This window comes from Lupinus angustifolius, chromosome LG20, assembly GCF_001865875.1.
Source record: "Lupinus angustifolius cultivar Tanjil chromosome LG20, LupAngTanjil_v1.0, whole genome shotgun sequence".
Taxonomy (NCBI): domain Eukaryota; kingdom Viridiplantae; phylum Streptophyta; class Magnoliopsida; order Fabales; family Fabaceae; genus Lupinus; species Lupinus angustifolius.
Genome location: NC_032028.1, coordinates 4895310 through 5021993, shown reverse-complemented (window position 1 = coordinate 5021993; position 126684 = coordinate 4895310). Strand labels below are relative to the sequence as shown.

At 33.6% G+C, this 126684-nt stretch overlaps 17 protein-coding genes, 2 non-coding genes and 1 pseudogene across 42 annotated transcripts in view; 12 read left to right on the top strand and 8 right to left on the bottom strand.

Annotated features, from left to right (window-relative positions):
* LOC109336374 (agamous-like MADS-box protein AGL80) lies at nucleotides 8564–9551 on the top strand. Its single transcript, XM_019572928.1, has one exon. It carries the CDS (start codon nucleotides 8618–8620, stop codon nucleotides 9356–9358), a length of 741 nt encoding a protein of 246 aa, XP_019428473.1. The 5' UTR covers nucleotides 8564–8617; the 3' UTR covers nucleotides 9359–9551.
* Nucleotides 9636–14255, bottom strand: LOC109336373. Its single transcript, XM_019572927.1, has 8 exons — nucleotides 13878–14255; nucleotides 13667–13784; nucleotides 13003–13401; nucleotides 12367–12648; nucleotides 11406–11929; nucleotides 11181–11305; nucleotides 10402–10562; nucleotides 9636–10311 (listed from the first exon to the last, which is right to left on the bottom strand). Exons 1-8 carry the CDS (start codon nucleotides 14072–14074, stop codon nucleotides 9772–9774), a joined length of 2346 nt encoding a protein of 781 aa, XP_019428472.1. The 5' UTR covers nucleotides 14075–14255; the 3' UTR covers nucleotides 9636–9771.
* On the bottom strand, nucleotides 21270–34551 carry LOC109336101 (probable protein phosphatase 2C 5). 4 transcript variants are annotated; one of them, XR_002106301.1, is made up of 9 exons: nucleotides 34196–34446; nucleotides 33352–33605; nucleotides 32889–33060; nucleotides 32593–32810; nucleotides 32403–32510; nucleotides 32173–32298; nucleotides 31847–32076; nucleotides 31377–31672; nucleotides 21270–21281 (listed from the first exon to the last, which is right to left on the bottom strand). XR_002106301.1 is itself a non-coding variant. In XM_019572488.1 (8 exons), the coding sequence occupies exons 3-8, from the start codon at nucleotides 33037–33039 to the stop codon at nucleotides 31444–31446; spliced, it is 1062 nt and encodes a 353-aa protein (XP_019428033.1). In that variant the 5' UTR covers nucleotides 33040–33129; nucleotides 33352–33605; nucleotides 34458–34551; the 3' UTR covers nucleotides 31081–31443. The 4 variants fall into 4 exon arrangements, 3 of the variants coding, with proteins under 3 accessions (XP_019428033.1, XP_019428030.1, XP_019428032.1); XM_019572488.1 differs by lacking the exons at nucleotides 21270–21281; nucleotides 34196–34446 and adding an exon at nucleotides 34458–34551 and having other exon boundaries at nucleotides 31081–31672; nucleotides 32889–33129; XM_019572485.1 differs by lacking the exon at nucleotides 21270–21281 and having other exon boundaries at nucleotides 31086–31672.
* On the top strand, nucleotides 24606–28288 carry LOC109336102 (annotated as a pseudogene).
* On the bottom strand, nucleotides 39579–42778 carry LOC109336103 (protein DEHYDRATION-INDUCED 19 homolog 3-like). Of its 3 annotated transcripts, none has more exons than XM_019572491.1 (6): nucleotides 42577–42778; nucleotides 41846–41988; nucleotides 40958–41035; nucleotides 40470–40726; nucleotides 39768–39885; nucleotides 39605–39736 (listed from the first exon to the last, which is right to left on the bottom strand). In XM_019572491.1, exons 1-5 carry the CDS (start codon nucleotides 42635–42637, stop codon nucleotides 39780–39782), a joined length of 645 nt encoding a protein of 214 aa, XP_019428036.1. In that variant the 5' UTR covers nucleotides 42638–42778; the 3' UTR covers nucleotides 39605–39736; nucleotides 39768–39779. The 3 variants fall into 3 exon arrangements, with proteins under 3 accessions (XP_019428034.1, XP_019428036.1, XP_019428035.1); XM_019572490.1 differs by having other exon boundaries at nucleotides 39630–39739; nucleotides 39771–39885; XM_019572489.1 differs by having other exon boundaries at nucleotides 39579–39885.
* LOC109335019 (syntaxin-43-like) lies at nucleotides 45217–48964 on the top strand. 3 transcript variants are annotated; one of them, XM_019571050.1, is made up of 9 exons: nucleotides 45218–45563; nucleotides 46201–46483; nucleotides 46950–47039; nucleotides 47555–47632; nucleotides 47848–47925; nucleotides 48020–48085; nucleotides 48169–48249; nucleotides 48374–48487; nucleotides 48545–48964. In XM_019571050.1, exons 1-8 carry the CDS (start codon nucleotides 45367–45369, stop codon nucleotides 48479–48481), a joined length of 981 nt encoding a protein of 326 aa, XP_019426595.1. In that variant the 5' UTR covers nucleotides 45218–45366; the 3' UTR covers nucleotides 48482–48487; nucleotides 48545–48964. The 3 variants fall into 3 exon arrangements, 2 of the variants coding, with proteins under 2 accessions (XP_019426595.1, XP_019426594.1); XR_002106170.1 differs by having other exon boundaries at nucleotides 45217–45563; nucleotides 48004–48085; nucleotides 48374–48958; XM_019571049.1 differs by having other exon boundaries at nucleotides 45219–45563; nucleotides 48374–48964.
* TRNAT-AGU lies at nucleotides 49569–49642 on the top strand. Its single transcript has one exon. It is a non-coding gene; the product is annotated as a tRNA-Thr (tRNA).
* Nucleotides 51599–57210, bottom strand: LOC109336381 (importin subunit alpha-2-like). Of its 2 annotated transcripts, none has more exons than XM_019572942.1 (11): nucleotides 56894–57210; nucleotides 56355–56451; nucleotides 55336–55427; nucleotides 55119–55250; nucleotides 54611–54796; nucleotides 54023–54186; nucleotides 53853–53931; nucleotides 52940–53068; nucleotides 52706–52833; nucleotides 52206–52605; nucleotides 51599–52062 (listed from the first exon to the last, which is right to left on the bottom strand). In XM_019572942.1, the coding sequence occupies exons 1-10, from the start codon at nucleotides 57107–57109 to the stop codon at nucleotides 52230–52232; spliced, it is 1599 nt and encodes a 532-aa protein (XP_019428487.1). In that variant the 5' UTR covers nucleotides 57110–57210; the 3' UTR covers nucleotides 51599–52062; nucleotides 52206–52229. The 2 variants fall into 2 exon arrangements, with proteins under 2 accessions (XP_019428487.1, XP_019428488.1); XM_019572943.1 differs by having other exon boundaries at nucleotides 51599–52065; nucleotides 52209–52605.
* LOC109336772 (exopolyphosphatase) lies at nucleotides 59277–63108 on the top strand. 2 transcript variants are annotated; one of them, XM_019573581.1, is made up of 7 exons: nucleotides 59277–60387; nucleotides 61125–61301; nucleotides 61480–61521; nucleotides 62084–62158; nucleotides 62254–62331; nucleotides 62455–62556; nucleotides 62870–63108. In XM_019573581.1, the coding sequence occupies exons 1-7, from the start codon at nucleotides 59314–59316 to the stop codon at nucleotides 62882–62884; spliced, it is 1563 nt and encodes a 520-aa protein (XP_019429126.1). In that variant the 5' UTR covers nucleotides 59277–59313; the 3' UTR covers nucleotides 62885–63108. The 2 variants fall into 2 exon arrangements, with proteins under 2 accessions (XP_019429126.1, XP_019429125.1); XM_019573580.1 differs by having other exon boundaries at nucleotides 62251–62331.
* LOC109336675 lies at nucleotides 64711–70436 on the top strand. 4 transcript variants are annotated; one of them, XM_019573413.1, is made up of 11 exons: nucleotides 64711–64807; nucleotides 65494–65653; nucleotides 66419–67100; nucleotides 67199–67283; nucleotides 67863–67950; nucleotides 68656–68840; nucleotides 68995–69127; nucleotides 69382–69518; nucleotides 69613–69687; nucleotides 69863–69958; nucleotides 70199–70436. In XM_019573413.1, the coding sequence occupies exons 2-11, from the start codon at nucleotides 65506–65508 to the stop codon at nucleotides 70280–70282; spliced, it is 1713 nt and encodes a 570-aa protein (XP_019428958.1). In that variant the 5' UTR covers nucleotides 64711–64807; nucleotides 65494–65505; the 3' UTR covers nucleotides 70283–70436. The 4 variants fall into 4 exon arrangements, with proteins under 4 accessions (XP_019428958.1, XP_019428959.1, XP_019428957.1 ...); XM_019573414.1 differs by having other exon boundaries at nucleotides 64730–64807; nucleotides 65352–65653; XM_019573412.1 differs by lacking the exon at nucleotides 64711–64807 and adding an exon at nucleotides 64868–65049.
* LOC109335043 lies at nucleotides 78025–82234 on the top strand. The gene is made up of 5 exons (XM_019571081.1): nucleotides 78025–78637; nucleotides 78758–78816; nucleotides 78937–80703; nucleotides 80945–81092; nucleotides 81453–82234. The coding sequence occupies exons 1-5, from the start codon at nucleotides 78535–78537 to the stop codon at nucleotides 82130–82132; spliced, it is 2757 nt and encodes a 918-aa protein (XP_019426626.1). The 5' UTR covers nucleotides 78025–78534; the 3' UTR covers nucleotides 82133–82234.
* On the top strand, nucleotides 85178–86471 carry LOC109335419 (homeobox protein 13). The gene has a single exon (XM_019571555.1). It carries the CDS (start codon nucleotides 85178–85180, stop codon nucleotides 86291–86293), a length of 1116 nt encoding a protein of 371 aa, XP_019427100.1. The 3' UTR covers nucleotides 86294–86471.
* On the top strand, nucleotides 89164–90703 carry LOC109335990 (pentatricopeptide repeat-containing protein At1g09190). Its single transcript, XM_019572301.1, has one exon. The coding sequence runs from the start codon at nucleotides 89222–89224 to the stop codon at nucleotides 90674–90676; it is 1455 nt and encodes a 484-aa protein (XP_019427846.1). The 5' UTR covers nucleotides 89164–89221; the 3' UTR covers nucleotides 90677–90703.
* Nucleotides 91708–91780, bottom strand: TRNAA-AGC. The gene has a single exon. It is a non-coding gene; the product is annotated as a tRNA-Ala (tRNA).
* On the top strand, nucleotides 92849–93940 carry LOC109335992 (universal stress protein A-like protein). Its single transcript, XM_019572304.1, has 4 exons — nucleotides 92849–93092; nucleotides 93194–93300; nucleotides 93385–93497; nucleotides 93663–93940. Exons 1-4 carry the CDS (start codon nucleotides 92915–92917, stop codon nucleotides 93760–93762), a joined length of 498 nt encoding a protein of 165 aa, XP_019427849.1. The 5' UTR covers nucleotides 92849–92914; the 3' UTR covers nucleotides 93763–93940.
* On the bottom strand, nucleotides 96331–101076 carry LOC109335991 (calreticulin). Of its 2 annotated transcripts, none has more exons than XM_019572303.1 (14): nucleotides 100910–101076; nucleotides 98826–98933; nucleotides 98522–98714; nucleotides 98164–98422; nucleotides 98028–98084; nucleotides 97885–97932; nucleotides 97712–97798; nucleotides 97577–97634; nucleotides 97361–97428; nucleotides 97177–97272; nucleotides 97044–97091; nucleotides 96896–96925; nucleotides 96703–96804; nucleotides 96331–96611 (listed from the first exon to the last, which is right to left on the bottom strand). In XM_019572303.1, exons 1-14 carry the CDS (start codon nucleotides 101007–101009, stop codon nucleotides 96600–96602), a joined length of 1266 nt encoding a protein of 421 aa, XP_019427848.1. In that variant the 5' UTR covers nucleotides 101010–101076; the 3' UTR covers nucleotides 96331–96599. The 2 variants fall into 2 exon arrangements, with proteins under 2 accessions (XP_019427848.1, XP_019427847.1); XM_019572302.1 differs by lacking the exon at nucleotides 100910–101076 and adding an exon at nucleotides 99661–99826.
* On the bottom strand, nucleotides 104623–106309 carry LOC109336647 (RNA pseudouridine synthase 1). Of its 3 annotated transcripts, XM_019573369.1 has the most exons (3): nucleotides 105905–106306; nucleotides 105150–105808; nucleotides 104623–104969 (listed from the first exon to the last, which is right to left on the bottom strand). In XM_019573369.1, the coding sequence occupies exons 1-2, from the start codon at nucleotides 106272–106274 to the stop codon at nucleotides 105153–105155; spliced, it is 1026 nt and encodes a 341-aa protein (XP_019428914.1). In that variant the 5' UTR covers nucleotides 106275–106306; the 3' UTR covers nucleotides 104623–104969; nucleotides 105150–105152. The 3 variants fall into 3 exon arrangements, with proteins under 3 accessions (XP_019428914.1, XP_019428915.1, XP_019428913.1); XM_019573370.1 differs by lacking the exon at nucleotides 104623–104969 and having other exon boundaries at nucleotides 104996–105813; nucleotides 105922–106309; XM_019573368.1 differs by lacking the exon at nucleotides 104623–104969 and having other exon boundaries at nucleotides 105001–105808.
* On the top strand, nucleotides 107064–110492 carry LOC109336648. 7 transcript variants are annotated; one of them, XR_002106374.1, is made up of 5 exons: nucleotides 107064–107244; nucleotides 107363–107478; nucleotides 108215–108626; nucleotides 108863–108939; nucleotides 110288–110492. XR_002106374.1 is itself a non-coding variant. In XM_019573374.1 (4 exons), exons 1-4 carry the CDS (start codon nucleotides 107137–107139, stop codon nucleotides 108865–108867), a joined length of 561 nt encoding a protein of 186 aa, XP_019428919.1. In that variant the 5' UTR covers nucleotides 107064–107136; the 3' UTR covers nucleotides 108868–109032. The 7 variants fall into 7 exon arrangements, 3 of the variants coding, with proteins under 3 accessions (XP_019428919.1, XP_019428918.1, XP_019428916.1); XR_002106372.1 differs by having other exon boundaries at nucleotides 108215–108633; XR_002106373.1 differs by lacking the exon at nucleotides 110288–110492 and adding an exon at nucleotides 110154–110184.
* LOC109336455 (lon protease homolog 1, mitochondrial-like) lies at nucleotides 111178–121981 on the bottom strand. 2 transcript variants are annotated; one of them, XM_019573065.1, is made up of 22 exons: nucleotides 121557–121981; nucleotides 120254–120319; nucleotides 119878–120069; nucleotides 119701–119766; nucleotides 119522–119563; nucleotides 119277–119399; nucleotides 118858–118929; nucleotides 117716–117814; nucleotides 117564–117629; nucleotides 117393–117479; nucleotides 116494–116533; nucleotides 115900–116071; nucleotides 115328–115452; nucleotides 114820–114950; nucleotides 114634–114738; nucleotides 114301–114414; nucleotides 113894–114061; nucleotides 113662–113763; nucleotides 113360–113465; nucleotides 113229–113323; nucleotides 112310–112825; nucleotides 111178–111680 (listed from the first exon to the last, which is right to left on the bottom strand). In XM_019573065.1, the coding sequence occupies exons 1-22, from the start codon at nucleotides 121821–121823 to the stop codon at nucleotides 111489–111491; spliced, it is 2946 nt and encodes a 981-aa protein (XP_019428610.1). In that variant the 5' UTR covers nucleotides 121824–121981; the 3' UTR covers nucleotides 111178–111488. The 2 variants fall into 2 exon arrangements, with proteins under 2 accessions (XP_019428610.1, XP_019428611.1); XM_019573066.1 differs by lacking the exon at nucleotides 118858–118929 and having other exon boundaries at nucleotides 113229–113465; nucleotides 121557–121885.
* LOC109335048 overlaps nucleotides 124766–126684 on the top strand; it is a 2117-nt gene continuing 198 nt past the window's right edge. Inside the window, exons 1-3 of one of the 2 annotated variants that reach the window (XM_019571088.1) lie at nucleotides 124767–125013; nucleotides 125979–126516; nucleotides 126622–126684. The exon at nucleotides 126622–126684 is cut by the window's right edge and continues 198 nt beyond it. In XM_019571088.1, coding sequence (XP_019426633.1) covers nucleotides 124944–125013; nucleotides 125979–126516; nucleotides 126622–126684 — 671 coding nt within the window. In that variant the 5' untranslated portion in view covers nucleotides 124767–124943. Of the gene's footprint in view, nucleotides 125014–125978 lie in introns of both variants that reach the window. The other variant, XM_019571087.1, reaches the window with a different exon arrangement.

Below are 126684 nucleotides of genomic sequence, written 5' to 3'. Positions count from 1 at the left end.
AACGAAGGACGTAAAAAGGTCGAGACTCAATACTCTATCCCAGGAATATGAAATTTTTCGCATGAAATTTGGAGAGAAGATATTAGATCTCCAAAAGAGATTTACTCACCTTACAAATCATAGAATTGCACTTGGTAAGGTATTGTCAAGTCGTGACATGAACTTAAAAGTTCTAATATCACTTACAAGACAATGGAAACCCAAAGTAACAACCATTTGAGAAAAGAAAAGTTTATTTAAGATGTTGTTGGCTGCCCTCTTTGGAAAGTTGCAATAACACGAGTTGGAATTAAGCCAACTCGAACAACGTGATGAAAAAAAGAAGAGAAAGAATATTTCTCTTAAAGCAAAAGTTGAGGTGTATGAATCCTCAGCAGATGATTTATAAAAGGAGGACATGGAAGATATGAGTGTGCTAGTGGAGAAGTTCAGCAAGTTTCTTAAAAGAAACAAAAGTGGTAAGGCTGGACAACCAAGAAGATTCACCTAGAGCAATGAAGTTTCCACCTCAAAACAAAACTATAATTGTTTTGAACGTGGGAAATTTGGTCACATGAAGATGGACTATCCTACACTTAAAAATAATCCTTTCAAGGCAAAACAAGAAAAGAAGACTCGTAGACAGGCTTAATTGCATAGGAAGATAATGACTCAAATTCCACTTTAGAATTAGAAAAAGAAGAGCAGGATCATCTCTCTCTCTAAAGTCGTCTCATCATGCTGATGATGAGGAGGTAAGTGAAACCGAACCTTTAGATATGCCATCATTTTCTGAATTACAAAATGGTTTTAATGAACTGCATAGTGAATATGTCAAACTCAGCAAAATATGTTTTAAACAAAAGAATGAGATTGACGCATTCCGAGATAAACCTTCTTCTTCTTGTCAAAATTGGATGACATGGTTAAAGAGCAAAGACACTCCACAGATCGTAGAGGTTTAAGTTTCTCCAAACCTTCTTCCTAAAATAAAAAAGGTGTCTACAAAAATATTTTTTCAAAAACCAAGTATTCATACTCATCATGTTTCTAAATCTAAAACTGGGATACAAAAGCATCAATCCATCTGCACTTACTATAAAAAATATGGGTATACACATAATACATGCATGATTAGAAAAATTGGTGTACCCCTAGGATATGTTCAATGGGTAGAGAAAGGTGTTAACCCTGTAGGATCCAAACTGAATTGTGTACCTAATATTACATAACCTTTTTTGTAGGAATATTTGGGAGCCACCAGTGATTTATGGTACTTGGATAGTGGCTGCTCAAAACATATGATAGGCGACAAAGGAAAGTTATTTGTCCTCACTCCAAGGGACAAAAGCTACGTCACATGGTGACAACAATAAAGAAGGAATTTTTGAAGTTGGTAGAGTCAGGAAGCCACCTTCTAGTATAATAGAAGGAGTATTATATGATGAGGGACTCACAACTTACTCAATATAAGTCAACATTGTGACAAAGAGTTCCATGTGGGGTTCTACCCAGACAAATGCGTCATTGATAGTAAGGTATTCAAAAACTCTAAAATTTATGTTAAGAGGCCAGAGGTAGAACAACACATTCTAAATTCAAAATACATGTATCAAGTCTTGAGAGTCTGTTTGCAACATTCATCAAGGTTTTGTATTTGTTGACTTATTGAAACAAACAAAACTAATTATATGGGATGAAACTCTAACAATGCATAAGTTTTGTTTTGAGGCACTTGATAGAAAATACTGATACATGACAATGATGGTAAACCACTAAAGACAACAATAAATGTGATCTATATACATCTATTAGTAAATAAGTCATTTTTACTCGGTTACGAAGTTTGAAAAAATGATTACCATTTTGTTATAACCATGGAACCCTTCATTTGTTAATTGATTTCCATTTTTTTATTTTTTAAAATGACTTATTTATTGGGTTTCCATTTTCTTTTTCATTTATTTGTATAAATTACTTCAAATTATGGATCATATTTATCTTTTCTGCATTTCCTTTTTCCATTTATTTTTAAAAATGACTTATATCCATAGATTAACTTGCTCTTTACTTGGTTTCCATTTTCTGCGTAAGGTTTTACCCTTTACAGTATGTCTATTACCACACTTTGCAGGTGTTGTCCTTCTTGGATTTTTACTAAAAAAATGTGAAAATTCACACTTATTACCTATCTAAGTATAAAGTTAGTATTATTTGTTAATCTATATGTAGTCTTAACATAAAATTTTACAAATTCATATGATATACTGTAGAAGAGCAATCTAAACCATTTCATACTATCATCCAAATTGTAAATCATCAACAAGATCATATATTTTTCTTATATGGTTATAGAGGAATTGGTAAAATCCATAAAAGTAGAACTCTAACATATGCATTGAGATCACAAAACCAGATTGTACTAATTGTTGCTTCTAGTGGTATAACTTCTTTATTATTGCCAGGGGTAGAACAACACATTCAAAATACATGTATCAAGTCTTGAGAGTTTGTTTGCAACATTCATCAAGGTTTTGTATTTGCTGACTTATTGAAACAAACAAAGCTAATTATATGGGATGAAACTCTAACAATGCCTAAGTTTGTTTTGAGGCACTTGATAGAAAATATTGATACATGACAAAGATGGTAAACCATTAAAGACAATAACAAATGTGATCTATATACATCTATTAGTAAATAAGTCATTTTTACTCGGTTACGAAGTGTGAAAAAAATGATTACCATTTTATTATAACCATGAAACCTTTCATTTGTTAATTGGTTTCCATTTTTTATTTCTAAAAATGACTTCTTTATTGAGTTTCCCATTCCGACTGTGGATGAATTACTTGATGAATTGTTTGGTGCTAATTACTTCTCTAAGCTGGATCTCCGCTCTAGATATCATCAGATTTTGGTCAGGTCTAAGGATCGTTTTAAAACAGCTTTTCGCACTCATCAAAGATTGTATGAATGGATTGTAATGTCATTCGGTTTGTCTAATGCTCCTGCATCATTTCATAGCCTAATGAATACTGATTTCAAAGATCAACTTAGAAAATCAGTATTGGTGTTTTTCGATGATATACTGGTTTACAGTCCCTCTTGGGAATCCCACCTTGAACATTTAACAGTGGTTCTTACCTTGCTAAGACATCATTCCTTATTTGCTAAATTGTCTAAGTGTTGCTTTGGGTTGACAAAGGTTGATTACTTGGGTCACACAATTTCCAGCCATGGTGTCGAAATGGATGAGCCCAAAATAAAAGCGGTTTTGGATTGGCCTATTCCATCTAATATTAAACAATTACGTGGTTTTCTTGGGTTATTCGGTTACTACCGTCGCTTCATTAAGGGATATGCTTCTATTGATGCACCATTGACATCACTTTTGAAAAAAGATGTCTTCCAATGGAGTAATGCAGCCATAATTGCTTTCAATCAACTCGAGACAACCATTACATTCGCGCTAGTTCTAGCCCTTCCAGATTTTACTCATCAATTTATTCTCGAAACGGATGCTTCGGGTTATAGTATTGTTGTACTTAGCCAAGCTAAACACCCAATTGCTTACTTTTCTAAGAAACTGTCCACACAGATGCAGAAACAGTCTGCTTATGTGCGTGAACTCTATGCTATTACCGATGCTATGGCCAAATTTCGACACTACCTTATTGGTCACAAGTTAACAATCAAGACGAATCAAAAGAGTTTGAAAGCTTTGATGAATCAAACCATTCAAACACCGGAACAACAACATTGGTTGCACAAATTTCTCGGGTATGATTTTACTATTGAGTATAAACCGGGATGTGAAAACCTTGCTGCAAATACCTTGTCCCGTTCGAGTTTCATGGCTCTATCTAACCCTCATGTTGTTGTCTTAACTTCAATTACTGGTGCTATAAATAGTGACCCTCATTTGGCTCATATCTAGAATCAATGTCTCTTGGGGAATTGCCCAAATCCTAATTATCAAGTTCGTCATAACTTGTTGTTTTGGAATTCTAGATTGGTCATCCCTAATGATAGACATATCATAGAATTGTTACTCCATGAGTTCCATGTTTCACCTCTTGGTGGACACGCGGGCATCAGCCGTACCAAGGCTAGATTAGCTTCCCAATTATATTGGCCAACAATGAACTATGACATCAAGGATTTTGTATCCCACTGTTTGGTTTGTCAACAAGCTAAAGCCTTCACTGCACGCCCCGCAGGCCTTCTGCAACCTCTTCCCATTCCGGCCCAAATATGGGAAGATATCTCCGTGGATTTTATCACCAGGTTGCCTAATTCAAATGCTTACTCGGCTATTCTAGTTGTTGTTGATTGTTTATCCAAGTATAGTCATTTTACTGCTCTAAAAAATGATTACACTGCTGTCAAAGTTGCTGAAATTTTTATATACACTATCGTGAAGCTCCATGGGTTTCCTAAGTCAATTGTATCGGATAGAGACAAGGTTTTTGCTAGCCAATTTTGGCAACAACTTTTCAAGCTAAGTGGTACTACTCTAACCATGAGTACAACATATCATCCACAAACAGACGGACAATCTGAAGCGGTTAACAAATGCTTGGAGATGTACTTACGCTGCTTCACGAGCCAAAATCTGAAGGCTTGGTCCAAATTGCTCCCTTGGGCAGAACTTTGGTATAACACTGCTTTTCACAACAGCATCGGTATGTCTCCATTCAAGGCAATATACGGCAGATATCCTCCTATGTTAATCAAATTTGACAGCAATCCATTAGATCCCCCTTCACTCCAAACCTTACTACAAGAACGTGATACGGTCTTGGCCTTTCTCAAAGTGAATCTGACCAAGGCTCAGCAAACCATGAAGAAATTTGCCGACTGCAAAAGAAGGTTTTTGGAATTCCAAGTGGGTGATTATGTATTGGTTAAGCTTCAACCATACCGTCAACATTCCATTGCCTTGCACCGGAATCAAAAACTGGGATTGCGCTATTTTGGTCCTTTTCAAGTGCTTGAAAGAATTGGTCTTGTAGCCTATAAGTTGCTGTTACCCCCGACAGCGAAGATTCACCCAATTTTTCATGTGTCGGCATTGAAACCTTGCAAGGGTGAGCACAATGTCCAGTATATGCCCTTACCTTTAACCACTAATGACCTAGGTCCTATCTTGCTGCCTCAAACTATCTGTCAGGCCCGTGTCATTCTCAAATAGCAACAATCAGTCCCACAAGTGCTGGTACAGTGGGAGGGCCTGCCTCGGTCAGCTGCAACATGGGAAAATTGGTCTGAATTTCAGGACAATTACCCAAACCTTAACCTTGAGGACAAGGTTAATTTTAATGGAGGAGGTAATGTTATGATTGAAATTCATCATGAGGGCACAAAGGACAAAATAAATAAATTAGAGCCAAATATTACAAGTGGACAGGTGGCATGTGATCCTCAGATGGTGCATGTGAGGAGAAGCACAAGAGAGAGAAAGGCTAACAGAAAATATTTCTCTGCAGTAGCTTAAAAAGGGAGCAACAAAGAGAATATTGGGGGAAAAAGTTTTGTAATCAATTCTCCCTTCCTCTGTTATCTGGTGGCTGAGTAGTACTCGCCATTTCCCTTATCCTTCGTTCCCTTTTGTTAATTTCCTCCAAATGGCAATTTGTTGTACTTGTTAATTTTCTATAGTGACAATCCTAAATTGTACCCTCCTACATATACAATTTAGTGAAATATTTCCAGTACCTATTTGTGCTTTGTTGAGTATAAATTCTGACCTTAACAAAATCCAATGAGGCCTTATATGACCATACATACATATTTTTAGTATACACATTGAGTTATTAGTGTGAGTTCTATACATGCATATATTACATTATTGGCAACGTAAATAACATAAAAACCTCAAAAATAGAAATTGTAATCTAGAAAAATTATAGCATTTACTCATATTCATTATTTTAATTTTGTTGATTTATTTTGTTGGTTGAATTAATATTTTTAATATAATATTAATTGAATTTACTTCTCTGCATGAATAAAGTAATTTACATGATTGCATGTAAATATATGATTTTCTATGATCTGGTAATTGGGAATGATAAGGATGCAGATAATATAGCATTATTATTATTTACTAGCTTTTATTGTCTTGAGTCAGATGTTTGAATAAAATTTAAAACATTTACAGTATTTTTTTAAAGAAACAAATATAGAAAACATCCTTACCGAAAAAATCTATTGAGAAAAACTGGAATAATGTTAATATAGATCTATATCATAATGGTGTCAATCATTAAATTTTATAACATGTATTTTTTAGTTGAATATTACCTTTTTAATGTAAAAAATAAATTATTGCACATGAATTTCATTGACCTTAACAAGTAGTTCATCCTTGTATAATGATTTAAGTTATAGGTAATATTATAAAGATATCAATTAGAAGGAAGAAAAAAAAGCTTTTTGGAAAAATGGTGATTCTCGAAATGGTTGTCTATTTTATTTTTTTATTTAACAGTTCAATTCCTAAAAATCAGTTTTCCTAAATGAATATTGTGAATTTTAAAGATTAACACTTCAATTGTTTAGCTTATAAAAATAATTTTATGTTGTAGTTACAATTGTATTTGCTTCCTCATCATGTTTGGTTTATTATTAAGGGATTCAATTATTCAACTGCCCTTTCTCATCTATACTTCTATACTATTAACAAAGGGAAAACACAAAATAACCACCCATCATGGTGTAATTTGTGTTTTCCTATTTTGCCCTTAATATCATTTTATTTTTACCAAAAAACCATATAATATTATTTTCTTATTTTATCCTTATTATCTTCTTATTTCAGCCATACATTTAGCGCAAAAAATTATATTTGAATTTATAAAATACAAACTATACATTACAAACGACGATAGGAAAGCGGGTTGACAAGCACGGCAGTACATGTCAACACGCTAGTAATAATAAGCACACAAAAATAGTCTAAATTGTTGAATGGCGCGAAACCGTTTTATGAAATGGTGCAGAAATTTGTTTTCTGAATTGGGGTATGAAGGAGAACATGACACAACTTGGCTTACATAAAATTTGAAAGTTGTTATTATATCTAGGTTAGGAATGAATCGAACCAATTCGGTATTGTTTGAAACTCAATTCATTAGTTAACTCAATAAACTTGGTTCGTGAACTAAACAAGTTGAACTTCAGCTAAAAATTGAACTCGTTAAATAAATGAGACAAACTTGAGTTGAATATAGTTCGACTCGTTAGGTTCATGAGGTGACTCGATATATATATATAAATAAATTATTTTTTATGTTTATTATGACCTAAATATTATTCTTTATATTTATTGTTATTATATGTATAAATAAGATTATGATTATATATATAAAACCTTTTATAGTATTTTTTTTAAAATTAAATTAGTTATTTGAGTTGTCTAAATGAATCATTCGAACTGAACCGAACAGTTCGCGAACTTTAACCGAACCGAACTCGAGCTAAAAAAATAACTCGTATCGAACTCGGGTAGAGTTTCGAGCTGAACCAATCCTTATCGAGCTGAACCAAGTTGAACTCTGGTTCAAATCGGTTCAGCTCGTTTCCAGCCCTAGTTATATCTATCATGCTAAATTGCTAGTTTATATAAATACCCTTGAAAGAACGATTATCTTTCCTATCTATTTGTACCAAATAATATTTATATTGGATAATATTTAATATGTATGTGTGATCAAGAAAATAGTTAAATTTGACATATTGATCAATATGGATGTTAATGAGACTGGGTAGGTACGAGTAACTCATATCTTTATTCGCATTATTTGTAGGTAATGTATATCTACGAGTACGTAACAGATTTTTTATTTGAATTATATATTTATTTATTTTTTAATAAAATATATATAAAAATAAATATTATATGAATAATATAATATATATGGTAAATTTATAATTATAATACAATTATTAAAATTTATTATAAAATAATAATAAATTAGACAATATATAATCTTAAAATACAATTAAAATTTTATAATATATATATATAAAATATTTAATTTATAAATAAATTTAAAAATATACATGTACTTATGAGTATCATAATATTTGTTCTCACTTATAAACTATTATTATGGATACTTATTAGATATTCACTAATAAAATACTTTTGATACCCTAATCAATAAGGGATGCAAGAATGACCAAAATGCTAAAATGTAATACAATCATTTTATATATTTAGTAATGTACTAAAATTCATGCGCACCAATGAGAACCGTTAATATGTGGTCGGAATCTAATGAGTGAATGATTTTTAACTTACTGTCACCAGCAAAATCATTTTAATGTCTTACTCATATCATCCTATTACTCAATATTCGGTTTTAATTATTTACTTTATACTAAATTATACAACTTGAATAACATAAAGTCGTTTGATTTCTCAAATCCTCCATGGAAGGAATGACATTTAAATTAACATTTTATTGTGCACCCAGTCCTAGTCATTGCCAATGCGTTTACTAGAAAAAACCCGCTGTAAACTCCAACTATGCATCATAATTTACTGTATATAAGACATTGTTTGTGACAAGTATAATTTCAACAACACTTTACTTCCTCAGTTTTTTTTTCTTTTCTGGTAATAACGATGACTAGAAAGAAGGTGAAACTTGCATTCATACTCAATGATTCTGCAAGGAAGGCAACATACAAGAAAAGGAAGAAGGGTTTGTTAAAGAAGGTGGATGAACTTAGCACCCTTTGTGGCATTGAAGCTTGTGCTATAGTATATAGCCCTTATGAGCAGCAACCAGAGGTTTGGCCATCCCCATGGGGGGTCCAAAGGGTGCTTTCCAAGTTCAGGAACATGCCAGAATTGGAGCAAAGCAAGAAGATGGTGAACCAAGAGATTTTCCTTAAACAAAGGATTCTGAAGGCTAAAGAGCAAGTAAAGAAACTGAGGAAAGAAAACCGGGAGAAGGAGATGACTCAACTCATGTTTCAATGTCTTAGTGCTGGTAAGATACTACACAATAACTTGAACATGATTGATTTGAACGATCTTGCCTGGTTGATTGACCAGAACTTGAAGGACATCGGCCGAAGGATGGAAACACTGGAAAAAAATGGTCAGGTGACTCAAAGCCAGTCTCATATGGCAGCACCACCACCACCACAACAACAACCACCAGCACTGCCAAGTAGGGTGGCGAAGAACGAAGAAATGACATTGATGGATCACGGCCATGGGCTGGAGATGAATGCTGAAACCGTGCCAAGGCAGTGGTTCATGGACATGATGAATGGTAATGGTAATGGGAATGAGACAATGCCATTTGGAGAAACCAATCTTCAGAATGGCTTTTGGCCTAACCCATTACTACCTTGAAAATTTTGTCATGGATTGCCTCATTATAGGGGTTTGTCTCTATTCAGATGCCTGAGATTTGTTTTTCTTATTTATCTTCAGTCTGTGTGAATGTGAAGACATGATACTACAGTATTCTCTTCACATCTGTATCTTTATCTCAAGTTGTGATTGTTGTCTGTTTAAGAAAGTTCACTTTCAAAAATGTACTGGTTATTTGAATAAACAAAGTTTATTGGTGTGGCCTTCAACAGTATTGCATGCACAAAACTACAATTACAAAAAAATAGTCACAAAATCACAATCAAACCAATTTGTATAATTTGTTTTCAAACAAATTTGTGTTCCAAACCAATTAGAGGGCTTAGAATTTTGAATTCTGTCAACAAAAAAATGTGTAACAATTTAAAGCAAGCTACAATAAAACAACAGGCTTAACTTATAATCCCATGCTTGTATAACTTGTCACTGCCTTCAACTGGTGATTGACTTAATGCTGGTTTCCTTCTGAGCTGCTCTGCTGCATCAGATTTTATCACAGCACCCGCGTTCCAATACCAAGGTTGAAGATATGCTGAATCAACCAATGAGGATGATGAAGATGGATAGAGTATTACTGAACCCAAATCTCTACTTCCATGCCTTGCCTCCTTTAATCTTGTTCTCACTAACAAGCCTCCTAAGTCTTGTTTTTTCATTTCTGATACACTTTTCAGTATTGAAATGCAGAGGAGAAGCATCAGTACTGCATCTTCTTTGGGCAATACTTCAACAACCAATAGCCTCCAGTTTAGAAGGGCTGTCGCTTTTCCATCTGGGTCATCTTCCGTGCAACGGATTAGTGTCAGAAAACCCTCTTCATCTCCCTCTTCCCTGATCTCTTTCTCCTTTAACTCAGATTTTGTTTCTTCACTTTTGCACTTTGTTGTTTTCTTTACTTGATACTGCATTTGTCTCCCTTTCAATAACTTTACCTGCAATTGATGGGCACAAATTCGGCCAACTTAAGAAGCAAAATTCACACTTAATTTCACGATAATAATTAAGAGACGTCTCTACTCTACCGTTGATTCCGGAGACGTTTGGTTTCTCAAACTAAAGGTAAGGCCTGACACTGATAGTGATGACTCCCATTGTATAATCAGTTCATATCCTGTTGAAAAGTCCCATGTAGCTTTCCATTGGTCTGCTGATTCCTTTGGTGTTGCAGTGGCTACCAACTTCTCTGTAATAGACAGACACAGAAACGATAAATATTTGAGACTAGCTCCAACAAATGGTTAGAAGCAGAAATATCATGTAGCATTTTGATTGGTTGTCAAGCAAGGAGTCGAGGAAACATGTTGTGTACAAAATATGTCAGCAACAATGGGATAACACATGTATTTCCCGTTGTTATTTTTTAAATGCATGTATACAAAGAAGATAAAAGTGAGAGATAGAGATAAATAAATATAATGTCAAAATACTATGTTCAAATAACATAACTCGTGCAAAAATGGTGAGTGGAGACAGGAAGAGATGCGGTTATGGTATTTAATTTTCGTGCGTCAACCAAATAAATCAGAACACCTAATCTAGCTAAACTATAAAATGTAACCAACTTATTGGTGGCTTCTCTACCTTTAACATGTAATAAAAGGAATTTTATTCATACTTGAAACTACTTTGCTTCTGATATATTTTGAATCTGGACTAATATGAAAGTTTAGTTTATAAAATTCTTCACACTAATGGTGTTCCTACTTCTTAGTTTCCATGTGTACATAAGGTGTCTGTAAGGGAAACTGTGACAAACACATTTACCGTGATTTAATTAATGTAAGATATAGATAAAACATACCAGGGGCTCTACCAATGGAACCAGCAACATAAGACCAAGACCCTTCACGTATCTCAACAATTCTATCCTCCCACTTTACAGCCAAAGGAGTTTCACCTCCTCTTCTCCAAAATCCTCCTCCAACCCTTTAATTCAAACATTTGCATGTAAGTAAGCAAAAAATGCATCACAGTATTCACTCTACCAACAATGTCTCAATTCCTAGGTAGATTTCTAAAAGATTACCTCATTCTGATAACAAAACACACTCTCCCTGCATGATCAAGAACTGTGCGAGACAACCATCGCCCTTCTTGTGGACGATAATTATTCATCTTCAGAATCACATCAGATATCATCGCCCCAGAATCATCTGTGACTCGATCCGGTACACATTTCAAAAAGTATGGTGCTTGAGCTGGTGGAGTTATTGACATAACAACATTCACTTGTTGACTAACTTCCTTTTCCAAAGTTAGAGAACCTGCTCTCAATAGATCATTCCAGCGAAATGTTACCGAGTCTTGCAGACTACTTCCTTTTAAACAGGTACTACCGCCATGACGACGATACTCAATGATAACTCCCTTAGTCCCAAACTCACAGTAAAGATGCCAAGCTTTTTTCCAAGAATCAAAGGGGAAATTGGAGAAGGCGTTATCTAGCTTTAGCTCACTATGACACCTTAATATCCGGAGGCGTAGGAAATCACGATTTATATCCTTCTGTGATGCCTTTATCCTTGGTTTAACCCTCACGAATACACAGGCCTGTATTGTAAAATTTATGTTCACTTCACTCTTTTGCAATACTCAGATTTCTATGCTGTTCAGAAGATATATTGTTTGGAAAAGGTTATCTATTGTTGCAAAGCCACCCGCCACATATACACTATATCAGATATGAGCTTTGGCTAGCTTCCTTATATAGATAAGAAAATATAACAAACAATTGAAAGGAGTGCTAAAGTCTAAACTTTAAAGAACATTTATTTCGGATTTTACTCTAAAGTCTAAACACTACATGATTTTACTCTTTTTAGATTTTACAACCAGATTGGTGATGGACTCTCCTAACACTGAGCATGCAAATTACTTAAGGTCATTTACAGTAAAGAGAAAAAAGGAAATAGCAATCCCACTATACAACACACTAGAAACCATAAAAGGAAAGTCAACAATAGCAACCGAGAGAGCTCAAAATTGACCTCAAGTAAAAATCTTGGAAGCATGGACCTGTATTTTGTATTAACATCTGTGTCTGATCCCTCCCAACTTACAAGAGACTTGATTGAGATAGCCCCTTCCAATGACAAAGCCACGTCTCCGCCAGCTTTCTCGTATGGCTGATTGAAAGCCATGTCCCACAAATTCTTGGTTTCTTCAACCTCCTTTTCGTTCACGGTTTTTGAAAGAGTTGCCACCACCTTGTGAAAATCACTGTCTAAGGCTAATGCTTTCAAATCTTCCAGATACACTGTTGGATAGCTCTACTCCAACAAACAAATTGAGAGCAATATAATGAAGAGTCAGAAAAGGGGAGCTGATAGCATGAAGAAAGACTCAGCTTGTATATCAGGTTGGGGAAATAATAAAAGAGTGATGTTTTGTCTACAACCACTTTTGTTGTCCCTTTGGATGTTATGATGTTTCATGACAGATAAGAGAAAGTTGTCAAATTTAGTAGGAGAAATAACATTATTGTCAATAAAAGTTGATGGGCAACACAGTAAAAAAGATATCATCAAGTGCATAAGCATTTAGTTGGAGAAAGAAATGGAAATTAGTGAACACATCCACTTAGAAAAGGTAATAACATTAAAGTGAAACACAGAAACAACAACCTGGTGGGTGAGCCAGATTAACAAAATGTCAGAGGTAGGAACCAAACGTGTAGAGGACTGATGACCAAACCTCTGCAGCATATACAAGAATCTCTTATATCTCTTTCTAGCAGCTACCAAGTACACCACCTCCGACCTATACCCCTCTCCAAACATTGAACACAACAACCTTCGCTTCTCTTCGACCGCTTCCACTTCCTTAAAAACAACATCCTCCTTCCTGGGACCATTCTCCTCCGAATCCCAACTCGCTTCGTTCTCAAATGGCTGGCTTGGGTACTCAGTGCTCCATATTTCTCTGCATCTCATCAATGCATATTCTCTATTCTCTTCATCAAATATAGCTGCTCTACCAATCACTTTCGAAAATCTCCTCTCACAGTATTCCAAGTAACTTACCTTAATTATTAAAAAAATAATCAGATATACCAGATTATATATGTAATCTTATCATATAGGACTTAAGCGTCTGTTTTTCTAAACCTTCCCATAAACTCTCTTTAAAGTATTCCAATAAGATTATTAAAGACCTTATAGAAGTTCCTAAGCTTTATTGAATAGAGAGTCACATGTTCTATTCCAAACTTTGTAACACCGCATATAATCTTTGTTTCTTATTGGTCAGAAAAGTAAAATATGAATTAAATATAGAAGTGTTACTTACAGGGTTCAAAGTGTGACAGAACCAAACCCATTCAACATCAAAGGGAGGAAGAATCATGGGAGGAGCAGAACCCGGCACCGTCAGATTAGAAATCAACGGCATCCACAGATCATGGTACCTGCAAAAAACGGAACACTATGTCAAGATTAAATCTCCACCGTCAAATGAGAATACCAATAATAGAAGCTTTTTTCTAAAGCGTTGACTTGACCTTCGTATGGCTTCAACCAGAATGGCTCTATGATGGAGCCACACAGAATCCGCCACGTTTCTCAAGAACTCGATATTTCGTCTTGAAGCCGATACGAGATCGATTCCTAATCGTATCGCGTCAATTTCCGGTAACTCGCCAAGGCTTCTGGACGATGTGTTTGCGGAGATTTCTGAACTGTTGAACGTTTCCGACATCGTTTTGGTATAGTATGTTGGAACAAAGTGAGAATGAAGCGAGATCTATGGTTGTGATTTTTAACGAGAATGCTACTGTTGTTTAAACTGTGGAATCGTTGAAAAATGAGAATTAAAAACATGTTTGTTGGAACAAAAAGAGGAAGTGGAAGGAGGAGAAGAGGACAAGAATGAGTGAGACTCTGACAGTTAAGGTGGCAGTGTTTGGACACGTGTAAAGATGAAGTCAGTCATTGTCTCAGAAGGGTCTCCACTCTCCTCTCCTCCCCTAGTTTTTTCCTTTAGTTTTATGATAACTTGTTTTATCATAATCAACATCGATATAAGGATATAATCATATAAGTATAATAATATATTACATTTTTCTTATTTTTTTTAGTATCATTTGCCTCTTTAGTACCAGAGGAGTCTCATTCCTCATAGAATTACCTCTTTCACAATTTAATTAAAAATTGACACCTAATAAAAAATCATAAAAATATAAAATAATTTTTTATATTACTTAATGAAATATGATTAATTTGGAACATCAAAATACCAACTTTTTGAAACATATAATCATTGTTTTTCTCAAAGATGTATTGGAAAATGGAGTTTATTGAAGTCAGATATTATTATTCAGAACAAGTATCATATAAAGTAATACATAAACAAATACTTGTCCTTTCTTAAAATTTTAATAACAAAAATGTTACTTCATTATATATATAAATAAAGTAATAAAAATATTTTACTATATTACTTTTTTCTGTTTATATAATATTTCTCCTACATGATTCTTACTCTGCTATTCAATACTGAGGGAGTTCTTCTCTCTCATTTTTGGTGAAAAAATGTGTTATTTTTATTGATAACATATTGTATTTTCATGTTTGAAGCAATTGTCTCTTTGCTAGGATCTGCCGATTCCATCACATTGTTGTTGTTGGGCTGTGTTGACTAGGATAAGGCAAGGCTTTTGTCTAAATTACAGTTCCAGTTCTTTATTTGGTGTTTTACTGTTTTTATCCAATTACTTATTTTAACTATAAGTCAACATTTACTGCTAAAATTTAAAGTTTTGAATTTTATAGAAGATAATTAATCTCCTTTCCATTTTTTGGACCTTCTAATATTGTCATGTGAGGAGAAAATATGTTTTTATAAGAGAAAATATGTTTGTTGGATCATACAAGAAGAAAAAGAAGAAGAGAAGAAGATGAATGAAGAAGATGAAGTTAAGGAATGAAATTGAGGCACTTTCTATTTCTGGAAAATTCAGTTAGTTAAGTTGGGTATGCACTTCTATTTATAGTAAGATTCCTAACTAACTAAACTAAGCCTTTTGAATTACATTCTAACCCCCCCCCATCTTCCTTAAGCATTTGAACCTTTCTATCTTCAAAGCCTTGGTCATGATGTCTGCCAATTGCACCTCTGTTTTGCAGTGAGATAGCTTGATTTTTCCTTCAGCCACTTGTTGTCTAATGTAGTGGTACTTTGTCTCTATATGTTTGCTTCTGCCATGGGAAACCGGATTTCGTGCTAGATCAATGGCTGACTTGCTATCTACCATTAGCTCAACTTCATTGCTTTCTGTTATGCCAATTTCCATCAACATAGATGATAACCAAGATGCTTGACATGCTGCTGAACAGGCAGCTATGTACTCTGCCTCACAGGTTGACAAGGCAACAACCTTTTGTTTCTTGGAGCACCAAGATATTGGTGCCCCTGCTATGATGAAAACATATCCCATAGTGCTCTTCCTATCCAAAATGTCTCCACACCAATCCGAATCAGAGTAGGCCATGAGATGTGGTCTGATTCTTTCATCTTCATGAGGAAACACAATGCCAAAATCCATTGTTCCTTTCAGATACCTTAGGACTCTCTTGGCTGCAAGCATGTGAGATTGTTTTGGATTGCTCATGAATCTGCTGGTTACTCCTACACTGAATGAGATTTCTGGTCTGGTATGACAAATGTATCTCAAGCTTCCTACAATTTGCCTGAAAACAGTTGCATCAGCAGGCTCTTCCTCTTCACAATTTCCCAGCTTTTGATTTAGTTCAGCTGGAGTTTCAGTAGGGTTGCAGTTCATCATTTTAAACTTGTTGAGAATCTCCAGCAAGTACTTCTTTTGATGCATGAAAACTCCTTTGTTTGTGTATTGAAATTCCAGACCAAGGAAGTATGCTAGTTTTCCTAGGTCTGTCATTTCAAATTCCACTTTTAGGCTGACTTTGAGTTCTTCAATTCCTTTAGAGCAGCTACCTGTTATGAGCAAGTCATCAACATAAAGGCAAATTAATAGGATGTCTTTGTTCTGGTTTGTGGTTTTGGTGTACACCCCATATTCTACTTCACACTTCAGGAAACCAGAGTTGGAAAGGAACTTGTCAATCCTTTTGTTCCAAGCTCTAGGTGCCTGTTTCAAACCATAAAGAGCCTTGTTGAGCCTGAGTACTTTGTGTTCATTTCCTTTGCTGATGAAGCCTGGTGGTTGAGTGACATACACCAATTCCTCTAGAGGGCCATTGAGGAAAGCTGATTTCACATCTAGTTGCCACAAATTCCAGTTTCTCCAGCTAGCTAGAGCAATGATTAGTCTTACTGTCTCTAGCCTAGCTACTGGTGCAAACACTTCAGAGTAATCAAGCCCTTTCTTCTGCATAAACCCTTTGGCTACAAGCCTTGCTTTGTGTTTTGCTATGGAGCCATCAGGTCTTAGTTTGACCTTGAAGATCCACTTCACTGATATAGGCTTCTTTTTATCTGGCAGCTCTACTAGTTCCCATGTGTTGTTCTTTTCAATGGACTTGATTTCTTCCAACATGGCTGCTCTCCATGTGCTACTGGATGCTGCTTCTTCAAAACTTATTGATTCTGCATCAGCAAATAATGCCATGTGTTGTACTATGTCACCCTCTTGGTTCACATCATCATCGGGGTTCATTACATAGTCTGCTAGCCAGTGTGGTGGATTTCTTGTTCTTGTTGATCTGTGTCTTTCTTGCTGAGGTGATGTAGTTGTGTCAGCTCTGTTCTCATGCACCATTGATTTATCAGTTTCCCAATCTATTTGTATTTTAGCCAGAGGTGTGTAATTCTCCTGCATACTTTTCCAAGAGTTTGGCTCATCAAAGACAACATCCCTGCTGAATATTATTTGTTTTGTGTCAGGGTTGTATAGCTTGTATGACCCTGTTGAGTTGTAGCCCAATAGGATCATTGCCTCAGCCTTGTTGTCAAGCTTTCTTCTCCTCTGGTCTGGTACATGTCTATAGCACAAAGATCCAAAGATTCTGAGGTGTTTCACAGAGGGTTTGATACCTGACCATGCTTCTTCAGGGACTTGGTTATCAAGCTTCTTTGTTGGGCACCTATTTAGTATGTATGTTGCAGTAGCAGCAGCTTCTCCCCAATATTCATGAGAGAGTTCCTTGCCTCTTAGCATACTTCTAACCATGTTTAAAATGGTTCTGTTTCTTCTCTCTGCTATGCCATTGTGCTGTGGTGTGTAAGGAGCAGTCACCTCATGCACAATCCCTTGCTCTTTGCAGAATTCTTCAAACTCTTTTGAAGTGTACTCACCTCCTCCATCAGTTCTTAACACCTTGATGGATTTCTCTGATTGCTTCTCTACTAGAGTCTTGAACTCTTTGAATATTGAGAATGTATCACTCTTGTTCTTTATCAAATACAGCCATAGTTTTCTGCTTAACTCATCAACAAAAGTTACAAAATACATGCTTCCTCCTAGGGAAGGTGTGTCAAGAGGGCCACATACATCAGAGTATATGACATGTAGGAGGTCATTTGCTCTGGCAGGTGTGTGTGCACTGAATGATGTCCTTGATTGTTTGCTTATTTGGCAACTGTCACATACTTTGTTAGGGGCTTGAATTAGTGGTAGTCCCTTGACCATTTCTTTTGATCTTAGAAGATTAAAGTCTCTGAAGTTTAGATGTCCTAGCCTTAGGTGCCACAACCAAGATTCTTCTGCTAATGATGTTGCTGCTAGGCATTGAGTCTCAATTGTTCTTAGGCTAACCTGGAAGGTTCTGTTCTGTGCAAGGGGTACTTTCAATACTCTCTTCCTATCTGCATCAAATATTTCTAGGACTCCATGATGCATCTGGACAGAGAATCCTTTTTCCACCAATTGTCCCAAGCTGAGTAGGTTACTTTTCATGCTTGGTACATATAGCACATCTGATATCATTACATTCTTCCCATCATTTCTGCAAATTAGGACATCACCTGTTCCTTCTGCCTGAATCAATCTGCTATCTGCAAATCTCACATTACTTTTCCTGCTCTCATTGAAATTCACCAACCAATTTCTGTTTCCAGTCATGTGGTTTGAGCATCCTGAGTCTATGTACCACTTGTCATTGCTGTTTGATTCATCATTTGTGGTCATCATTAATAATACTGGCTCATCATCCAGACTTTCAGTGCTTTCCTTCTTGACCAAGTATGCTTCAGTGTGATGCCTTCCTCTTCCTTCTCCATGGCTTGATGTTGCTTGGCATTCACTACTGAAGTGGCCAATTTTGTTGCAGTTGAAGCATTTCAACTTCCTCCTGTCAACTTTTTTCTTGTTGTTCTGCCATCTCTGATTTTCACCCCTTCTTGTTGCCTGTTCTGCTTGGTCAGCCTCAACCCTTTCTTGATCTGAGGTTTGAGAGAATCTGTGATTGCCTCTTCTTTGTTCTCTACCTCTGCCTCTGCCCCTTTGTCCACCCTTGTTACCATATCCTCCTTTCCTTGAGGTGCATGCTTGTAATGCTTGTTCAGCAGGTTTTTCCAAAGATCTTTCAATAAGTCTTTGTTCATGAGCCTCTAGAGAGCCTTGGAGGTCTACAATTTTCAGTTCCTCTAGGTTCTTGGACTCCTCAATTGCAACAACTATATGGTCAAATCTGGGGCTTAGTGTCCTCAATATCTTCTCCACTATGGCTTGATCTGTCATCTTCTCACCACTGGCTTTCATAACATTAGTGTGGCTAATGATTCGGTTGAAGAATTGTGCAATTTTCTCACTGGATTCCATTTGCATCAACTCATATTGCCTCCTCATGGTTTGCAATCTTACCTTCTTCAATTGTTCTGCACCTTCATTGCTTTTTTCTAAAATATCCCAAGCTTCTTTTGCTGTTCTTGCCTCAGATATCTTTTCAAAGTGTGCTTCATCAACACACTGATGTAGCAAGAACATGGCCTTGCAATCTTTCTTCTTGCTTTCCTTGTACAGATTTCTTTCTGCCTCTGTTGATGAATCTGTTATTGTTGGGAAGCCTTCTTCTACAATTTCGTTCACATCTTGAAATCCCATAATTGCTGACATTTGTATTCTCCACCTGTTCCAGTTCTTCCCATCGAGGATTGGCAGGTTTGCAGGGAAGCCAGTTTGTCCCATTTGTGCAATTTGTGCAGCAGAAAAAGAATTAGAGAGGAAAGTAGAAGAGTGAAGAAAGAAAGGATAGATGATGGTTGATTGAAGGTTGTTCGTGAGTGTTGTATGGCTCTTGATACCAGTTTGTTGGATCATACAAGAAGAAAAAGAAGAAGAGAAGAAGATGAATGAAGCAGATGAAGTTAAGGAATGAAATTGAGGCACTTTCTATTTCTGGAAATTCAGTTAGTTAAGTTGGGTATGCACATCTATTTATAGTAAGATTCCTAACTAACTAAACTAAGCCTTTTGAATTACATTCTAACAATGTTTTTATAAATTTTTAATAAAAAATAAATTAAAATCTCTACCCTTAAAATTTTATTTTTATGAATTGTCATTATCTTAACTCAACACTATATTCTCCAATACTGTAAATTATCTCACTCAATTATAGTTTGTACTATTATATAAAGGTCTATTTGTTGTAAGGATATAAGTTTATTTGCACGTAAATATATTGATATGTTTACGTGTTGAAAGTCTATTCATAAGTCTTATCAAATCCTATGCGATAGGCTTACATATCAGCTACGCCGGCCTATAACAAACTTATATGCGAGACTCATATTTTAAAATTTGAATACTTATTAAACATATTCATACTATTTCTTAACTCCACTTAACCCTATTTCCACCTTCACTAATGAAATTTAATAGGTGAATATGATACACATCACACACGGTCACCTGCTCTAATTTATGTTCCTGGGGTTAGAGCTTTTTCCAATGGAGAAATCTATTATCTATTCTAGCCAGAATCGTGGTCCCAAACCTGGTTATCTCATATTATATTTTGAACCACATGTCAGCATGTGCGTATGAAAAAACAAAGTATGGTATACATGGATAAAGGATAACTATCACGCCACCTTTTCCAGCAATATGTTATGTGACAAAGTGGGTTGGGTGCATAATTGCATATGGCACACTATGTCATATGGATGTCATTCTCTTATTCGGCGGATTTAAGGGTGTAACATATACTTTGGATAAGTAAACTATGTTAGGAGACAACATAATTGTTGGGCTTGTCACTTGTGGCTGGATTATTGGGTTTAAGGGCAAAAAAATTGAAGTCGTGCATGTCAGCACCCTCGTTAATATGTGGCACCTGCATTCGTCTTGAGGGTAGTACTTTTATTGTCCTACCAAAATGGTTATCATTCAGGCTTACTCTTCTATTGCATTAACTAATAGTGAAGGATGGGTCGATCCACAAGATTCTTAGGTAATGAGATTGGGATATGGAGTAAATAAGAGGGTTAGGTAAAAGGTTGTTCTCATATCTATTTATATATAATATTTGGGTGATTGATTGGCCAAATGGGCATCATCACTCTCTTTAAAGAAATAAAATCATTACTTTAATGTCAACATATGATAACATGAATCCAGATAGAAATGAGTTATTATGCTTGAGAGTTTTAACTTAGAGTTGAGTGTTTGAAACAAAAACACATCTAATCAAAATGGTGAAAATGGTCATTGTGTGGCGATTCATCTCCATGGCATATTCGGTTACATTATCGTCATCTTCATCTTCTTTGTACCTTTTTCTCTCACCTAAACATTTGTAAAATTGCATGATGGAAGAGGTATTACCCAAAGTCCCAAATTATTTTCTTTCTCCATCCTTAACCCAAATCTCATCCCAATTGCAAAGCCAAGACCTAAGACTAAGAGTAACCGTATCAAAATTAATTTCACTCGTATCATTTATTTACCTCTATCTTTAACACAAACTCAAATTCCACTCAAATTCTGTATCAAAAAATTTCACTTCAATTTCAAAGTCTATATCTTTTTTCACCATTGACCCCGCAAATCTCACCCACCCTTTTCAAAACTCTCAACAAGCTATTGTACCTCCTTTGCTGCCATACCCCTTCACCGACACAGAATGATGTGCCCTTTCTTATGTTTGTTATCCTTTTCTTCATTATCCCAATGTTATCATCTGCATAAGAATCCTTGGTAGGTTGAGAGTTGATACACTATCATTCCATACTTATCACAAGGAGAAATGCCAAGCTTCAATTTGACAACTAATAAAATTTGAAGTGTATCAACAATAGTGAAACAAACCATGGAAGTGAGTACATTTTCTTTGAGTGGTGTGTGGTGGAGGAGGTTCGATTTCAGGGTGGTTTAATGTTTTTGTGTAAAGAGAGGGATGAAGGGTCCCAATTTCTAGAGAGCGGCCCTGCAAATAGTAAACAGTAAGCTATCTTTGGTTCCATTGAAAATGGATGGAAAGAAAAGAAGAGGAGAGAAAAATAGAAGAAAAGTTTATTTTCTATCATTTAGTTTGAAATAAAACAAAGGAAGAAAAAAAAAATAGTTTGGGACCGGTAAAAACTTTTCCTTTCGTATATGGAGAGAAAATGAATTGAAAAATCAAATTGACTCTTAACTTATATTAATAAGATTTGTATTTTGTTGTTTAAACAATTTTTATTTCACTAATATGAATTATTTCTTTCATTCATATTATATAATTAAAAAATTACTAATTTTTACTATTTTTCTTTTATTCAAGTTTTGTTTCATACATTTTTCCTCTTAAACCAAATACAATGTAAATCAAATTATAACTTTATTACCTACCACAAAAATTAAAACTTTATTATCTACCATAAAATTATAACTTTATTAAAATAATTACTTTATTTCTTACATCCTTTTAAACTTTTTAGATGTATGAAAAAAATTTAAGCTATTGTTATTGCTTTGATTCTTTGTTATATTACGAGAAAAGATGATATGATTCATACTTTTATGTTCTTTTTCAATATTTGATGGAAGATTCAAGTGAAGAAAGCAAACAAATACAATAATAAAGTGAAACTTATGTCTTCATGTTCTTGTCAATGTCTTTTCATTATTAGTTATAAGAGTGTAATAACTATGTATTGTCAATATAAAAATTTATATACATTCAATATATTATGACATTAATTTGTATTATTATTATTTTTGGAAAAGTCAATGATGTTAAACATGAATGATAAATAACATGACAACAATGTATAAAATTTATACATTTTTTCTTTAATTATAATTATATTTTCCCTCCACTTTCTTTTCATTTTCTACCATACCAAACAACTAAAAAAACATCACATTTTTTACTCATTTTCTCTTTTTTATTTTTCTTTCCTCAACTTTTCTTTTCTTAACTTTTCTTTCCTAAATCAAACATAGTATAAAGGAAGTAAAAAAGATAACGAAAAGGCAAACAAAGTTAAAAATAACATGTCATTGTTTTAATATGGCATAGAGGATGTTCATTCATAAATATGGGCACCAAACATGGGAGTGAAACTTATGAGGGGATCATGTTAGGGATGACAATGGGCGCATGTGGTTGTGGATAGTGTTTTCCGTTCTCAAACACACAATATTTACGAGTATCTATATGGATAGCGAGTATTTATGGGTATCCAACGAGTTTTTAATTATATATGTATATACTTTTTAATAATCAATATGTAAAAATAATTATTACTTGAATAATATGATATTTATATGATAAATTTATGACCATAGGTAAATATGTGTAATTTACAGATACTCACAAGACAAATATTATAAATCTGTATTCACAACAAGCACCTACGAATCGGATTTTTTGACATCCCTAGGCCATGTGAAATTTACAAGTCTTATGAGATAAGAATATGAAGTGAATTCTCTTTGAATCAATGTGAAACCAAAGAGTAAAAGGAAACAAAATTCAAATGAATGAATTGGAGAAAAATGACTCTCATTCATCATGATTAAACAATACAATAAAGAATCAACTACATATAGGAAGTTAGTTAAATAACTAACTATGCACTATAAAAATATAAAATTGCTCCTTTCTATTTTAATCAACTTTCAACTTTCAATAGTTATGGCATATATTGTAAGTAATATATACATCATTGTAAACAAAAGTGACTCATAGTTTGATAAGCTTATGCAAATCAGTGTTGCTTGTAACACAAACAACCCTCTAGCATCACATTCTCAAAAAATGTACTAAAAATGTTTGTGGTACCAAACATTTTCCTGAGATTTGGAAAATGGAAAGAATGAATATTACTTTGGTCCATATAAATTTACATTTATACCAATTTGATAATCGAAAAAGTAAAAATTTCAAAATAATACTACAAAATTATGACAATAAGTCAAAATTGTCCGATATGGAAGTTATAAAAATACTAAAAAAGTTCATTTAACTTATATTTGATATTTTTAGTAATCATTTTAAGTGACGTAGTGACTGTGTATAAATTTTTATGCGGATAGTGCATATATATTATACTCATATGAAAATATAGAAACTAAATCATCTTTACTACTAGATGAGATGGTAATATATATCATTAAAAATTTAACAGTGAAAATTTTAAATAATTTTTTTAAATTATCAAACCAATCTAGACCTCACATTCTAATAGTGGATTGTCCAATATTGGAGAAATCTCAGCCCAAAATATAAGATCACACTAAAAAATTACCAATCTGAATTAGTTTTTTTTGTACTACCGATGATATTCCTCACCCTTTTTAGGTAAGGAATTATTGATTTTCATGGTTTGTGAATGTCTCTCTCAATAAGTATTGCTCACATAAATCTAATCATTAACATCTTCATCATTCTAAAGATCTAGTGCGACCTTAGACAACTAAACTAACACCTTCTTATAGTTTAAATGTATGTATTCGGTTTTTCTCCATTGTCTCTTGTACTTGATTGTTGTGTAAGAAGTTCACACCTACTAAGAAATATAAGAAAAAGATGAATGTCATTATCATAAAATTATCAATTATTACAAGAAAAAGTGTTATCTATACAATTTTTCCCTGGAGATGAATCTGTCTATTTAACTTTAGGAAAATATTTCACAAAAGTAAACTATTTATTCATTTATTTTTATTGATAGTATCAAAAAAATTCTTATAAAATATATTAAATTTCTCAAAAAGAGAAAATAACTTATTTAGTGGCAGCAGGAGGAGACTTATTTTTTCTTTTTAGGTGTTGAAAAAAAAAATATGTAGTTTATTTTTGAATGCTAAATGCCTAAAAAACAGTGGCAATAAATTTGCAAACTTGCACTGTATCTTGGTTATGTACCTATAGGTACTGGAGCGGATTAGGGTTTCCTCCAATCCAAATTCCACTCTTCTATTGACATGGCGAATCGTACTGATCCCGTAGCGAAGAGCATAAGAGGTACGAACCCTCAAAACCTGGTCGAGAAGATTCTCCGTTCCAAAATCTACCAGAATACCTTTTGGAAGGAATAATGCTTCGGCTTAACGGCGGAGACCTTGGTCGACAAGGCCATGGAGCTCGACCACCTCGGCGGAACCTACGGCGGCAACCGAAAACCCACTCCGTTCATGTGCCTTGTCATGAAGATGCTCCAGATTCAACCCGAGAAGGAAATCGTCATCGAGTTCATAAAAAATGAAGATTACAAGTATGTACTTGTTTATTGATTTTTCTTCAATTTTTTGTTACCTAGGTATGACTAGTGAATAGAATAGCTAAAATATCTTCTTGTTTTTTTTTGCAGATATGTGAGGATACTTGGTGCTTTTTTATCTGCGTTTGACTGGTTCTGATATTGATGTTTACCATTATCTTGAGCCTTTATACAATGATTATCGGAAACTGTGGCAAAAATTAGCTGATGCACGTAAGTTATCATCATTTCTTCAGCATACAGGGTCTGTTTCTTTAGGCTTAATTTTTTTTGTCTGAGAAGCTTAAAAAAATATAGCTTCTTGAAAAAGCTGAAATTTAGATTTTTCAGTTTTCATGTAGCTTTCAAATAAATGTATCCAAAATTGAATTTTTATACCAAAATACAAAGATTTTGGCAAATGGTTGTGCAAAGATGAATTTGGGCAGAAGTAATGTTTCGAGAAGCTGAAATATAGCTTCTCAAAAAGAGCTGAATTTGAGCTAATTTTGAAGCTTTCTGCATTTTTGTAAATGCCTGATCAAACAAATGTGCAAGTATTGGACGTGATTTTTTTAATCAAAATAATTAATTTTTAGGTGAACAAGCTTAAACAAACAGGCATTAATATTGAATTTTTTGTCTTGTAAATTGTGCCTTCTTCTATTTTCAATCATTCACTTGTTAAGATAACTGACTGCTCTCGTTGTTGCAGAATTTTCGTTGACACATGTTGATGAGGTTATTGATGAACTTCTCACTAAAGATTATTCTTGTGATATTGCTATGCCCCGAATCAAGAAAAGGTATTGTTCTTTTTTTGTTCTGTTCTAATTCATATTTTATGGTTTGCATGTTCAATTTCCCTAAGTTTTCAGTATTCTTTAGAAGTGGGGAACATATATTCCTTAGATAATTATTGTTTGTACTTTATATTTTGCTGAGTTTGGAATAATGTTATCCTATGATCCTATCCTTTGTTGTTTTCTATTGGGTGTATTCACATTTGAAAGATGTGTACATGACATGTTAACTTGTCCTTCTAAAAGCTGTTTCTTTGAGGCCTTGAAAACAAATCACTTCCATTAGTTTTTAATGTTAACAAAAAAACATTTTTCCCTCAGAAGATAATTAAGAGGATTGAATAGGGGGAGGTAGTTTTAGAAGGAAAGTCTGTGCATCACATGTCACTTCGTTTTCCAGATGTACTTCACCTTGTTTCTTTTGAGCATGCTGGAGTTAAAATTTTCTTTGAAACTTTTAATTTCTGAGCTATCTGCATTTGAAATTGAGCTGAGAAGCTTTCCTGTGTTTTGCCATGCATAAAAAAAGGTCTTTATGATACCTTTTTTGTGTTATCTTCTTTGGGAAGATCTTACGTTGTGCATGAACTGCGAAGTTGATACTTCAAAACAGGTTATAAATTTGTCTTCAAAGTGCAGATGATAAATTGCAGTTTTTGCTGCCATTTATTTTAGGTCTTCTATTCTTTTTATAGGTGGACTATTGAATCTCTTGGTGCACTAGAACCTAGACGAAGTGCACTTGAAGAAGATTTTGAGGAGGAAGAAGAAAAAGAAGATAATGACCAGCCTGCTGATGAGCATGAAGATAGGAGCCATGAGAAGGTGCATCACTTTCCTTTTAATTGAAAGATATCCTTTTAATCTTATTACAAATGTTTAATGTTAGTGGTTCTGATGTTTTGGTTTAATTGTTGAATGGTTTGTAGGATTACTATCGTGGGCGAAGCCCTACCCGGGAAAGGGATAGAAGACCTGATACTCATAGACACAGGTACCGTTCTCTCCATGAAAGTGTTTTATTACTTCATGTGGGTTTATGTAGATGTGAATCTTGTCAATAAAAACGCCTACCTATTATTTGAGTTTTTTCTTTTAATTTGTGTTTTGACTTTGCTAGTGTAGGAAGTATCGACTCTTGGGTCCAAAGCCCCAATTCATTCCTAATTTTCTTATAATTATACAATGATGTGACTCTTTGGAAATTATGAGCTATATTTGCTGCATCTATGCATGAATTATGCTGGAAGCTGTTATTGAACTTGCACAATTGTCACAGCCACACACACCCACATTGCATATGCTTCTCAAAATAGAGTTCAATTTCCACTCTGGCATTCAGAGCCATATGTGGTGTACAACTGCTTCCTACAGTACATTTTATGATCCTGCCAGGTTTCTCTGCACTGACAGTGTGCAGTGAGAAGTATGATGGGTCAGACATTTATGTTGCATGTACATGAATCTGAATGATGGTTTAAATGTTTAATTGCTGCTGGTAGTTCAAGCTATGGATTACTTGACATTTCATTTGTAGTTGTAGATGGTGACATTTCCTTGATGCTGTAATGTGCTTTAAAATCTTAAGCACATCACTAGTGAAAGTGTTAGTGTTTATCAATAGATTTCCTTTAGTAACTTCAGAATGACGTGGTCATGTCACTCTTCAGTGTAAAATGGACACATTTTAATTTTATCATTAGTGATGAATTTTGCTGGCTCGTCAAATTTACATCTGCATTTGCTTTTTAACGTCTTTTTCATAGGGATCGTGACTATGACAGAGACTATGACGGAGATTACGAAAGAGAGCGTGGACGTGGCCGAGATAGAGACAGGGAAAAGGAGAGGGACAGGGACGGATATCATCTCAGGGATGACAGAGAATATGGGCATGACAGAGAGAGTAGGGATCGGGAGAGGAGAGATAGGGATCGTGGTCGTGGAAGGCGAAGAAGCTACTCAAGGAGTAGAAGTAGGAGTAGGGATCACAAGGAACATGACGGAGACTACAGAAAGAGGCGTGCTCGGGGCAGCCTAAGTCTTAGGAGGCATGGAGTTGAGGATGGCGAGCCAAAGAAGAAGGAGAAGAAAGAAAAGCAAAAGAAAGATGATGGGACTGACCACCCAGATCCAGAGACTGCAGAAGCAAGCAAACTACGAGCATCCCTTGGTTTGAAACCACTGAAGGTCTGATCGATGAAGTGTGGAAAAGTTTGTCACATTAGCACTTGTATGCTGTTTCACATGTTTTGACCTCTATCGATTATGGTTGTTGCTTTTTCTTTATTTACCAAGCAAGAGTCGTGCTGTCAAATTTCTGTGGGTTTGATTGCCTTTATCTTGACGAGAGCTTTTACCATATCCAGAGTGTCTGTGAAATTTGAAGTACATAAACTTTTAATCTTTGGAGTTAATATGACTAACTCTTATCAAATTTTATGGATTGAAAGATTTGATTATTGTGAATTCGAAAAATACCACCACATGATATTATTTATACACGTTTGGATAAAATTTATTGCCAACTTAATGATATTGTTGATGATTTACTAATTTGAGTCATGATTTGGGATAAAATATGGGATCCCACACACATGTGTCATTTCATGATTTGGAATGGTGCGTTTTGTGGAACATGACGATCCTTTTGTTTTAGTTTACGACCCCCATTCTTGGGGTAGAAGATTAAGTGTTGCTGCTATTCACGTTCTATTAGTGTGTATGTTAATTTGGGTGTTAGCCTCGTTGGTAATAATAATTAATAAAAAATTTTGCCAACTGGCATGGGAACATTACAATGATAGAGTAAGGCCGAACTTCTAATAATTTGTTACCCATTACATGAATACACTGTTGGTAGACACTACAATTGCTCTTGGTATAGGAGTGACGAAAATTATAGCATTTCTTTCTTCAGAAAAAGAAAATAATTGCAATGATAGGTGACTAAGGGAGCACTAGGTAAAGGATAAAGAAAAAGGAAATGGAGATATCAGGGAAGATGGCATGGTGTACTTGTGAAGGAAGTAATATCTGGTAAGAAAATGCCATCTTCATCATACCTTAGGATACCTGAAGAACTCAGTGGCTTGCATCTTACTCCCATCAGAATCCTTTTCTTGCATAGTTCTCCCCCTCTATCTTTATTTCCATATTCATCACCTTTTTGCTTATATTGCTTTGTCACTTTCCTTCTCATCAGAGACCTTACCATCTTCAACTTTAGACGTATGGCCAATAATTTTGAGGGAATCTGAACCCAAACCTTCCTCCTCACTTGACCAAACCTTATACTGGCCTTCAAACTACTCCACCCTTTCTTCTTCTTATCTAGAAAAGTTAACAAAGGAAGACTCATTTTCACAGGTTTCTTATCATTCTTGTTCTGTTTTCCTTCACTTGTGGCTGTTCCATCAGGCTCCAAACTCTTCTCAAGTGTAAGAAGCTTGGATAATGCAGTTGCAGCCATAACTTTCTCATTCTCACTCACCAAATTGTTTCCCAACTCTTCAGTAAATTGACACTCTTTTCCTTTACCCCCAGGCTCACTTTTCTTCCCTTTGAATGAACACCTTCCATTACCAAGTGATTTCTTGTCTCCAAGGACACTAGTTCCACGCATAGCCATTGTGCACCCCTTGTCTCTATCACTAAGACTAGTAGGGGCATTGTCTTTGATATTGTGCAAGTGAAACTTTCTTTGCATTTTTATGACTAGCATCTTAATTCTTAGTTTTGGATGAATGTGCATGGTCTTCATGCTAATGAAGTATATGACCTTAATTTCTAGAGGTGAAAACTATAACATAAAACAAGTGCTTTCGGCTTGCTCACGTCATTACTTTGTTCTCTTTACCAGAAAAGAAGTACGAGGTAGTAGTTACACTATTATTAAGAGTGGAGCATGATATGTGGTAAGTGGGTAACAATTTTCAACAAACACGTACGTAGGAGTTAAAATTATTTCTTCGTGGAGAACTTGCTCTATGCTGGATAAAATTATTTCAACATGCCATGTCACTATGTTTTAGTAAAAGACAAAAAGATGTATACAAATATATGGTAGATGATAACTAATCATCATCATTTGTTTTTTCACTGTCACTCACTGCACATCCATCATTTACCATTGACTTTTTAAAAAAAGTAATCCAAATATATAGTAGATGATAATTATCTATAAATCTTTACACCATCGGTGCATACATATTACAATCTTAATGATATCTAATGAAATATCGTAAGATAAATAGTAAAAGGGTTGATTTGTTAAAACATAGATGTATATATGTCTTAAACTCATTTATATTGAGAGTGCATACCAATTACCCACCGTCTTACTCTTTAGTATTGAACAATTAATTTTATATATTTTAATTTAGAGAATTATATCGTATTGTTTATACATAATATTATAATTTTTTAATAAAAATATAAAAATGAATTGTGATATTATTAAAAACTGCATCAATAGTTTGATATATTTAGTTGATGTAACTTCTTAACCTTCATTTATATTTTTTATTCTATGGAAAAATATTGTAATAATTAGTAATTGTAAGGGCAAAATAGGTAAATGAAAATTATGTCATGTAGGTAGTTATAATATGTTTTAGCTTTATATATAGTATAGATATAGATATTGTTTAAAAGATCAATAGATTCTATAAAATATTAAATACTGTACACAAAATTGGAATGTGTTATAGTATGCAAATGTGAGTGAATTGTCATATTCAAATAATAGACTTTGACATTTCTTGTTATATTTCTGTTCAGCTAACAACATAAACATCTTTGGGGTTTGAATGTATGAAATAGCCAGTTAAACTTTTGTTGTACACTACCCATGGTTCAAATGGAGTACGATGAATAGTATAACATCTTTTTTTTTGTACACGAAAGGTTGTTTTGGCAATTGCTTACAGAAATGGCTACGGTTTAAGGCATCCGAAGAGAAATGTTTTTATTGGAAAATGGTTTTGAAGTGGCGCATCTAATATATTAAGGAATAATGCATTTAGTTTTTTAATAAAATACTTTTTTTTTAGTTTCTGAAACATGGTATAAGAATCTGCAATAATCAGTAAAACCATAACTGAAATATATACCGTCAGAAACAGTTTACTCAAATACTCTTATTAACAATGTCACTAAGAGCAACCCTTTCGCCTTTCGCCGAGTACGCGAAGCTCTCAGATGTACATAGTTTTATCCAGGAAACGTAGGAGATGTTTATAAGATTTAAACTCATGACCTTTTTGTCGCTAATGACTTTACCAATGTGTCGAGGCTCACTGGTAAAATAAAGTTTACTACAATCCAGGTCATCAAACAGAAGATATAGAAGCAATTAGAAATGTAGTATTAAAGACAACTCTCTATAGAGAGGTAACCATGAAAGTATGTTAGTTACAAGCCGTTAGCCATCAAAATATTACACAGCTTATCTACTAGACAACATGTTTGCTGTGTTAGTCACTCCAACAGTTGTGCACAAGACATAAATAAACTTGCAACAACAACCTCCATCCAATAAACCTATCTCAACCTCGTTTCTTAACTATAATCATGACAATCACCACTCAAATAAAAAATGCTCACACTGCCAGGGAAGAATTATAGTAATATTTACTGTTACTAGAATACTTACTAGATTATTATGCTGTCCACAATGGGAATTCTAGACCTTTTTCCTTCCATGGCCTCTTTCTTCTTCTGACAGTTTGTGCAGAGAAATGGACCTTCCCGTGACTCAGATGCTGATGGGAAGACAGTCCCAGAATTCACTGCTAAACCATCACCCGGAGGTTGATCCACTTGGCAAACCACACAGCGGAAAATCCCAGAGTTCAAATTAAATGGAGATTCCTTACCCAGCCTGCGCTTAAAGAAAGTAGAAAATTTAAGAATCACATATATATATACAATTATACACCCAAATGGGAAAAGAACCATTTTATTCCCCTTCGCTTGTCAGTGATGATGCAAACATGTATTAAACTGCAAAACACAGCATGCAATATAAATTTAGCAGTTTTAGTCTCAGAGTTACCTCTCCGTAAGCATTGCCGAACCCTCTTCAAATAACTCCACAACACCAACTGCAGAAAGCTTCTTAGAAGCTTTGTTTGAAGAATCTTGAGATTTCTTTCTAAAGAGAAGGCATGCTAGTAAATTATCCTTCTTTCTTGTAATTGTTGGTAACACAGGACAGTCTGAAGGAATTATATCTACAACAAGGCAAGTTGTATCATCTTTCAGCCCTCTTGACCTTAGAGCTTCCTGTAAAAAAATGACGAATTATAAAGCATTCAGTGGACAAGATAACGGTAAATGAATTCCTGAAAAGAGAGGAAGATTGGTCCAATTAACCACTACCTTCACCACCAGCTTTGCAGCAAGCTCAGCAGGTAGGCCCCGGCATGATTTGGCAGCCATATCAGAAGATAAAGCATCCCAAATACCATCAGAGGCTATTATAAGCCTTCCACCAGCATTTGGAAGCTGAGAAACCGACAAAAAATGACTGTAAGCATTGATATTTAGAACCAAATACCTCCACATAAAATGCTCAGTAAACCAAGACCATAAGAATGAAACCAGCTAACCTTGACTTGCTTAACGTGTGGTATTGGCACAATATACTCTCCCACATCCATGTCACCAATTGATCTAGAAAGGCACAATCCACCAGGCCAGCAGCGAAGTGGCCCTACCTATACACATATTAAGGAACCAAAACAAGTGAGTTTAAGCAAGTGCTGATATGATACAGAAAGTATGAAGCTAATATCTTACCGCATTGGCTCCATATACATTGAGTCTTCCTACTTCACCACCACTGGCAGTAACGCGCTCCCTCTCTTCTACATTTTCTTCCAATCTGTGATCAACCGTCAAGAGAGAAACAACGCCTTCCTGGGTGTCTAATATGCAACGGGAATCCCCAACAGATGCAACAGTAACAGTCCATCCATCAATCAGAACAAATGTGGCTGTTGTACCAGAAGTTTCCCCTTTAGGTGAAACTAAAATGTCAGAATAAGAGTACACGGATGACTCTAATAACCATTCGAAGAAAACTCTGTATGTACCTTTTTGCTGAAATTCTATGTCAGTTTTCACAAAACCAACAACTAGAGCGCGAGGCAGAGCTTGAAGCCACTCATCCCTGCTGATATCCTGTGGTATTGCACTCATAACATTACGTAGTATGTTTTCCTTCGCAAAAACAGCAGCAGACATACCGTTATGCCCATCAAAGATCTGCCAATCAAGAATTCTTTATGGATAATCATAACCATTGTGGGAATAAAACGATGCTCCAGTTGATCGCTGAGGAAATATAAGAGAAGAAAGAAACCACGCACTTCAATACTAACTTATTCATCTCTCCGGTGTGCAGAACCAATTATCAGTTCAGTTTATCCTAGGCTACATACTCGTATCTTACAATTCAAATATTTCTTTTTTATAGGCATTTCACTAAAAACTAAGATTTAAATCAAGTTAGATAAATACACAATTACACATATAAGCCCAGAATTAAAAAAATACCGCGAAGACAGAAAACTGTGTTGATGGATCCCCAGGAATCCTCTGGCAATCTGTCTTGATCAGAAAGTAATCTTCTCCTTTCTTTGCCAAACCAGCCTGCCCATACTTCACAAAAGGCTTCTCGATTTTTAAATTCCGTATGTCACGACCAATCAGAGTTGCCAAAGGAACAAGTGTTTCATTCATGCTTGGTAATTCAGTATTATTCATCTTAGTTTAAAATTCAACATTTCCAGAACCACCGTGAAGAAATTCTTCTCATCCAAATGAATTTGACATAAAAAAATCAAATAAAATCATAAGATACATGTTCAATAATAACAAAATATAAATCCAAATTAAAAGAATCTGTTACAGATTCACAGTAGATTCACAGGAGAGAGGGCGTTAACATTGAATATAAATTAACTATACCGTATGATAATGTTTATTTATTTTCAAAGATAAGCTACATTTAATTTAAACTAAAGCTTCCTCCATATGGTGGAAGAAGTATAGAACAAATCATAGAAGCATAATAATATGCATTACAATGAAACAAACGCCTCTCTTCGCTGAAACCAATTAAATCAAGGTTTCTTTACATTTAACAACTTGAATCAAATAAACAAAATAACAAACTTATGAATCAAATTTACCACAAATTGAGTGATTTAAAAAATATCTCATAATTGTCAATCTAACAAAATGCATATCCACTTATCCAAGTTGACCAAGATGCTGAATTTCAAAGAAATAAACAAGTTAACTAAAATCCCAACACCATTTACAGAAAAGTTTTGGTTTTTGTTAAAGGGGATACTGTGAAAAGTAAAATGGAAAAAGGGGAAAAAGCAAAACTCACAGGGAAAAAATGCAGGAAGTGGATGTAAAGGTGGAAGAAAGATTCAAAATTTCATCAGAGAAAGAGAATATGACATTTGAATTGGAAAGTTGAGATCATAGCATAACATAAACCCTAGTGGGTAATGGTGGCACCACAGACACAGAGACACACAGAACAACAATCACAGCAACAGAAACAGATTCTTCTCTGTCTCTGTGATTTGATTGGTAGTGAGAGAAAGACAGAAGAAATGCGCAAAAATAAAAAGAGAAAAACTTACAAATGAAAGTGCTAATCATCCTTGCATATTCTAATAGAATTCTGATTCTGAATTTGTGATATACCTATGAGTCTATGACCTAACCTTTTTGTTATTTTTTGAGCACAGAATTTATTAGGAATGATAAATAATATAATGACTAATTTATCGTTAAGAAATACATTTTTATCATGGAATATTCTTTCTTGAATTCTTCCACTTTAAATAAAGAGTGTAACATTCAATATAGATATTTATTCATGATTAATACATTATTTATATTTATAGTGATATTTTAAGAATTTTATACACTACCAATCAATCATTCATTCATTCATTTCAGTCATTATTACTCTTCAAAAGTAGTACAAATAAATGATAAAATAACCGTATATATATTTATATTTCAACCTGAATAGATATTACATTATCAAAATATTTAGGTGAAGGATACCTTACTACCAACAAAAATACTCAAATCATAAAAGGTATCATAATTAAGCTATTGGCACATCTTCTCATTCTGTCACATGGATTTCACCACGGACCCCACAAGATTTCATGAAATTAGAAAAAAAGTTATTAAAAGAAATATTAAAAGTTATAAGTATGTAGCATAAAATTCCTAACAAGTTGATTTTCAAATTCAGATAACAAAAAAAAATATTAGAACATTAAATTCAACTGTTCTAAGCAACTTAATAATATAATTAATTATGATATAAAAGTAAATTTATATGTGTAACATATAATTATATATGAAATTTATAATATATTGGGACTACTCACGAGTGCATCATCAAATTAAGATTAGTTACTCTCCGTTATTTAAAAGTTCAATATTGAAATATGACGAGAAATGAAATTCCTTAATTTTAAATGTTTTTTTATAGAAAATAACATAAAATTAAAAATTTATTTGCTAAATATTTATTTATTCAAATTAATGCAATATTCATTTAGTATTAGAGTATGCAATACTAATAATATGAATTCTCCAAATTGCCTCAGGATAGAATTCCTCTCCTTTCTCCAAATGGACCAACTCTAAGAAGATCTTCAAACACAAAGTACAAATTGTTATCTCTTTTCTCAATTCAAGTGCTTCAATTTTCTGTAATTTTTATAGCATCTGGTAATCAATACTAGTTTTTTCCTCAAGTACACAGTTTAGATAAAATAATATTGTTTAGAAATAATCAAGTTCACAGTTGAGAAAAATAATAGAAAAACAATATATTTGATTAGTTTAATTATATTGTTTTAAACATAACAAATAGAAATGGATAATTATATATACATTTAGCAAACCATTGCTGATATCAAATATAAGCATATCCATGCATTTGTGTAAACACTCTTGACCTATAAGTTATCAATCATGATATGGGTAATGATTTTATAAACGTATATAAAATTACCCTTAACTTTTACTTTAAAAAACTTAACAAGTAACAAACGTAAGAAAACAACAGTAGTTTACACATAAAATTAAGGAAAGGAATAAAATAAAATATGTCTTAAAAATTAAGGTTTACTACTTGTTGGTAGATTGTATTCCAAGACAAAATTACGTTCATTAGGATATTTTTCTTTAAAACTAACATCTATTTTCTAAAATTAATTTTTTAAGATTGGACTTGACTCTTCCATATTTGTTAAATAATATTCCTATGATATTTTTAAAATAACTAGCAAATCTTCGCTCATATTTTCTTGTTTCGTTGAAAAAGAAAAGAAAAAATATGTCCTTTAGAAATATAATGATTATATAGATCTTATCTCTAATATATCATTTCTTCGATGGTCAATAATTTTTTCCGGTACTTATATAAATTAAGAAATTATTAAATAAATATAAATATAGAAAATAACGACTAATACACTTCTAAAATTTTAAATGGGAAAATAAATAAAAAGAGAGAAGTCTCTAGAAAGTAGAAACAGAGAGAATGTAACTTTTGCCTTTAAAAAAGGTGGGTAGTGAAATGTGAAGCTGTATCCTAACTTGCATCCATAATATAATAAAAAGTAGTTATTGTGTCTCATCCATTAATGTAAAAACTGTATCGTATCGGTCAGTTCAATTAGAAAACTAATGAACTAGACCCTTAATCAATACAGTACAGATGTTGAATCGGCTAAGTATCAAAATTGGTCAAAAACTGGTCAAATGGTCAAAACCAGTGAACCGATCAGTATTTGACTAAACCGACCGGTTTATTTACATATTTTTTTTTAACAAAAACTTAAAAACTTAAAAATCAATTACAAGGTGACCCATCTTTCCAACCATTCTTCAACACTTCAAGACACATGCTTCATAGACATACTTAGATTACACATTTTGGTTCATAACATTCGTATGTAATCTCAGTAACAATTTGTGTAACCTTGGAGTACTGTCTGAAGATAGGATTTGGTGCAAAAATATAATCTCGATATGAGATAACTTTGACTTTTTGGTATTAAATGTTAAAACTCCAAATTTATTTATTTTGTAAAGTGATTGTGAACTTGTGTCATTTATTTATATTTTGTGGTTGTTAAGTGATATTTTTAGATTGATATATGTTTTGTAATTTAGACTTTGAATTTGTGGAAGACTTAAAATTGGTTGTTTATGTAAATTTTGAGTAGATTATGAATATGTATTATAAATTTGATTATCTACCTATTTAATTTTTTGTTATAGGTTTATATATATAAATACAAGTAGGTGTGTACAGTTTAACCGGCATATAGTTTAATTACCAAATCATCGGTTGAACCACTGTACCACTATACCAGTACTCTGACTGGTTTGATAACCGATACGGTTTTAACAACACTCACTCTCATCACTCAACCTAAAGCAACATTTTCAAGCAAAAGTCAAACGGTGATGACCCATTGATTCAATTAATTTATTTTTTCAAATATGATTTTTTTTTGTATAATTTCTTTTTGAATGTCTCGTTATTTTTCCCAATAAATATCGTTCACAAAAATTAAATATTTAACTTTTTAATTATCTACGGATATAATGGAGTCTTACAACATTAGATTAACGATATTAGTTTTTCCAAATTTTGTTTTTATTATGACAATCTATTAAATTGAGATTTATTTTATATCCATCAATTAATCTGTTATTTTTTTAATTAAATTAATTGAATGTTAGATAATAGCTTCTACCTTATAAGATTTTAGTTAGTTTAAGTTTCTAACTTAAATGTATGATTAACTTACAAATCTTCTCATGCGGAAGAGAAACGTAATATGACCAATAAAATACTATTGATATCATATGTTACTTTATGATATAAGATGATATATATACTACTTTGTGAAAGTATATATCATTATTAAAATACACATAAGTATCCTCTTACTAATATTCATCAATCACCTTACCATAATTATTATGCATATAATATAGTTGACTATTTAATTTTCCAATTAAGCATTAAATTCTCAATGGAGTGAAAAAAACAATTTTTTGAGTTGGAATACCCTGTCAAATTTGACAATAGGCTCACCCAGCTGAACTCAATCCAATATTCATAGGCCTTTTTATAGTCAATATATAAGAGCTCTTATTATGTCCAATGTTTAGTGCACACTAGAAAAATGATAACATTGACATGATGATGGTGATAATGATAAGTGTAATATGATGAAAGTGTCCAATGGTATTCATATATGAGAGATGAGGGAAAAGTTGCACTATCATATGTTATCTATTTTTAACTCAATTCATCACGGGATAGAAAATACAATAGGCCAACATGATCTAATAATAAGCTAATAATATAGTCATTTTCCTCTAGTTGGCAGACCAAACTATACATTACAATGTAATATAACAAACTATTATATTATATATCTCTTATATCTTTTAGGCCTCCTCCTGTCGTAATTTATAAGATTTTATGTAAGTTATATCATCAATGAATTAGGAAGTGTTTGTTTCATGATATGGATTTAGAAGGTTCGGAATCACATTCCCATCAATGTTATTAAGAGGATGAAGATTTTTTGTCTCCATGGGTATTCTAAACCAATCAAAATGTATCATTTAATTGGCAAAAAAAGTTATAAACAAATAAAACAATATTTTATATTATTTTGTGGAGAGGATCAACGGTGTTCCAGTTGCTTTTGGATCTTCAAGCTCCCAACTACAAGAATGCATGACTTATCCACTGCCATATTCATCAGATTCTTTCTACAGATAGAATGACTTCTACAACTGATGTTATTGCAGCTACCAGTTCAGCTAGTGCCATATATAACTCTCAAATTGTTCAAATTAGGAAAACATCCACTCAACATATAAGGACACAATATGTGGGAACATCATACCACACATTTTGTGGTGAGACATTATGCAACAACAATACCTCTCCGTTAATGCAGAACGAGCCATTATGGCCTCGACTCATGGGGTCACCCTCGATCCGAGATTGTGAACAAGTTCAGCAGTTCAGCAGTTAAGCAGGTCATACACCGCCCTTGATGGTAACTTGTCACTCTTTGTCAGAGAAACAGGTAACTTCAATATTGAAATGGAGCAGTTGCTGACAATGGTTAAAAGCCACTTGATGAGTTTGCCTCAAAATATTGACTTAGGTAAGTGTTGTTTTCCATCTGTTAGTTACATATACTTTATCTGTATCCCTTTTTTGCATTCTTGCTCATATCACTTAATTTTTCAAAACACCTATTAATTTATTGATTCAGGCCATGATACTTTGTACGATACTGCAAGGAGTTCTATGCACACCATATTAGCAGCTTGTGGTACTGACCGCAATAAGAGCGAGGTTTGCAATGTGCCTCTACCACCTCTATGTCAGCATTTTAATGGGTGGTGGGGAAATGAGTCTGATTAAAGGTTGCTGCTCATCTTGCTTTGATTCTTTTGTAGTAGATGCAGTGAAGAAGATATTGGACACAAGAATTTCTTCACAGACACAGTGGTTAGATTAGCTCTTTTAGATAGAAAATTCTTTCAATACGTTTGGGGGCACACCTTATTTTTGTTAGGAGTTCAGCACAGACATTTTTTTGCACAGACATTTTTATCTTTCCTTCTGGTGTGCTGTTCATATATTTCATCCACTCTCTATCTGAGCACTGCATACCCATCTCTAAGCATAATGCAAAAATGCAGTAAGAATATATACTTCAGTTATGCTTTGCGATATTAAAATAAAGGATAAGATGAAACTTTTTAGCTGAATACATCAGTTCACATACAACATAAGTCACATTCCTTATTCCAAATACAAATAGACAATATTACTAGGATCTTGGATTAGAGCTCATTACTGCAGCAGCCATTCTGATGAATTTCCTTCACAAATTGTCATTAAGTATGGTGGACAGTAACAGCCCTTGAACAAACTCACATCTCTTTTCCTTCTCTTCCTTATCCTTGACTGACAAGGTAGTCTCCACAATTCTGAACAGAAATATTCGACATGTTAGAAACTTGGAGATACTAACAGAAGACAATCAAACACAGACCACTTGTTGTATTGTTGTTGGAAAATTATGCCCTTAGCAAGAAACAACCAGACAACACACGGTTTTGCAACAACGCACAAAATTGATTGCTTTGGAAGGTGAAAGTTATAGAAATACGATGCAAATCCCAAATAATGAGAACATGAAAAGAATTAAAAATTGCAATGCAAGCAAATAGAATGTTCAATTGAATATGCTGAAAACTATAAATAAGCTTGAGCAGAATAAGCATGCCAACATCACATGGAAGGACATGTATGTGTGTTTGTGAGGATTAGATAAGGGGTAAGGCTATCATCTCAGAGAAAGATACAATCTTATCTTAAAATTGTGCAATATTATAATGTCAATACAACTTATCAAACATTTATTATACGTATAAATTATCTATTGCATTATTGCATGGAAAACAGCAAATGGGACCATCACTACATACATGAATACTAGCACAGTAATAACCAGAGTTCCATGAAGAGAAATCAGCATTTATTTTTATGAGAAATTGATATATGAAAAAACCTTTTTGATATAGTCTCATCTGAGTTTTTCTTGGATGACCTTGTCTCAGTATGAAATTGAGGCTGATAACTGGCAGGTTCATTAGCTAGAGGTGATATAAAGGATGATAACAGTGGATCTGGTGCTGCATTAGACGAGGAGACTATACACGAAGACCCACCAAAAAGGGATTGCAAATTTCCTTCTCGCAGCTCTTTCCTCAATAACGATAGTGTTGAATAATACCCACTTTTACGTGATCTCCTTTTGCGCTGCATGTATTTACTACTTAAGGAATTCAACCAAGTAAGAGGGCTGGGTTAAAACATAAATCCATTTTGGTTTTTATTTTGATCAACCTTAAAAGTACACTCTTTGGTAACATGTCTCATAATGTAATGAAAGTTTCCTTACTGAATGTCCAAAAACCCTGCAATTTAGTAGAATGATTTACTTAAGACCATTTAATGATTGACAGAACAAAATTTACCAACATTTGAAAAGGATATCTTAAATATACTTCCATGTTGCAGGGTTATGTGTTCTACCATATCAACCCCCACTCTCAATGCACAAACTGGACATAACTGCATAAAAAAATGCAGCTATCAGTAAAGCTGTTGAATTCCCAAAATATTGCATATTTTCCAACTTAAACATCATAAGCTTATGCATAATATTAAATCTGAGTTTAACGATATCAAATAGAGGGAGGGGTGGGGGATCCAAATCTCTATGTTCACCATCTCCGGACATGCTTCCCAGCCCTCGTAGGAACCCATAAGGAACTACTCTAGAGTTGTAGGAAGAATAACAGGGAAATAGAGAAACCAAAAAAATGGAGAAGAATTCCTTTATTCTGTTATGGAGAGAGAGAGAGAGTGAGTGAAAGGAGAATATCTCTCTTACAACCGATAAATCTCTGTTAACAAGCTATAATCCCAGCCTGACCAATTCTGTACACTTCCCACCCATTTAAACCTCCTTACTTCCTAACTTCCTCAACTACTGTTGTAACCACCACAACTAACTAAACACTACTTCTTGTGTTCATTCCTTCAGGACTAAACCCTCCAAAGCTTACCCTCATTATTCTGTTGAGAATGGGCATCGTATCCAATGCCTTCCAACTAAAGAGGAAAAAGGAAGAAGGAGAAGGGGAATCTGCATCATCCTATAGATCCTGAGTATACATAATAGTAATACTATCCCACCATATAAAATAACTAAGACTTCATCCAGGCCTATTCTTAATGGTGGTCTTCCCGGAACAAACATGTAGAATAGAAATCAATAACTACTTTAAGGCTATGCACTAATTGAGCATCTATTGATAGAAAATACTGGAAATTGGAAATATTGTAGAATAACAAATGAAAACAGTCAAAATGTCATACCCCATTTTTTGCCTCCATGGGATGCTCTTCATCAATGTGGCAGCATAATCCAACAATATCAAAATACTCGGAACAAAATGGGCATAGAAACTCCTCCCTTACATCATCATCCCCTTCATTTTCATCAAAACCCATGAACATATCTACATTTTGCAAAATATCACATCAATAAGCGCAAGAAGAGAAATCAATACAGTACTTGCACTGTTGCAGATAAACAAACAACCAGGGGCATTGTAAGTTTTAATCCCTGCCCTGGTATAGATTACTAAGATCTTTAGATCATAAATCCCATATCTCATTGCTACTATAATTAATTATTAACCTATCTATGCAACAAAGAATAGGTCACAAAACCAGATGGAAGTCATTCTAGTGCATTAAAGAAATTAAGCCAGTAGCGAAATTATCTTCTGATTTCATACTTTCCGAGTAGCAATACCCAAAAACAACAATCTTTTTAAATTTCGTTTACCTGAGCTACTTTCAAGGATAAATAGTCTCAATTCTGAAGTTCAGCTGAAAAAACACAACTTTTCAAAGTTCCTTTTACCTTCTTCTCTTATGTTCACATTAAAATATAAACATTTCAACCCCACCCATATTATAACAATATCAATGTCTCTAAAGCTATGTTCTTTCACAGTTAAGCTAACCAAAAAGGGATTCAAAACAATAAAAATGGGAAATCAAATAAAATTTAAATTGTGTTCAGAAATAGGAAATTGAACCTGATCGAGATTGAAACGCAGAAGGAAAGCGCCTACGAGACCAAGAAGAGTCACCTTCCATAGCTTCTTCTCTTCACTGATTCTGATCAAAGAGGATTAGGTTGAAGAACAGAACACAAACACAAGATGCTACCTCTCTGGAATTTCACCCAAAGAGGAAGAACTATCTGTTTTCCTTTACTCATTTATAATAATACCATTTCCCCTTTTTATTTTATACTTTTTTTTCTTACATTTTGTACTATATTGTAATAATTTTTCTAGGTAAGAGTTTATATATTGTAATCTTATTTTATCTTTTTATCTAAGAAATTATTATCTTTTGAAGTTTGTAATTGTTTGTTTTTAGGAACTGAACCTCAATCTTAAAAATTTAGTAGAGTTTTACACACTAATGTTCTAATTAATTAATTATTATTGACAGTTTGAAACAAATATCAATAAATAATAAATATTAAGTATAAATCTTTTCAGTCATTTTCTTTGGCATTAAGACATGTCCAACTAATCCGCTCAAAATGGTAGTAAGGTTGTCAACTTTTAGACAGACGTTAACAAATTTTGAATTTTTAGAAATAATGTAATATTTTTTTATTATTTATGTAAAAATTTATACACGATAGTATTTAGTATATTATTCATTATTTATTTATATTATTTTTTGAAAAGTAAATTATATTAAATATTAATAATAAATGATACAATAGCAGTGTAAAAACACATTAGTACATATTTTGTCATTTATAAATATGTTTAATAAATATAATAGATAATGATGCAATTTAATAAACTTACTACAGTACTCCTGTTTCCATTTAGAAAATAACTAAATTGTTTCAACTCCAACTTCTTAACCAGAACAAGCAATGACTAATTGGCGAAAAACAGATCTCTCACAAAGAGTTGTTACCTCACTTTACGTTTTGTATTTTTGTAATCAATTAATAATTATATCAATTAACAAAAATAAAATGTAACAAAATGCGACACGGCAAATGGGGAGTGTTCCTTCTACATGAAGAAATAGTTTTTTTTTCTTTCCTACATCATTTAAACCTTTGAAATTGAATGCCCTTGATTTATATTTCGCACATAATTTCTTAGCTAATAATCCATTATTCTAATTTGTCCATCCCTATGATATAGCTCTTGATTAAAGTTGAACTTAAATTATTTTTTATTTGGTTTCTCAATTCTTTTTTATTTTAACCACTCAATTTTTGTTTATATTCTTGTTAATCCTTTCATTAGTCAATTTATAAAGTCGTTAGTTTTAGAAGCAACATTGTTTTAGGGCGTTCTTTTCCGCAACTTTTCTCTTTGTAGTTGTTGTTGCTTACCAATATCATTGGTAATTTGGACAAAACCTATGGGGCCCACTCGTTCGCATGTTTTGGGCGGGGAGGGCATAAAAGTTGTGTCCATCCGTCTTAAAATGTCCGCTCAACCTGCCCTTTTTGCCTATGGGCATTTCAAATGGGCGGGCAGGGTGGTCATGGGCATCAATGAACACTAAAATAAGAAATTTGATGGGTCGAGTATGACAAGAGTAATTCATGTTCTCACCACTTGAGTGCATGTAACAATTTTCCAAAATATAATATCTTACCAATTAAATGTATGTCCAGTTTATGCAAAATAAGATGTTATGTTATGTGTTTTTAATCCTAATGTCACATTGTGTATTCATGTAATCTCAAGTACTATGTAATTTTTTGTTTTTTTTAATTTAGGGCGGCCCACAAGTCCACCCTACCCATATTTAGAACAATCCACCATAATTTTGGTGGGCATTGTATGGACATAGGCAGGGCCACCCTAATTACCGATGCTTCTTACCACAAAGTTTGGTGATTGTTTGTGTCAAGGCGATGACACTCACAAAAGGTGACATCCATGGCTAGGCGATAGGTTATTGTCCTTCGACCTTATGCAAAATAAGACCATTTCCCCATAAATAGTGGATATATAGATCTCCATAGTTTAATAGAATGTCTCCTAATATTATTAAAAAATATTTCAAAAAAAAATAAGTCCCCATTCAAGCCTTCAATTTTGTGATAGTGTAAAAGGTAGAATATAATAATGATTCACATGCATCATAGAAGGTAAAAAGGAAGATGATGAAAGTTTTTGTGTTTACATGAGTCTATGAGTATTGTATTTGTATGTAAAGAAAGATAGAGTAATTGGTGAGAAACACAAAGATAAAGCATGTAATTTAAGGAGTAACCTTATTATTGTGTTCAGTTCATCCTTTTCTCTTTAATTTAATATGATATGAAAAGCTTGTTAATAAAAGTAAGAACAAGCTTTATCAAGGATAATATCTAAAAATGACATTCAGGAAATTAAAAATATATATAATATGTAATTAATTGATGACCAACTTGGACACAACTTGCTCAAAGGAGAAAAAGAAAAAAAGATGAAAGTAAAAACTATTGTATTACAATTTGCCAAGTAATAAAGTAAGTAACATTGTCAACAATAAGTTGGTAGATAACTAAAATATTAATAATTTGATTCAATAAAAAATACTTATTAGAATAAATAATCAATTATATAAAATGAATTAGTTCATTAATCACATAAATAAATAAATAAAAATAGTGAAGACAAGTGATTATCCGTTTGGTCATGAAATTAGATCATGTGATCAGCGATCTATCCCTCCATGTTCCAGAAGAATTTCCTTTACGCTTCGACTGTTTTGAATCATTTTCATTTTCCAACAATCGCAAACAAATTTGTATTGATCAAGTTTCAAATCAGATCCATAGGATCTGAATGGCGACGAGGAATCGCACTTTGATTTTCAGAAAGCACAGAGATGCATTGAAGAGTGTTCGAGTTCCTTCATCCTCTTCGCCGGCGGCTTCCACATCTTCCGGCGGTGGCCCCGTCATCGAATTGATCAGCACCTCACTTCTCAACCCTAATGGTTCTTATGCTCTGGTTAGCACTGAGGATCCCGGTAGTTCAAGGTGTGCTCTTCACACATCTTATATATACAAGAGTGTAATAGTAAATCAAATTTCCAATTGTGTGGATTCATATTCATTGCATTTTGTTATTGATTTCTTTTGCAATGATTCATGAACCTATAAAAGTGATTTTTTGAGAAGCTGAACAAAATATAGATTCTAAAAAAAGCTGAGTTTCAACTTTCACCCTTTGTTGTTATTTCTGGTTTTTTGTAAAACCGGACCAAACAAAAGTGCAAGTGTTAGAATTGATTTTTTTAATCAAAATAATCACTTTTTTCTGTGTGATAAAAGCTTAAACAAACACAAGGTAGCTCAGAATATTAGCAAACAAATAATACATGACATTAGTGAATTGATTTTTGTGTATTGACAGATCAATCGTAAACTGTACGTATTACACATTTTTGTTGAAGGGGTATGTTGTACACATGTTGAATAGTAGTGAAGATTTTCCCCTTTTTTCATGGATGAGAATTATTAATTTACCATGGAAAGCAAATGTTTTCTACTACAATTGGACACTAGTTTATAAAATCATGCATAGTTCAATTCTTTGTATTTTTTCCCACATGCACGCATGTTATTTCAAGTTATAGAAGACTTGCTGGATTATTCGTTGTTTTTATGGAAGCAGTAAGGGTTCACATCCTATTACTGTGGGGCTACCTCCAGCGTGGGTGGATGTATCTGAAGAGATATCAGCATATGTGCAACGTGCACGCACAAAAATGGCAGAGCTGACTAATGCTCACGCAAAGGCCTTAATGCCATCATTTGGAGATGGCAAGGAAGATCAGCATGCTATTGAGTCTCTTACACACGAGATAACAGACTTGATAAAGAAATCAGAGAGGGGACTGCGACGGCTCTCTGCTGCTGGGCCTTCTGAGGATTCCAATGTCAGGAAAAACGTGCAGGTACCACTTCAGAACTGTCATATAATACTCACAATATAAGATGAAAACAATAATAACCAAGCCTTTATTCCACTTGGTCGGGTTGGCTATGATATAAGATGGGAACTCCCTGTAAACAACTGTGAGCTGCTCACGAAATCAGTAGGCTTATTGACACCTTTAAGGATGTTCAGAAATAACATCCCGTAACATATCCAAGCACATGTAGACATTCATCTTCCTTTTATCCTTTGATTGCTTATTGATGGTGAAATTATTTCTGCACTCATATGAGGTGGAAGAGACAAGTTACCATGGCTAGTTAGCTGGCTGGGATATTGATCCCGGAATCTATGATGGTGTCTTCACTTTATTCTGTCTAATCTTTATGTGTGAATATGTTTTTCATGTTTCTTCCTTATTCAATAGCCTTACTATTATTTGTAGTTTGTTGAACTGTTTCTTATTTTTTTTGTGTCGCATGCAGCGTTCTCTTGCTACTGACCTTCAGAGCCTCTCTGTAGAGCTCCGCAGGAAACAATCAACATATTTGAAGCACCTTAGGCAGCAAAAAGAGGTAAGGGAAGAGATTTTTTGTTTACTTTTTCGTATTGATTACAAAGATTCAAAAAAGAATGTTGGAACGTTTTTTTACTTTTATACTGGCACAATTTATTTATAGCAACAATTTGATAAACCAAGAAAGTAATATTACCATTTAATTCAACTCAATTACTTTACATTATCAAATTATACACTTAATTCTAATTTAGTTTACTTATCAAATTATACACCCAGTTCTAGTAATCTAGGTTCTTTTATTGTATAAAACTGCATATCTATTGTCTTACCACTTTGTTTTGTTATTGGCAAGTGGTTTTTAATGGTCTTTTCCATAGCTAACAATGAACAAGTGATGAAGTATACTTGGTCTTTTATTTTGAAGGAATATTGTATTATACTCGCCTTATTCATTCTTTTGCTGTCTGTCTCTTTTCTGGAGATTATTTCAATTTTCATGCTATACATAGCATTGAATAAGTTATGGAAATATGTTTTGAAGTTTTTTACTATCATTTTATGATGATGCAGGGTCAAGATGGGATCGATCTTGAGATAAACATGAATGGGAGTAAAGCCAGATATGAAGATGATGACTTGGATAATATGGTATTTGGTTTTCCTTTTTATGTCCACATCTGTGTTTTGGGATAATGGGGGAGGTGGGCTAATACATTATTCTTATCCTGTTATAAAGCTTTTGGTTCACTGTGACATTTATTGACAGATACTATTATCTATATGGTTATGCTCAATACTGGCTATGCTTGCCTTGAAAATTTGTTACCAATTGATTGCTGGTACTATCAAATTATTATATGTAGATATTTAGTGAGCATCAGATGGCAAAGCTGAAAAAAAGTGAAGCATTCACTGTAGAAAGAGAAAAGGAGATCCACCAAGTAAGCAAAAGTGGCATGTACACTGTTATTAATGATGTTTGTTGACTTCATGATGTGTAAATTTATGCAGTTAAAAAGTTATTTGTTTTTGTAGGTTGTGGAATCTGTAAACGAGCTTGCTCAGATTATGAAGGATTTGTCAGTATTAGTCATAGACCAGGTCAGCAAATACCCTCCTTCAATAGGGAGCTGATACCTGTCTTTGTTCTGCACCCTTTAAAAACTGACATCCTATATTTTTAGGGAACCATTGTTGATAGAATAGACTACAACATTCAGAATGTTGCAACCACAGTTGATGATGGCCTTAAACAGCTGCAGAAGGTTCCACTTCTCTTCCTCGTGTGCTATTTTAGTTAACTTCTGTATCTGAAGCTTCCTTTTTCCCCTCTCTATTTCATTTTCTTTATCTCTTTTATGGTAATTACAATGCTTACTGGACATGCAGGCTGAGAGAACTCAGAAAAAGGGGGGCATGGTAATGTGTGCTACAGTGCTTCTTATCATGTGCTTGGTTATGCTGGTTCTCTTAATCATTAAAGAAATTATTTTGTGATTCACGGTGATATTCAATATATTTTAAAAACACATTGCTCATTAGCATTACCTTTACACTTGGAAATAGTAATGCAGCTTGTCCTAGAGAAGATTAAGCAGTTTTGGAGTAATAGCCAAGCCATATTTACTGGGTCAAGAGACCATATTAGTTGCCTTGTAATTTTTATAGCTAGTGGGGAGGTAAGGGTGAAGGAGATGTGTTAGAGGATTACAGCCTTAAGGTTTGTTTGCGAGTTCAGTTTTAGATCGATAAAATGGAAATATAAGGCTTCGGAATCTCACAAGTGTATTACATGTTATCAAGCCTCTCTCTTCCCTCAATTTCCCTCCAGTAAACTTGCAAACCGACTATAGAGATGATGTGTTAGAGTAAGAAAGAAAATGTATAGAGCGGTTCCATGAATCACTGCTTAACATTATTTGACTGAGTATACGCATGCTAAGTTCCTTTCCGATCATATTTTTTTGGTTGATATCTTAACTTTCATAGGCAATTATGTTATGTGTAGGTTCCCCGCATGCATTTTAAAGGAGCTACAAATTTAACCATTTCATTCATTTATTAACTTTATCTCTAATGATAAATACATGTATCTAAACCCAAAAAAATGTAATAAGTTAAGTTGGGTTATTTTACTTGCTTGTGCTATTTGTTCAATGATTTCATGAAAGAGAATAAATGTAATAGAATATATTACATTAAGCTTCAAACCAAACATATCATTAATTGTTTACAAAAAAGATAACACATTAATTTAGATTAAATAATACTAATAGAATATACTTCTATAGGATTATATAGGTCATAAAAAATAATTGATATTTGTCGTTGGTATATATTCAACATTTTAAAAAAAGACCACAATTGAAATTAGACATCTTTTAAACATAACCATAGTTGAAAATTTTAGTATCACTAGTGATTAAAATAAAATTAAAAATCTAAAATATTAGTTTATTTCAGTGTAAAACACTAAAACGTTTCTTCATTCTCAGATAATATAGTTTTCAGTTAGTGTATTCTTGAAAGAAAAAGTCTAAGAAAGTTGATTATATAACATAACATATCAATTTATACTCAACAAGCTTTCATAGCTCAGTTGGTTAGAGCACCCGTTTAGTAAGCGGGAGGTCTTGAGTTCAACTCTCAATGAAAGCAAATTTCAATTTTTATTATGTTTCCTTCCTATGTTCATGTGTACTTTTCTACTTTCTACACGATCACAAAAGCCAACTTCAGATCATAGTAAATAAGCATGGAAGTAAAAGTAACTCAAGTTCCCAGAGAATGTGTGTTCAATCTGCCATGGGCGCAGTGTTTTTTTAGACAAAAATATCATAATTTCTAGGCGCATGGTTTAGCCCTTTAGGAAACAATAACTTCATTTGATATGTAACCAGCCCCGCCTAATGGGTAAGATGTTTTGTTGTTGTTGTTATATGGATAAACTTATACTAATGCTTTCACTTTTAATTTGGTTGGATAATAATGGATATACAATCATAAATTCTATCCCAATCAACTATCTGCACTGATGATAATGGTAGAATATTCTGCTTATCTATTCTGCAAGCATAGTTTCTTAATTTTAAGCTGCTTTTCTCATGGTCACTTTATGAATATAAATTCACTAATTTGTGCTGAAAAGACAAAAAGGAATATTTTTTGGAGAGCAATTCATAATCCAAGGAATCTGAAGTATACAAAAGCCATAGATAGTTATATTACCTTGGAACATCAGTTCTGTTGATCATCTGAGTAACAATTTCATGAATATCTGAATTAGGATCATAGCATTGAGGACTTACAAGAGTTTGGAAACTGTGTAATCTGAGTAGCAATTAGGGACATAAATTCACAAAGTGCAATCTCACTTTTCAGTAACCCTGGAGATTACAAAGTGCAATCTTACTTCACAGTCTCAAGATGAAAACAATAACTGACTGAATCACAAAAGTTTTTATATTGAAAATGTCTTTGATTCCATATCTTATTGAGTCCTCTATCAAACCATAAATTCTATACTATAACGAAAGTGGTTTGAGTCTCATACTAAAATTGTTTCCATAACCAACATCCCTGTAGGTAAATGAGCATAAAGTTCTTCTAGCTTAATCAAAGGTTTCAAGTTCGAGTCTGTATGAATGCAATTGCATTTGGTTGGGAGAGATCTGTACATATTAATCTTACTTGGGTCAAGCAAGATTGCATTTAAAGTGATTATTTGTGTAATTGAAGGAGTGCAGATTGCACAACAATTGGTAGTTATTCAGTGATACCTGCTGTGGATTGCATTTAAATTCTAAAATGTAATCTCTTAGCTCAATGCTGTGACATAAATTAAGAGTCATAAGTATATACCATCATACAAATCTTTCCACACCACAAAAAATGGACACATATCACTTGTAATTTGTAAAAGAATTTATAGGAAGACATTATTTTTCTTTTGTTAATATCAACCAAATATTCATATCCGAGTTTTTTTTGAAATGGAAAACGGCTCTAATTTATTATCATTATTGTCACAATGATGGCAGTAATTTGGTTTTACAAAACAAAAACAAAATTCCCTCTAGTCAGAAAAAAAAAGACTAATATGTAAGAATAGTAAAACAGATAAAAAGAAATGAGCATAAAGTGTTTTGTGTATTACATTACTTGGTTTCAGAAAAAAATAAAAAGAAAAGAAAGATATATTTTGTCTCTCTAGGCTCTCCCTCTCCGCTTTCTCATCATGAGAAGAGAAACAAATTTGCTCTAGTAAACTAAGAAAGAAATATGTTTTTTCTCTTTAAAATTCTCACCCCTAAGGATTAGTTTGGGAGTTGGATTTTGGATGGGAAGGCTTGGAGCCATGAAATACACTTGTGAGATGACTCCCAAGCCTTCTCTTTCCCTTCCTTCCCCTCCAAAATCCAACTCTCAAACAAACCCTAAATCTCTTTCTCCTCTGTTTCAACGACCAGCATAAGAATGCAAAGTCAATTTCAAGTTTGCAAACATGTGCATTTGATAGATAATAAAGTACAAAAGAAATTTTTTATAGAACATCACGCAAATTTAATAGAGCCCGTCAAGAAGACAAGTGAAAGTCATGGTTACAACCGTATATGCACCTGGACCAGGGCCTAGATAACATAACGAATAATCAAAATAGAAGGTAAATTTAGTCGACAAAAAACCTTAGAAGGTAAGGGGTATATGTTCCTTGTAACCACAATAATTATGAAGAACATACAGTAGCATTTGGCATTTGCCAAAACAAAACCACACTGGACTCACTGGCTCCAATCTCTGACGGATAGCAAAGAAACAATCACGAGACTGAACAAATTCTATAAATTTGACATAAAACAAAATTCCAGTATTCTCTAAGGTGGCAAAAAATTAAGCCACAAACCATTTGTCTCCATAACATTTAAAACCCGCCACTGCAAAAACCCAAGCCACTCCGGCAACACTCTATTTACCAAGGCCGGACCTTATAGGACCCAAGGAAATGAAAAGATAATGACACGAACCGCAACTGTTGTCCCACAGCAGAGAGGAATTTACTGATAGACCAGCCAAAACTCCTGCATTTGAGAAAATTTCAATGAATATCAAAACATTGAAGAAAACATAAACATCATGCAAATTGCCACAAAAAGATTTACCAGGTCCCGTCAATAATTTCAACAGAAACCATAACAAGGCCAAATATAGCATAGGACGTTACCCCAGTAAAGCATGAATATCACTGCTAATTAAAGTTGAATCCACCAGAAGGCACAGAAGGAGCATTAGTGCTACCAAAGTTGAACTCTGATTGAGCAGCAGCACCAGGAGGCAAAGTCTCATCTTCTTCCTCCAACCAGTATGTCTCAAGAATTTTCACTGCCTTTTCATAAATCTCTGTGTTGTCATGACTCTGGAGGTTCTCAATTTTCTCCAATCCCTCAGCATCATCAATCATTTGGGCATACAGATTCACATCACCAGTAGAGCCCGTATTCTTATCAGCTTCCCCGACCTTCAAGATGTTTTCAAGGCCTTCCAGGCAAACAGTCACGATCCTAGGATCAGGACAGATGAGAAGATCACACAAGGGCTTGATACACCCTTGACTTACCAGGTAGCTGTCAATCAGGAAATTAATTCAAGTCTTGCAACGACAAAAAATACTATAACCATAATAACCTCCTAGGGAATATTTCAAAGATAAGCTTCTATACATACTTGATTTGGTCATGAGATCCACCAGACGTAGCATTTGAGATAGCCCAAGCAGCCTCTTTCTTGATATCAAACTCAGCATTTTGAAGCAGGTTGACCAAAGGGCCAATTATATTAGCCTCAACTACAGTCTATTAATCATCAGAATTCAATCAGAGTCTAAAGAGAAAATTATCAAATTTCATTTAGCAGAAAATGCATTCATACAACAAAATAAAGAGAAACTTTTAAGCATACCTGAATTTGCTGAGTATTCCCAGCTGTGATGTTTGATATGGTCCAACAAGCCTCCTTCTTTATGCTTTTCTTATAATTATTGGTCAACAGATTCAAAAGGCAAGGGAGAGCTTGATGGTTGATGATAACCTGTGAAGCAAAGGACAGCATTAAAACAAAAAACAAAAAACTAATCATGTGTAAGTGAAAAATATTGAAATACATATTTTCCAAAATAAGGTGCTCTCAACAGAAAAACTACAAGGATTGCAATTGGCAATGGAGTCTAAAACAACAACAATCAAGCATGGGTCTCACAAGTTGGGGTCGGCCACAAGGAACATATGACATCATAATACTCTATCATAATTCATAAATCATGTCAACTGAAAAATCATCCATCTCTAAACATTTTCCTAATTGTTTCACCTACAGTTTTTCTTGGTCTCCCTCTCCCTCTAGAAATGTAACTAACCTCCATTTGATCTACTCTCTTTACCGAGGCTTCTAACAGTCTCCTTCATACATGTTCAAACCACCTAAGTTACGATTTTGCCATGTTTTGTACAATATGAGCTACCCCAATTTTCTCCCTAGTACATTCATTCCTAATCTTATCTTGTCTAGTGTTTCATCTCGTCCAACTTTCTACCTATGTGTGCTTCATGCTATACATAGTTGGGGTCCTAAACCCATATATAAAAGGTGAAATTTATGTTAACGGGTAACAACATGGATGACAAGGGTGGGTATACGGGTCCTTTCAGGATAGTAGAGCCTAGAAATGATCTCAACTCACTCCCGAGGACATTTTCATGGGAAGAGAACTCAAAACTCATGATGTAAACGTCCATACGCTTCCCTTGGCTGCAACCATACGCAGGGTGACAGTGTACACAACAAAAGAACAATTAGACATTCCTGAACTTAATACCTGAGTTTGTATATCATCTCCAGTGACAATATTTCCAACAGTACGAAGAGCAGGGATTAGCACGGAAGGGGATGGGTGCCTTGAACAGAAATAGAACATTTAGAATTTGAAAATTAACGTTGACGAGTGTACATTCTTGCACAGCAATATTTGAGATGTAGATTACTCACAGCAAAAGCTCAACAAGCCGGGGACAAACACCAGCTTCAATTACAGCTTGAATTTTGTCATTTGTACCATCAGAAAGATACGAAAGCGCCCAACAAGCATCAGTCAAGACCTCTTCATCAGTTGAATGGATAAGACGGGCCAGTGCAGGAAGTGCAGGTTTAACCTGTGAGAAAATAAAATACATTATTTGTAAAACAAAACATAAGGCAAAAAATACTGGAAAAATCAAACAAGAAGCGACCAATAACCAACTAAGTTCTTTATCTTGGTGTCATTGCCATGACTTCGAATTCTGGCAGTAGCTTGGTCAATACTAATTACTTTTTCATGCAAATACAACAGATAAGATTTAACCAACTGTAACATTCAAGTCTATAAGTTAGAATGGTCACTAAGCAATGTATGTTCTCTCAATCTTGATATGACAATTGACAACATCCAACTTCAATCATGATTGCCAATCAAGTAGCATTTTATAATAACCAAGGAGATTTATTACCACAGCAATAAGGAAATGATAAGGAAAACAAAAACATTTTGCCAATAACTAACTATTCTGTTATATTAAGCAAGGAATATTTTTATACCTGGTCAAAAGGAGGCTGTGGCTTGCCCCTGCAGAAGTTTGAAAGTGTCCAGGTAGCATTTCTAAGCATAGAGAGTTTTGCATGTTCATTCAATTGTGACAACAGGGGAAGTAAAGACCCATGACCGAGAACAAGATCACGACATCTGGGAGAATCCCCGGCAACATTTCCTAATGCCCAAACAGCCTGTGAGTACCAAAAATACATGTCGTGAAATGCTACACCTTTAATAAATGATACCATGGTAAATGCAACTAGAAGTCTACAAGGTCTTGTTATCCTTCTTTTGCTGCCTATTAGACATTGCTAAACATTGAAATAACACCCAACACAATGATTAAGTTCCCACCCCAATTTTGCATGCAAAAGCACGCACCACACACATAATGGGAAAAGAAAATTTCATCGGTCATCACAGTCAACAGCTGTTTCTTAAATTGAAGAAAAACAAGAAACAGTTTGACAACTCATTAACATATCTTGCTATGCTAAGGCATGTAGAGTATACCTGTTCACGGACATCATCGCTAGGTGAAGCAAGGAGCTTCACGAAAATTGGGACAGCCCCATGATCAATTACCACCTTGGTGTTTTCAGATGTCCCAGAGGCTATATTCGTCAAAGCCCAAGCTGCCTCAAACTACAGCATGTAATAAACAATGTGAAGGCAATACATCACCAAAAGAAAAAACATACAATCTAAACAAACGAGGTAAATGGCAAACCTGCAGCTGTGGAAAGTCTTCTCTCATCAGAAATTCAACAAACCGAGAAACTACACCAGTTTGAATAACTTCCTCGATTGGTGGACTACGTTCTGGCAGGAAAGAAGAAGGGAACAAATCCATCAAATATCCTTTAAAGTTTACTGCACAGATGTGATCAGGACACAATTTTGTCTAGCGTGTTTATGGATCCATTTTAAGGAAAAAAATACTAGCTTTCAATTTCTCAAAAAAAGAAGTCAAAACAGTGCTATTTGTGAGTCTTTTGAATAAAAAAAGACCAAAAAGATTTCTTTTCAATGGGAGTCTGTCTTTACTAAAATGTTTAGTGTTTTTCTTTTTTAGGTAGTAATTTTGTTCCTAAAGATTTCAAATAAAAAACTGCTTAGTTACTTCACAAAATAAAAATACAAAGTGTCTATCTCCTTCCTTTTGATCCAAGTCTAAATTCCAATTAAAAAACGCAAAACAAATCTAGGCCTAAGGTCTTAGCCCATCTTTTTTAGATCACCTACAATTTATATGGACTTAATATGTACCCAAGGTCTTAGTCTATAAGCTTTATATTATTTTACTTTTTCTAATTAGGATTGGACCAAGAGGAAGAACATATACACTTTGTATTTATCATTTGTAAAAAGCAAATCTTTTTTTGGTTTTTTTCTTTCAAAAGATTCACAAATAGCACTATTCTTGATGCTTTTTTTCTTTGAGAAATGAAAGCTACTGTTTTTCCCTTCGAAAAATTAATGAATGCAAAAAATAGATCAGACAAAATTAGCTATTCACATTTCCCCTCTTCGCTTGTTTCTTACTAGATAACAATAACAAATGTAGTTTTTCATACCATAAAGTAAGTAATAAGTAAGGATATGAACTCAAAATTTATCCAAGACTGCGTAAGACAGACTGGAAAAGATGGACAGGAAAAAAACATGAAATGTGGCAGAATCTCTTTACCAAACTGGAATTAAATATGCAATGGGGCAATAAACGAATGGAGAAAACCAATATCTAACCAATTGAAAGCAACTTCCGAAACTGAGTAGTTGACTCAAGTTGAAGGTTATTATCTTCCGCCCAAACACCAGCAACCATGGTAGTTAGATGTTCCAACTGCACCATATAAAATTCCAACGGTAAGTAATAAAGCTTCGAACATAGTCGAGATGAATATGACAAACGATCATGCCTGAATCAACAATCAATCAAGCTATCATGTTGCATCATAAAAATTACTCATATCAAGTTGTGAAACATATAATTGAATATATCATGACAGAATTACAACTACCAACCTAGTGAGAACTTTGGTGAAATTAGAATATTATTGAGCATAATCTTAGTAAAGCAATTCAACAATCAAGATACAGCCAAAGATTATATCGAAGTGTATCAATTACTATAAAAGTATAAATTTATAAATAGTTCGATCAACCTAACAACTAAAAGTTACTGATATCGAGTTGTGAAGAATAAATTCTGATAAGTGAAGCATGAATTGAAAATAATGATATTAATTAAAGAGAGTATATATTATGAGAAAGTGTGAACTAACCTTCTTCTCCACCGTAGTAGAGGGAACAGAAGAAGGAACCTGCTGAGGTGGAAGACCCTCGCGCCTCTTTTTCTGCAAACTCTCTTCTCTACGGTTCTTACGGATCTCCACCATCGTGTCCTCACGCCTTCTGCGACCTTCTTCGGCGTCCACCGCCACCTTGTATCGGTTCCGACGGCTGTCCGTTCTGGCGTTGCTGGTAGGGCGATACGACATCGTTTCGGAATGAAAATGAAGCAATAAACAGAAACTGTGAGAAGAAGAAAGGGACAGAGAACAATGAGTGTGATAGGGTTTCACTGTGATAGGGTTTTGGATTGAAGTTGGAAAAGGTGAAATGAAAGGGGGAAGTTTATATAATAGGGGATGGGAATAGTTGGAGGAAAAGTGGACTTGGATCAGGTGAAATTTGCGAAAATGCCACTTGTTTGAATTTGAACGTGGTGGGGATAGACGTTACTTTCGTCGTTGGAGATATATCATTGTGACTTCGGTTCGGTTTGGTTTGCTCATTAGAGCCTGGAGGTTTTGTTAGCAAACCATACAACTTGGCCCAATTATTACAAACTTAGGCTTCGTTTTAAGACCCATGAACTGAAGAAGATGAAAAAGGTGTAAATAACGGGTGGACATCTGCTGTCCCACAATAGTGTACCACTTGATGTATTATTACTTGTGATTGGTCAGAAAAATAATTAATTATTAAAATTTTAATTTAAATATATTTTTTCAACCAATCACAAGTAGTGACACATGGAGTGGCACTCTCTGTGGGACAGCAGATGTGATCCCGTAAATAACACATGCCAATTGAGGATAATTATTATTATTATTCTTCTTACAAGGTGAGTCTGTGATATTATATTTAATTCTTATTCTTACAAAGTGAGTAATAATGTAATATAAATCTAAAGTTATGGTGTTTTATTATGTGAGGCATCATATAAAGTTTATGGTGTTTTATTAAGTTTTCCCTAATCAAAATTATTTTGTTCAAACCAATCTTTATACTAATATTTTTGTTCCATGTTTTTTATGTTTAAAGTTATTAACAAAATTTAGGAAAGAGAAAAAATGAATGTACTAATAATGTATGAGTTTTATAGATTGTCAGTCTATTATTTATCGTTCATTTTTTAATTATTACTGACTCTTCAAAAATAATACAAATGAATGATAGGTAATATAATGATTATGTAACAAATCTTTATACTATATATATATATATGAAGAAAAATATAGATAATAAATAAGAGTGTAATTTTTGTAGTGCATGTATCTTCTCACTTTTTTGGATAATGAATTAATCATCCAGGTTTGTAACTGCCCTTACCAACAAGTGTCGCTTTTAAAAATCAAACTTTCGACCTTAGAGATTCAATATGATCTTATACCAATAAATTAACGTCTTATTGATAAATAAAAGTGTAATTGAAAAATAATATGTAACGAATTATAAATAATTTGAAATAAATGAAAATTTTAACACATCAAATTTATGAAATCAAATACCAGAAACCTTGGGTTACTTTGTTTTTAGAGGTGAGGATGAACCTACTTTACTTCATCCGACTTGACTCAATTATAATTAGATCCAAATTGAGTTGGGTCTCACTGGGTCTATGGTCGAGTTTGAATTTAAAAATTAAACTCAGTCAATATTTAAGATTAGGGAGGGTATAAACATGATCCAACCCAAACACGTGTCATGGTTATTCACCCATCATGTTTGTGAATGTCTATATTTAATTATGCACAGATTAATGACATATTTTTGATTGAAAATATTTTTGGTTTTCTAATTTTTTTCGTCACATGTACACGATTAACAATATTTATACACATATTATTTCACATGTCAAATTACATATTCATAATAATAAATAATATCGAGAATACTTTATCTAAAAGATGTATACATTATATTTAACTGAGTCTAGGTTCAGGTCTGAATTCAAAGATTGTCCAGTTGATATTTAAGCTCGAATTAGCTTTGATCTAGATTTGAATCGAGTTCAGAAAAATGATCCGATTACATTTAGGGTCAAGTGCCTTACGCGTCCTAACCTCATCCATGATCACTTCTCTTAGACTTTTAGGTTAATGATAGCTACATGTGTATAAGGGACAAAGATTAACACTTTGGAATGATATTTTATTCTTTATCATCGGTTGAGATAATATCACTTATTGTTTTTTTTTTCTTTTATTCATTGTCATAAGTAACACAATACATATGGGATGAAGATGGCAGGTTCAAAATCGTCCCAAAGAGTATTTCATTTTATTATTCTGTGCTTTTAAATTTTTTATTTTATCTAAATATATTGAAATAGAGAATGAGATATATTTGAGATAGACAAGTGGTTCCATCCTAATACATGTAACACAAAAGTAGCAAGTGCAAGTACATCACGACAATGGCGTTGACTCTCTCATCCTCCTCAAGCCAATCCTCTTCTCTCTTCGCATCCATCGACATTGGTACCAACTCATTCAAGCTCCTCATCGTTCGCACCGACCCCTCCGGCAGATTCTTCCCAATCCACCGCACCAAACACCGTGTCCTCCTTGGTCGCGACGTCACCCCCACCCTCACTCCTTACTCTATCTCCCCTCACTCCACTATACGCGCCCTCGAAGCCCTCTCCGACTTCCATAACATTCTTCAATCCCACCATGTTGCCCAAACACAAACCCGCTGCGTCGCCACCGCCGCAGTCCGCGACGCCCACAACACACTAGACTTCGTTAATTCCATTTCCAACAACATCGGAATGAAAGTTGATGTCTTGTCAGGAGAAGAGGAAGCGCGGCTTGGTTACCTCGGCGTGCTTCAGTTTCTGCCAGTTTATGATAAATTGGCTCTGACGGTTGATATTGGAGGTGGGTCCACCGAGTTTGTTGTTGGGTTTAAAGGAAAATCAGTTTTTGCCACTTCCTTAAATCTAGGTCATGTTGTTCTGACACAAAGGTTTACGAATAAGGATGCAGTTCCAAGAATGAGGGAACACATAAGGTCGGTTATTCATGAATCTGGGGTTGTTGAGAGGATCCAGAAGCATGGTTTTGAGATAGCTGTTGGTTCTTCCGGCACAATTAAGGCAATTGACAATGCGGTGTTTCGCGGTGTTGTTGATGGTGGAAAAAGGGGTTGGGGTTTTAGTAGAGGAGAATTAAGGGGCGTGGTGGAAATGTTGTGTGATGGTGAAAGGGAGAAAGAGAAAGAGAGGGTTTTTGAGGAGCGTTCGGAGTTTATCGTGGCCGGTGCGGTTTTGCTGGAGGAGATATTTGAGATGCTTGGCGTTGAAGAAATGAAGGTTTCAGGGTACTCATTGGGGGAGGGCGTTATTGCAGAAAGTTTGGCTAAGCTGTACCCTGGTTATTATGATTTGAATGCAAATGTTAGGTGGCAATCTGTTATGAGGTTTGCTATGAGGTTTAATGGCCAAAAGAAGATGAGATCTGCTGTGGAATGTGCAATCCTTGCCAAGGTTTATTGAACTTCATTTTCACTTCTACATAATCTGTTAGGATCGGCAATTCAGCATTACTTATTCAGTTAGAGTATTCTGTTATTGTCATCAACAATTTTTTCCCATTGTCCTTTAACTCTAGTTTGGTTTTGGAACCTACTAAGTAAAGATTTGCAACAAAGCATGACATAATTATGCATGTAGGGTATGTTTTGGGAGTTGAGTTTTGGCGGGGAAATAAGAGAAATGGAAGACATAGCCATCTCATAAGTGTATTTCATATATCTGAAGCATTTTCATTTCCCCTCCAAAATTCAACTCGATAAAAATGTGGGTCACAATTTCAGAAATTACAGAATTCACACAACTGCAGTGATCCGATTCGGTATACACTACTGTGATCTTTCATCTTTATTTAATATTTATATTCAATATAATCTGGTTTCCAATTCAAGAAACTGAATCCATAGAATAAATGTGTCAGGCAGATGATTCTTATCGAATAGGGATCCTCTCCATTAATGGAGAGGCAAGTACTTCAATTTACTTGTGTTTTGAATGACAAAGATCTTATTCTATTATACTTGAAAGGATAGATATGTCATTACATGTTAGATTTTCTTTGGTTTTTCAAGGACTTGCCTCTCCATTATTAATGGCAATAATGGAGAGGATCCATCTTATCTGTCATAATCATTATGATAGACAATTGCTGTTTGCCCTGGAATTATTTCTTCTATAGATGATTGTTGCAGGACATCTTCCAAGGGCTGAGAAATTATAAGGACCAAGCTAGGAGGAACAAAGTTGAACTCGCTTCAGTGTTGATTGAGAACGATCTTGAGTATCTTGAAGCTGCTAGCTTGCTTCACAATATTGGGCTCGTCACTGGTAAAAAGGGTTACCATAAACAGTCCTACCATTTTATTATGGTAATTTTCCCCTTCCTTATTTCTTAGCTTGCCTTTGTTTTTTATTTGGCTTGCTTAAATGGATATAGCAGATTAAGTCATTAAGATATAGTTCCATGTATTTGAAAGTCCAAGACTGAATACCCTACCCTATTCATTATTTTTTCCGTTTGAATTATTTGGTGATTTTTTTGTGCAGAATGGTGGCCACCTTTGTGATTATAGTCCAGATGAGGTTAAGGTATGTTGTTTTTACTGAATATGTGAAGCATGGTTGCATCATATGTGCTCTGTCTTAGATTCCATGCATGTATTCAGTTGTCAGCAGAGTCCCTGTCTTTGGTTGAGTTGAAAATTTACAGAAGGGATAAAAGTGGAATGTAAGCCATTCGCATTCTTCCTCCGAAAACTTTGGCCTCTCCTCACTCCTATAGCATGGAATGAGATATATATGATTTTCTAATAATTTTTGTCCCAACCAAGCTCCAAGGAGTGAAAATCAAAGCCTTTTCTATCCCACTCCATATTCATGTCTCCACCTCCTTATTTTTCACCTTCTACACAAAACTTTTAGACAAACTTCATGTTGGATCAAGTGTTTACCACTAACCCAAAAGCTATATCTGATGGCAATGACGCAATTTTGTTTCCTTGAACTTTCTTAGAACCGCAACAATCATTAAGGGATTGCACCCATAGTGAGATGATGACAAAATAAAACCAACATTTTCCACATTTGTGATGTTCCTTTCATAGCTCCATTTTAAGTACGATTGTTAATTATAATTTAGTGGGGGTTTCAGTTAATTGCATTACTCACCAGACATCACAGGAAGAAATTTCCAAAATCTGATGCTTTCATGGAAAATCACGAGGAGGTTAGTTCTGTCTTTTTTGTGGCTGGGATTTGGAATTACTACATCATTGTAACTTCAGACCCCTTCTCTTCTTTTATCCTTTTGATATTCAGGAGAATCAGAAATTCATATATCTCTGTGCAATAATACGTATTTCTGTAGCACTTCAGCATCATGATGCCTTGAAATCTCAGGTACTACATCGGCATGGGACTCTATACCGCTTACTTACAAAATCAATTCGTGTTAGAGCAAATTACGGTAAAGCAATATTATTTGGTTATGCTGATTGTGGTTTTTACGTGGACTTTTCACAGGAAAGCAGTGATGTCAAGAATCATCATCTTCCTACTATTATACAACGTATAGTTGATAACATAATTCCTGAACTAAGGGAGGAGACACATAATTTCAAAACAGTAATTGTTCTATCTAACCTTTTCATTAAATCTTGACTTGTGCATTGCATTTGAAATTGCTAATTCATCTTCATTTACATTTATTTTTTTACATACATGTGGCTGTATGTTATGCTAAAGAGTTGCTGATTATAGTTTATTCAAGTACTCATCGAATAAACCGAGTTTACTTGTAAAATGGTATCTGTTACTAAATGTAACAGAAACATGACACCAAATTATAATTCTAAAATTTGCATGTCTGTTTAAAGGCATTGATACTTCCATCAAAGTTTCAAGGTTATATTCATCTATGATATTAATTTTTATGCAGGTGTTTGAACTATAGTCATGGTAGCTCAAGAATAAATTCATATGCGTGCCTATTGTGGATGGTGGAAGGAATTGCTAGAAAGAAAGCTAGCGATTTGAAAATTAGGATTTTGATGAAAGTAATAGAGCTTACATTTCCCATTAACATCCGGGGTTTAATGCTCAGTTATGTAACTCTATGCTACTACAGAAAATCAAAGTTGGGATGTATGCATCATGTAAATTATATTGCTTTATGTTCATATAAATAAGTAAATGGAAGGGATCTACTTACTCCAAAAGTAAGTGGAAAAAACTTAGTCCACATCTTAGTTGTTCATTTTTAGAAAATCCAATAGTTTGAATTCATGAGGATATCTAAATCATTAGATTTCTCAAGAATGAATGACGAAAATATGAACTAAGTTTTTTCCATTTACTTTTAGAATAAGGAGATCTTACTCATAAGTAAACGGTTAAGATGTCTTCCATTTGGTATGTGCCATAGTTGGAAGTTATTGTCATATTTTGTTGAGTCAGAATTTCACTCTTTTAGTAATTGGAGGGGTTCCTAATCTCTAATACAATGGTAGAAATGTACAAGTTAAACCATAAATTACATGGTAGAAATATACAAGATAATTTGATATAGAGATTGTTATTGAAATTATTATGTTGTGAGGTAAGGATCTCTCTCCACCTACAAGTTTCATGTGTATTTGATGAAGCTAGACATTCTGGAGGTCCAGAGGTTTTCAAATTCTTGATTCATATTAATGAATTCTAATTATGAGGTTTTGACATGGGCTTTTGAGTTTAATAAGTGAGAATTTTTTAATGGTCTTAGACAATTGTTCAGGAGATATTCAAAATGTTGACTTTTATTAAATTCATATAATTTTAAAGAATTATACTATTCCCTCAATCTCATAAAGACCAATTATGAAGTCAATCATTTCATTGATTACCTAGTTGTAAACCATAACCATAGTGTGCAATTCCACACCATTGACTTTGATCTTGTCAACTTCAGTTGGACCATTAACAGAAACAAAGGGAGGACCTTCAGAGCGGTGGATGTGAAAAATGAATAATGTGATCCCATCCCTAATGTTATTCATAATACTCTAATGATGTAACACGTTATCCATTCTTATTTCTTTCTTCTTTTCATTCATAAAAGTGTTCATGGATGAGGATTGAGGAGGGACTCAATCAAATATTCTTAGAGAATCAGAATTTCTCAATCAATTTTTCTTAGAGTTTAGTATACAAGTTTAAGAGTTTTACCCATGAATATATATGGTATATTAACCTGTATAATGTTTTTTAATCTGCATAAATATTAAACTTATATTATTAGTATTGAACTATTGGTAATGTATTAATGGTGTCATAATAAAATTCCGAATCAATTATAGAGATGTAGTTAAAATCATTAATTATTTAATAATTACTCTAGATAAGGTGGGCTAGGAAAATTTTAAATAAAAAAGTATAATTTACCATTTCCATTTAGAGAAAAGATTGCATGGGCCAGCGAGCACTGGACCGCAACCTTTATTTACTTTTAGAATTTAATACTACATGAGTAGTTATCCCTCTCTTCCCCTCACACCTTATCTGTTTTTAAAAAAAAATCAATTATATTAAACATAAAAGGTGAATATATATAGAACTCATACATTAGTATATAAAAAAAATTCATAAAAAAATGCATATAATATTTACACTTTTTAAAGATTTATACAAACTTACCATATCACTAAAAAATTATATTTTTTATTAATCATTATTAAAACTCGTACATTTTTTCTATAAAAAGATAGGGAGCGTAATTATTATATCTAATGATATATAGCAGAAACAGAAATAATAAAACAGTCAATATAACAGAACCCTACCATACCAGTTACAAGCAAAAAATTTCAATCAATTTGGTTCCAGGTGCACACACTCAGTAAGTTTATTTCTCCTTTTTCTTCCATTTTTTGTTTTTTCTTTTCTCCCCGACAACCTAAGTTTCTATATATTTTCTAGTACAAAGCCCGTTTTCTTGGCAAATTCAAAATAATAAAAAACAAATAAGAATGGTTTCTTCTTCATTTTAAATGCTGTTTTCGCTGTTTGTTTTCTGAAATCCCCCCCAAATGAGATAAAAAATGGTGTTTCACTGAATTTTGAATCATGCATTTGAGAAGAGTGAGTAAGAATCTATAGTCGGTAATTTTGCAACCGTTAGTTATATTTTTCTCAATTCATCGATGAGTGCTGTTTCAGAAGTTTTACCTATTTGAATCACTAACATGTTAGTGTAGAGTATTTATACAATCCAGTAATATAAACGATATCACTAACTTTATTTGTCAAAGTTGTTAGAATTTCATTATTGATTTCGTGCTACTCATCACAGATCAACTTTTCCATTGTTCTATTAATGTTTTCATTGTGTTTATCTCGTATTACATAACTTTGTTACTTATGTGAGTAATAATATTTGTAAGGCTGTGCATTAGTGAGTCCTAGTGTCCGACCCTTCCTCCGGCTTTACACGTAGCGGAAGCTTTATAGGACCAGGTTTTCCTTTTATGTGAGTAATGTTGGTGTTTCTTATAGTTATGTAGCACATTGCTTCCTCGATTGCAGTTATTTCTAAGGATGGGTTTGGAGGAAAACATGACGAAGATAGAAAACAAAAAGGATAAGGATTGTCAAGCGCGGACACTATGCACACATGCTTATTATGATTTAGCACATGTCTCTCCTGTGGTGTTTCTACACCTGCTCAAAGAGTGTTACTTCTATGGTATGATTTCTTCTCCTTGAAATGTTAAATATGTTTTCTGCGTGTGGATATATGATGATGAGTGCCAAGCGTTTGCTGAAATGGTTCAACTAACTTTTCTGATAAGTTATTTGTCAATAAGTTAATATACATCAGTGTTGCTACAATCCTTATTTAGACAATGTATGAGATACTTGGTAGTTACAAAGAAAGAATGAGTATATGGAAAAGGAAGATAGTTTATCTGGTTATTTTTATATGTGCACCTCATTCTATTCAGCATGGGTGGGCATGATATTTCCAGATGCCAGCATGAAAAGTTATTAATTAAATGAAATTCACGGGTATGATTGAATAATTAGAACAAGGATGTCTAGTATCTGAGTAAAATTGTATTTTTCTGGCGGATCCGTAGGCGAACGGTCGTAGCTATCATCCCCTTTTTTTGCATTGTGGTCATTAGGGCATGACTGCCGCCAATTCCTCATCTTCATAGCTGGCATTGCTGCCGACAAACCAGGACCAACTGCCCGCCACCATTGATTCCACCTGACATGGATACTAATTATCTCAATACTAATTCTTGAGGCATATCTTAAATATCCCGAGTTCCCAACTTACAATGATAGATTGATTGTTGATACAATTTTTTTCCCGAATAAGTCTAGAAACTTCTTTTATTTTTTATTCATTAGTACACTCCTTGTGGTTCCGTTTCATTATATATATATATATCTTTTCTCTGACTCTTTTCAATTTTGTTTCTCCTCAAATGAAATTGCATAGGCACATGTAAGGCGGCAACAAAGTTCCATTCACTTCAACAGCAAATATGTCTTGTGCTCCATAATGATCCAAAACCTGAACCATCAACTTTTATTGTTCAGTGCCTGTACTTGTCTCCTTTATTTGAAAGTCACAGTCAAGGATTTACTCATTTGATTATATCTGCTTTTCGCCGCTTCCTGAAAAGATCAATCACTTCTGCGGACTCCTTGGAAGCGATAGACTTGGCTGCACAACTAATCCTTGATATTATCAGGGGGCAGACCTATCATGACGAAAAGATTGTCATGAAAGTACTAGAGATTTTCGATGTAAAATTATCAAATATTGAGAAAGCAATGTACCAAATTGAAGAAAAGGGTGATTTAAGTCATGGCACAGCAAAAGAATTTGTTCAGAAGTATATTTTTAAATTGATAGAATCCCAGCTGTACATGACTGCTGTCACTTTAATAGAGCATTTCTCTATCGACCAGTATGGCCAGTCTTTTCTCCTTGATATGATACAGCGGAATCAGTTCAAACCAGCGGAGAAGTGGGCAACATTTATGGGGAAGCCAATGTTATCTATACTTGTTGAGGAATTAAATAAGAGGAACATGCTAAAGGATGTCTATCAGATTATAAAGAAAAACGATCTAAAACAAGATTTTCCAGATGTATACAAGAGGTGTAAAGAAAGGTAATCGACTTATACTTGTTAAGACGAGTGGGTTGTCCCATTCACCTTTTTCTTTTATAAAAATGTTCTTATCTACAAGATACCTCACTGGTTTGCAGCTCTATAAAGAACTTAGCACAAAAAGGATGCTGGGATGTTGCTGAGGCAAGAACGAACAATGATAGACAGCTTATGGAATATTTGGTTAGTAATTATTTTCATATTTTGCATTATGATTGCCATTCTACATGTGCATATACTGTTGCTGTCCGAATTGCTTATGGTGGATATACTTTTTAAAAGGAAAGGAATGGAGATCTTTAAATTGAAGATGGGGAGGTTGATGCCTTCTGTCCCCGAGCCAATTCTCTCCACTTTTAAGTTGGCTTCAAATGTGTGAAGTGCTGAGAGAGAGTCAATGACGCATCAGAGGCTCAATTTGAAATCGTGAAATTTATTTTAAAAAGGGAAATGGAGCATGAGATATAAGGGAAGCAGTAGTACTCTAGTTATGCATTCTATCAGAACCGAGATTGTAATAGGGGTTTACTGTTCTTGGATTAAAAAAATAGGGTTTTCATTATTCTGTGAACAAAAAAGAAAATAAGGGTTATCATATTCTATATAAGAAATAAAATAGAATAATTTTTATCATTCTTATATAAAGAAAGGTTCTAATTGATTTTCTTGAACTAGATATTAACTTTTCCATGACAGCTCCTTAGTCCAAGTAAAATCCTAAACTATGTATGTTATATAATCTTTAAATTTGATATTTTCAAGGTTTCTTTGGCAATGGAAGCTGGTTACACAGAGAAAGTTGATGAGTGGTGTGATCGGTACTCCCTAGACAGGTTTTTGGATATAAAAGGTAAGCTGTTTCAATTGCTACCAACCAAAATTGGTTAAAGGAAAAAGGTTGTACTCTAATTAACAATAATATTTCATATTCATTAAGATTGTTGGTAGCTTATTCTTCTTTTTCTTCAAACGGTTCTGTCTTTTCTCGTGTCCGATTTTCCATTTTATATTCTCGTGTCCTGAACAGGGATGGATGGAGGTAAGGGCAGGCATGGTCCCTGACCCCCTCCATATATCTTGTTCTTTTCTAGACAAATTTGATTCAAATGATTTCCATATATTTTATCTTACTGTGTCATGTTAGTTGCAACCTGCCCCAACTTTTATTTTAATAGTTGAATACTATGATCATTTACTTATATGTTCGTAACTCATAGATATATAAGAAAATGTAAATGATATTTGATGATTTTCCATGCTGGAGTAAACTATTATAATTCCTATAAAAAATATAATAACTAGTGATATATTAATATATTATGAGATAAGATATATAAAGTGAGTTAAAGTAATAACTTTCGAGACATGTTTGACCTCTCCCGTTGATAATTTCTGGATCTGTCCTTGGTCCTGAAGCAATTACCCCTGTTTTTGGTGCGTTTGTTAACATCCTGCCTGCATTGATATTATGACTTTTTTTTAAGTTAATCGTTTTGCCTATTATCTACAATTTCATTCTCATATGACAAACACAACAATGCTTTATGTTTATCAGCACCTGAATCAAATATACAGCAACAGCATTATTTAGATCTTGATGGACTACTTGTCGAAGACATCATCTGGGTTGATGAAGCTGAAGGTTTGCTTGATGCTACAAGTCATATTGAGGGTTTTAAAGTTGTAGGTCTTGATTGTGAGTGGAAACCTAATTATGTCAAAGGTAGCAAGCCTAATAAGGTAAATTAAAATGATCTTCCTGATAGATCATGTGTTTGAATTATGTTAACTTCTTTAGGTTTTAGCCTGTTTTATCCACACTGACATATTTCTAAACCCAAGCTGATTTGATCCTGTTGTTTTTTATTTTTTTCTTTGATTTTCTATGTTTCAGGTTTCTATCATGCAAATTGCCTCTGAAAAGATGGCTTTCATACTTGATCTGATAAAGTTGCACAGCGAGGAGCCAGACGTTTTAGACAACTGTCTAACTCGCATTTTGATGTCAACTAGAATTCTAAAACTTGGTATGAAAAAATTAAATTTGTTATTGTCAATATATCACAATAAGTACTTTTAGTGAACCTGACTGATCCCAAAGTGCTATTATTTTTAACTAGAATGAGAATGCTACTGCTGATGGATTTGATAAAGTGTTTTTTTCTTTTTATGCTACATTGTAAGAGACTTGCTCAGACAGACAAAGCAAACTGTGTTTGTTGTTTTCTTTGTCCGAACTCCGAAGTATTAACCATTGCTGCTCCGTGACTTGTCTTTTCAGGGTATAATTTCCAATGTGATATAAAGCAACTTGCTTCCTCGTATGGAGAATTGAAATGTTTCAAGAACTATGAACTGTTGCTGGACATCCAGAATGCTTATAAAGACCACCAAGGTGGTTTGGCTGGGCTTTCACAGGTAGTGTATGTATGATGCCCCATTCTCATGATCAAAGCCCTGGTTTTTCTGTTATAGTCTATTTTGACAAAACTTGTGTTTGTTAATAAATCAGAAAATTCTGGGAGCTTCTTTAAACAAGACAAGGAGAAACAGCAATTGGGAGCAACGACCTTTAACTCCAAATCAAGTAACTTCTCTCATTTCTTCTTTGTTATTCTTCAATGCCCTCCTCCTCTTCTTATATGAGAGTGAATTGAATCAATGTGTTTTTTTAAAGATGAGACATGACCGGTTATAATGATTGCATTATAATCCGTTTGAACTGAGTCGTTCAATAATCTAACACCCTTCTATATGTGCAGCTAGAATATGCTGCCCTAGATGCTGTTGTACTTGTTCACATATTCCACCATCTTCCTAGTCACGAACATGGTAAATTTGAGTGGAAGTCTTACATTGTAAGTGACAATGCCATTTTTCTGCTCAAATAGTCATCCAGTCCCACCACCTTTCCTTTATGGCAAATTCCCAATTCCCTTTTATACATTTTTTGGCATTTTCTTTATGTTCTTATTAGTTTCATAATTTTGGTATGAGCATAACATTAAAATACAGGTAAAAATTTACCATGCAGAAGAATACCCTCTTTGTATGCAGTATGTAGTTAATAACTTTAACTGCTTTTTATTGCCATCTAGGTGTCCCACACGGAAAGCAACAAGAAATCCAAGAAAAATGTACCTAAAGTTGAAAAGACTAGGACTGAGACCAAGAATCATTGATCATGACCTTCCGGTTGTGTCTATTTTATTTCCCATTGCATTCAATTGGGATCAGTTGTAAATATTATCAGATAACATTTCGCCAAAACAAAAATATATATCAGAAAATATGATGCTTTCTTATCTTGTAGATATGCGATTTCTTTGAGTTTCACTTCAATGAGTACAATAACATTTTTCATTTTAATGTACGTATGCAACTAGGAATAATGGAAGCAAAAAATGCTTGTGATTAGTGGGGACAGAATCGACGGTGTCTTATTCAAGCTCAAAATTTCAATTATCGTATTACTTCATATCAATGATGAGATGATAAGAAATGAGATAGTTTTTTTACCAAATTATTTCCTACTAGACAGGTTACATACCATAGTATTTCCTACTGTACATGCTAATCTCAAAATTGAGTCTAGTATCAGTTTGATCTTTTTCTACTTGGATCAATGCATGTTGAAAGAAATGGCCTTTTAAATTGATTATAGTGCAATGAAAAATTGAAGTACAAAAATAACAAACTTTTATGAAGTATAAGTATTTATACAGCCATTCATCCAATATTATCTAATTTCTAAACAAAATATTTACAAACTGAAATATGGAAATTTCTATCCATTTAATTGCTCTTATTATGGGTAGAAAAGTTGAAACCTAAAATAAACACAATAAAAACATTACATGTTTAGTATTACCAGCTTGACCATTCAGGCCTTTCCCATCCACTCTAAGGCTCTGAATGCCCCTCAATTTTTGTTTACCATAAATAAAATTTGGTATAAGACATACACAATTTCTAGCAGCACCCTAGAATTTGAATGTCCTCTCTTCCTTTCTCTGTATGAACCAAACCAACTTGACGGATTCATAACGGTTAAAGGCTGATAAAGGGAGAGAAAGAGAGGTAGAACACCAAATACATAATACCTATATACATGAAAAAGAATATATAGCAATATATACAAAGTGGTCACATTGAATTTGAGATTTTGTTTGATATAAACCATCAAAGCTCTCCATAGGAAGATTTTCTGAGATTATCAAAAAAATCGAAGAAGATGAATGAGGTGCGGCGCCAGCGCGGGAATAATCCTCAATTGTTCTATGGAGTAAACAACAGCAGCATACGAAATGCGGTAAATGAAAGAAGCATAAGTGACAACAAATCATGGGTAGGAAAGAGCATAAACAGAACCTCTCCATCTTATAATTATGAACCACCAAGAAGAATAGAACAATGTGATGGTAATGGTCGTTATATGGAGAGGGTGAGGAACAATAATAATACTGATAATGATAAGTCATCAACCCCTAACACATCATGGTGGAATGATAGTGATACGAAGAGAAAGCGAAGGGTGGCAAAGTACAAGGTTTATTCATCTGAAAGTAAGCTCAAATGTTCTTTGAAGAAAGGATTTCGTAGTTTCAAGAATATGGTTTACAATCTCTAGCTAGATAATGCAATATTATATGGGACAGCCTCATCTTTTTTATGTAATGAGTTTTGTATAGTTTAGAGGTTATGAGAGAGTTTTGTATGTCCATTTTCTTATGTTTTTTGTCCGTGGGCTTTGGTTGTAGCGGAAATCAGATTCTTGATTTGCATGTCTTCTTTTTGTAGCATATGCATGGATTGTACGTATGTGTTTTTTGTATGGGATTGGTTCCATTTTATAAAATCTATTGTTTTTCCTTGATTTGTTCCATAATTAATAACATAGAGTTAATTTAGTTGAATGTTATAAGTTTTTGTTGGATCCTCATTGAGTTAAAGTCCAATAATCTTTAATTTTTTTTAGAGACATTTGTTCAGAGATAATCAACAGATACCTTCAAAGATTTAGAGATTAGTTTATTTTCTTATTCTTGTTGATAGTGGTTGATGTTCTTCATTTTTTTATAACTAGAAGTTCTCATCATCTTATTGGTAAAGAACTAATCTCTTTTGGAGTTCATGACTATCGCTCCTAATAAGTATCACTTACATGAATCGAACTCTTGACTATTTGGTCATCCTGAAAATTTTAGTGGAGTCTTACAGGTTGGTAAATTTAGGACTTTTTTAAATGTTAACCTTTTTTTTATTCTGCCAGTAATAGGGTTGAATTTAGTCTTTTTATTTTGATCACACATTTCTTCAGGATTTATATTAAACATAAAAATCCTCCAAAAGTTTATTGTCTAAAAAAAGTGGAAAATTAATTTAAAACTGACATTTTCGAATGCCTTAATAAATTTAGAGAAGACTTCCATTTATAATATTAAACCATTATCTTCACAGTTAATTTCTCTGTGATACTTTAAATATAGTTTATAATGGACATGACAATTAATTATTAAAAAATAAAAATAATTATAAAAAACTAGTTATAATACTTTAAGTCCTTTCTAATTAACGGTAAGTTTTAGCATGTGGTTATTTTTAAAATTTACAATCTCTAGAACAACTAAAATAATAGTTTAAAAATGGGGTGTAATAAGATTTTATCTAATAATCTTGTGTGGGTATTATACATAGCACGAGATTTATAGTACTTAAAGTTGCCCCTTTTTGTATTACTAGTTAATTAGAGATATCCACTATTCCCTACTTTTGTACTCAAAATTTTGCTATTGCAATTTTGCTACCCATTCGGTTCGTTAGGTAATATCATATTGCTATGATGGACAGTGTATAATTTGTCCCTAAACTACTTTTTTGCATTAAAAATTAGATTTTGTTTAAGGACATCTTAAATGCTTTAAGAATCCCACGTGCAATAGTCCTTGAGAGAAGCATTGAAAAGCCAAATTTGAAGTATGAAATGATTGTAAAGACAAAGGAAGAACTGAAGCAACTAGCACAGCTACTCATGACTCGTTTAGGGAATGAGTGTGAAATTGTTTACTGCCTTTGAAAAAGTGAATGTGTTTAGGTCTTCAATTTTTTTGAATCAGAAATGCAATATTAAGACATTGTAATATCATGCTGACTTGGCTGGCTGCCCAAGAGAGTGGCTGTTCAAAAGAAATAGCATCATGGAGAGGTCCATAAAGTAAGATCAACCTTCAAAATATCATAGCATTTTCTAACAATGCATTTATCAAAAACCTCCCTCTTTTAACTCTTAACTTTTCATAGGAATTAGGAAATATTCCTTATATTTTCTTAATTTTCTCATTCACCATAACTACCATGTATCCAATTCATCATACTGGATATTGAATTTACCATACTATGTATCATTTACCAAATTCACCATAAAGAATGTCAATTAATGTATAAAGTAATGAAACGTAACTATAATAGTTATGAGCACGTTAGTTGTCCCACAAGTTGTGTCATTGCATGTGTCACTGACTTGTCATTGGTTGAAAAAAAATATTTAAGTTAAAAAATTAATAATTAATTATTTTTTTGACCAATCAGATGACACATGCAGTGGAATAATAACTTGTTGTAGAACAAATGTGTACCCTAATAGGTAACAATGGTCTTCTCCAAGCTTAGGGAACACATTTGTTGTCTCACAGTTTATGTCACTCCATATGTCATGAGCTTGTGATTGGTCAGAAAAATACTTAATAATTAAATTTTAACTTCAATATATTTTTTCAAGTTCATGACACATGAAGTGGCACAAACTGTGGGACAAAGCAGATGTAGCGAAACCCTTTTATTCATGAATGGCCTAACTATATTGTAAAAAAGAGATGCACAATTACTCAAATTCCTAGAGATCATTTTATCCATCTTGCCTAAGCTCAAGGTGAAAGTATAAACCCATAATCTATCAACATTGTAGATAGAATCTGCTCAATAAAGTTAATTATAGTAACATTTTTCTACCATTGCAATGGTTGGCCAGGGCAAATGCAGCCACATGAAATTTGTGTAAATGCTGTACAATTTTTAAGTTATTGATTAATTTTCTTGGGAACATTAAATCTTTGAGTAATCAATTGAAAGCTATTATCAAGAAGGGGTGGAAGAGATAACCTTCCTTCAATCTGAATTGCTCTATACAAGAAATGGCCAAGGATATAAAAAGGAAGTGTTTAAGATCGCAATGGATCAAGCCAAAAAGATGCAACAGTATTGTGAACTAAAGGTGAACATGCTCGCTCTCTTTCATTTCCCTTTTTGCCATTTTAGTTTAATACACCCTTGAAAATGGTGTAAAGAAATTATAGGATGAAAAATCCTTTTAAAAGTTCACCCATAAATTTTGCACGCCTTATTTTTAAGGGTTTATCTGCATAATCTACGGACATTATGCATGTCAGTTAAAAAAAATTAAATATTCATAACTTTATCAATTTTATTTCATTGTGATTGATCAAGGACATGATTGAGGATATGGTTGAGGACAGCAGATTCCCATCCTATATCTACCTGATGTTATATTATATCTTTGCTTGAGTGTTTAGGTTGAATGTCGGAGACAAACTTTAGTCCAACATGTTGGAGAATCGATCTTTTGACAGAAAAGCCTGCAAGTGTGGATCTAACCCCTGCGATAATTGACTCAGAAATGCATTGAGTTTCTGCACTTTCAATTTGAAGTCTGATATTCTAACCAACTCTCTGAAGCTGTACCTTGTACGTTTTTCCTTTTATTTATTATACTTCACCCCTTAGAAAAGTCTAATCTCCTTCAAGCTCATATTTTTCATATCTACTTGTAAGTTTTAATGGATTACAAGTATTCCAAGGCAATATCAAAAAATAGTAAATAGTTGATTCAAGATAAACAAAAAAATAATTTCATGCATGTGACTTTTACTTAATAGGACTTGAGGAATCTAGATATATTTAGCCTTATTCACAACCCATATGGTGTTTCTAGGAAATAGTTGATGGAAGATATTGTCCCAAAACTAAATACAACACAAAAATGCTTCAGGTTTAATGAGTTTGAATATGAAGGAAATGGAAGGCATGGAAAATGGTTTTATTAATTTCTTCTTGGATGATGAAACTGCTGGGCTGGTCACAGCTCCTCCCATAGCTGCTCTTCTCCATTCCTGAAGCTTCAGATTTTGGCAGAAATTGAAATATTTTGGTAGTTAATATAGAATGCAGTTAGGACCATATTATGTTGGTAAAGAGACTAGTGTTTTTCATTTGAATAAAAAATATATAAAATGACAGTTTTATATATTATCATTATATCATCCGCTAGTCATGTCTTATTATTATTATTTACTTTTTAACAAATTAATATAAATGAATAGTAAATAATAATAAGTGTTTATGTTGATAATACATTCATTTTACACTCTTTTCATATACTGAATGCGTCAAAAATCATGATTCATATTAATGCATTCAAATATTCCATTATATTTAAGCCAAATCCGTGCAACTTATGACCTCAGGAATCCACCGTACAATCTAGTGGGGACGATTCTGATGTTGATTGAGAACTTGTAAGCATTGAATACATATTGAGTCCTTTTCATTTTATAGGTGCACTTATTTCTAACCTTAGGGGCATCATTATCTTCAGTGACAAAGTAACCAGTTATGCATAGAGCAAAAGTAACAGTTAATATATAGTCACTTTCTCGGTAAATTAAAATTTATTTCATACCAAATAACTTAATGTCTTTTGATTGTTTTCTTTACCACTTGCACTCTTTTAGCAACATAGACTAACACAAATTATGAGATAAATGTGAGATGGATCACATTTCATAGGTTCTGTGAGATAAAAGTACAGGCCTCTAAGTTAGAAGAAAAATTAAAAATTAAGGACCCAAAATAAGATGTGCGGGTGAAATAAAAATATATTCGTAATTTATCAAAAGAATTTAATTACGCATGCTTTTATAATAATAATTGATAACATAATTAATTTAAAATAATAATTGAAACTTTAAAAATTGGGTCCATATTAATTATGGGTCATACACAACACACTAGCAACATCTCCATAATAATTGAGACTATAAAAAATGGATACATATTAATTATGGGTCATATACAACTAACAAGATTTATAAATTATTAAAATTATTAATTTACAAAAACGTAAAAATTTTAACTATTGGATTTTTGTTATGGTCATTTGTGTTATAATCATACATATGTACTACTCTCTCTATGAGCCTGACTCATATACAACACACTAGTGATATTTCGTATTTATTAGATATTTCCAAAATATGTGAATATATAAAGTGAAGGTCTCTGGTTGACAAATTTGTTCACATTTTAATATAAATATGTGTAAAAATGGAAAGTTGCATGCTTTGGGAATAAAAAATGGAACACAACAGTTGCTAACCAAAGGTGCTACCGCTAGGCTATGGTATCTCTTCGGTCAAGTACTGAACAATTATGATAAGTAAACATTTGGATCAACTTGTGCAAGGCATAAATAGGACACACAAATTTTGATCCCTAGAAAATTATCATCTATTTCTCTAATATATGAGAGAAATGTAGGAATCATAAGTTCGTAAACTATTATTGAAATATATGTTTTGTGTATGTTTGTGCAAAACATATCAAAGTTTTCTAAAGTATCCTGCAGGGATTCACTATCATCCTTTTATATCCAATATACTTAAATTGGTAGGGGCGAATCGAACCTAAAGGTTAATGTAGTAATACACGAGAGGTTTTACGTGCATATCAGCTTTTCCCATCACTCAACTTTTCTCACGATTGTCCCGATAGATTATTTTATTGTCAGGCTATATAGTTTGCTGAGTTTCTTGTTTGACGTACCATACAAAGTTAACTCATGTATACAAGTACAACTGAGGGTCCAATTCACTTCTATGTATGAAAGGCACTCGAAATATAGATTGACATATAATTACATGCAATGTAATCTCAAGTTGTCCTAAACTCCTATTATTCTATTCTTTTTGTTTTCTTAACAAAGATGTATAGTTTTTATTATAAGTGTAAAATTTGTACACTGATAGTGTAAAAATTTATACACATGCACACTATTATCCATCATTCATTTAGATTATTTTTTTGAAAAGTCAACAATAATTAAACATCAATGGTAAATGATACAATAACAATGTATAAATATTGTGTGCATACATTTTTTTCTCATTTATTATTATGTTTTAACCTCTTGTGTTTTCAGAGATGATTGAGTCTTACATATACTCTCATATATATACTTGAAAATACGGAAGATTTTGTGATAAACACAAATATTGATTTGTTTTCGGATCACCACAAAGTTTGCTCTAACAGTATAGTATGTGATGTAGAGAAAGAAACATTAAACACGAGTATATACTAACATAAAAATAAGAAGGGTCACCCCTTACATTAAGATTATCTTCTCATTTATATTTAAAGGAAACAACATATATTATTTAAGACAACCATTTGTTAGAGAGTATGTCTGAACCACCTCGGGTAGGTTAGACCATTAACTAGTTGAGTTAAGGTCAATCAAAATTGACTAGAAGACTATATAGTTTCTATACTCACTGGTTTTGTCTGTATCATTAAAGTTTTTTATATTTCTTCCAACAATTATTAGTAATTGAATATTTGTTCTTTTGATCATTCTATACATTTAGTAGATTTTTAATCATTAGATCAACGCTTTATTAATCTTACGAATTTGATTTAAAGGCAAAATTTAAAAAGGAAGTAATTGCAAACAAGTTTTGGAGTCTTTTTCCTTCATTTTAAACCCAAAATCACCTATTTCTTATTAATTTTCTCCTTCATTTTTTCACTCCGGATTCAACGAGAATGTGTAAATCCATAAAATAAAATATATAAAAAATTGTTTCCCTCGGCATTTCCCCTCTTTCCAAGTTTTTACCCCGCGAACCAAATACTGTCTTCAACTCTCGCACGCAAACGCGGTTTTCCCTTTTTCTCGCTCTCCTCATTTGCATTATCATCTTGGAAAAATAATTCTTTTTGTTGATAGAAATAAGAAAAGTTTTGGTTTTTGATATGTTGAAGACTCATGTGGGTGAACTGAGATTGATGGATAAATAGACTGTAACCGTTGGATAATGTTTGTTCCACAATATGACCCATGAATCTTCAATGTCTTTCAATTTTCAGCATCACCCTTTAAGAAAGAATTGATTTTTATGATATGCATTGTGCTTTTGGTTGCAAGAAAAAAGAGACTTGAAAATGGTGCTGTTTTTCAAATGAAAGATATTATTTTTTTCAGTTTATGTAAATTGGTGTTATTGCATATCTCCAACACTCAGATTTGGGTTCTTGGGATAATAAAATTGTCAAAAAGATCTCATATTTGAGAGTGAAAATGGAGATTGAGAAAAAACGTTCAAAGGGAAGCTTCCTTAGCTTCTTTGACTGGAATGTGAAATCTAGAAAGAAACTGTTTTCTGACAATCCCAACTTACCTGGTAATAATTTCCACTATTTCATATATGTTTTCATTTCTTGTATCCTTTTCAATGCTTAGGTCATTCTCTGTAGTAAGTGTAATGTGCCTATTCTAAGTATTTCTGCTACATTAACTGTAGAAGTTTCAAAGCAAGGAAAGGAAAATCTGGAGAACGTGCCAAAGTCACAGCTCAATAAGGTGTGAGTTTGTTCAATCAATTTATTAGTTATTTGTAACTTTTGTGTGCATTTCATACTACACTCTTGTATAGTAGTATATAGTTAATATTCTTTAGGTTGATTATTATGATTGTTTCAGATGAATGTGCATGACAGTGGAGGAAATCCTAGTAATATTGCAAGTTGTGATGTTAACTATGCCTCATCAGTTAATAGTGATGAAGGGTGTGGAACACAAGCCCCAGGGCTAGTAGCAAGACTCATGGGTTTGGATTCATTGCCAGCTTCAACAGTCTCTGAGCTCTCCCTCTCCTCCACTTCATTATATGGTTCCAACTCTCTTGGATCTTCTCATTCTCATGAGGGTGATGATCTTCATTTGATGGATGACTATTACCCTATGGACTACATAAACATGCCACTTAAGGTGGAGAAATCTTCTTTGGTTGTTATGGAATCAAAGGCTCATAAAGTAGGAACAAAGAGATTTCAAAGTGAAATGTTGCCTCCAAAGTCAGCTAAACCTATTCCAGTTGCTCACAATGAACTTTTGTCTCCTGTCAAGAGCCATGGTTGTATACCACCTAAGAATGCAGTTCGTGTAAAAGCGGACACTAAGATAAATGAGGCAAGTTCGCTGCCATATATGAGGAATAGAATGTCTTCAGTTGGGCCTTCATCTGTTCCCGTAAAAAATCTTGATCCGACAGTAAAATCGGAAAGTGCTCAATATGTGCCCAAGCTCGTGGATCAGCACACTCCCAACCAAGGGAGTGACAAGTCTAGTGAGGAAAGCAATGATTTGTATAAATCCACTTCAACTTTCAAGGGTTCAAGAGATCCAGTAAACAATGGATCTCGCCATATAGTAAGTAAAGGAAAATCTGTTTCACTTCCAACTCTGTCCAAAGGTAGTGTTCAGAGAAGAGCCACGTCAATTTTGAATGGTAATAGGGGATATTTGAAGCAAAAAGAAAAGAACAAGATAAAACAAAACAAGTTATCCATGAGCCAGAAGAAAACAACTGCAGATCAGGCGAGGGTCATGCAGCGCAAGGCTTGTACAGGCAACACTAGCAATGTGCTTGTTCAGAATAATGAAAAGCAGATTTGTGTAACCAACAAAGGTAATTCAACTTCAAAAATGGATTCCAATAAACCAACTCGGACTTGGTCCTCAGAAAGTTTTACGGGATCAAAGAAGACAACAAACTATGGTGCTGTAAATGCTAACATTGAGCCCAAGAGGTCAAGAACAATGGTAACTGATACTCAAAAGGAGTTTCCAGTATCCAAAAGAAAGATCATTTCCGAAAATAAAAGGTATATCAGTAGGGATGTTCAGAATGAGGCAAGAGGTTCTGATAATGCAGCTAAATTTTTTGATAGCATGTCCATCAAATGCTTTGTTACAACTGATGGAAGTATTGACCAGGGTGCATTTAACATGAAAGAAAGCAAGGATGTGGTTTCATTTACATTTACATCTCCCTTGAGGAGAAGCATGCCTGAGTCACCATCCTCTACTGAGCAATTGATGGAAACAAAGAATGGAATTGATATCAATTCTCTTGATCATAGTGATAAGCTTTATCCGAAAGAAATATCATTATCTCCCAGGTCAGATATAATAGATGGTAATGATATAAGTTCCCTTCTGGACAAAAAGCTGCAAGAATTGACTTCTAGAATTAACTCATCTCAATGTACCTTGGCAACAGAAGGGTCATCTTCTGGTTTAAGATCAAGTTTGGAAGACAAATTCCACAGTTTGGTAAGCGCCATAGCAAGGGAACATGACAGAAGCTTTCATCCTCACCTTCTCGGTAATGAATTGGACAACATGTATGAAAATGGTTGTTCTTCAAGTCATAATTTGGTGCTTAAAATATATCAGAAACAGCAGGTCTCCTCCATTTCTTTTATCCTTTCAGCTTTATCTATTTTGGATTTTATTTCAAGTTTCAAGTGTTAATTATTGGTATGTGATCCTTGAAAACTTTCTTGCATCAATTATTCAAGGGAATATATTTAAGGGTTGCAGTTGGAGTGGACTTTAATTATTTGCAAGTTATTATATTTTTAATCTTTGTACTAAGGAGAACCATATATTCATTTCGGTGCTTAATCTCATTTCACTCGTGCAGACATCAGAACCAATGAAATGGCCTAGCTGTTGCAGCAGTGGTGAAAGTGGAAATGATCTAGGTTCTCCACATTCAAGAGCTGTTACAGATTTTGATAATCCTTTTGTCAATGGAAGTTACTTGGATCGTGAAGATATCGATACATATGGTAATGTTTTAATCTTTATTTTCTTTACAATGCTGACGAGCATATTTTATTTATTTCAGATTTAAAAGCAAAACCTTGTAACTGGAATAGCTATTACTTATAAATTTTGTAATAAATTGCATTTTTGCATCAAGCTTTCAAAGAACCTCGAGGCATTCACCATTTCAATTTTAATTACATGTCAAATATCCTTTATACCATGCATTTGATATATATATATATATATATATATATATATATATATGTTATTCATCAATTTGTCTTATGAAAATAATTGTTGGAACTCTATTGTGGTTCCTCTGCACAAATGCATATACCCGTAAATAAAAAAACTGGTGTCCATATTTCCCATGTTTTTAGGTAGCAGTGTCTATTGTTCCATGCAAAGTGAAGAAGTGTCTAATTCTTCTCTAATAAATGAATATGCATTACTTGAAAACGAGGTGAAATGGTATGAGAAAAGCTCGTCCACAGCGCCCGGGGGAAACACGACCATCAAAGAATTAATGTCAATACTTGTTGATTTCACAAGATCAACATGGAAGATCGAGCTTGAATATGTAAAGGATATACTAACCAATGCTGAGTTGATGGCAGAAGAATTTGTAGTGGGTCAAACAGATAAAATCATAACGCCAAATCTGTTCGATGTGTTGGAGAACCGTAGCAATGAGACAGAAAACTATAATAAAGAGTACTCTAAGCTTGAGAGGAAGGTTTTATTTGACACTATAAGTGAGTGCCTAGAATTAAGATGTAGGAAAGCTTTTGTTGGGAGCTGCAAAGGATGGCCTATATGGATGGCATCAGTTAAGAGGAAGAGTCGGTTGGCCGGAGAATTGTACAAGGAAGTACTTCGCTTTAAAAACGTGGAAGAAGAGACGATGGTGGTGGATGAGCTTGTTAGCAAGGACATGAGCATTGGATTGGGTACATGGCTTGACTTTGACATTGAAGCCTTCCAAGAGGGTTTAGATGTTGAGCTTGACATAGTAACATATTTGATCAATGAAATAGTTGTTGATTTGTTGTGTGTTTAACCCTTAACATTTTTTTTTATTTGTACACAAGGGTAAAAAAATGGTTGACTTTGTAGTCTCACTTTACTTATTGAAGTAACAATAGATACACCATTAAAATCATCCCATGGGAGAGGAAACAACTTCTCCTTAAAGTGAGAGTTGAGTGGAATTGGGAACCACCCTATCTTATGGGTCAATGTGTATTTTATTGTTTGATTTAGAATGTGTGTATTATACATTGTGAACGCCCCTTGCATGTCATAACTATCTATCCCTAACCATTAATCACTTGTTACAACATGCCATGTGGTTGTTTCTTATTTCCTTGTCTTTTTAGCCCTTTTTCTGAGATCTTGCACCCTATGTCCTAATCACATGATAGCCATTATGTAGGTTTTTTAATGTCTCATCTGTTTATAATTATAAAGATGAGAAAAAAATATATGCATTAGGATCTTGCTATTAGTACTGTGATTAAGGAATTTTAGAAGGATTGATAATACTTATTTTGTAAATAAAATGATAGATTAATAAAAGTATGAATGTATATTTTTAGATGACAATAATATTAGGGAGAGAATCTTCTAAGAATCTAATTTTAATATGGATTTATTAATTAAAAGTGTGATGATCTTAACCACTTACTATATTCAATAGTCTAGATTTATCCACCCAAAATATAAAGTAGCGTAGTACCCATAATATTAATACCATAAAAAGTAACTTTTTAAGAAGAAATTAACTATACACTTCTTATAAAAATTCTTTAATTCCTTAGTTAGTATATTGCATTGCTTTTAGGTTCCCTTAACTGCTTTGTTTCAGTTATAAAATTAATTATATTTTATTTGCAATAAGACAACAACATGCACATGCTGGTAAGTCTAAACTGGCTCCAAAACCATATGTAAGCAAAAACTTGTTATTAATACTTAATTCTGTTGCCACGCACCACTATAATACATTACAATATTTTTTTTGTTGAGTAAATTACCCTGAGACTTGTAGGTTTTAATAAAATTATACAAACTAACCCTCATTTTTTTACACCTACATTGATTTCTTCTAATTTTTATACTTTTATTATATTGATCACTCAGCATGAAAAATAAGTGTAATCTTTTAAATAAAAAATATGATAAATGCAATTAAATTAAGCAAAACATACTATATTATGGAGACAAATCTAAATAATATACAAATCAATATATCTTTATTACGTTTGGTTACAAAATGTATCAACAACTCTAAAGAGATATTATTTAAATCACTCTTATACTATATCATAACGAACCAAAAATAATAAAGAAGTATTGACACATATATTATTTGGACTTGTCTCACGGTATACCATGTTTTTGTTTAACTAAATTGCATTTACCACATTTTTGTTTAAAAAATTATATATTTTTCATGCAGAAATAGTCAATATAATGAAAGTAAAAAAAATTAAGGGTTTGCATAAGTGTAAAAGAGTGATAGATGTTTTGTGTAATTTCACCAAAACTAAAGAGGTGAAGTATAATTGAAGTAAAAAAGTTAATAAGATAGTATTTATGAAAGTAATACAAATAATTTTGTACTAAGAAATAATAATTTTAAAATATTAAGAAGTGTTAGGCTTTATTTGGTTTTTTATATGTTAACAGTATTTATTTAATAATAATTTAAGAGACTTATTAACATTTTTAAATCGCAATGTGATTCCATCAAAGTACTCGCTTTTACCCGCGAAAGGATCCTATGAGATGGGTTTTATCCTCTGTGCTTATCGGTATACGGTACACCTATTCCTTGCTGCTTTTGATTTCTAAATCTCACAAGTCACAACCTTTTTTTCTCTCTTCATGTTCAATGAATGTTCTTCGATTAATGTGAGTACCAAAATAAATTTATATTCATCAACAAGATCTTCTCAATATATGTGGTAGAGTTTAATTTGTATATTATACTTAAAAGAATGTAGTTATTTATCAAGATGTTGGGCCAGTTGCAAAGAATAATCCAAAAGTTATCAAAGTTTATTTTACCTTGACTCACTTATATATATATTAATCTCTTAATAATCATCAATTATTATATAACTTTTCTGAAATAATAATTTGGAAAAGATAAAAAGATTTATGAAACAAATATTTCTAGTTATCACTAATTATTCATCATTCGTATTGGATCATTATTAACTTTTTAAATATAAGTAACATAGATAAATAGTATATTGACTATGTATAGATTTTTATAGTAACAATTCATTACATTCTTTAAAAAATACATAAATATCATTATATTACTTATATATTTTATTACCCAAACGGAATGGCATTGATTAATAGCTTTATTCATTTCTCAATCTCCATTTTCTTTTGGTATACATTATACATCTCCCTTTATATTCATATATTAACATTTAAAATGAAATAGAAAGGTAAAAAGGCCAGAAACAATATAAACTGGACGAAGGGTGGGAAGGCATTGAATGGTAATGTCATTTATCCATTATTCATATTACTATGATGACGGTTTCAAGAAAATGAATGCCCTCTATGAGCAAGATTAATTAAGAGTAAGGGTTTATTCACTTAATAAGGGAATGATACACATAGGAAAGGATAAGAAGATAATAAAATATGAATAATTCAAAAAGTGAGTTTGCTTGTCACAAAGTCAATCATTAATAAAAAATAATAGAAATACTTTGTTCTATCTTCTAATTATGAGAATTTGTAAGAATAGTGTAGAATAATTATTTCAGCAATCCAACCAAAGAAGCTCTAGGAATACTTTTTACAAGGATGATATCATCATCTTTGAGAAGCATCTAATTATCATATAGTTTGGTTTGTCTAAAAAATAAATGGAAGTGACACATAGGGTAGGGTGAGGCGATAAAAGTAGGCAGGAAGAATGAATAATGAATGGAATGGCAAATAAGGATATAAAAGGTTAGAAAGAAGGGCAATTTCATCCAATCTTGTCACTTTCCAATATTTATTTACTTCTTTTGTGCCACTCTTCTCCCAACTCCCAAACCCTTTCATTCTCCTTCACACACACCTCTCAATAATGGAACTTCTCCAAAAACCCACCAACAATGTTGAACATCAACCATCTCTAACTCCTCATTTCTTTCAAGACTTTGATAGTACCTGTTCTACCCCTTATGTCAGTGCTCCTTCAAGCCCGGGCCGAGGCCCGCCCATGCCTGGTTTTTTCTACAGTGCTCCCGCCAGCCCAATGCACTTTTCTATAACATCTTCTTATTCTTCATCTTATCAGAACTGTAACAACAACAATGCTTCTTCTTCTTCTGACTTTGAGTTCTCGGCCCGGTTCGGGTTAACCGGTTCAGGAGGATCCGGTTCGATGAGTTCGGCTGATGAGTTGTTCTTAAACGGTCAGATCCGGCCTATGAAGCTCTCAACCCACCTTGAGAGACCTCAAGTTCTTGCTCCATTGCTGGATCTGGAAGAAGAAGATGAAGAAGATGATGAAGATCGTGAAAATGAGATTGTTGTTGTACGTGGTAGAGATCTGAGACTTAGAGATAAGTCGGTGAGAAGAAGAACCAGATCTATGTCTCCTCTTAGGAACAACACGCATTTGGAGTGGAGTGAGAAAGAAGATGATCATGCAGAAAACAACAACAACAACAACAACAACAACATCAAGAATAGTAACGATTCAACTGAAAATGAAAAGGAGAAAGTTGAAGAGGATGTGGAAGAGAGAACAACACCTTGTGTTTCAGCTTCTTCTTCTCGTTCTTCTTCAGCTGGAAGAAGCTCGAAGAGATGGGTTTTCTTGAAAGACTTTCTCAGAAGCAAAAGTGAAGGAAGAAGTAACAACAAGTTCTGGTCTACTATTTCGTTTTCACCAAACACCAAGGAGAAGAAAACGAATCATCAAAATCTCCATAATACCCCTGTTTCGAAGGAGGGGATTCAGAAACCGAAGGGGAGTGGGAAGAAAATTACCGGAAAGCCCATGAACGGTGTTGGGAAGAGGCCATCATTGCATGAGTTGCACTATAAAGCGAACAGGGCTCAAGCGGAGGAGTTGAGGAAAAAGACCTTTTTGCCCTATAGACAGGGTTTGCTTGGGTGCTTGGGATTTAGTTCAAAGGGTTACGGGGCTATGAATGGCCTCGCAAGAGCCTTAAACCCCGTTTCCTCAAGGTAACAAATTTGAACACAACTTTTCATCAAATTGTACAGATCAGTATTAACTACCACTATTATTATTATCATCAATATTATTTTATTGTTATCAAGTTTAGCTTTAAGATTATTATCTCACCCCATGTATGATGTTATCCCTTCATTTGGTGGTGAAATATGAATATCATGTTTCTTCATTACCCATTGTCTTATCGTGATGTTACTTGCCATTTATCAGATTAATTAATATCACTTATATTACTATCTATCTAAGAAAATAAAAATTATATATTGGCTAAATTCTTGGTTTATGGCTAAGTACCAATGTCTTTATCGTGATGATGATGTGCTTATCTTACCGTGTCAAGTTACATCGTTGAAAAATCATCCATTGGGAACACTAAATTATTGTGAAAAATGTGATTATTACAGAATACACGTGGTGTGGGGCAAGTCCTATTAGTTAGCTTAGGCCCTAGAGTAATAGTGCAAACAAGGACAGACCTAAACCAACACCCTCAGACCAAAATTGAAAGATGTATGTGTTTTTGTTTGCAGATTTGTGTCTTAAGCTTTTTGTTGTTTATGCAAATTGTGTGAGATAGTTGTCGGGATTATGGCAGAAAATGAGAGGATAAACTTTGCCCTTTTATTTTTGGGGGTTCCAAATGGGGTTAGCGCTATAATTATGCCATGATGATAGATACATATTTGGATTTAGGAAAAAGATGTTTGCATATCTAGCTATATGGACAAAGACATAAAGTAGATTTAGATTATTTGACATTGACATTTTTGTAAGTTAGTATTTTATAAGTTGGAATCATTGGATGGAACCTTTTTGTTACGTGGAGAGTGGAAACTCATGTATTCGCTATGTCCCATTTTCTTTTGGTTGCTTATATATTGAGCTCTTTAAAAAAAAAAACTGTTTTTAAATTTTTCTTAATCGTACCCCACCGCCAAACTAATAAAAAACTGTTTCGATTAATTAGTTTTCTTAATTGGTCCTAGATGGAAAATTTCGAAAAGGAACCAATAGGTATGAGATGAGAGAATGTGCATGGGAAGGCCTCGTTCCTTTGCTATGTTTAAATAATCATGACTCATTAAAGTGAATATCTCGTTAAAACTTAAAAGTGTTGTGGAAAATTCACCCAACAGTAACTGGATTTCTTAACTGAATAATTTGGAGGTTATACCACGAACAATGAATGAATGGATTTAAAATGAGCTAGTGCCATGGATAATCAATGTAAAATAAGCTAGCAACATATTTTGGATGTAATGAGTAACGAATTTAGGACACTGAATTTTTATCCCTGCATGGCTAGGGTAAAAACAATTACATCAAATAGGGGAATTGAATTTTGGAAGTCAAAAAAGGGAAATGAAAAGTTTTAGAACCATAAAATATATTGATGAAATGGTTCCAAATCTTTTCTTTCATTTTCTTCAACTATGAGCTAACAAAATATATTCAAAACTATCTATAATGTTCACCCTTCTGTTCAATAACTAGCTAGCACCTACCTGTAACGGTGTAACCTAGGATTCTTTCTTTGTGTTCATGTATTGGTTTATAAACTAAGCATGATAATTAACTTAGTCTGTGTAGAAAAAACTTACAAACTAAAAAAGAAGCAAAAAGTAACTAATTCCAAAAGATGGGTTGATTTATTTTTCAGTTTATAATCTCACACTTATAATCAAAATGAAAAACACAATCTATAACAAACACATGACGACAAGAGTGTGTTACTTGCCTTACTTTGCCCAACTTATTCATATTTTTGTCCTAAGATTTGCATCTTCCTTCAACTCCTTGTTTGTTTAAAATCTTGACCCCCGAAACCTTAGTCTTCCCCTTTTTTGTATGACCATGCATTGAATATGTTATAGTTCGGATTTATCTTGAGCATTCAAAGATTAACCGATCCGTCCACATATTTTAGGACAAGATAATAATTAGTTCATACTTCATAGTAAAAGAAATGGAGCAAACAAGCTTTGAGTGGCTTGTAAGATAGCAGTCCAATGAAACATTTCAGTTCACACTGCATTACTTTTAACAAAAACCAGCTCAGTGAAAGGGTTTCGGTTCAACTCACCACCGCAACCACATGCATGTAAGGATCGGAGTTGATCAAGGTTGAATGGTTGATTGGGGTTGATTTATATAAGTAGTCATTGGAAAATTTCTGTTTAATCGATTATTTCTGTATAAATTTTAGTTTCTATTTTATCTACGGATCTCCCTTTAATATTTTAATCAATAACATTTTCTTTAACTATAAACAGTGCTTTTGGTATGGCATTATCATTGGCAATTTGGTGTAAGTCCTCGTGAAAGAGAGAAAAATCTTCATAATCAAAACAGGGATGAATTCAGAAAATATAGAAGGAAGGGATCCAAACATATAAAACATAAATGGTAGAACATGCCATGTCATTTTACAAAACTCTACACTGTCATCGTAAACATTTTTCTCATACATTTATTGCAAATATATGAATGAATATAAGTTTTTTTTTATACATGTATACCCTCACCTTTTGGATTACCCTTTTGGAGTGCCTAGATGTGGTTCTAGACCAACATCTTGTTGATAAAATGAATACAAGTTTTGAAAAGAAAAAAAACATTACGTATATTGGAAATTTATTGTTTAGCCATGTCAAAAATCATAGGAAAAATGTAACTAAATTGGTGATAATATTGCATAAATTTGTATGCAAATTTTGATTCATTGTTCTCGCATAACTGGAGAAGATGTTTGGATAGATATGATAAATGGGGAAGGATTGAAAAGATGAGAGTTAAAAATATAAAATAATGTTATTATTTGAGAGTTAAATTGAATATAATTTCCCCCTCCGATTCTGAAAATCATATTGAAGGAACAAGTGAAGTTTTGATGAGAGGTACGAAGTAGGTGCAGCATCCGCAATGACCAAAAGTTTGCAGAAGATTGAACGCAAAATTCTACATTTGCTTCACGGTCGCAACACCCGAACTCAACTCACTCAAATCCACGCTCACATCTTCCGCCATGGCCTCAACCAATCTAACCAAATCCTCTCTCACTTTGTCTCCATTTGTTCCTCTCTTCACAAAATGCATTATGCTTCTCTCATCTTTGACCAAACCCACAACCCCAACATTCTCCTCTTTAATTCTATGATCAAAGGTTATTCCTTATCCCCACCCCACCACTTTTCCTTCCACATCTTCTCTGAAATGAACGCACGTTCCATTTCACCTGATGAGTACACTTTCGCACCGTTACTTAAGGCTGTTGTCAATCTCCGTCATTTTAGACTTGGGCAGTGTGTTCATAAGCAGGCTTTGGGCCTTGGGTATGCGCGACATTGTTCTATTCGTGTTGGGTTGGTGGAGTTTTATGCTGGTTGTGAGGGAATGGAGGATGCTGACAAGGTGTTTGGTGAAATGCGTGAGAGGGATGTTATTGTTTGGAACTTAATGGTTCGTGGGTTTTGTAAGGTGGGTGATTTGGACAGAGGTTTGAGGCTTTTTGGGAAGATGAAGGAACGGAGTGTTGTTTCGTGGAACATTATGATTTCTTGTTTAGCGGAGAGGAATGAGGATGAGAAAGCTCTTGAGGTTTTTCGTGAGATGTTGGATAAGGGTTTTGAGCCGGATGATGCCACATTGGTGACAGTGCTTCCTGTTTGTGCTCGTTTAGGAGCTTTGGATGTTGCAGAATGGATACGTTCTTATGCAAATGATAAAGGATTATTAAGAGATGTCATTGCTGTGGGGAATTCACTTGTGGATTTCTATTGTAAATGTGGTAATCTAGAACTTGCATGGAGCATTTTTAATGAAATGGCATGTAAAAATGTTGTTTCTTGGAATGCAATGATATCGGGTTTAGCGTATAACGGAAAGGGTGAAGTTGGGGTTGAGTTGTTTGAGAAGATGGTACGTGAAGGTGTGAAACCTTCTGATTCCTCTTTTGTAGGGGTTTTGGCTTGTTGTGCTCATGCAGGTTTAGTCGATAGATGGTCTGAGTTGTTTGAGTCTATGGTTGTAAAGTTTCAGCTTTCGCCAAAATTGGAGCACTATGGTTGTGTAGTTGATATGCTTGGGCGCTGTGGACATGTGAGGGAAGCTTATGAGTTGATTAGAAGCATGCCCATGAAACCAACTGCAGCCTTATGGGGTGCACTGCTTAGTGCTTGTCGAACTTATGGTGAAAGGAAAATTGCAGAAATTGCAGCTAAACAACTCATTGATCTTGAACCATGGAATTCTGGGAATTATGTGTTGTTGTCTAACATTTACGCAGAAGAAGGGAGATGGGATGAAGTTGAGAAAGTTAGAGTATTGATGAGAGGAAGTGGAATCAAGAAAGTACCAGGGCAGAGTGCAACAGGATAGTTGCAAGAATCTGATTTCAATGCAAAACTACAGGGATTCCCTTTGTTAATGCACAAAGCTCACAAAAAGTAGTGTCACGAAGATTGGAGGATGCCATTCAAGTTTCAACCTATTTTATGAGACAATACAATTCAAGCCAGACTCCAGACCATGCTAACATTACATGGCTTAGGACAACTTTTGATTTATGTGACTCTAATTGAATATCAAGGTATCACATGTTTAAAGTAGAGAAATGAATGTAAACGTGAGTTGTACCAAATGTTATACAAATAAGGCTTGGGAATGGAATATGCCAAACTAAATATTGGATGTAGTGATTGCTTCAAGAGTGCATTGGATACTTAATCATGCAGCAATATCTACTGTATTGGTTTGTTTTGGAGGAAGGAGAGGCCATGTCATATATTTTGTCTGCTCTTTTATGTCTTTCTCTGTCTGTTATGTATTATGTAATGTATTAGATTTCGTTGAGCCATACAGGGATGCACTGAAAACTTAAATATTTCATTTAGAATGGATATAGTTAAGATTCTACTTGAGGTGCATTATAGTTAGAGTAATAATATGTCATCTTATAAATTCTCCTACATCATGAGAGAGAGTGATATATGTTACTTTTGTAAACCAATTAATGAATTATCATTTTGTTACACGTTATTTTTTTTAACATGTAGAGAGATTTGTATGAAATATATTATTTTTGTGTACAATATGATTTAACAGTACAAGGAACCTATTCACTATCAGATTGTAGACTGTGAAGAAGTCCAACGTGTACATAACTACTTTAAATAAATATAGAGCAATGGTGCAGCCAGGATAAAGAGCTTTGATTGTCTAGGCTTCGATGTACTCTCCCAAATTGTACATAACATCCAATTTGTGGTGGAAAAGAAATGGAAAACGTAAAAAGGAAGATTCAAGCTCATGTGTCTAGACTAGTCCATGACCTCTTTCGTTTAAGTACTGCTAATAAATCCTTTTAGAATTGTATTAGGAAGAAAAATGACACGACTAAGAACAAAAGATGGAGATGCGGGGTATCGATCCCCGTACCTCTCGCATGCTAAGCGAGCGCTCTACCATCTGAGCTACATCCCCATGCTTATTACCAATCATTTTCTCAATTAACATATTTTCGTTTTTGAATGTTCGAAACGGATAAGTGAATTGAGATACTTAGGGGCTTAGGAATTATTACTGTGACTGATGCTTTAATTCTGTGGGCTGGTTTGTCATTCTAAAACTGGCAAGCTACACAAAACCATATTATCCACTACATATTTTCATTGTTTAATATCTATACTACTTATAAATGAAAAACCCAAAATAACCATCCATCATGGTGTAATTTATGGTTCTCCCTATTTTGTCCTCATATTTTCTAATTTTTACCAATATATAATCTAATGTTTCCTTTTTACCCAATATATGTTTCATATTATGTGGTTAACTATTTTTTCTTTGTTACATTATAACTATTATTTTTTTAATGTAGAACATCAATGTTCAATTTAAATTCAACTATAGATTACAAATATTTAACACAAAATATTATATTTGATATTTATGATATGTAAACTACACATTATAAATGATAGGTCACCACGTTTGTTTTTAGAAAGATAAAAAAAATTGAATTGGCATATCACTCACAATTTAATTATGATTAATTACTAGTCACTTTTAAATAAAAGTATCAGAACATAAATACACCAAAATCTCTTCATCTCAAGAAACAAACTCCCACACAATCTTAAATTTAAAAAATCAGGTTAGAAGGGATTCATGCACCTAATAAAAAATAAGTTCGAAAGATAAGTACTCTTAAGATGATGGATATTTCACTTAAACAAAAACATGTTAATAAACCTTCAAAATGAATGTTATATTCTATTACTTATCATCTTACCCATAAAAAAATGACATATATTATTTATAAATTAATTATTAATAAATAAAATATTATTTCATAACACAATTTTATATGAATAGGAAGATTTAATAAGAAAATATATCATTTGCAATATTGAAAGCCAGTATTGTTGATATACAACAAAACCAGAAGCCCAAACCAAGCAACCGCCAACAGATTAAAAAACATGCAATGCCCCCACACCTCTCTCTATAGTATATAATAATCAATAAAGTGGTCACATTGATAACACTAAATACAAGACAAAGACATTTCAATCATTATCCATTGTTAAGGTTTAGCATCTAAATCTCTCCAAAATGTCTCAAGTTGCAGAAAATGAACGCCGGATCCTAGTGGCAGTTGATGAAGGGGAAGAGAGTATGTATGCCCTATCATGGTGCCTCAAAAACCTCATTTTTGAAAATTCCAAAGATACCCTTATCCTCCTCTATGTCAAGCCCCCTCGTGCTGTTTATTCTGCTTTCGATGGCACAGGTAACTACAATCAAGATTATTATTATGTAATCACTGAGAAATTGTTTCTGATTTTATTGTATCAGCTAATTGCTTTTGGTGATGCTGTGTTTGTGTTACAGGGTATTTATTTTCCACTGATGTAATGGCAACCATGGATAAGTATAAGGAGCAAGTGGCTGAAGTTGTCTTAGAGAAAGCTAAGAAATTGTGTAACAATCTCCAAAATGTACGTATACAATAATATAACATGCATGTCTTTCTCACTTTGTCTTAGCTGATTTGTGTAAAAATCATGAATTGAATTGTTAAGGTGGAGATGAAGGTAGGGCATGGTGACCCAAGAGATGTAATCTGTGAGATGACTCAAAAGTTGGGTGCTGATATTCTAGTCATGGGTAGCCACGGTTATGGTGTTATCAAGAGGTTAGTCCATGCTTTATAGTGCATCCTATTAACCCTGATTAATTAAAGCAAATGTGTATCTAATTATCTATGTATATGTAAATTGTTCGGCGATTGAATAACACAACTTTCATCTTTTATCCGGTGTAAACTCGAGTTAATTGGTATTGGGTTGTTGAATTGCAGGGCTTTCCTTGGAAGCGTGAGCAATCACTGCGCACAGAATGCAAATTGCGCTGTTTTGATTGTGAAGAAGCCAAAATCAACAGCTGGAGGAGACATATGAATGTTTTTTTAGTGTTGTTCTTTTTGTAAATAGTTGAGTTGCTTTCTGTCGCTTATGTCTCACTTGATTTGGGTGTGTGTAATTCTGTGTTTGTTCCTGATAGATGAGATTCTCTTTTGAAAATAATTTAAAATGTTAAATTATCCCTTCAATAATAATAATAAAATTAAAGTCTAAAGTGGTTTCATTATTTATAATAATTAAAGTTAAATAAAGGTTTCAGAGCTGAGGATGCATTCCTTGTGGAGCTAATCTAGAATTTTCTTACATTCTTTTTGAGATAGTATATTTCCAAATATATCTTGTACCAATTAAAATATATTATGTTAATTAAAAAATTGATCATTTATTATTATTTTTATTTTTGTTTGATCGATGATTTAAGACAAACTTTGGAGTAAAAGATCATTTTCCTATGTTTTGAGTGATGGGAAGGTAGTTGAATGCTGATGGAATCTAATGAAAAAATAAATTAAGGTTTTGTACCTTTGTATTCATTTGGGAAAAAACACATAAAAATGGAAAAACACATTTTTCAATTTTAAATTAAATGTTATTATATAATGACATTTTAAACGAATAAGCAATAAAATGATAGATTATTATGAAATATATTTTATAATTATCTACTTATTTATAAAAATCATATAATATTTTTAATTTAAAATTAAAAATTAAAAAATATATCTCTTTTGTTCCTTCCCAAAAATTCAACTGCCGAAGCTATCAAATAAATTACCTCATTTCTTTCCGATATCATATTTAATAATTTATCCACTTTTATGGATGTTTTCGACAGTGGTGACTGGTGAATATAGTTATTGCCAGAAATGTCTTGGCGTTTCATAAATTTCTGCAAGAAAAATAAAAGGGGTTATTTTGAAATTATAATAAAAATTAGGGAATGATGGTGCCAAATGAAAAATGGGGTGGGGTTAAAAGAAGCTCCCTTATTATGATAATGGGATGTTTGTTGAAAAAGAATAAAATATGATAGTTGATTGTTGAAGGTTTAATTAAAAAAATTCATTGAATTTCTAGAATTTTATTATATTATAATATGATGACACTTATATGATTATGATATGTTTGGATTTTTTTCTTCATAAAATAAGGTATTGTTCATCTATTAACTTTATATGATTGTCATTAAGCCTGTAAGGGAATCGATGATAAAAATGTGAACTTCAGTTTATACATCTATTAGTGTTTTATCTTCTTAGAAATAGAGTTATTGCACAATCTCTTGTTATAGATCATCTTCGGGTGTTATGGCATGGTCGTGGCAATTATAGCTACCGAAATAGAATGATCTGCAAATTCATGGTAGCAAATTTACATAAAACAAATGAGTAAACATTGGTTTATTGGTTTTTGTTCGACCTTCAAGGCTGAACTTTAAGGCTATGCTCCTTGGTCTGTAGCTAGTAGCTACTAGCTTTGGAGATGGGTCTTCGTTCTCGTGTAGTGGAATTGAATTATGCTTTTTTTTTTGAGAAAAAATGTAGTGCAATATTGTTTCTCAATTTTATATATTATTATTGTATTATCTGAATCTATATTTTATCATTTATTTAAAAGAGATTAAATCTATGAGAGTCAATATTAGTTAATAGATCAATGATAGATAATTTATTGATAGTATAAAAACTCTTACACTATCAGTATATACATATTAAATTTTATTTAAAAATAGTCATCTAAATGAAAAGTGAATAATATAGTAATTATATATAGATATTTACATTGATAATACATAAATATTAATTTTATTTTTTGGGTAAGAAATGTGCATATTAGTAGATCATATTCATTGGTGGAAGGACAAAAAATATGTAGAGAAATTCACTTATTATAAGAGTAAATTTTTTAAATTTATTTCTCATTCTAGCCATTAATTTTAAGGAAATTTAATGGTTTGAATTAGTGACCAGATCTAAACCACTCAAAAAATTAAGTAATTTATCATCAATATTAAGTAATCACCACTCAAAAAATTAATTTTTATATTCTATTTTTATCGGACCTACATTCTTATTTGCCTATAAAATAGTAATTTATTAACTGACGATAATAGAAAGCGTGAATAAATAATTTTAAAAAGCGTTGCCCCTTCATACTTGATTGATATCTTCTACCCCAATTTCGTATGCCTAACCTATTATCAACATTTAGATTTTAACAAATATGAAATAAAGAAATATTGAATTAATTTTTAAGTTGACAATATTATATATAGTAGTAGTATCTGATTGGTTGAAAATAGAGAGATATAGTTATTTTGGCAATGGTTTCTGTTCATTTTATACAAGGATGGATGAAAGATTGAAAGAGTGATTAGATTTTCAAACGTGAGCAGTGTTATATCTGCCGAAAAAATCAAGGGAGCACAAATCAAATCTTAGTTATTACTTAGCCAACTTATTAGTACTTCGAAGGCACAACTCAAATCCAACCGAAAAACCCAACGGATCAAATATTTCATCTCCTCCTCACAATGTTTACTCTAATAACACTCAAGCCTTCAGCAAATTCTTCCTTACTTTAGGTTGAAGGATGATGACCAAATTGGGGTTAAAATATCATTATTGGCAAGCATTTTGAGGCATAGTTAACAATCCAATTGACAAAAAACATAAAAGCGATCGATTCAAACAAGAAATTTTTCCTCTGTTTTAATCAGATGAAATAGGCAAACAAGATTGAAGCAACACCTCAAGTTTTTGCTTGCAGCTTTAAAGGGTTTACTTATCTAGGAGAATATTCCTACAACTAAAAAGATATAAAGAAAGGGGCTAAAATTATGGTGCACTTGTAGCCTCTCTCTGCTAACATCCCTAGAGCTCATCCTGCAAATAAAAGGTGAGTGAGAAGAGAATATAATACAAAACACAGATGCAGTCTTGATTCATGTAAAAGTTAAGTTGCTGAAAAACCTACATGTCCATCCTCTTCCTTGGCTTCACCATCTTCCCCAGCTTCGGTTTTTGAGTCAGCATCAGAGTCATTGGCATCATCAGCATCTTCCTCGTCATCCTCAGCCTAAACAGCATATTCAGTTTATTAGAATCATACTCAACAGCGTCATTAGTAACGACAAACCAAAATTTCAGGTAACAGTAGTACTACTTACATCTGAGTCAACTGGGTCATCTTTTGTTTCCTGGTGAAAGTTTAAAAGGGACATGTAAGAATTTATTTTTGTTTTTCCAAACAATATTAGCAAAGAAAAGTTTCTTTCAAACTCTGATGGAAGAAATAATTTCAACAAGAATTTTTACCTCCTGCTCGCTCTTCTTCTCAGCCTCTTCAAATGCTGCCTTTTCAGCCTGCAAGAAAATATTTTCATTGAAGAGATCAAATCATTCAAAAATATACCAAAGACTACAATATTAAGGAATAAAAATAACTTACATCCTTCTGTTTGCCCCATGTTTCCTCAGCTAGTTGCTTTGCATATTCAGGATCATCAGTAATCAAAACATTGTCAAACAAGGTACCAGATTTCACCTAGCAAATCAAACAGTTTACTTGTCAAGAGTTTTAGATACAAAAAGATAAAATAAATGCAGTTTAGCAAACAAAACGAAAAGTTTACCTGCCACAATTCAATACCCACGTACTTCAACTTGGGGAAAACATAGAGTTCAGGGTCATCCTTGAAATCTGAAAAATACATTGTTTAAGTGTTGAAATCATTCCTTAATTAAATGGATGAGCTACACTCCAATTGACTATATATCTTATAAAACAAGAAATCACATTTTTTTATAAAATAAGATAATACTACAGCAAAATAAGCATGAACATAAACCTGGGTTGTCAATAAGGGGCGCCTTCCACTTTCCTTTGTAGTTAGGGTTCTTAATTTTCTGCAGTGACATAGCATGGAAAGTTAGAAAATAAATTCATTCCCAAACACATACCATATATTCCAATTTCCACAAACCTTTGCTTTCCATGGGCCCTTGTACTCAGGGTTGGCAATGGTAGGTGTTGTCCACTCACCATCTTCCTCATCATCCCAGTCTTCGGGCTAGAGACACAATTAAACTTATCAGTAAATACAATAGTGTTAGAAACACATTATACCACAATGGTAAATAATAAAACAACAAATACCTTCTTAGCATCAGGGTCTGGGATCTCTTTTTGGATGTCATCATAACCCTACAAATGCATGATATCAACTCATACTATTACATAAGTACACTTACAAATTCATAAACGTACAACATGAGAAGCTTTTTAGAAAATCCTATTACCTCCGGCTTCTTATCCTCAGGGTCAGGAATAAACTCTTTGTCATCCCAATCTTCTGGCTGTGAGTATTAAGATAAGAAATTATCAATACCTAAGACTACTATAAGATGTAAACAAAAAAAGTAAGCAGAAAAATACCTTTTTGGCCTCGGGGTCCTTGATTTTCTTTGGAGGGAGAAGATCCCAATCTGAGTATAGACTACCGGTTTGCTTCTCCACATTATCAATCAAGATGCTGTAGGTTGAATCTGGGCGTAGGATAAATGTATAGACATGAGTGAGTTGGTCAGTCTCACAAGGAACGTCCTTCTTTATCAAGTGGTTTGTGTCATTGTAGGTGAGAATAGCATGTACTTTCTTGGTGCTGTAACCACAAATATCTGGGCCAAACATGATACTGCAACAGAAAAACAAATGTCCAAAAAGAAGCGAATTTAACATATCTAAAGCATCCATAGCCAAAAAGCAAAGACACAAAAGGGGTTCTGTAACTCACCTGTAAGGAGTATCCCCACCAAATTTCTTCTGGTCAACATCACCGCTGAGCAATTTCATGTAACCACCACCACAGTCAAGCTTCTGCTCATGCTTGACAGAAAATTGGAAGACTAAGGTCTTATCCTTATTGCTGAATTCCGGGTACTCAGCAGAAATAGCATAGAATCTGTAGTCTTCACTTGTTTGAATACCTATAGAGACATCAAACATCAAGCAAACCTAACTTAATATCAAGTTATAAGTAAAACTAAACACTAGCAGGCACAATTCACACGGTTATTCAGCTTAGTAATTTACTTTACCTTTGTCATTGGCATCTCCATTCCATTGACCAGAAGTATAGTTCCACTCCCCAGCCAATTTCTCATCACTCTTCCAATCAGACTTAACCCATCGGCTTTCCCATCCATCTTCAAAATTCACAACAATGCACATAAGCATTGGGAAAAAACAAATACTAATTCAAGACAATTAAAAATAATACAGAGAATCATGAATACGGACATCGAAAAAGCAAATGTGAAGTGCACAAAGTAATTTATAGACAATGCACAATCAAGATAGATAAAGGAAAATATTTATAACTAATAAAAATCTCAACCTCACTCTCTAGGAACAAAAATAACAACCAAGCCTTTATCCAAGGGCAGCTTAAAAAAATAAGTTAATGAAAACCAAAATTACCATAACCATTTAATCAACATAACAAAACTACCAAAATTAGAAGTAAGAGAAAGCACATTTCAGGTTCAGAGATTTTTGAATAAATTAAATTTACGAAATCAAAATCACAGTTGCATGTAAATGTTGGTACAAACACTTCAACAGTCGGAACCTCTTTTCACAATTACATCATTATGATTATCATAATCCGATGAAGAACCAACACATTTTAAATATAGACTAATAATAAGATCCAAAACAGTAAACACATGCACAGATCTACTCCAAATACAAATCAAAATTTCGAAGCACTCAGATCGAGGCTCAAGCATGCAAAAAAACATTGATCCTGAACAAAATGCTACCAGATTCGTAAATTGAAAACCGGAAATGCATAAAAAACATAAAACCTAAGCTCACGATCTAGTAAATTAAAATGAAAACAGAGGAAATGGAATGTGCGATGAATAATACCTTCGAAGCGTTCCTCGAAAAAGACCTTAGCGGAAGCGATCGCTAGGAGAGAAAGAAGAAAGAGAATCCGAAGGTTCGGGTGTGAGACCCTAAGCGCCATTGCTAGGTATGAATGAAGTTAGAGAGAGAACAGAGAAAGTGATAGCTATTTTGTTTTGCAGTTAGAATGAGTTGCTATATAGTGCATCATCTTGCATTCGTTTCAGTGTGGTGGGTATAATTGGAATTTTATGTTGTTAGTGTTACGTGGAAGCTATGTGGCAGACTCCAACCAATAGTGGAGTGCCACGTATAAGGAATTTGTCATTGATGTCATGTGGCATAACGGCATTCGTAAATTTAGCTACTGCATATGACTGTGCACGTATGTGGGTAAGTTATTTACGATATTGCCATCAGGCTTTGAGGAGGTTGATAGTTGTTGAGGGGAGAGAAAATCGTAGAGAATGACAATTTTTTTGATAGTTTCCAATTTCTCATCACTCTTCCAATCAGACTTAACCCATCGGCTTTCCCATCCATCTTCAAAATTCACAACAATGCACATAAGCATTGGGAAAAAACAAATACTAATTCAAGACAATTAAAAATAATACAGAGAATCATGAATACGGACATCGAAAAAGCAAATGTGAAGTGCACAAAGTAATTTATAGACAATGCACAATCAAGATAGATAAAGGAAAATATTTATAACTAATAAAAATCTCAACCTCACTCTCTAGGAACAAAAATAACAACCAAGCCTTTATCCAAGGGCAGCTTAAAAAAATAAGTTAATGAAAACCAAAATTACCATAACCATTTAATCAACATAACAAAACTACCAAAATTAGAAGTAAGAGAAAGCACATTTCAGGTTCAGAGATTTTTGAATAAATTAAATTTACGAAATCAAAATCACAGTTGCATGTAAATGTTGGTACAAACACTTCAACAGTCGGAACCTCTTTTCACAATTACATCATTATGATTATCATAATCCGATGAAGAACCAACACATTTTAAATATAGACTAATAATAAGATCCAAAACAGTAAACACATGCACAGATCTACTCCAAATACAAATCAAAATTTCGAAGCACTCAGATCGAGGCTCAAGCATGCAAAAAAACATTGATCCTGAACAAAATGCTACCAGATTCGTAAATTGAAAACCGGAAATGCATAAAAAACATAAAACCTAAGCTCACGATCTAGTAAATTAAAATGAAAACAGAGGAAATGGAATGTGCGATGAATAATACCTTCGAAGCGTTCCTCGAAAAAGACCTTAGCGGAAGCGATCGCTAGGAGAGAAAGAAGAAAGAGAATCCGAAGGTTCGGGTGTGAGACCCTAAGCGCCATTGCTAGGTATGAATGAAGTTAGAGAGAGAACAGAGAAAGTGATAGCTATTTTGTTTTGCAGTTAGAATGAGTTGCTATATAGTGCATCATCTTGCATTCGTTTCAGTGTGGTGGGTATAATTGGAATTTTATGTTGTTAGTGTTACGTGGAAGCTATGTGGCAGACTCCAACCAATAGTGGAGTGCCACGTATAAGGAATTTGTCATTGATGTCATGTGGCATAACGGCATTCGTAAATTTAGCTACTGCATATGACTGTGCACGTATGTGGGTAAGTTATTTACGATATTGCCATCAGGCTTTGAGGAGGTTGATAGTTGTTGAGGGGAGAGAAAATCGTAGAGAATGACAATTTTTTTGATAGTTTCTATAGTAGAGTCCTTCAGTTAAGAAATTAGTAGTGTGACAATTTTTTACATAGTTTCTATATTTGAGTCCTTTTGGTTAAGAAATTAGCATCTTATGCTTTTAAAAAATGATTTAATATGTATACATGGACAATGTAAATGTTTTTTATACTGTCAGCAAATTTCCACCATTCATATATTAGTTATTATTGACTTTCAAACAAAAGTATTATAAATTGCATAGATTTTAAAAAACTTTACACTGTGCATAGATTTTAAACTCTTTCAAAAATTATAAGAAAGATAATTTAATTAATTGATGATTTGAAAATTTACCGTGTTAATTTTGCATTAATTATTATAGACCAAAATACCCGTTATTCCATATCTTACCCATTTTAACGTTAAATTTACATTAATCTTTGATGGCAAACTAATTTTTTATTACGTTAAAATCTACTCTTATAATTACATTAAGGCTACCATAAACGGTGCATTTTGATCCATGTGAGAGTGAAGAACGGAATAGACAGGCTCGTTTTCTGTCCGGTTCAGAAGATGGATTAATACTTGAGTTTTGCTATGGATCACGTCTACGATGAGGTGAGAATTAAAGACAAGGTGCAAGAAAAAATGTTTAGAGAAGATTTAACCAATTCCTGACAATTGAATCCACCCAAAATAAATGTTATGTTGTATGTTCTGTTAGAAGTGTAAAATACTCTCATTTTTATGATGAATTGGAATATGTTTTTAACTAAAAGTAAATGCAAGGAGGCTGTAAAGCATGCATCACACAAAGGTGTAAATCTATTTGTGAAAAATAGTGGGATAAGATATAAACTAACAGTAATATAAATGTCTAAGATATCTTACAACCGTAGTTTAGTTAGGACTTAGGTGGCTTATGATCCACATATTCCTCAACTACTTTTGTCTATGTTTAGGTGGCTCCGCCTAAACAATTGTCCCTTTTCAACTCAGATTAATGCAGCCAAAGCAATGACAATAGAGGTGATGTTGAAGCTTGTACTTTTTGTGAAATCGGATTTTAGCAGTGTCATGGACATAGTTCATTTCCCTGAACAGAAATGAAGTAACAAAGTAACCGGATTTTAGAATTTTTACAACCTCTGATTTTATACAACTCTAGTTACTAAGAAAAATATTTGGAAACATGGACATGATTTCTCAGTTGCCACATGCCAAAACCCATCATTCAAGACATCCTTTCTTGTCTGCTAGAACTTGTGTCCTCTCCGGGGACAATTACTTCTTCTTAGGATGTCTCAAAGAAAGACTTGTTCTTGGATTATGTGGAGAGTACTTTGAAGCATTTTTTTCTATTATCAGCAAAATTTAAGAAAGTTTGATTTGACATTCTGCACCCTAGTATCACAAAACCCAGTATCAAATTCTGGGTTCATAGTATCATAGCTTAATGTTATTAGAAATGAAGATGAAAATTATGATATACTTCTCCCCAAGCAAAACTTCTCCCTCTTTCTATATATATAACAGAAGCAAATGTGCTAATGTCATGTGGTCTGTGCCATTCTTACACAATGTGGATTCCAACATGCCAATTTGTTGTCAGCCATTTCTAAAATATTTTTAATTTGTTTCTTTAATCCACTTTGATAAGGAGTAGTAGTCTAAGAGTGTGGAGAAGCCATAGTTCAGATCATAATACTGGGCAAAAGTAAATTTTTAATGTTTCGGATTTTAATTATTTTTAAATTAAATAACTTAAAAAAATATATCCCCTCACATTCTCAGTATTAGGGAGAAATTCTATTTGTGATCTAAAGGATGAGTTTGGCGCAAGTTGTTTCTTAGTAACCATAAGATCATGTGTTTAAATCCTGGAAGTAACTATGTGCTTGCCACGCAAGGTTGCGTACCTTCACCGAACATAATAAGTGGAAACCTCACATTCTACATTCTTTTACCTAACTCAATATTCTAAATAGTGAGGAGTTAAGGGCTAACACTAGTTAGCTAAGTAACTAAGATAACAAAAAAGTGTTATAAAAAATATCATACGCAGTGATTACAAAATGGTATTGGATCTTTCATCTTTGACAATGAGAACCTTTGGCTGTTACTGGTACAAGAAGATGCGTAAGAGTTAAGGCTAATTCATCTGAAAAATAAAGCTTTAATATTAGGCTCTCAATAACAATAATGACAACCACTAATTCTAGCAACTTGCAAACAGAAAAAGTGCACCAATAAAGTTTCTGTCATCTTGTTCATGTGGGTCACAATCATTCATGATTCTAGAGTGTTCCATGTTTTAAATACACAAGTTAGGTTCGTGATCTAACCTTGGATTGGTTTCATTTTACTCCTACACGTCACGTGTGTCGTGTTATCCATTAATATTAATTATTCTTAGAATTAAAGATACTGCTACTGCTATCCTACTCAACTCTTCATACTTTATGCAAACTTTTTTCTCTCTAACGAAGGGTGAATCTATATTCCAACTTCAAATTAACTATGCAATCTGTCAAATCAAAGCCAAACCGTGTGTTCTTTTCACTTTTCATACTTAGACTTATAATTTCATCAGCAAAGAGTGAGAGGATATTATTGGTAGTACAAAAAAATAAACTGGTTTTTTTTCTTTCAGTTTTCTTACTTAGACTTGTAATTACATAAGCAGGCACTTTCTATATCACATATCACAATTCCACTAGATGCTGGAGAACATATATACAACCGAGTTTAGTAAATAGCATGAACAGCTCCAAGTTAGAGCAGTTTGAATATTAAGCTTCCATGAACTGCAAAGAATGGAGCAAATGCTAATGACTGAACTGCCATTAAGTTGATCAAAATGTTGAGTGAGGGAAGGAGATAGAGATCACCAACAGAAATGGCATGCTGAATTCCGTCACACTTAATGATAACTTCAAGACCCTCATGAACACCATTCCCCAACTCTGCATCTCCTATTAGGGTGTTTTTAGTTCCATTCTCTGCACCATTTTGATCAGCAGCAGTGAGCTTGAACATTGAGACCAAAAGCAATTGAAGCAAACCAAACCCAATTCCAATTAATGCAGCCAAAGGTATCAGAATTTGTGTAAGGCTCTCACTCAACACACCCAGTTCCAAATGTCTCATTAACAATTATGCAGTAAATTTCTGGAGCTGGTAGAGTAGAATGCAACACCTAGTCTTATAGTCTTATAACATCAACAATAAATAAGGGTGAAACTGTAGAAATAACAGGGGCATCTGCATGGCCATCAGAATTTCTCATAAAAACCTAAGAATAACTCAAAATTGTTACAATTTGATTGTCAAAATAACATGATTAACATATGGTGATATGTACAGGTACAGATATCTCCTTCACTTCAACAAGTATGAATGAAATCAACTGTTGAAAATAACTCTTAATTCAGAGTAAATATTTTACAATAGCAGTTGTTCATTGTTTAAAAGTTCTATATTAAAAGAAGCACGGGCAGTACATTAATTAAGGATTACTTGCTTGATTGCTTGAATATGACTTCAGCGATAACGATGTTCTTATACGTAAGATGAAGTGTTTCAAACGTATATCATTCCAAACCACCCTATACAGTTTAGTGCTAGGTGCTAAGAAATAACGGGTCGGTTTTTCGGGACAAATCAACATTGAATCACTTCTATCAACTATTTTTTATTCTAAGATACATGTTTCTCAAAAAATTAAAAACAGTTGCGGCAATGGGAACTAACCCTGGTACTACAAAATAATGTACATAACAATAACAACATCATACATAACATGATAATTTATGAAACAGTGCACCATGGTGGGAGTGGTGCCCGTAACATAACACAAGCACCAGTAACAGGATGTTGAAACGACAACATCTCGGCATGAAGGTGATGAGCATCAAAAGTTGCACCTTTCCACTCACACGCACCCTCATATTTCACATCCCCCTTTATAGAAATCCCAAGATATTGACAATGCAACCGAATCTGATGCGTTCTTCCACTCTTAGGATACGCTCTCACCACTATCTCACTCTCATCACCATCCACGTCACCATCTTCTTTCACACTTTTTTCTTCAACCACCACCACACTACTACTATTACTACTACTACCTTCATCTTCTAATATCCCTTTTCCGTTTATCGCTACCACTTCAAACGCAGTTTCCATGTCTCGGACTACCGAACCTCCCGGTAGCGACCGTCCAACATCTGAGGCGGCGTACACTCTCCACATACCGAACCTCGACCTCCCGTGACCTGATCTCACGGTTACCCGTTTCCACTTTGGAGGTACTCCAATGCAGAGTGCAATGTAAGTTTTCTTAACCTTGTGTTCTGTAAAGGCCTTCACAAATTTAGCAGCCACTTTATGAGACTTGGTTATAACCATAACTCCACTAGTGTCACGATCAAGCCTATTAGCAAGGTGAAGTTCAACTTCACTTCCTGAAACACAGAAGCAGAAACAAAAAGAAGGAATTAGCGATCTAACTAATGATAACGGTGTGATGATGATGTGGTATTATATATATATATATATACCTTGGGAGGGTTTTGCATTGAGAAGCGTTGGAACAGAGGAGAGGACGTTTTCGCAGTAGATTCCTTGGGGTTTGTTAACGGCAATGATCCATTCATCTTCGTAGAGAATGTGGTTTGTTGAGAGAGAAAAGAGGGTTGATCTAGAAGAAGCGGTCATGGCTCTGTTGAGTTCGATTTGCTTTGAGATTGATGGAAGTGGAGGGGACAGTGGAACTGGGTAATTATCAGTGGATAGCGTTGGTTGAGATTGGTTTTGGTGTGGGTCAGACATGGCTACGGCGGAGAGAAGAAAGGGTTTGAGGTTGAAGAAGAGGACTGAACTAATCGAAAGCATGAAGGACACTTTCGTAACTTCAAATAGGACGGCCATTTAGCCCGGCTTGACTGCCACCTGTATCATCTATCAATACTGGAGTGTTACAACAGCAATAATAACATTTTCTTATACAACTAAATGTATCCAAAATTATTATTAAGGAGTAATAATAATATTAAGAAAATTATATATTATCTTACCAATACTCTTTATCATATACTAATATGTTGATAGATACTTCGTGTATGTTGACTTATATTTTTATTATATAATATTAATTATTAAATTTATAATTTTTATTTTAAAAAAATAGAATGTTTTTTTATTGAATGTACTTCATGTTCTAACTTTTGTATTTATTATAATATTAACCTAAGGTGAGATATATTAATTATAGTTATATATATGATTATATGATTCTAGTTAAGAATAATAATTATTAAGAGCAAAATAAGAAAATAGAATTATAGTAATAATTATTTCAAGTTTTGATTTTATATATATTAGTTTGTCGGCAGTCAGCTCATGTCTGCCGACTCGCATTTTTATTTGTTAGTATTGAATATTTAATTTTTATATATTTCATTTTTTGAAAATTATATCAATTCTTTTGTACATAATATTATAATTTTTTGATAAAAATTAAAAAATGAACAGTAATATTATTAAAAAAATACATTGGTAGTTTAATATATTTAGTGGATGTAACTTCCTCTCACCTTCATTTATATTTTTTATTGTATAGAAAAATATTGTAATAATTATTAATTATAAGAGCAAAATAGGTAAGTAAAAATTATACTATATAAATAATTATAATATGTTTTTTCTGATTTATTAACAATTACTAATAAGTATATTCCAAACAAACAACCTTAATATCAAATGACATCGCAAAATTCGATTCTGTTAACGAATGGCTTCTTACTCTGTGATAACCCCAGAAGATGTTTTAGAGTCTCTAATGAACGATGGCACAATCGATGCCCTCAGATTGAAGATCATCACTCAGCTCAAAGGCAATGTAATTTTATTCCATTTCCTTTCAAATTCTAGTCTTATTCTTCCACGAGTTCTTCAAGATTGTCATCATATGAAACACTGTCACGAGCGGTGTGCTGTTTTGTTTTTTGTTTTGGCAGGAGGAACTGAAAAGTACTACTATAAAGATGGCTGAACAGAGTAAGGTTCTGAACACTCCTGGGGCCGAGAAACAGACCAAAAGAGAGCTTTTTGACGCGCTTCGCCAACAACTCCAGTAAGTTATACCGTCATACATGGCTTACATTTCGTTTATATGTAATTATTACTTGGAGTACTTCTAAACATAGATGATAGATCTTTTAATAATTAAGATCCAAGTAAAAGTTTTCAGAATTTGATTTTATTTTTGGTGCCAGTGAGGCAAGGACTAAATTGATGTTAAGTTTGCCTGGATGAGGGATTAAATTGATGTCAAATATATTAGTTCCTAGTGATGATGTCTTATCCTCTCCTTTTGGACAAAATTGATATAAAAATTCCTAGGAGGTCTAAGTGATAAAACTTGTATCTTCGGAACACTGAAATAGCAGTATAGGTAACCCTCTCTGCCCTGCTTCATAATGGCTTTGCATGTCTTAAAATTTGAAGCTACATGTTTGGATATACAAATACTCTAAACAATCCTCCCTGTCTAACACACAGCTACTTGGTTGCATCCATTAATTTTGTGGTTTACATGGACTTCTGGTGTGAATTAGAATGCATATAACTATATAAGTGCACTAGGAAGTTCTTCTATTGTAACTTTTCCTCTATTCCGTATCCCGACTGCCTATTTGCTTGTGTTTCTATCTGGATTCTTTATGTATATCTTGGAAGAATGGTTAGCAGCCATTTTTTCTGATTACATTATATCTTCATGATTATCACAGTTTTTAGTTTTCATTGAAAACACATACATCTCTGGTTGGTTGTCTGTGCCTTTTCATTTCCATGCTTATTTAATGCAGACCTTCGGTCCTTGAGAAAGCCTCAAAATCAGTTTGGGATTTAATTTTAGACAATGCTGGTCTAGGAAAGGAGATAAGTGAAACAGTCGAGAAAGTGTTTTGTCGATTGAGTGGTCAGGAGCCTCCTTTATTTCCACTTCCAAATGAAAAACCAGAACTTGATAAGGAGGGTGATAGCAGAAAAGAAAAAGGTAAAGGTAAGCAAAAGGAACATGAAAATTCAAATTCACACACTCCATCCAAGAAAAGAAGCTTCAGTGAAATAAATTTGGAAGGAGCAGGTGAAACTGCAACCAGGTCTTATGATCCTGCAGCAATATCGGAAGGTTCTGGTAAATCACCTCTATTAATTTCAAAGACTTGACCGGAGTTGAGTTCAACAGGCTTTTTGAAACGTAAATGGTCACATCTGGTAATTGTTAAATAATAAATATTAACACTTGTAGGACTTTACTGGAGTTTAAAAGAATTTGTGATTGAAGTTGTGTAGTATACAACATTCATTGTGTATTTCATACTTAAATTGATGAAGTTGATTTATGACAGTCTGCTTTTGGTTCATTGATATTTCATCTTAAAACTTGTGAAGGTTGATACAGGAGATATGAGGGTTATAATTTGAATATTTGAATATCATGGTTTATGTAGGTTGAATTTGAAGACAGATGTTGACATATCATTATTCCATATAAGCCACTTGCTCCAGAGCAAGCAAAATCCTCAGGGTAAAACTAACTTGTAAAGTTCTTCAAAATTTATCTCATATATTCTTTAATTTTTTTGGCCGTTCCCAAAATCAACTTAGATTAAGGCTTGGTTTATGTTGTTCCCTAAGTCAACTGAGACTAGACTACATTTTTAGGAATGTTGATTAGAATATCACATTTATGCAATGACAGTGTGAAGATTTATACACAGTCAATACATTATTCATCATTCATTTGTATCGCTTATATGTAAAAGTCAATAATGATAAAATATGAATGGCGGATGATACAGCGACAATATAAAAATCTCTTATACTGTCAGTATATATCTTTTTCTCTATTGATTATGTCTTTTATGAACTGCATTTTTGTGACTGTGTTACTTGCTTCTCAGGTTATCAATGATCCGTGTTTTTCTAATTGATCTAAATTAAAGAATTTTTCAGTTCTGGGGAGTGTTTACTCGTGAATCTGTTTTTCACTTCTTTATTAGGGTGTAATTTTACAAGTTTGGAAATTTATTCCTACTAGAGTTAAATTCTTTTGAATAAATAGTCGTAGAATTATAAAGCTCTCCAAGGTGTTCTTAACTGGATTAATATTAATGTCATGCTCTAATAGTGTAGGTGCCCTCCTCACCTAATGAGATAAAAGTTTGGTTAGTTGTTGTCGTTGCTCTAGTCGTTTAGGTCTTTTATTGCTCTGTCGTGGAGATTAACGCATGTCTATTCTTTGGGTTTTAGATATTTTTATTTTTATTGACTTTTTTCTTAATGCACTTGGGTATTCTAATGAAAGAATGATTTGATACATTTTTAATCTTCATTTCCTTTTTCAAACGAGATTAAGACTAAATTTTGGCAAGACGATTAAGTTGGAAGTTGGAACTGAAAACGTAAAAGAATATTTTCCTTTTGCCTTTTCTATTAATTTTTGACCAAACTACTTGAGTATTTCAAGTAAATGGGATAGTAGAAAGGAAGATTATACACATTGTAAATACATAAACATTATTAATTGCCATCATTGGTTGTGGTGGTCTTAACTTCTTGCTATTTGATAAATGGGAAGCTTTCTTCCTCTCTTGATAATAATTTTCCTACTCCATTTTATTTACTAAAGAGCCTTTGTGTTTAATGTTGCTGGGCATGTTTTTGTGTTCATAATCTTTGTTCAGGTTTATTTAAGTTTTTTGTTTGAGTCATTAAGTGTGTTTTCTTTGGACATTTCAGATTGCAGAAAGGATATTGTTGCTCTCCCATCATCATTTGTTGCTACATCTCTATGCAGACTTTCCATGAAGTAGTTTTGTGGTACAGTCTAATACTATTCATGAAGTGTTCCTAATTCACTTTCTCCATTGCAGGAACTCATCTCTCCTACACGTTGCTCCTAACATTCCCTACAAGCTTGATTGGGCTGGAGCGTGCCATTGTCTTTTATTTTGACAAATGTGTTTATTTGGTGGTTTGTGTTGATAATAGGGTAATCATAGACAATGACCCTAAGAAAATCGCTCAAACCAAAGATCTAGAAAAACTAAAATACTTTCTTTGTACTGAAGCTGCTCATCTAAGAGAAGCATTGACTATATAAATGGTTTTTAAACTTTTTAGCGCATTATTCATCATTTATATATTATTATAAACTTGTAAATAAAATTCATATAATATATTGAGAATATATAAAACTTTATTTTATTAGTATTATTAAGCTGGAAAGTCATAAGGGAGTGGAATAACATTCTCATAAATGATGTATGCTTTAGGTATACTTAAGAAATCAGAATGTTGGACATAGTCCTATTTATTGTTTGATGGGTCAAATATTCATTCTTTTTTACCCACGGAAATGGAGGATGATATTATTTCATAGAAGAAAAATCTATTTTAGTTCCTCAATATTTGTATATATTAATCTAGGAGAATTATCTCAAGATAAAATTATCTACTTTATACCTTAACCAATGCCCTAAAGCTGTAGTTAACATTTCCAAAACCAACATAAAGAAAGAAATCCATTTCAATGGAATTAAAGGAGAATCATATTGAATGGGATACCGATTTGTTGTTTATTATGGGTTTTCTAGTTGATTGTGTTTAGTGAACTTCTACTTAATTTTGATACTTGTGCTCATGTTATTATTGTGTTTTTCCTTACTTGGTACACCGTTTTATTGTGAAAAAGATTAAAAGATACTATAACAACAGATAAAAAGAATGCATCTGCTTTAATTTTCAATTCATACCCAAAAAATAAATCTGAAAAGTAATTGTGTTTTATTGCAAATATGAGAATGTTATACTAGCTTACCCCAACTAATGGGTTGATTATTGTATTAGAATGTTTGAGTATGAATAGTCCCCACCTTAGTAAAAATAAAATATTAAATAGCATTCCCTCAGATACAAATAAATGTACATATTATTACAATTAGATAAGCCACTCTGGGAAAGAAAATGATACTTTGCCTCGAGCTGAATAAAAACTTCCAAAACCATTGGCACTAAATCAATAAAGTACAAAACTCAGGTCCAGACTGAAGAAAGAATCAAGATCTTGCAGACTTAGTTCTCTACATTCTGAGAGAGGTCATCACCAAAAGCCAAATCAAAGATCTGTCTGTAGTCATCAACAAAATGAACATCAAGACCTTCCTTCACATTAGATGCCAGTTCATCAAAATCTCTCCTGTTAGCAGAAGGGAATATAATAGTCTTAACTTCACTCCTTCTCGCGGCTATGGTTTTCTCCTTAACCTGCAAATTTCACAGCATTGCATGTCATAAAATGGGAGGGGAGTATTCCTAGAGTACTTTATTTTTCACACTTTCTAAATATAATTAGTTGTTAGTTGGTGAATGTGGCCAGGCCACCCATGAAAAATCCACCTTACAAAAATGTTCCATATATTGAAAACCAACTACACAGGCTTATATTTGGGTATTTACTAAAGGGTAGAATGGAATAAAATGGAATTGGATAGAATTGAAAACCAACAAATTGAATGGAATTTGGGTATTGAAAACCAACAAATTGATTAAAGTATTGACCGCAAATGTCGCAACCAGGGTAAAACAGAAAACAGGAAGGAGTCGACACCATTGTTCTAATATTTTATAAGGGAAGGTGGGAATAATAAGTTGATTCCATGTCATACCCCGAAAATTGGGATTGAATTGAAGTATTTGGTGGAATGAAATGGAATTCATTCCATCAGGTTTTCATCATATACCATTATTTTTTAATAATCCACACAATGGAACCCAGTATCATTCCGTTTCATTCCACCAATATCCATTAATCCAGACAAAGATGGGCAGAAGTATCTACAAATAAATATTATGAACAATAATATTGCAATAGAAAAAGGTTTTACTCAACGTACCCCGCCAATAGGAAGAACTTTGCCAGTAAGTGTCACTTCCCCGGTCATTGCTAGATCCTTCTTCACAGGCTTCTTCATGGCAAGGGACAACAATGACGTGGTCATCGTGCAGCCAGCACTAGGTCCATCCTTTGGTGTAGCCCCTGCAGGAACATGGAGGTGTATCTTTGAATTTGCAAAGAAGGGATTTTCTGGTTCCTTCTCCACCAGTATTGCTCTGGCAACTGTGTGAGCTATCTGAGTACTTTCTTTCATCACATCTCCTAATTGACCAGTGACATGCAGTGCTCCTTTTCCTTCCCCTTCCTCAATGAGTGTGGTCTCTATATACAGAGTGGAACCACCCATGGAAGTCCAGGCAAGACCCATAACAACTCCGGTAGGCGTCTGATCATAGATGCGGTCAGCATGGAAGACAGGCTTTCCGACATAGTCGTTTAAATTTGGTTTATCAATCAAGACTTTCTCTATTGTCTTTGTTTCAGTTTCCTTATCTTCCTCGCTTTCTTTTGCAACCTGCCAAAATTAAGATCAATATATATAAATTGAGTGAACAAGAAGTTGTTGGGCAACAAAGATTGCTCGGGATTCACGGAAAAAATAAATCATATAGAACAAGATATTGTTTGACCACAGAGAAGATATTAGTTTCCAGATCAAAGTCTCCCTACAAAATCATCATATATTTTTTGGCCAGTTGAAAACGAGTAAACCAAACCACAAAGCTATGCACTTGTCAAAGAAGAGCTGCTACACGCAATGCATGTATACAGGCACCACCGTAACATTGAAGTAATGTTAAGAAGAAGGACTTCGTAAGTTTTCATTAACACATGGCACTTCATAGGTCTATGAACTTCAGAAAATATATTTTGCTTACAGGAGAGAATTGTGATGTGCTTCCAGAGAGTTTAACTACCTCATTATCTGTAGATTGATTGTCAGGACATGGAGATTGCTCAGCTGGGAGATCTATTTGCACCTTGTCATCCTCTTCAGAGGTTTCATCCCTTTCTTCAGGATTACTACTTCCTAACAAGCTTTCTTTTTGAACTGATTCATCAAAATCAACTTTGGCATTCTTAGGTTCAATAGACTGAGCACTAGCAATTGTAGCATCAATTGTCTCCCCTTGCCTCACGAGTTGTAGTGCTATCTGCCATGCCACAAACAGAACGTTTTAAACCACAGGTAATTGAAGCATTCACTAAATTGAAGTTCAATCTCAGAGGTGAACAAATGCTGTCTCACAGAAAAATCGAAGAGAACTGATCAAGAGTGGCTGTCTTTTCAACCATAGACATAGCCCTATCGCAGCAACTAATATTGACCTAAAAAATACTTAAACAGACCTTTCGATAAATTTTCTCTATATGCTTTTGGAGATTCCTGACCCCTGCTTCTCGGCAGTAATTTTCTATTAGGGCAAGAAGAGCAGCATCAGTCATTTCCACCTGAATCAAGTTAGTTTATGTATTAATATTAAATAACTTAAGTCAATCAAAACAAAAAAACAACAAAAGTAGGCATCATTATGCTTGCAATATGTCTAGGGGCCACAAAATGGGTAGAAAAAATAATTACTTGTTCAGGCTTTATTCCACATGCTTCACGTGTACTCTTCTCCAGATAATCTCTTGCAATGTGCATTTTCTCGTCAGTAATATACCCAGCAATAGAAACAACCTCCATCCTATCCAATAGAGGATTGGGTATCATTTCCACTACATTTGCAGTACAGACAAAGAGAACCTGCAATGACATTTCTGATGATTCAGTTAAAACATTCATGCTTTGCCCACTTTGCCTTCAAGGTACTGAATAAAAACTATACAACCTTCAAAATTTGTCCAGCTATCCAAAGAAATAACTATAGGCAAGTAATGTAAGTCCCATCAACATGGAAACATTTAATAAAAACTATTCACAAATTGTTGACTGTTCTATCACCTAACACCTATACATCCAGGTTCCACTATCCAAATAATTACCTTTGATAGATCAATGGGAACATCAAGATAGTGGTCCAGAAAATTAGCATTCTGCTCCGGATCTAGAAGCTCTAACAAAGCACTTGCTGGATCACCCGCATGTCCTCTGCCCAACTGCCAATCAAATAAAAATAAATGAGTAATACAATCATCTTTTTCATAGAAGACTTACAAGATTAAAACCTTAGTGAGTTTAACAAAACATAAATTCCATGCATTATATTTATTAGAATGAAGGCAACTACATACTACGGGCTATGGAGAATTTAACAGGAAATCAGAAAAGGAAATTACATGGCAGCAAATAAATTGAACCATCTAGCAATGTCTTACCTTGTCAATTTCATCAATCAAAACAAGAGGGTTGGCTGTTCCCACATTCTTAAGGCATTGTACCATCTTACCTGGCATAGCACCAATATAGGTTCGACGATGACCCTGTAAGATAAAATATTAATCATACAAAGAACTAGTAAATATGCTATTAAACCAGCAAGGAAATAAAGAGACTTCAGCTACCTTGATTTCAGCCACATCAGCTAAACCTCCGACAGAGAATCGAAAGAACTTCCGGTTCAAGGCGCGTGCAATTGAACGGCCAATACTTGTTTTTCCCACCCCTGGTGGACCAGAAAGACAGATAATTTTTCCTGCATATATAAGAAAGATCAGGAACCATGCCAAGAACATACGAACACGATAAGTGGACAACAAAGGCATTAGCTCATCAGCGCAAAATAGAAGGTACAGCCACCATTTTAAAACTTTTTTAACATAATCAGCAAAAAATTGTGTTTGTAATATTCTAAATTATTATCTAAATTTCAATATAAATCAGATTATCAGTGATTTTTTTTAACTAAAAGCATACTACAAAGCAGATATACCATGCATCAAGACGTACGGTGATTTAAGACTACTTATTGAATCATTTTAATAAATTTAGCAATAGAGTATTTGATAGAAACTAAACACCCAGGTCCCAGATCAATCTTTGGGTTATATTACCAAGATGAACAATGCTTACCTTGTGAAGTCCCTCTTAATTTCCCAACAGCTATGAACTCCAATATCCTATCCTTCACATCCGTTAATCCATAATGGTCCTCATCAAGAATCTTTTGTGCCCGAGTAACATCAAAGTTCTCATCACTGCATTTGGAAATTAACAGCTTACAAAACATGATATTCTTTAAAGTTTGAAATTAACATAAAAAGACTAGTTAGTAGAATTCAGAAAATTGAAACCCTTAGTTTACCCAAAAGCCTCTGAAAACTATGCTTATGCAATTTAGTTGGCACTTCCTATCCTAAAACCATAATTTGTAGCTATCTTAAATTCAAACTACCAAACACATGTCCTGCATGAACGGTAATGTTGGTGCCAATTACAAATGTTCACTGAAATCTAAAATGAACTCAAATTACTATTGCCAACAGTAATGACAATGAAGTGTTTATAAAAGGGAATATGTGACTATGTGAGTGTTGAAAGAAGAGAACAGTACAAAAGAAGGGTAAGAAATCCTCAAGAACTAAAAAAATGTGACAAAAATACAATGAGATACGAAGAAAAAACTATGACAGGTGCAGTCAAACCTGTATTCTCCCCAAGGCAGAGCAGTCAACCAGTCCAAGTAATTGCGGGTAACACTGAATTCACTAGAACTAGCCTCCAACAGCTGTAGTTTTGTGAGCTCTTCATCTATAACTTGTAAAACATGAGGCGGGCATTTCTCTCTCTTTGGTTCAATCCTTTCTCTGAATTTACCTGAAAAGTAAAATAATGTAATGATAGCAACAAAATTGAACAGAAAGTATACCCCAACCAACATACTACTTCATGAACTCAACTAACAGCTGGAACCTATATAACTCAAATTTGATTCGGTGACAATAAACACAAACCACGGGATCTGAAGAAAAAGTGATATAAAGAACATTCCTATGCTTACTTTATTGTCAAAATATTTGAAGAATATATATAAAGAAACACAAAGAAAATGAGATGAAAACAACCAGTTAGGTAAACATTTTTTAGTAATTTGGCAGTCACAAAGACTTCAATCACATAGTTGTAGGTCCTACAATGACCTTTCCTACATGCATGCACATTAGATCAATACTTCGAACAGAAAAGAGATACAAAAATATATATGTCTTGTACTAAAAACAGATTGGATCAAAACCAACCAGTGAGAGCTGTTTTGTCATCAGTCTCCAGTCCCAATTCCTGCAAATAGAAAATAAAAATTAAGATCAACTAGAGTAGTAGGAAATTCAGAAAAAATATGTCACACATCTAATTACACTCATGTTAGAATAAAGCAAATGACATGAAAGCTATTCTGAAATCAAGGACTTCCCAAGAACAATTTCTCAGCATTTAGTTACATCATTGCTTGGCATGCTGGTATAATCAAGACAGACTGCCAAATTCAGAGATTAGTGGTAACAGTCAATCATCTATTGTTTGGTTATTGTGAATAAATTCATGAGCGCTGGACTATGCTGCATGGGTATCTTCTTAGTCACATCATAATACTAAATATGAGTCACATGATCAGTCTCCCATCTTTACATTTCAGTCATTTTACGGTCTCAACCTCTGATCCTAAGTCTCTCGCATCCTCTGCTAGTGCTAATTTCGATCATTTGTATACCTTATTTATGCAACATAATCATACTCTAGTTTTTGAGAAAATGTTGAACTCCGTACCCGGTATGTACCGGTGTTGGTGTAACACAAGCGTTGGCTCTACACAGAATTAGGAGTAATCTACTGCAGAAAAAGTTTGTGCATAGAGCACAGCTAAGCTAAGCTGATGAAAGCCAAGAACTTATCTATTGTTACAAACTTAAGATTATATCTATTGTTACAAACTTCAGAACTCAATTAGTAAGGTTTAACCAAGGATAAAAAATGAGCCAGTAGCTCATCAGCCAGCTAACATAAAGGAATGTATAAAAGGCTACATAAAAAATGTAATGAACCAATTTTGGGTGTGGAAAATCTGGTTGATATGAGAAGAATACAAAGATGTCTAGGATTCACGGCATTCAGATGTAAACAAATCATGAGGGCTCTGTACCTTCTTTATGGCCTTAAGCTGCTCATTTAACAAGTAACGGCGCTGCTCACCACTTATCTTTTCTTCAATTGCTTTTGCAATTGATTCCTGGCAAGAATCAACATAAGCTTCAAAACATGATGAAAAAACAAATGCAACCAACACAAACAATGAACTGAAAGACATTATTACCTGAATCTTGCTGATTTCCATCTCTTTCTTTACCAACTCCAATGTAAGATTTAATCTTTTGTACACCTATTAAACAAAATAACAAATAACACTTCCAAACGTATAGTCTGCATGCTGCACTACATCTAGTAAGAGCTTTTCAGTGTACTCACATCTAGCTCTTCAAGGACTTGTTGGCATTGCAATTTGTTTGCCCCAGATATTGCAGCTCCAAAATCTGCAAGCCTTGGCTGAGTAAAATCACCAATATGCTGCACAATTTAAGAAAAAGAGAGTCAACATACTATAACGAGATAAAATTAAATAAGGATCTAAGACGCAATATTACAATTTACAACATTTAAACCAGCATCATATCACTTTGGTACTTCCAAGTCCAACTCCATCATTCATTGTATTATATTTCGAAAATGTGGCAAGAAAAAGAATAGACTACCGGCACTTACATCTGAGGAAAATAAAAATAATACATGGTTTATATAATTTTTGTGAAAATTAACAATCAATCTCGTTGTTTCTAGCTTGCTAAACAGAGTAATAGTCTCGCAATTCTGCTATTTTCTTATACAGAAAGTTTGCTTCAGAAACAGAAGTAAAATCACAGTATCAGGAACAGGTTGACCGACCCTAATAATTGTTATATAGTAATGAATATGAACTACAAACAAAAAATAACAATAACAAATCAAGAAAATATAACTAGCACTAAATTAACTACTAGTAACTGGTTGTTGTAGCCCAACCAAACAAGCTGCCATGAATTTCATATTAGAATTAGACTAACATTGACAATATGTAAATCCATATTAGAAAAAGAAAAAAACTTATTTCAGGTCTTCTAAATGTCACTGATGATAGCAAATTGAAGTAAATATATTAATTACAGGACACACTTTAAGTCACCGAAAATCAAAGGTAAGGGTTGATAATTATTATAAAACCTCATTCATACTGCAAGGATGACTGACAAATCCATATCACCAATAATAATAATAACTAGATATGACTGACCCTTGTTCAACACATGAAACTTCTGTGAAAAATATTGCACCTTTGAGTTCAAATTATTGTGATACCGTATAGGCCTATGTGCACCACTATTCCATATTCATAGCGCACATTTAGGAAAACAACATGCAGGTATGCAAAATGTTTGAATTTGAAGTTCTCAGTAGAAGAAACCTCAGCATTGCAAGAAACTTGTTCAAAATACAGCCTAAAACGTTATAAAACTTGTTACCACTTAACAAGATATCTAAAATGTGGCTCTTGAAAATTACAAAAAATGACTTACCCACTCTTCCCCAAACATTTTCTGTTCCTCACTAATCCTTTTATATTTCTTCTTTCTCCCTCTACGAACCCACTGACATTAAAATTATAACAAAGATTGACATTAACTATTTTCCAGATTTGAGCATGCCGTGTGGCAATAGAACAAAACAGCTTAACCTATGGAACTATGTTAGGGCCGTTTGCATGGAAGAAACAATTATAGAGCCAATTCATTGGAGACTTTGTTGCAATACAAAGAAAAGATCCATTTAATAAAGTATTTTAATATTCACAAACTGCAAATTAAGGGAGGAACTCCATCTTCCAAGAGTTCAATCAAACCAATGCAAGCAAACCTAAGCACCTGAACAAATGACAATTCCAACCCCCACCCCTTTTTCCAAGTTCCAATAAACTCATACAAAGAAGGGTCCAAACCTTAGTGTAGGTCTGAACTTGATCTCTCCAAAGGGAACTTGTTTTAAGAACATCCCTTAGGGTTGATAAAACCTCGAAAGATGTGGCCTTTATAATGTCATCATCTCTGTTAAAAGCCTTATCCTGCAACACCAAGTCAAACCCCCATAAGAGAGTTAAAAAGGTAGCTTTCAGAATAATAAAGCAAAAGAAATCTTCCACTCTAATTAAAATTTAAACTGAGGAAACAATAGATAAATATATACCTTGAGATGATCAACTTTTACAGTAAGTGGATCCTCACTAACCTGTAGAAAAGACAGAAATTTTCATTTGAAAAACAAGTAAACAACCATCACAATACTTTAGCCACAAATATGAAGATAATGGCACAAAATTATAACCAAAACTAGTACTTCTTATTCTTCACATGTTCAATACTAACCATCTCTGCTATGCGTAAACGCCGATGACCAATCAGGATCACCTGATCCCCATGGATGCTTGAAATCTGGTATTGAATAGGGGGAGTGGTGACAAAATGTGAGATGCTTATTCAAGCTAAACAAGTTATCCATGGAGGGCATAAAGCACCTAATGAGTTGCATACAAAATCACTTACTTGAGCAAGAGTCCCAACTTCATGAAGGCGGTTAAACAACTCTTTTCCTTTTAAATCATATACATTTTTATCTGCGTCAGAGCCAGTTACTACACTAGGATCAGACCCTGGCTCATCCTTGAGAAGGAAAGCACCAGCATAAGGGGCTTGTCGTTCTCGACTTTCCTGCAAGGCTGCCAACAATTTGGGATCCTGGACGCATAGTAAAGTACTCATTAGACAACCATACATTCAAGTTTTACATTACATTTATCCATTTTATTGACACATACAAACATGCAGAGACCAAAGATTACAGTTCTCATATGCATAAGTCAGAAGCATGTAATGAACAAAGAAAGAGATTTAACTCATCATTCTTAACAACCTACCATACCTTAACATAGATTGGCATGTAAAATCCAGGGAAAAGTGGTCTGTGTGGCAATGGTAACGCCAAAACCTGTTTCAAAGGAAAGGAGAAAAGTCAGAAAACACTAACATTAAGAATACTTATGATATAAGCAATCAAGAAAGATAATCATACAGCGACACTGAAAGGAGGTACCAGTAATAAGCCATGATTATTTATTTTATAAAGCATATAAAAATAAATAACAAACACAAGATAAACTGTATGCTCTAGTCCTTGCTTAATTTCCACATGTAGGGACAGCATACTTCATCCCAGGACACCAATAAATGTCGCAGCAGAGACTAGACAGAAAGTTGGATAACAATTCCAAAAGAAACTTCTTTCAGACTACACAGAATCGTCTCCAAACTATCCATCAGGTTAATTAAAAATTGAAAGAAAACCTCTCTCCAATAACAGCCAACATTTCCAACAAACTTGCATCAAAGCGATTGGGAGCAAATACCAACAGGATGTGAACATCTTAGCTAGAGGAAAAACACTCCATTTGGAGAGATTCTTGCATACTACAAAATTACTACACTAGATACAAAAAACAAATAACATGTGTAGTGTATACCATACAAGGTGTAGGATTGAGAACCTATATTTTAGGATTCTCAAAAAGGTGATTCCCCAAAATGTTTGGTGAGGAAGTAAAAAAAATCAGCTTCTCAATTTCAGCTTATTTCCAAATAAAGGTTTTCAGTAAAACCCAACTAAACAAACTTACAAAGATCATGATTCACAAGTATTTTAGGAATAATAAAATGTTGGGCGGCACAACGCACCAGGCTCCCACCTAGTGGAGTCTAGAAAAGGTATATGTATGTAGCCTTACCCTCTTAGTAATAATAAAATGCTCAGAAAAAAAAAACTGAAACTTACTGACTCTAAATTTGAAATTTATTTAATAAATCTTACATCAAATCTCAGCCATTGAAAGTATTATTACTATTACTATTAGAAGGCAATGCAATTTCTCTTCCATCTAGCTCAGAAAAAGAAGTGGTATAATCCTGAGCAAGGACTAAGTTCAGACAATATGAACACGTGGTTTTGGCTACAGTTCACATACTATAACACAAATGAAGAATATACATTTTCAGTTGCAACACAATATTAATTTTGGCAGTACCCTATTAACCTATTTTTTCAATCAACCAAATATTTTATCGAATTCAAACACAACATTTCAGAAGAAACCAAATAAACGATAAACATTGGAAATCGTTGAATCCAAATTCAAGCAAGTAAGTAAAAAGGAGTGAAATCAGAAACTAACAGTAAGATAATCTTCGGGCCTAGGATTAGTGGAAACGATAGCAGAAGAAGCCTTTGTTTGAGACTCTTCGGCACCCGAGCCTGACTCGACAACTTTAGCTTCGGCATCAGCTCCGTCACCCGAACCTGAACAGAAAAACAACCTGCCTCCCCTGAGAGAACCTAGCACTTTATGCAACGGCGAGGTGGACAGCGTTGCGGGTCGTAGCGTCGGAACCACCGTCTGGGGAAGGCGGTGGACGGAGGAGGATAAAATAAGCTTCAACATTGGTTGCGGCAATGAGAAGATGAATAAGAAATGGGATTCGAAAATTGAAAGAATAGAATGCGGCTTTTAATTTTAAAAAGCGGTGGATGGTGCTGAAACGGGAACGGAGGTGCAGTGTGTACCCGGATTTGTTAAAGCCCTTCAGAGACCTCATATGCCCTGATTTACCAAACTGACCTTTTGTTCTCACGGAAAGTACCATTTTGTCCTCCTTGCACAATTTGCCTTATTGGTTTTACTTGTCGGACAAGTTTTATTAAAGTAGAGTAATAAAAGAGTAATTATTCATTTACCAAAAATTAATAGTACATTGCCAAAGAAAAGAGTAATTATTTTCTTGTGGACAAAGTTTTTGACTACACAGAGGAGAATGGGAATTATGTAAAGTTGTTACTTGTTCTTATTTTTATGTCTAACTCTTTATATTCTATAATTATTATTTATTTTTGAATACTTAATATTCTCTCACATCCTTATTATAATATAAATATGTATAAGGTTTTGATTGTTATCTTTACAAGTAATTTTAAAATTTATATGAAGTATTTTTTTCTATTTGCAGCCTTATTTATATAATTATAGTGATTTTATATGAATGTTTTAAGTAATGTTAGTGAATAGACGTCAAATCGGAAGAGATCCCATATTAAATTTAACTGATTTAAATAGTTAAATTGTTTGGTCTGACCAGGTGATTTTATATATAATTAATAATTTTTTCTATAAATATATAATTATATGTGAGTATAAAATTTTATATAATTAATAATTATATTTAATTATATTGAAGTAACATATCTTCATTTTTTTGGACTATAGTACAACAAAATATTTATTAATTTATTAATTTTATGAGTGGTGTTCCTTTTTAAATTTTTTAATTGAATTGTCTAGTTTGCTTTTTGGCTAATGTGATTGAAGCGAGTTTAAGAGTTAAACTAAAATTTCTTCAATTCAAACTGGTTCAACCCTAACTCGGTTAAGATTGTAAATCAAAGTTGTTTTCAAGTTCGGTCAACAATTAGACTGATCGGACTATCCAATCCGGTTCTCAGTGGTTTTAACTCAACCTTTGTTTACCATGTGTTAACTTTTCGCATCGGTATTCAAATAGATATGGCAAAATGGGCCACATGTGCTCACAAATTCTGACAAAAAAATTAAGCGGGCGTGTGCATGTTTGTACTGGCTTAGCAGAAAAAATTCAATACTCTACCCGTTTTAAAACGATTAATATGTGGCCCGCAGACATTGATGGATAATTAAAAAATAAAAAAATTATATAATAAATAAAATAAAATTAAATAAAGTGATTGAAGATAAAAATAGAAAAAAACAATTTTTTTGATATTGTGTATGAAGTTTAACAAATGATTAAAAATCATATTACATCATAACTTATTTGAAAATTTCTTATTTTATTTTTTTCTTAGATTATGTTTATAGGCCGCCCGTATTGCTCAACGAAAATGTCTACAGGCTTGGCAGACAAAACAAGTCGGGCAAAACGAGCAAAATTTGAATGCCTTACCCGTAAAAAAATGTGGGCTATGCTAGCGCGCCCATAGACATTGTCCAATTTACCATCTATATATTCAAATGTTCTCTTTAGCATGTATTTGGATTTCACGTCTTTAGGAAATACACAATGCTTATTGGCTTGACTAACTTGGAGATCGGAAACTGAACGAAAAAACTTGTGGAGGATACTCAAACTTAATTTCCATAAATAGTTTAACCACTAGTATATTAGTTTTTTTCAAGTTAAGTTTTAGATAAAAAATGAAAAAAATTGAAGACTTGAGAGTTATATAATAACTGCATTTCATATTTTCAAACATTTTTTTATTCATTCTCATACAAAACTCGATTTGACAAATATACATTCAATGTTATATTTGTTTTTCCTTTTCATTCTTTTAATTTACCTTAGTTCATTGCCTATGTGGAATGGACATGCAATTAAGATGAGAATCTAGGTCTATTTTCATTTAAATAAGCTTTCAATAATTAGTTAAATATTGGTCACCAGTCATACTAAAAAAATCACTGGCTTTGATGAACTCATGCCATATGTTAGTCCAACTCAATCTCATTCCATCTCAACCCAATTTTAATTAGAGACACATGTTTGAATTTTTTGAGTCTAGATCAACCATATTTTAATCCAACTTAATCACATGCATGATTGTTTTCCTTGAATCAACATTAGTGTCACATGCGTTTTAAAAAAATATATGTATCACCTTAATACGCAACAAACATAAATGCAATAAGATTTACAATCAATATCATAAAAATGTATTTTGGTGTAACAAAAATAAACAATAAAGTGATAAACAAATATAAAAAAATGAAAATGGAAAACTATAGATTTTGAATTTAGAGAAATGAATGATAAATGTTAGAAAGATTCAAAACTTGGTTAGTAATTGAGAAATTGAGAATTGATTTGGACAAGGAAAAAAATTGTATGAAGGAAGGGAAAAAGAAAGAAAAAATAATCTAAAACACTTCTAATATAAATATTTTATATATTGTTATTGTTGTTGTATCATTCATCATTTATTTTTAAATATTATTGCCTTTTAAATAGAAGTAATAATACAAATAAATAAGAGTGTGAAATCTATACATCAATACTTTTAAAGAATTATACACATGCACTCTATTATCTATCATTCATTTAGAATATTTTTTTAAACACTTAATAATAATTAAATATCAATAGTGAATGATGAACTGATGATGTATAAAACTCATATATTATCCATACATACATCATTTTCTTAATAAATAATGGATAATATATGTGTATGAATTTTTATACATTATCGGTGCATAAATGTACATTACGGAAATGTGTTTTTTAATAATTTAGTATTTTCCCATACATAAATCCTAAAGTATGGCTCATATCCCTATAATTTATCTAGCACGGGTTGGTTGGTTGCTCGGTTAATCTAGTTGGTCAATGTTATCACATGCCACAGCCACAAAGAAGAAGCTTCAAAATTAAGATTTAAGATTCTTCCCTCTGTTTGAAGCATTCAAATCAAACAGGTGCTAATATTCACAATAACAGTTGAGTGTGTCAGTCACCTTTAACCGTTTATCACCATGGATTTCCAGAAGAAGAGGGTTCACTTGCTCGTATTTATCGTCGCCATCGTCGTTCTCAGCATCGCAGGTACTTTACTCTAACATACCGATCTATTTGTAATGATTTTCAAGTATTTGTCATCAGAAGAAGGTTCACCACTTCAAATTGATTCCACGTTTCACTTTCGTAAGATCTTGGTTGACGAGGGAATAGGAAATTCCGTAATAGATCGCAAGTGTTCGCTTTTCGTGTTGGTGAATTTTTTCTTTTACCACACATCAATATCCAAGCCCTAACTAATTCTGTGTGATTATGTGTTTTCCTGTTAAACGCGTCGTTTCTTAATATAGACGAGTTCGGTTTTTCCTTATTTAATACGTGGTTTCTTGCTTCTTTTTAAGCAGTGTTATGTTTTAATGTGCCTAAATGAATAAACGGAGAATTGTGATTGATGGTTTCTACTGCATATGGGAGAATTGTGATTGAATAAACGGAGTAATTAGAGATACAGATTTGGTTATATTAATCCCTAAATGATAGAAATTGGTTACTCTTGAGATTTTTAATGTGCCTTGACTCATTCAAGGATTAATTTGAATGGTAGAATACATATTCAAGGACCTTTGGAAACAATTCCGTCATTCAATAACAGATATGCCATATACTGTATCTTCAATTCTTTAGGGATTAAGTTGACCATTCACTCTATTGTAATTCACTGTCAATTAGATTTTTTTATTTATTCATTTTGTTAGCAATGCTAGCAACACTTCTTTTTTTCAATATTGTACTTTCAACAGTATTCAATGGACCACTAAGTAGAGACTGAACCTATAATCTAGTGGGTCCCACATGAAATCCAGTAACAATAATGTGTTGAAGACTGAACCTTTTCTTCTTCATCCCTAAGCTATTAATAAGTTAACACATGCAAAACAAGCTATTGGTTATTTTTCCAAAAAAAGTTTAGTTATTTTATTTCCTATTTCTTAGTAATGAGTTGTTGAAATTAATAGTTATGCACTTATGCTCATTAAAGTTGCTGCTTTCAGCTGAAAAATGCAGGCAGCTTGTTGGTGAGGAAAAGTCATCCCAGAGTGGAAAGTTCACATTCTTAAATTGCCTTGACATGGGCTCTGGAACTGTATCATGTGCTGTCAAAGAAGGTGTGAAGCTCTATTTTTACAATATTAGATCTTCTCATGTTGAAAGAGCAAGACATCATGCAATGGAGTCTTCCCTTGTTGACGCGTTGTCTCAGGGGATGTCACCAACAGATTCAGCAAAACATGCACAAAAAGAAAGTAAAAAGGCGGCAAAGCTGGCTTCCCGTCAAGCCAAGCGCATTATAGGTCCAATAATCTCTTCTGGATGGGACTTTTTTGAAGCTGTCTACTTTGGCGGTACCCTCACAGAGGGGTTCCTTAGGGGCACTGGTACTTTGTTTGGTGCTTATGGTGGAGGTTTCCTGGGGGAGGAAAGGCTTGGTAGATTTGGTTATCTTGTTGGAAGTCACATGGGTAGTTGGGTTGGTGGTAGAATAGGACTAATGATATATGATGTGATTAATGGTGTGCAGGTTTTGTTGAATTTTGTTGAAATTGTTGAAAGTGAAGTTAAGGAATCAATTCTTGATAAATCTGAACCATTTGAAACTGAAAGTTCCTCCTCGGACGAAACTCCTGTTTTTGACAGCTCTGAAGGATCCAATGTCTATGAATCAACTCCCAGTGAAGAATCAACTGCGTATGATTCTAC

Excerpts from the sequence above, each read along its gene's own strand:
- LOC109336374 (XM_019572928.1), top strand. The coding sequence starts at position 8,618 with ATGACTAGAAAGAAGGTGAAACTTGCATTCATACTCAATGATTCTGCA.
- LOC109336373 (XM_019572927.1), bottom strand. The coding sequence starts at position 14,074 with ATGTCGGAAACGTTCAACAGTTCAGAAATCTCCGCAAACACATCGTCC. Across the intron at positions 11,930-12,366 it reads TTCCAAGATTTTTACTTGAG|GCCTGTGTATTCGTGAGGGT; the intron begins GTCAATTTTGAG and ends TTTACAATACAG. Across the intron at positions 10,563-11,180 it reads TTCCATTGGTAGAGCCCCTG|AGAAGTTGGTAGCCACTGCA; the intron begins GTATGTTTTATC and ends TGTCTATTACAG.
- LOC109336101 (XM_019572485.1), bottom strand. The coding sequence starts at position 33,561 with ATGAATAATACTGAATTACCAAGCATGAATGAAACACTTGTTCCTTTG. Across the intron at positions 32,077-32,172 it reads CTGCAAAGCTGGTGGTGAAG|GAAGCTCTAAGGTCAAGAGG; the intron begins GTAGTGGTTAAT and ends ATTTTTTTACAG. Across the intron at positions 31,673-31,846 it reads TCGGCAATGCTTACGGAGAG|GCTGGGTAAGGAATCTCCAT; the intron begins GTAACTCTGAGA and ends CTTTAAGCGCAG.
- LOC109336103 (XM_019572489.1), bottom strand. The coding sequence starts at position 42,637 with ATGGAAGGTGACTCTTCTTGGTCTCGTAGGCGCTTTCCTTCTGCGTTT. Across the intron at positions 40,727-40,957 it reads AACATGGAAGTATATTTAAG|ATGCAGCGCAAAAGGAGATC; the intron begins ATATCCTTTTCA and ends AGTAGTAAATAC. Across the intron at positions 39,886-40,469 it reads GATGAGACTATATCAAAAAG|AATTGTGGAGACTACCTTGT; the intron begins GTTTTTTCATAT and ends ATTTCTGTTCAG.
- LOC109335019 (XM_019571050.1), top strand. The coding sequence starts at position 45,367 with ATGGCGACGAGGAATCGCACTTTGATTTTCAGAAAGCACAGAGATGCA. Across the intron at positions 47,633-47,847 it reads ATGATGACTTGGATAATATG|ATATTTAGTGAGCATCAGAT; the intron begins GTATTTGGTTTT and ends TATTATATGTAG. Across the intron at positions 47,926-48,019 it reads GAGAAAAGGAGATCCACCAA|GTTGTGGAATCTGTAAACGA; the intron begins GTAAGCAAAAGT and ends TTGTTTTTGTAG.
- LOC109336381 (XM_019572942.1), bottom strand. The coding sequence starts at position 57,109 with ATGTCGTATCGCCCTACCAGCAACGCCAGAACGGACAGCCGTCGGAAC. Across the intron at positions 56,452-56,893 it reads CTACTACGGTGGAGAAGAAG|TTGGAACATCTAACTACCAT; the intron begins GTTAGTTCACAC and ends TATATGGTGCAG. Across the intron at positions 55,251-55,335 it reads AAGACTTTCCACAGCTGCAG|TTTGAGGCAGCTTGGGCTTT; the intron begins GTTTGCCATTTA and ends TACATGCTGTAG.
- LOC109336772 (XM_019573580.1), top strand. The coding sequence starts at position 59,314 with ATGGCGTTGACTCTCTCATCCTCCTCAAGCCAATCCTCTTCTCTCTTC. Across the intron at positions 60,388-61,124 it reads AATGTGCAATCCTTGCCAAG|GACATCTTCCAAGGGCTGAG; the intron begins GTTTATTGAACT and ends TGATTGTTGCAG. Across the intron at positions 62,159-62,250 it reads TCATGGAAAATCACGAGGAG|GAGAATCAGAAATTCATATA; the intron begins GTTAGTTCTGTC and ends TTTGATATTCAG.
- LOC109336675 (XM_019573412.1), top strand. Across the intron at positions 65,654-66,418 it reads CAAAGAGTGTTACTTCTATG|GCACATGTAAGGCGGCAACA; the intron begins GTATGATTTCTT and ends GAAATTGCATAG. Across the intron at positions 68,841-68,994 it reads AAGGTAGCAAGCCTAATAAG|GTTTCTATCATGCAAATTGC; the intron begins GTAAATTAAAAT and ends TCTATGTTTCAG.
- LOC109335043 (XM_019571081.1), top strand. The coding sequence starts at position 78,535 with ATGGAGATTGAGAAAAAACGTTCAAAGGGAAGCTTCCTTAGCTTCTTT. Across the intron at positions 78,638-78,757 it reads TGACAATCCCAACTTACCTG|AAGTTTCAAAGCAAGGAAAG; the intron begins GTAATAATTTCC and ends CATTAACTGTAG. Across the intron at positions 80,704-80,944 it reads AAATATATCAGAAACAGCAG|ACATCAGAACCAATGAAATG; the intron begins GTCTCCTCCATT and ends TCACTCGTGCAG.
- LOC109335419 (XM_019571555.1), top strand. The coding sequence starts at position 85,178 with ATGGAACTTCTCCAAAAACCCACCAACAATGTTGAACATCAACCATCT.
- LOC109335990 (XM_019572301.1), top strand. The coding sequence starts at position 89,222 with ATGACCAAAAGTTTGCAGAAGATTGAACGCAAAATTCTACATTTGCTT.
- LOC109335992 (XM_019572304.1), top strand. The coding sequence starts at position 92,915 with ATGTCTCAAGTTGCAGAAAATGAACGCCGGATCCTAGTGGCAGTTGAT. Across the intron at positions 93,093-93,193 it reads TTCTGCTTTCGATGGCACAG|GGTATTTATTTTCCACTGAT; the intron begins GTAACTACAATC and ends TTTGTGTTACAG. Across the intron at positions 93,498-93,662 it reads GGTTATGGTGTTATCAAGAG|GGCTTTCCTTGGAAGCGTGA; the intron begins GTTAGTCCATGC and ends GTTGAATTGCAG.
- LOC109335991 (XM_019572303.1), bottom strand. The coding sequence starts at position 101,009 with ATGGCGCTTAGGGTCTCACACCCGAACCTTCGGATTCTCTTTCTTCTT. Across the intron at positions 98,934-100,909 it reads TTTCGAGGAACGCTTCGAAG|ATGGATGGGAAAGCCGATGG; the intron begins GTATTATTCATC and ends TGAATTTTGAAG. Across the intron at positions 96,926-97,043 it reads AGAAGAAGAGCGAGCAGGAG|GAAACAAAAGATGACCCAGT; the intron begins GTAAAAATTCTT and ends AACTTTCACCAG.
- LOC109336647 (XM_019573369.1), bottom strand. The coding sequence starts at position 106,274 with ATGGCCGTCCTATTTGAAGTTACGAAAGTGTCCTTCATGCTTTCGATT. Across the intron at positions 105,809-105,904 it reads CAATGCAAAACCCTCCCAAG|GAAGTGAAGTTGAACTTCAC; the intron begins GTATATATATAT and ends TCTGTGTTTCAG.
- LOC109336648 (XM_019573373.1), top strand. The coding sequence starts at position 107,137 with ATGGCTTCTTACTCTGTGATAACCCCAGAAGATGTTTTAGAGTCTCTA. Across the intron at positions 107,245-107,362 it reads TCACTCAGCTCAAAGGCAAT|GAGGAACTGAAAAGTACTAC; the intron begins GTAATTTTATTC and ends TTGTTTTGGCAG. Across the intron at positions 107,479-108,214 it reads GCGCTTCGCCAACAACTCCA|ACCTTCGGTCCTTGAGAAAG; the intron begins GTAAGTTATACC and ends TATTTAATGCAG.
- LOC109336455 (XM_019573065.1), bottom strand. The coding sequence starts at position 121,823 with ATGTTGAAGCTTATTTTATCCTCCTCCGTCCACCGCCTTCCCCAGACG. Across the intron at positions 119,564-119,700 it reads GTTTACGCATAGCAGAGATG|GTTAGTGAGGATCCACTTAC; the intron begins GTTAGTATTGAA and ends TCTTTTCTACAG. Across the intron at positions 114,739-114,819 it reads CTGATGTGGCTGAAATCAAG|GGTCATCGTCGAACCTATAT; the intron begins GTAGCTGAAGTC and ends TTTATCTTACAG.